This window comes from Oncorhynchus masou, chromosome 33 (genome assembly GCF_036934945.1).
Source record: "Oncorhynchus masou masou isolate Uvic2021 chromosome 33, UVic_Omas_1.1, whole genome shotgun sequence".
Lineage (NCBI taxonomy): Eukaryota > Metazoa > Chordata > Actinopteri > Salmoniformes > Salmonidae > Oncorhynchus > Oncorhynchus masou.
The window spans coordinates 15,293,713-15,420,738 of record NC_088244.1 but is presented as its reverse complement, the minus strand read 5'-3'; the positions used below and the strand labels follow the sequence as shown (position 1 = coordinate 15,420,738).

The following is a 127,026-nucleotide window of genomic DNA, read 5'->3' as shown; positions in this document are numbered from 1 at the left end:
TGGGGAGTGTCGCTGCACAACTATTTTCAGGACTCTCCAGAGATGTTTGATTGGGTTCAAGTCCGGGCTTAGCTGGGCTACTACAGGACATTCAGAGACTTGTCCCAAAGCCACTCCTGCATTGTCTTGGCTGTGTGCTTAGAGTTGCTGTCCTGTTGGAAGGTCAACTTTATCCCCAGTCTGAGGTCCTGAGCACTCTGGAGCAGGTTTTCATCAAGGACATCTCTGTACTTTGCGCAGTTCATCTTTCCCTCGATCCTTACTAGTCACCCAGTCCCTGCCGCTGAAAAACCTCTCCACAGCATGATGCTGCCACCACCATGCTTCACCATAGGGATGATGCCAGGTTTCCTCCAGTCGTGACACTTGGCATTCAGGCCAGAGAGATCAATCTTGGTTTCATCAAACCAGAGAATCTTGTTTCTCATGGTCTGAGAGTCTTTAGGTGTCTTTTGGCAAACTCCAAGTGGGCTGTCATGTGCCTTTTACTGAGGAATGGCTTCCGTCTGGCCAAACTACCATAAAGTCCTGATTGGTGGAGTGCTGCAGAGATGGTTGTCCTTCTGGAAGGTTCTCCCATCTCCATAGAGGAACTCTGGAGCTCTGTCAGAGTGACCATCGGGTTCTTGGTCACCTCCTTGACCAAGGCCCTTCTACCCCAATTTTTCAGTTTGGCCTGGGCGACCAGCACTAGGAAGAGTCTTGGTGGTTCCAAACTTCTTCCATTTAAGAATGATGAAGGCCACTGTGTTCTTTGGGACCTTCAATGCTGCCGACATTTTTTGGTACCCTTCCCTAGATCTGTGCCTCGACACAATCATGTCTCGCAGCTCTACGGACAATTCCTTCAACCTCACGGCTTGGATGGTGTTCTGACATGCACTGTCAACTGTGTGCCTTTGCAAATCATGTCCAATCAATTGAATTTACCACAGGTGGACTTCAGTGAAGTTGTGGAAACATCTCAAGGATGATCAATGGAAACAGGATGCACCTGAACTCAATTTCGAGTCTCATCGCAAACAGTCTCAATGCTTATGTAAATAAATTATTTCTGTTTCTTATTTTAAATATATGTGCAAAAATGTAGAAAAATCTATTTTCGCTTTGTTGTTATGGGGTATTGTGTGTAGATTGATGAGTATTTATTTTTATTCAATCAATTTATGGAATAAGGCTGTAACATAACAAAAAATTGAAAAAGTCCAGGGGCCTTAATACTTTCCAAATGCACTGTATACTCTAAAATACAATTTCATTGGATAATTCTGTTTCGTTGTTTCCGTTCAAATACTTGAATCTGTCTGTTTTCATGTTAATCTTATGGACAGCAGAGCTAGCCATCCCATTCTCCCATTCTGGTCTCTGTGATTTATTTCTGTTAAGTCCTCCATGTCTCAATTCTCCCCGTAACATCCAACAAAGATATGGCTGTAAATCAAATTCTACACATCTACAGTATAATTGAAACTGGGATGGGGGTACTAATCAGAGAGAGAGGGGAAGAGAGAGAAAGAGGGAGGGAGACAGATGGCAGACAACTGCAGTGTCTTATTCATCCCTCTTTTAAAGTAGAAAATTATCTATTTCATTGTGTCCCGCTCCTCCTTAGGGATGAAGTCTGCTTGCTCAGTACAGAAGGATGACATTTCAATCTTTCTATCTCTTTCACTCTCTCAGAATCTCTCCATCTTACCAACTCTCACATCCTCAACCACTCCCTCCCTCCCTCTCATTCTCCCTCTCATTCTCCCTCCTTCTCGCTCTTTTTCCTCCTCTCTCCCTTTCTCCACCTCTCTCTTATGCCCCTCTCTTCTTCCTTCTCTCTCCCATCTGTCCAGTTAAGGCCAGTGCTGTGCCGTACCTGTCACAATTCATCAGAAGCAGGAAGTATTCTCCTCTTCACTCTCCACTTCTCCCCACTGAGGAAAATAAGAATACAGACTCCATCTTCACCAGATCCATCCCCTCAGAATAATTCTGGCCAGCACTGGGCTCCTGCAGACTGCTCAGTACAAGAGAACCACTTCCAGTCAATAAACTCTATCTGCTTGGTTGTCTCCCTGAATAAAAAGCAGAGGAGGAAAAATAAACTTAATCTTGGAAGTAAATTAGTTTTGAAACTTAGAATCCATTATATAACCTTTATATAACCTTATATAAGTGTTACAAAGTCCAATGGTTGAATGTACTGAGGAGAGGCTGTGTAAATTATTACACATTACATTCCACCTCAAGTTAACAGTAAAGTATGTACATTGTCATGATGTCCAAACAGTCAAGGTGACCTAGTACCCACAGAGACACAAAGAGAAAAAGAGAGAGAGATACACACAGAGAGAAGGAGAGAGAGAGAGAGAGAGAGAGAGACAGACAGAGAGAAAGAGAGAGAGAGAGAGAGACGGACAGAGAGAAGGAGAGATAGTGAGACAGACAGAGAGAAGGAGAGAGAGAGAGAGAGAGAGAGAGAGAGAGAGAGAGAGAAGAAAGAGACATGCTTGGAGTAAAGTCCTTGTGTAGGCAGGCAGTGCAATTAGCAATATGAATGATGTTCAATATTGACCCTTGTATATCCCTGTCATGTAAGATAACATATTGGCATTGAAAACAGAAGATCGATTACCCCTTTCTCCTCTGTCGCGTTTCAATGTCATACAGACAAATTATTAGTGTCCTTACTGAAAGCTTTGTTATCGCACCAAGCTCAGTGGATCAATGAAGCTGATGTTCCCTGGCTATTTGTTACCTTAGTAGACTCTCCCTGACTATCCTAATTAGGAAGACGCTAACAGAAGAGAGAAGTGTTATGTCTTCCAAGGACACTCTTTGTTTCAGAATTACACTCGCTAATCATTGCTAAATAAATCATTTATCCTCACAGGACTTCCTTTGTTTGTGTGTTTGCGTGTGTGTTTGTGTGTGAGAGTGTGTGTGCACGTGTGCGTGTGAGCGTGCGTGTGTGCATGAGTGCGTGTGTCTGTAATCTTTATGGAAAGGCACGCACAGAGACCACGTTGAACTGAGAGACCATAATTGAGTTCAGCGTGTGTGGATAAAATTAAAAAATGATGATGTCCATGGCCTATTTTGAGACTTTTTCTTTCCTTGCACTGTTACGTCACTAACTTCAGTCATTCATTTGTACATGAAATGAAATGGACAAAATGAGTTCACAATAAGGTTCATGCTGAAGCATGAAAACACACATCAAAAAAAGTATTAACTCTGTATGTCTTTACAGTACATACTGTACCAATATGTGTATACAGTATGTTTGTGAATTCTTGTGTTTGTGTACAGATGTAGGATCTTAATTTGACCACCTTTGTTCAGGAGAACTTTCCTGCAATGCAGGACATTTCTTACTTTTAGTGTATTTGAGGTTTAAAAAGGCTTCGGAAAAGTTTGCAATATCCACTTTGAAAAGTCAGAATTGATTTTCCCTGATGAAAAATGTATCAACCCCTATAAAAATTACAATTAATTATACTCCATATTATAATTCATATTTCCTGTTTCTGCAGGATTATTAAGACCCTGTAGCTGTATGTGGGTGTGCATTCATGTATGTACTTGTGAGGGTGCATGTGTGTATGTGTGTCTGCCTGCATGTGTGTTTTTGTGTGATCCATCAAATGGGTCTGATTTGTGTGACCCATTTGTAATGCGGAACATTGCATTGACCGTTTCTCTCTCTCATGCCCTCTGCTTGTGTATGGACTATAGAGTGTACCGACAGCACTCTCAATCAATACATCTTAAATTGAATACGTGATTGGTTTGGGACTGAGTGGCCATCTTTTTAGTTAACCTTACACAGTGAGTCCCACACACCACATTCAACAACAGACACAGTCTGCATCTCAAATGAAGCGAACCCTATTCCCTATCTAGAGTGCCCTACGTCTGACCAGGGCCCTATGTAGCTGGAGCCCAAGACAGTCCATAGTCCACTCCCCTGGGAATAGGTTTTTACATTGTGATCTTCTCTGAACGTGTGAAAAAGTGTCTAGTGCGGGTTTGATTGAATTGGACTCCTCAGTTCATTGTGACAGTAGAGAGGGCAGATTGTGTGATGAACCTGAGGACTGTGGGACTTTTCATTCCTGAACATACTGTACGTGTTGCTTAATAAATAGGTCAAAGGCACTCATGCACTGGACTCGTGAGAACAAGAACACACATGAATGAACATGCATTACTGTAACATGCAGACACACACACACACACACACACACACACACACACACACACACACACACACACACACACACACACACACACACTATAACGCTGTCCATTGTTATCATTCTTCATTTTTCTACACTATCGGAAACGTCAGACAGATACACCTGAAAGTTATAGCAGGATTTGTTGTCATCTTTATTGAAATAAGTACAAATCAACATAATGCCTCATGAAGATTATCTAGAAAATGACACTCCTCCTTGAGTGTGTTTACAAATATTGCTTGATAAGTGTCAATCTCCTAACAGAAGATGCTTCCGGGTGATGACCTCTCTGCTGTACGTTGCTAAATATAAAACATCAGCCAGAAAATGTCCACTGATAATCAGTGTGTGTGTGTGTGTGTGTGTGTGTGTGTGTGTGTGTGTGTGTGTGTGTGTGTGTGTGTGTGTGTGTGTGTGTGTGTGTGTGTGTGTGCGTGCGTGCGTGCGTGTGTGCGTGCGTGTGTGTGTGTGTGTGCGTGTGTGTGTGTGTGAGTTGCCTTGTCTTGACTAAACTCTGCACCATCGAAACAACATCAGAGATCATCCACTTGCCTAAACCTCTGTGTTTTGACGCTCAAGTCATTCCAGGTTTACATAATCTGAGACAACAAACTACTGTCTCTCCTTCTGTCTCTCTCTCTCTTTCTCTCTCTCTCTCTCGCTCTCTCTCTCTCTCTCTCTCTGATCTTAATGTTTTTCCTTCTAATCCTGGACTTTCGGACCACCATTTTATTACGTTTGCAATCGCAACAAATTATCTGCTCAGACCCCAACCAAGGAGCATCAAAAGTCGTGCTATAAATTCTCAGACAACCCAAAGATTCCTTGATGCCCTTCCAGACTCCCTCTGCCTACCCAAGGACGTCAGAGGACAAAAATCAGTTAACCACCTAACTGAGGAACTCAATTTAACCTTGCACATTACCCTAGATACAGTTGTACCCCAAAAACTACAAATATTTGTCATAAGAAACTAGCTCCCTGGTATACAGAAAATACCCGAGCTCTGAAGCAAGCTTCCAGAAAATTTGAACGAAAATGGCGCCACACCAAACTGGAAGTCTTCCGACTAGTATCGAAGAGCTCTCACTGCTGCTCGATCATCCTATTTTTCCAACTTAATTGAGGAAAATAAGAACAATCCGAAATGTCTTTTTGATACTGTCGCAAAGCTAACTAAAAAGCAACATTCCCCAAGAGAGAATGGCTTTCACTTCATGAAATCACTTCATCAAATTCATGAACTTCTTTGAGGACAAGATCATGATCATTAGAAAGCAAATTACGGACTCCTCTTTAAATCTGCATATTCTTCCAAAGCTCAGTTGAGTCTGCACAACTCTGCCAGGACCTAAGATCAAGAGAGACACTCAAGTGTTTTAGTACTATATCTCTTGACACAATGATGAAAATTATCATGGCCTATTAACCTTCAAGCTGCATACTGGACCCTATTCCAACTAAACTACTGAAAGAGCTGCTTCCTGTGCTTGGGCCTCATATGTTGAACATAATAAACGTCTCTCTATCCACCGGATGTGTACAAAACTCACTAAAAGTTGCAGTAATAAAGCCTCTCTTGAAAAAGCCAAACCTTGACCCAGAAAATATTTAAAAAACTATCGGCCTATATCGAATCTTCCATTCCTCTAATAAAATTTAAAAAAGCTGTTGCGCAGCAACTCACTGCCTTCATGAAGACAAACAATGTATACGAAATGCTTCGGTCTGGTTTTAGACCCCATCATAGCACTGAGACTGCACTTGTGAAGGTGGTAATTTGACCTTTTAATGGCGTCAGACCGAGGCTCTGCATCTGTCCTCGTGCTTCTAGACCTTAGTGCTGCTTTTGATACCATGGATCACCACATTCTTTTGGAGAGATTGGAAACTAAAATTGGTCTACATGGACAAGTTACGGCCTGGTTTAGATCTTATCTGTCGGAAAGATATCAGTTCGTCTCTGTGAATGGTTTGTCCTCCGACAAATCAACTGTAAATTTCGGTGTACATACCTACGCGTACGTTACGGTCACAAGACTCAGGCCTCCTAATTGTCTCTAGAATTTCTAAGCAAACAGCTGGAGGCAGGGCTTTCTCCTATAGAGCTCCATTTTTATGGAATGGTCTGCCTACCCATGTGAGAGACACAGACTCGGTCTCAAACTTTAAGTCTTTACTGAAGACTCATCTCTTCAGTAAGTCATATGATTGAGTGCAGTCAGGCCCAGGAGTGTGAAGGTGAATGGAAAGGCTCTGGAGCAACAAACCGCCCTTGCTGTCTCTGCCTGGCCGGTTCCCCGCTCTCCACTGGGATTCTCTGCTTCTAACCCTATTACAGGGGCTGAGTCACTGGTTTACTAGTGCTCTTCCGTGCCGTCCCTAGGAGGGGTGCGTCACTTGAGTGGGTTGAGTCACTGACGTGATCTTCCTGTCTGGGCTGGCGACCCCCCTTGGGTTGTGCCGTGTCGGAGAGCTTTGTGGGCTATATTTGGCCTTGTCTCAGGATGGTAAATTGGTGGTTGAAGATATCCCTCTAGTGGCTGTGCTTTGGCAAAGTGGGTGGGGTTATATCCTGCCTGTTTGGCCCTGTCCAGGGGTATCATTGGATGGGGCCACAGTGTCTCCTGACCCCTCCTGTCTCAGCCTCCAGTACATATGCTGCAGTAGTTTATGTGTTGGGGGGCTAGGGTCACTCTGTTATATCTGGAGTACTTCTCCTGTCTTATCTGGTGTCCTGTGTGAATTTAAGTATGCTCTCTCTAATTCTCTCTTTCTTTCTCTCTCTCGGAGACCTGAGCCCTAGGACCATGCCTCAGGACTACCTGGTATGATGACTCCTTGCTGTCCCCAATTCACCTGGCCGTGCTGCTGCTCCAGTTTCAACTGTTCTGCCTGCGGCTATGGAACCCTGATCTGTTCACCGGACGTGCTACCTGTCCCAGACCTGCTGTTTTCAACTCTCTAGAGACAGCAGGAGCAGTAGAGATACTCTTAATGATCGGCTATGAAAAGCCAACTGACATTTACTACTGAGGTGCTGACTTGTTGCACCCTCGACAACTATTGTGATTATTATTATTTGACCCTGCTGGTCATTTATGAACATTTGAACATCTTGGCCATGTTCTGTTATAATCTCCACCCGGCACAGCCAGAAGAGGACTGGCCACCCCTCATAGCCTGATTCCTCTCTAGGTTTCTTCTTAGGTTTTCTCCTTTCTAGGGAGTTTTTCCTAGCCACCGTGCTTCTACACCTGCATTGCTTGCTGTTTGGGGTTTCAGGCTGGGTTTCTGTACAGTACTTTGAGATATCAGCTGATGTAAGAAGGGCTATATAAATAAATTTGATTTGATTTGATCTCTCTCTCTGTATCTCTCTCTCTCTCTCTGTATCTCTGTAACGGCGTTCTTCTGTTGAAGGAGGAACGGACCAAAATGCAGCGTGGTGGTTACTCATGTTTATTGATGAAAAATGACTAGACAAGAAATAATTGAAACGTACAAAAACAACAGACGGAAACGTGAAAAATCTATACAGCCTATCTGGTGAATATAAACACAGAGACAGGAACAATCACCCACGAAACACTCAAAGAATATGGCTGCCTAAATATGATTCCCAATCAGAGACAACGATAATCACCAGACTCTGATTGAGAACCACCTCAGGCAGCCATAGACTACGCTATACTCCCCACAAAACCCCAAGACGAAACACACCACAATAAACCCATGTCACACCCTGGCCTGACCCAATAAATGAAGATAAACATAATATATTTTGACCAGGGCGTGACAGAACCCCCCCCCCCCTAAGGTGCGGACTCCCGGATTCACATCAAAACAATAGGGAGGGTCCGGGTGGGCGTCTGTCCATGGTGGCGGCTCCGGCGCGGGACGTGGACCCCACTCTATTAATGTCTTAGTCCCCCCTCCTCGCGTCCTAGGGTAGTCCACACTCTCCGCCGACCATGGCCTAGTAATCTTCACCCAGAACCCCACTGGACTGAGGGGCAGCTCGGAACTGAGGGGCAGCTTGGGACTGAGGGGCAGCTCGGGACTGAGGGGCAGCTCGGGACTGAGGGGCAGCTTGGGACTGAGGGGCGGCTCGGGACAGAGGCAGCTCGGGACTGAGGGGCGGATCGGGACAGAGGCGAAGCTCGGGACTGAGAGGAAGCCCGGCACTGAGAGGAAGCCCAGCACTGAGAGAAAGCCCAGCACTGAGAGAAAGCTCAGCCAGGTAGTTGGATCCGGCAGATCCTGGCTGGCTGGCGGTTCTGGCAGATCCTGGCTGACTGGCGGATCTGGAAGAGTCTGGTTGGCTGGCGGATCTGGAAGAGTCTGGTTGGCTGGCGGATCTGGAAGAGTCTGGTTGGCTGGCAGATCTGGAAGAGTCTGATTGGCTGGCAGATCTGGAAGAGTCTGGCTGACTGGTGGATCCTGGCAGACTGATGGATCTGGCTGCTCCATGCTGACTGACAGCTCTGACTGCTTCATGCTGACTGGCGGCTCTGGCTGCTCCATGCAAACTGGCAACTCTGGCTGCTCCATGCAGATTGGTAGCTCTGGCGGCTTCCTGCAGACTGGCAGCTCTGGCTGCTCCATGCAGACTGACAGCTCCTTGCAGACTGACAGCTCCTTCCAGACTGGCAGCTCCTTGCAGACTGGCAGCTCCTTGCAGACTGACAGCTCCTTGCAGACTGACAGCTCCTTGCAGACTGGCAGCTCCTTGCAGACTGGCAGCTCCGGCTGCTCCATGCAGACTGACATCTCTGGCTGCTCCGTGCAGACTGACATCTCTGGCTGCTCCATGCAGACTGACAGCTCTTTGCAGACTGACAGCTCCTTGCAGTCTGACAGCTCCTTGCAGACTGGCAGCTCTTTGCAGACTGGCAGCTCCTTGCAGACTGACAGCTCCTTGCAGACTGACAGCTCCTTGCAGACTGACAGCTCCTTGCAGACTGGCATCTCCGGCTGCTCCATGCAGACTGACAGCTCTGGCTGTTCCATGAAGACTGACAGCTCTGGCTGCTCCATGCAGACTGACAGCTCTGGCTTCTCCATGCAGACTGACAGCTCTGGCTGCTCCATGCAGACTGACAGCTCAGGCTGCGCTAAACAGGCGGGAGACTCCAGCAGCGCTGTAGAGGAGGAAAGCTCTGGCTGCGCCAAACAGGCGGGAGACTCCAGCAGCGCAGGTGAGGCGGAAGGCTCTGGCTGAGCTAAACAGGCGGGAGACTCCAGCAGCGCAGGAGAGAAGAAAGGCTCCGGCAGCGCTGAACAGGCGGGAGACTCCGGCAGCGCAGGAGAGGAGAAAGGCTCGGGCAGCGCTGTACAGGCGGGAGACTCCAGCCGCGCAGGAGAGGAGAAAGGCCCCGGTAGCGCTGTAGAGGCGAGGCGCACTGTAGGCTTGATGCATGGTGCTGGCACTGGTGGTACTGGGCCGAGGACACGCACAGGAAGCCTGGTGCGGGGATCTGCCATCGGGGGACTGGTGTGTGAAGGTGGCACAGGATGGGCTAGACCGTGAAGGCGTACTGGAGATCTTGAAAGCAGTGCTGGCGCAGGACGTGTAAGGCTAGGAAGGTGCACAAGAGGCCTGGTGCGTGAGGCTGGCACCATCTTAACCAGCCGACTAACACGCACCTCAGGACGAGTATGGAGCGCTGACCCAGGTGCCATCAAATCCCCAACACGCTCCGTCGGGCGAATATCATGCCTAATGCACCAACATAGCAACTCCCTCATTACTCTCTCCTCCAATTTCCCCATTAACTCCTTCACAGTCTCTGTTTCGCTCACCTCCAACACCGGCTCTGGTTCTGGTCTCCTCCTTGGCTCCTCACGATAAACAGGGAGAGTTGGCTCAGGTCTGACTCCTGACTCTGCCACACTCTCCCTGAGCCACCCCCCAAGATATTTTTGGGGCTGACTCTCGGGCTTCCTAGCCAACCGTGTTCCCTCGTATCGCCGGCTCCTCTCTCCGGCTGCCTCTGCTCTCCTAAGTGCCTCCACCTGTTCCCATGGGAGGCGATCTCTTCCAGCCAGTATCTCCTCCCAAGTGTAACAACCCTTGCCTTCCAAAACGTCTTCCCATGTCCAGTCCTCCTTTCGCTGCTCCTGCTGCCGCTGCTTGTCACCACGCCGCTTGGTCCTGTTGTGGTGGGTGATTCTGTAACGGCGTTCTTCTGTTGAAGGAGGAGCGGCCCAAAATGTAGCATGGTGGTTACTCATGTTTATTGATGAAAAATGACTAGACAAGAAATAACTGAAACGTACAAAAAACAACAGACGGAAACGTGAAAAAACTATACAGCCTATCTGGTGAATATAAACACAGAGACAGGAACAATCACCCACGAAACACTCAAAGAATATGGCTGCCTAAATAGGGTTCCCAATCAGAGACAACGATAATCACCTGACTCTGATTGAGAACCACCTCAGGCAGCCATAGACTACGCTATACACCCCACAAAACCCCAAGATGAAACACACCACTATAAACCCATGTCACACCCTGGTCTGATCCAATAAATGAAGATAAACATAATATATTTTGACCAGGGCGTGACAATCTCTCTCAATTCAATTCAATTCAATTCAAGGGGCTTTATTGGCATGGGAAACACATGTTAACATTGCCAAAGCAAGTGAGGTAGATAATATACAGAAGTGAAATAAACAATGCAAATTAACAGTAAACATTACACTCACAGAAGTCCAAAAGAATAAGGACATTACAAATGTCATATTATGTCTATGTATACAGCGTTGTTTGTTCTTGACTGGTTGCCCTTTTCTTGTGGCACCAGGTCACAAATATTGCTGCTGTGATGGCACACTGTGGTATTTCACCCAGTAGATATGGGAGTTTATCAAAATTGGGTTTGTTTTCGAATTCTTTATGGATCTGTGTAATCTGAATATGTGTCTCTAATATGGTCATACATTTGTCAGGAGGTTAGGAAGTGCAGCTCAGTTTCCACCTCATTTTGTGGGCGGTGTGCTCATACAGTGGGAAGACAAAGTATGTGAACCCTTTAGAATTACCTGGATTTCTGCGTAAATTGGTCATCAAATGTTATCTTCATCTAAGTCACAACAACAGACAAACACAGTCTGCTTAAACTAATAAGACACAAACAATTATACGTTTTCATGTCTTTATTGAACACACCACATTCACAGTGCAGGGCGGGGAAACTTATGTGAACCTTTAGATTTAATAACTGGTTGACCTGCCTTTGGCAGTAATGACCTCAACCAAACATTTTCTGTAGTTGTGGATCAGACATGTAGGAGGAATTTTGGACCATTCCTCTTTACAAAACTGTTTCAGTTCCACAACATTCTTGGGATGTCTGGTGTGAACTGCTCTCTTGAAGGCATACCACAGCATCTCAATCAGGTTGAGGTCAGGACTCGGACTGGGCCACTCCAGAAAGAGTATTTTCTTCTGTTGAAGACATTCTTTTGTTGGTATACTTCTGTGTTTTGGGTCGTTGTCCTGTTGCATCACAAAACTTCCTTTGCGCTTCAATTGGTGGACAGATAGCCTTACATTCTCCTGAAAATGTCTAACCCTAACTTTTTTAGCTGTTCACTCACAAGGGGTTCAAGTATTTTCACCAGGGTTGACAGCTTTGAGATTGGCCTATAATTATTTAAAAGAGTTGGATCTCCCCCTTTTAAAAGTGGTAGGACAAATGCTGATTTCCAAATTTTTCTGGAATTTCATTACATTTCAGGGTTAGCTTGAACAGATATGTAAGGGGTTCAGCTATGAAATCAGCTGCCAGATTTAAAAAGCAGGGATCCAAAAGATCAGGACCTGCAGGCTTTCTCTGATCTAAGTTTTTCTTGGCTTTATGTACCTCCTGCACTGAAAATGGCAAAAAGCTACAAGTTTGACGAGCTCTCACTGGTTCATCCACACAGGGTTGTACAGAGAAAGAGGACACTGAATCAAACAGCCTACCAGATGATACAACGTGCTAATTGAAACAGTTCAGCATTTCAGTTTTGTCATACACAGCAACAGAGTCCTTCAAAACACATTCTATAACTGATTAAAGTATTTTTAGCCAGAACCTAATTGGAATGTCAAATTTTATGTTTCTTTTGATGGCATTGAATGCACTTCTTGCCTTGTCGCTCTCTCTCTCTCTGTATATGTTTCTCTTTCTGTCTCCATATCTCTGTCTGTCTGTCTCTCTCTCCGTATCTCTCTTTCTCTGTCGGTCTGTCTGTCTCTGTATCTCTCCCTCTCTCTCTGTCTCTCTGTAATGATTGTCGTTGGGAGAAGGAGAGGAGGACCAAAGTACAGCGTGGTACATACCCATAATACTTTTAATGAAGGGAGCAAAAACAACAACAAAGGAACAGTTCTGACAGGTGCAACAAACATTAACCAGAAAATAACTACCCACCACTCAAAATGGCAAACAGGCTACCTAAATATGGCTCTCGATCAGAGGCATCCTCTGATCGAGAACCATACCAGGCCAAACACATAAAAAAAGAAAACCTAGACCTACAACATAGAATACCTGTCACGCCCTGACCGTAGATTGCTTTGTATGTTTCTATGTTTTGGTTGGTCAGGGTGTGATCTGAGTGGGCATTCTATGTTGGATGTCTTGTTTGTCTATTTCTATGTCTGGCCTCATATGGTTCTCAATCAGAGGCAGGTGTTAGTCATTGTCTCTGATTGGGAACCATATTTAGGTAGCCTGGGTTTCACTGTGTGTTTGTGGGTGATTGTTCCTGTCTCTGTGTTTGCACCAGATAGGACTGTTTAAGTTTTCACACATTTATTGTTTTGTTAGTTATTTCATGTCTAGTTCCTTTATTAAAGAACATGAATGACCACCACGCTGCATTTTGTTCCGTTTCTCCTTCACCAGAGGAAAACCCTTACAATACCTTTCCCACATCACACCCTGACCAAACTAAAAATAGAAACATACAAAGCAATCTACGGTCAGGGCGTGACACTCTCTATCTATCTCCCTCATTCTTTATCTTTTCTTCTCTCAAGGCAGTTTTGCTGCGTTCAGAGGAAATGTTGCCAACTGTTCCACGGCATTAGCAACACATCAAATCAAATCAAATGTTATTTGTCACATGCGCCGAATACAATAATTGTAGACTTTACAGTGAAATGCTTGCTTACGAGCCCTTCCCAAAGATGCAGAGTTAAAAATGAATAATAAAAATAAACATTTTAACACAAGAGGAATAAAACACACAAGAATGGAGCTATATACAGGGAGCACCAGTACCAGATCAATGTGGAGCTATATACAGGGAGTACCAGTACCAGATCAATGTGGAGCTATATACAGGGAGTACCAGTACCAGATCTATGTGGAGCTATATACAGGGAGTACCAGTAACAGATCAATGTGGAGCTATATACAGGGAGTACCAGTACCATATCAATGTGCAGCTAAATACAGGGAGTACCAGTACCAGATCAACGTGCAGCTATATACAGGGAGTACCAGTACCATATCAATGTGCAGCTATATACAGGGAGCACCAGTACCAGATCAATGTGGAGCTATATACAGGGAGCACCCGTACCAGATCAATGTGGAGCTATATACAGGGAGTACCAGTACCAGATCAATGTGGAGCTATATACAGGGAGTACCAGTACCAGATCAATGTGCAGAGGTACTATTTTATTTTACCTTTATTTACAAAAGTATTTGAGCTAGATATTGTAAAATCCAGTTGTTTAGATTGATTCTGTTTATTAGAACTGAGGTCGGGCGATTGTATACTTTAATTTAACTTTACTCAGAAGTATGCCTGCATTACATAGTTCACATGGCATACCCTTCCTGCTGTCTGGCTACTGTAAAACATGGAACTGGAATCCCACACGAGCAATAGACGGACTAGATTATGGCATAATGTCCACTACATTACACATATGTACATAAAGGCAGGGTAAAGTGAATAGTCATCTGGATAGATAATAATAGGAGTAAAAAAACAAAAAGAAACAGTATAGAAGCAGCATTAATGTGTGTGTGTGTGTGTGTGTGTGTGTGTGTGTGTGTGTGTGTGTGTGTGTGTGTGTGTGTGTGTGTGTGTGTGTGTGTGTGTGTGTGTGTGTGTGTGTGTGTGTGTGTGTGTGTGTGTGTGTGTGTGTGGGCGCGTGTCGGTTTGCGTGTCTGTGTGAAAAAAGGGTTCCAAAAGGGTTCTTCGGTTGTCCCATTGGAGAACTCTTTTTGGTTACAGGTAGAACCATTTTTGTTCCAAGTAGAACTCTTTTGGGTTCCGTGTAGAACCCTCAGCGGAAATGGTTTTTACATAGAACTCAAAGGGTTTTACCTGGAACCAAAAAGGGTTCTTCAAAAGGTTCTACATTGGTGACAGCAGAAGAACCATTTAAGAATATAGTGTATGTGAATGTGTGTGGGTTTTGCATGAGAGTATCAGTGTAGTGTACGTGAGGGAGTGTGTATATGGTGTGCATACATAGTCTTGTGAGTGTGTATAGAGTTAGTGCAAGATAGTCTGGGGAACCATTGAATTAATTAACTATTTTGCGGTCTTATGATTATGGCTTGGGGTTGAAGCTGAGCCTGTTGGTCCGAGAGCCAATGCCCTGGTACTGTTTGCCGGATGGTAGCAGAGTGAACAGTCTATGGCTTGGTCGGCTGGAGACTTTGGCAATTTTTTGGGCCTTCCTCTGACACTAACTGATATAGAGGTCCTGGATGGCAGGGAGCTCGGCTCCAGTGATGTACTGGTCTGTCCGCACTACCCTCTGTTTGCATTTTGCCATACCAAGGCGCATGTGACAAATAACATTGGATTGGATTTTATTAGACTTGAAGGCTATCTCATCGCTGTGGTGATCAGGCCGAACACCGTTGTGTCGTCAGCAAACTTGATGATGGTGTTGGAGTCCTGCGTGGCCACACAGTCGTGGGTGAAGAGGGACTACAGTCAGGGACGAATCCCTTTGGGGCCCCCGTGTTGATGGTCAGCAAGCAGGTGTTGTTGCTTACCTTCACCACATGGGGTCGGCCCGGCCAGGAAGTCGCAGAGGGAGGTGTTCAGTCCCAGGGTCCCCAGTTTGGTGATGAGCTCGGAGGAGACTATTATGTTGAACGCTGAGCTGTAGTCTATGAACAGAATTCTCACATAGTTATCTCCCCTCCTGTCCAGGTGGGAGAGGGCAGTGTGGAGTGCAATTGAGATTACTGCATCTTTGGATCTGTTGGGATGGTTTGTGAATTAGAGTGGGTCCAGAATGTCTGGGATGATGGTCTTGATGTGTGTCATGACCAGCCTTTCACTTAATAATTACAGATGTGAATGTTACAAGGCAATAGTCATTTAGGCAGGTTGCCTAGTGTTCTTGGGAAACGGGACAATGGTGGTCAGCTTGAAACATGTTGGGATTACAGACTGGGACAAGGAGAGATTGAAGATGTCTGTGAAGACACATGCCAGCTGGTCTGCGCATATATTGAGAACGCATCCTGGTATTCCATCTGGCCAGGTGGCCTTGCGACTGTTAACCTGGGTGAGTGAGTGTTAAGACTGTGTGATCACTGAGATCACACAGTCATCTGGAACAAAGGGGCTTTCACGCAAGACTCAGTGTTGTATTCCTCGAAGCAAGCATAAAAGGCATTTAGTTTGTTTGGAAGTTATACATCACTGGGCATTTTATGGCTAGGTTTCCCTCCGTAATACATTGTCATCTGCAAGCCCTGCCACATGCGACGAGCGTCAGAGCCGGTGTAATAGGTTTCCACCTTTCTCCTACACTGAGTGTACAAAACATTAGGAACACCTGCTCTTTCCATGACAAACTGACCAAGTGAATCCAGGTGAGCTCTATGATCCCTTATTGATGTCACTTGTTAAATCCACTTCAATCGGTGTAGATGAAGGGGAGGAGACAGGTTGAAGAAGGATTTTTAAGCCTTGAGACAATTGAGACATGGATTGTGTATGTGTGCCATTCAGAGGGTGAACGGGCAAGACAGAAGATTGAAGTGCCTCTGAACGGGTATGGAAGTAGGTACCAGGTGCACCGGTTGGAGTCAAGAACTGCATCGCTGCTGGTTTTCCACTCTCAACAGTTTCCTGTGTGTATCAAGAAGGGTTCACCACCCAAACATTGTAGTCAACATGAGACAGCATCCCTTTTGAACACTTTGGACACCTTGAAGAGTCCGTGCCCCAGCAAATTGAGGCTGTTCTGAGGGCAAAAGAGGGTGCAACTCAATATTAGGAAGGTGTTCCTAATGTTTTGTCCACTCAGTGTATATTGTCATTATGCGTGTTTGATGTCTTGTCGGAGGTCGTACGTACGGGTTTTCTTTCGTCCATGTCACTGTCCTGTTCCTTGTAAGCGGTAGGTTTACCATTTAGCCCAGTGTGAATATTGCCTGTAATCCATCAAAGGGAGACAACATCCATTAACTCTGCTGGCTACCAGGACCACCGCCATGCTAGCTAGACTCTCTGTGTGTGTGAGACAGACATGGTGTTCTCGTTTTCTCCCCCATGCATGTTTGTGTCTGTGTGTGTCAGCTGAGAGATGTAGCTTGTTCACCACAAATATCCTGCAACACGAATAGAGAAAACAAGGTGTTGCAAGTTCCAAAAAAACCTTTTATTGCGACTCACTGCTCATCCACTGATTTCTTCTGGCATTGACCCATATCTGCATCTGCCAAGGCTGACCTCAAACAAAGGTGATTGAATGTATTCAGAACAGTAACCCGGGGGATTAGATGTGGACATGGGTTTGACACGCAGGGTTTTCTTGATCATTAACCTCAATCAGCATTACTGATGGGTGGTTTCCCTCTAATGACACGGACCCGGATCGCTGGATCACAGACAAACAGACAGACAGATATTTAGAGTACCAGTCAAAAGTTTGGACACACCTACTCATTCAAGGGTTTTTCTTTATTTTTACTATTTTCTACATTGTAGAATAATAGTGAAGACATCAAAGCTATGAAATAAGTTAAACATGTTCAGTTAGTGGCACAGCGGTTTAAGGCACTGCATCTCAGTGCTAGAGGTGTACTACAGACTCCCTGGTACAAATCCAGGCTGTATCACAATCGGCCATGATTGGGAGTCCCATAGGGCGGCGCACAATTGGCCCGGATTTGGCCGGTGTAGGCTGTCATTGTAAGTTATAATTTGCTCTTAACTGACTTTTCTAGTTAAAACAAAGGTTCAATACAAAAATGAAACCAGGTCTGTGAAGATTTGCAGCTCTTTGGATCTATGAAATGGTTCTGGGCTGTTAAAGCCATACATCCGCTAATGCAGCTGACAGCACATTTTCATCACAGTGAAATAATGTCTGCCCTGGAGGCAAATTAAATGAAGAGAAATTAACATGCTGAGGCCTTGGCTGTAGATGGCTAAAGTTAAAGGTGATGGAATCAAATTGATGCATAGGCGGAGGTATTTCATCACAACACAGAAACGTCATATTAGGTTGTAATTACATTTATCGCAGTGAGCCCATCCTGTGATTGACAATGGACCGCCCAAGAAGGCTTTAGTGTCCAAGTTAGACTGGTTTGATATATATTAGATAATGCATCGCTGTCAAAATGTATGCCAATTCATTTTAAAACACTTTTTAAAATGTGTCGGCCAATCAGCTGTGTTTTTAAATTGGTTCTCTCAAGAAATAGGACAGTGTCGACTTTCATTACGTCAATAATGGTGAAATGTAGACTCAAAATGACCTGGCTGTCAAACCAGATAGGCTGAGGTAGCCTAATGAGCTTCTGTTGATGAGGGCTAGCAGATTCACTCAACTATGTGCTGATCAAATACATGACCCGAAACCAATGCATATTTATTCCCTATAGTTACAGGTAGACTTAATAAACCATTTAGACTCCAAATTCCAGTTGCCATGTCTGGGATATGTGCAATGGGCCGAAAGTTGGCTATTCTCCTAGCCTGCACATTTTCCTGTAGTCTGCTGCACTCTGCTGGTAGAGTATGGCAGTAGTAGTTGTGGAGCGCCACAGGGGGCGCTGTTGCAGACCAATGCCATGATTGTAAAAGGAAGTGCGTATGTTATTATTTCCAAAATCTACAGTCTGCCGGAAGCTCATACGAAGAAGATTATTCCGGAAGTGAACCCGTTCTTATTATACCTTAGTGAGTGAACCGCGTTGTCGGTATAACTAGCCACGATGTCTGGCAGAGATGGAAACTATAACAACAGAAATCAAAATGATGGTAGAGGCTCTAGGGGCGGTGGACAGAATTTCGGTCGAGGCTCCGGTGGCCGCGGGCAGAATGATGGTAGAGGCTTTGGGGGCGGCGGGCAGAATTCTGGTAGAGGCTCTGGAGGTGGCCGGGGTGGCGGGCGTAATGCCGAGCCCCCGCCAATGCCCATGTCCTCCCCGCTCATGGGCAAGAAGAAAAAGCCCTTCCTAGGGATGGCCGCGCCGCTAGGCTATGTGCCTGGACTCGGCAGAGGGTAAGCAGGCATGATGTTAGTTAGCTTAGCCACATAGCTAGCTACAGTAACTAAGCCACCTTAGTAACTAAGCCACCTTAGTTAGTAACTACTTGTGTACCAATGCAATGTTTGGCTCGCTATCTACCTATGTAAACACTCCAGAACCAGACTGAAACAAAAACTAGAGGCTGTGGTCTCCAGGAGCAGGATTGAAGATCGCCAGCAGATCTGACCAGCTTGCTTACAACTGCACTAGAGTCAGGCAGACTTCCAGTGTAGATTAAGACACCGCTGAGCCAACCCGAGATATGGCTTGGAATATGTATCTCGATATAGGGATGAGAAATGAGTTATACTCCGAATTACCCCATTATCCCAATTTAACTGTTACAACAACTTAGTTTTTTTGCTAGTTTTTTTAGCAGTCGTTTAATCTTCTTGGTGTAACAGTTGGAATAATGGAACAATTTGAAGAACACCACATTTCTCATCCCTGGATTTAGGTATGTTTTCCAAGCCATCTCTCACACCTGCTCTGCTGTGTAATAATCTACACAGGAAGCCTGTCTGACCCTAGTGCAGCTGTAAGCAAGCGGGTTGGATCTGCTGGCTAGATTGAAAAATAATGTTCTAGTCTGTTGTTGAATCTCTCCATCTAACTCCACCTCTTCTGTCTCCAGAGCCACAGGTTTCACCACCCGTTCTGATATCGGACCCGCTCGAGATGCCAACGACCCGGTGGATGACCGCCATGCTCCCCCGGGGCAGAGGACGGTGGGGGACAAGATGAAGAAGAACCAGGAAGACGACGAAGAGGATCTGAATGACACCAACTATGATGAGGTGCTTGTTTACACATAACACCCAAGAACAAGTTCAGGCAAAGCTCAGCTCACAACATATTGTAACACCTACCTCTGTCCACTTTGTCTCAGTTTAACGGCTATGCTGGTAGTCTGTTCTCCAGTGGACCCTATGAGAAAGACGACGAGGAGGCAGATGCCATCTACGCAGCTCTGGACAAGAGGATGGACGAACGACGCAAGGAGAGGAGGTGAGAGAAGATAATTCCATGTGTTTATTGGTGTGGGTTACTGCTCCTAAGGGTGTGTGTGTGTGTGTGTGTGTTACTGCTCTGTTGTGTTAACCCAGTCTGTACTGTGTGGTCCCCAGGGAGCTGAGGGAGAAGGATGAGATAGAGAAGTACCGTATGGAGCGCCCCAAGATCCAGCAGCAGTTCTCTGACCTCAAGGTTGGTCACTGTGTTCTCATGGCAACAGAGTCCACTCTCCTGTACTGTCTCCAAGCAGTTCTACCTTTTAAATCTGCCAAAGACACAATTTCCATCTCTTAATGGATAATGACACTGAAAGCAATACATCTATTCTACTCTTCATTCTCTCTCCCTGGCTCTTGGTCTCTGTGTGTAGAGGAAGCTGTCAGGAATGTCAGATGAGGAGTGGCTGAGTATCCCGGAGGTTGGCGATGCCAGGAACAAGCGCCAGAGGAACCCGCGCTATGAGAAACTCACCCCTGTACCAGACAGCTTCTTCTCCAAACACCTGACCACAGGAGACAAGCACACCACTGTGGACCCACTGCAGGGGGTTAGTAACGTTACATGCACAGAAGCAGACACACTCAAGCATACTCACCAACTTCTAAGGGTCATGCATTGCCATACTCTCATACCACACTCTCTGTTTTGTCACATGTTGCAGTTTCATTATGTGCCTGTAGGAGTCAACTTCTGCCACTGAAACATTCTCCAAATCCTACCTAGGGCTGTTGGAGTGACTGTATTACCGCTACACCGGCAGTCATGAGTCATGACCGCTATAAAATTCCATGAGTCGCGGTAATCTCCTCTTATGTGCTGGACATACTTCGAGAGTACCCAACTTGTTAACGATCATCTAGTCCTGATGGCCTGGGTCTCAGGGCTCTATTGTCCCTCCAACAGGTCCTAACGGCCTGGTGCTCGGGGCTCTATTGTCCCTCCATCAGGTCCTAACGGCCTGGTGCTCGGGGCTCTATTTTCCCTCCATCAGGTCCTAACGGCCTGGTGCTCGGGGCTCTATTTTCCCTCCATCAGGTCCTAACGGCCTGGTGCTCAGGGCTCTATTGTCCCTCCATCAGGTCCTAACGGCCTGGTGCTCAGGGCTCTATTGTCCCTCCATCAGGTCCTAACGGCCTGGTGCTCGGGGCTCTATTGTCCCTCCATCAGGTCCTAACGACCTGGTGCTCAGGGCTCTATTTTCCCTCCATCAGGTCCTAACGGCCTGGTGCTCAGGGCTCTATTGTCCCTCCATCAGGTCCTAACGGCCTGGTGCTCGGGGCTCTATTGTCCCTCCATCAGGTCCTAACGGCCTGGTGCTCAGGGCTCTATTGTCCCTCCATCAGGTCCTAACGGCCTGGTGCTCAGGGCTCTATTGTCCCTCCATCAGGTTCTAATGGCCTGGTGCTCAGGGCTCTATTGTCCCTCCACCAGGTCCTAACGGCCTGGTGCTCATGGCTCTATTGTCTCTCCATCAGGCCCTAACGGCCTGGTACTCAGGGCTCTATTGTCCCTCCATCAGGTCCTAACGGCCTGGTGCTCAGGGCTCTATTGTCCCTCCACCAGGTCCATTGTCCCTCCATCAGGTTCTAATGGCCTGGTACTCAGGGCTCTTACTACGGTGATGATTAATTCAAACACCCATACTATTAGAGCTTATGCATGGTCTTGTGAGTCCAAGCCCCCCCCCCCCCCCATATTATGCATGGGGAAAAAAACATCAAACATAACTGAAAGTTCGTCTAGTCTGTGAGTGTGGACTGTTATTATGCTTACTGGATGGACTGGTTACCTTATGGTCCAAAATGTCTATCCATGAGTCGGCTTACAGTTTGTATTTGGTTTTGAATAGCCTAGTAATAGGGCATTTAAAAATAAAAATAAATCACAATTAAATGGTCACATTACTTTTAGCTATACAGCATATCTCACCACCATGCGTTTCCATCTCCTCTCTCCTTTATTCCTTTCTGAAGCGTGCAGATGGGCTGTCAACAGTTTAGTGAAATGTTTTGTTCTGAAAACATGTTACTATCGATGTTCCCGAACAGATTCCACTTGGTTTCCCAAATTAAGCACTGGGTAGCTGCAGGATCAAGGTTGAAGGGCCTGTGGCATACATAGTTTGGGCGGAAAATCCCGTTGGGCAGCAAGAGCGTGCTTCTCAAACAGTGGTTGATGCGTGGAGTGAAATAAATGGAGTGAAAATGATGTTTATTTCTAAGCACATGCTCCGCTAGCCCAAGAAGCCTACAAAACAAAAAGCACGCTGCCTCCATTCACTATTCCAGTGCATACAGATGACATGTCTTTTTCCTCTGTCCTTTTGATAATGGGACATTCTAAATCGAAGACATGATATTAATTTAGAATTGTCTGACAGGTGAAAATATGGTCACTTGATGAGAGAACAGTTGTGCAGCCTGAGGCAAGGAACAGAGCGCAAATCTTTTTTTTGCTACTGTCTCAAATCAATAGCCTATAGTCCCACCATGCAGCCCATATCTTTTCTGATTTCTAAGACATTCTAAGGTTTGTATCATTCACAACTAAGGTTGACAAATAAGCATATATGACCTGTTTCAAATGATCACTTTTACACTTACTATAAAATAATGGCACAGGATTTTTTAGCATATCTTGCCAGTTAAATGAACAAGCCTACAGCCTATGACATGGAGCATAGCCATATAACTAACATAGCAAGCCAACTCATATTCTGTTCTTCTGAAATACATTTTCTTCATATCATGTTTCTTTAGACCAGACTAAAATAAATAATGGATTTATTGTGAGGGTGTATATTCAGGGTTGGGTAGGTTACTTTCTAAATGTAATCTGTAACATTTAGTAGTCTAAAATTGTAATCTTTTGGATTACCCAAACCCAGTAATGTAATGTGATTACATTAGGTTACCTTGAGATTACTTTCCTCTTAAGAAACATTAGAAGAAGTCAAAAATGTATGTTACCAATTGAACGTCATCTATTGCAGAATAAATCAATGTTAAAGTTTACATTGCTGGCCATGTATGGATGTTTAATTTTACTTTATGGGTTGGTTATGTAGTCTTCTTCTAACCTATCACTTTCTACTACATATAATAATATTATTAAATTATATCTTTACATTAAAGACAAAAGTCTATCAGAATTCAAGATTTCCAAGTCCTATTCTTGAAGATCAAGGGGTACAACATTTATTGGACTGACTGGCAGTATAGATTAGCCAAATTGTTTTATTTATGATTTTGTTGTCATGGAGGACAGATTGCGCACATTGATTCAAGTTGAAAAATAAATCCTGTGCTTATGGAATGGCATGCTTTGAGCACTACTGAAAAGTGCTATTTACACGTGGGAAAGAAATGCCATATGCTGCATTTGTTATAGGCCTATTGTTTACCTTTTTGTTGGGGACACTGATATCTTGATAATATGCCGCTGTTTAAAGGGCAAATCCTATGCTCGCTTCGAGACAAGCAACACTAAAGCATGCACGAGAGCACCAGCTGTTCTGGATGACTGTGTGATAACCGATGTGAACAAAACCTTTAAAGAGGTCAATATTCACAAAGCCACTGGGCCAGATGGATTAACAGGACGTGTACTCAAAGTATGCGCGGAAGCGAATAACCTGTCTAAATGATTACCGCCCAGTAGCACTCAAGTTGGTAGACATGAAGTGTTTGAAACGCTGGTCTTGGCTCACATCAACAGCATCCTCCTGGACACCCTAGACCCACTTCAATTCCCATACCGCCCCAACAGATCCACAGATGACGCAATCTCAATCGTACTCCACACTGCCCTTTCTCACCTGGACCATAGGAACACCTATGTGAGAATGCTGTTCATTGACTACAGCTCAGTGTTCAACACCATAGTGCACACAATGCTCATCACTAAGCTAAGGACTCTGGGACTAAACACCTCCCTCTGCAACTGGATCCTGGACTTCCTGGCGGGCTGCCCCCAGGTGGTAAGTGTAGGCAACAACACATCTGCCACGCTGATCCTTAACACTTTGGCCACTCAGGGGTGTGTACTTAGTTCCCTCCTGTTTTCCCTGTTTACCCACGACTGTGTGGCCAAACACGACTCCAACACAATCATTAAGTTTGCTGATGACACAGCAGTGGTAGGCCTGATCACCGACAACGATGAGACGGCCTATAGGGAGGAGGTCAGAGAACTGGCAGTGTGGTGCCAGGACAACAACCTCTCCGTCAATGTGAGCAAGACAAAGGAGGTGATCGTGAACTACAGGAAAAGGCGGGCCGAACAGTAGGACCTGAGCCCTAGGACCTTGCCTCAGGACTACCTGGCCTGATGACACCTTGCTGTCCCCAGTCCACCTGGACGTGCTGCTGCTTCAGTTTCAACTGTTCTGCCTGCGGCTATGGAACCCTGACCTGTTCACCGGACGTGCTACCTGTCCCAGACCTGCTGTTTTCAACTCTCTAGAGACAGCAGGAGCGGTAGAGGATACTCTGAATGATCGGCTATGAAAAGCCAACTGAAAAAGCCATTTACTCCTGAGGTGCTGACGTGTTGCACCCTCTACAACCACTGTGATTATTATTATTTGACCCTGCTGATCATCTATGAACATTGGAACATCTTGGCCATGTTCGGTTATCTCTGGCTACCCCTCGTAGCCTGGTTCCTCTCTAGGTTTCTTCCTAGGTTCTGGCCTTTCTAGGGAGTTTTTCCAAGCAATACAAGCCCCATGCTTATTCCATAGGCTGAGATCTGTACTATGCAGCTCTTGCAAAAGGGCATTTTTCACTGGCTGTCCACTGGTTTCAAAAACGATGCTTGATAGGCAGCTTACATTTCTTGAATTCAACCATTATGAGTTCGAGAACACATTTAGATTTGTGACCGTTCATCCACAACAACCACAATCCGTGAGGCGCAAATAGCTAAATGAGAGAGCAGCAGTGTGAATCACAGAGGCTTTCGACTCAATCACTGCATTCTTATCGGCAGACTCAAAAGCCTTGGTTTCTCAAATGACTGCCTCGTCTGGTTCACCAAAGACTTCTCAGATAGAGTTCAGTGTGTCAAATCGGAGGGCCTGTTGTCTGGACCTCCGGCAGTCTCTATGGGGGTGCCGCAGGGTTCAATTCTCGGCCAACTCGCTGCTCTGTATATATCAATGATGTTGCTCTTGCTGCTGGTGATTCTCTGATCCACCTCTACTCAGACGACACCATTCTGTATACTTCTTGCCCTTCTTTGGACACTGTGTTAACAAACTTCCAGACGAGCTTCAATGCCATACAACACTCCTTCCATGGCCTTCAACTGCTCTTAAAGGCTAGTAAAACTAAATGCATGCTTTTCAACCAATCACTGCCTGCACCCGCCCGAATAGCTTCACAACTCTGGATGGTTGACTTAGAATATGTGGACAACTTTAAATACCTAGGTGTCTGGTTAGACTGCAAACTCTCCTTCCAGACTCACATTAAGCATCTCCAATCCAAAATTTAATCTAGAATCGGCTTCTTATTTTGCAACAAAGCCTCTTTCACTCATGCTGCTAAACACCCTCGTAAAACTGATTATCCTGCCGATCCTTGACTTTGGCGATGTCATTTATAAAATAGCCTCCAACACTACTCAGCAAATTGGATGTAGTCTATCACAGTGTCATCCGTTTTGATGCCAAAGCCCCATATACTACCCACCACTGTGACCTGTATGCTCTCGTTGACTGGCCCTCGATTCATATCTATCTCCAAACCCACTGGCTCCAGGTCATCTATAAGTCTTTGCTAGGTAAAGCCCTGCCTTATCTCAGCTTACTCGTCACCATAGCAACACCCACCCGTAGCACGTGCTCCAGCAGGTTTATTTCACTGGTCATCCCCAAAGCCAACTCCTTTGGCCGCCTTTCCTTCCAGTTCTCTGCTGCCAATGACTGGAACGAATTGCAAAAATCGCTGGAGACTTATCTCCCTCACTAACTTTTAAGTATCAGCTGTCAGAGCAGCTTACGGATCACTGCACCTGTACATATCCCATCTGTATATAGCCCACCCAACTACCTCATCCCCATACTGTTATTTATTTATGCTCTTTTGCACCCCAGTATCTCTACTTGCACATCTTTCACTCCAGTGTTAATGCTAAATTGTAATTATTTTGCCACTATGGCCATTTTATTGCCTTACCTCCCCAATCTTACTACATTTGCACACACTGTATGTAGAGTTTTCTATTGTGTTATTGACTACGTTTGTTAATCCCATGTGTAACTCTGTGTTGTTGTTTGTGACGCACTGCTTACCTTGGCCAGGTCGCAGCTGTAAATAAGAACTTTTTCTCTGGCCTACATGGTTAAATAAAGGTGAAAAAAAGATCTATGCCCTATGAAGATATCAATAATAGGTGATATCCGTATCGCCGTGTTTATTCAAGTTAATCTTTGGATGCTGACAGCAGTCGCACCGTTGGAAGACAGCTTGGACTGTAGCCTACAAAAACCTATTCCTGCTCTTTTCCCATGATCCATAAAACACATTTGTTGTGTCATCATAGTGGTCTCTGACTTGTGGTCAGACTCGCTCAGGTGGAACAAATTTAAACTTGATCCTTTTTTCAATGCTGATTTGAATGTCATTGAGAAAACAGAAGTGTCAAAGATTTTTTTTCCCCACAAACTTCCTTTTTGAATTTAAAAGTAATCCTCAAAATAATCATCTGTTTTTTCTAAAGTATCTGTAATCTGATTACAATATTTATTTAGCTTGTAAAGTAACAGATTACAGTTACCGTCTTTTGTAATCCCTTACTTGTAACCCAGTGTATATTAAATTGAATTATTAGACTATTTTACATGTAGAGGTTGCAAAGGCGCATATCAGAGGCTTGTATGCGTGGAGGCCTGGAGATGCGAAACTTGTTTGTTAATTAAAGGTCAGTTACCTTGAGACCGGCAGTCTTCTGCATGACAATAACCAGTTGACAAAATGTCATGACTGCCACAGACCTAATCCGTCCCATGCCAAAATGTATTTCTAGGCTGCTGGTTCTCATCCAGGCTCTTATTTGTTGTGTTGGTTCCGTCTCCAGTTGAACCTCCCCGGTGGTCTGGAAAGCCCGTACCCTGGGGGGATGACCCCTGGCCTGATGACCCCTGGGACAGGAGAGCTGGACATGAGGAAAATCGGCCAGGCCAGGAACACACTGATGGACATGAGGCTCAGCCAGGTAATGCATCACTTTATTCCTACTGACTTAAAGCTTGTGTCTCGTTTGACTGTTATTCCCCAACCTACAGTGAGTATTAGGACAGATATTATCATACTTTTCTTTTTGTCTCTGTACTCCAGCACTTTGGATTTGAAATGTATGATTGAGGTTAAAGTGCAGACTGTCAGCTTTCATTTTAGGGTGTTTCATCTATATTAGGTTTCAGGTAGCCTAGTGGTTAAGAGTGTTGGGCCAGTAACCAAGAGGTCGCTGGTTCGAATACCTGAGCAGACTAGGTGAAAAATCAGTCTGTGCCCTTGAGGAAGGCTCTTAACTCTAATTACTCCTGTAAGTCTCTCTGGATAAGAGCGTCTGGTAAATGACTAAAATGTTAATGTAAAATATAATGTAAACATAGTTCAAAAGTATTGGGTCATTGTATTGTAATGATGAGGGGTTAACATGTCTTGGGGGTATGATATCAAATGCTACCCTCCCAGGTTATTGTAATGATGAGGGGTTAACATGTCTTGGGGGTATGATATCAAATGCTACCCTCCCAGGTTATTGTAATGATGAGGGGTTAACATGTCTTGGGGGTATGATATCAAATGCTACCCTCCCAGGTTATTGTAATGATGAGGGGTTAACATGTCTTGGGGGTATGATATCAAATGCTACCCTCCCAGATTATTGTAATGATGAGGGGTTAACATGTCTTGGGGGTATGATATCAAATGCTACCCTCCCAGGTTATTGTAATGATGAGGGGTTAACATGTCTTGGGGGTATGATATCAAATGCTACCCTCCCAGGTTATTGTAATGATGAGGGTTAACATGTCTTGGGGGTATGATATCAAATGCTACCCTCCCAGGTTATTGTAATGATGAGGGGTTAACATGTCTTGGGGGTATGATATCAAATGCTACCCTCCCAGGTTATTGTAATGATGAGGGGTTAACATGTCTTGGGGGTATGATATCAAATGCTAACCTCCCCTGTTATTGTAATGATGAGGGGTTAACATGTCTTGGGGGTATGATATCAAATGCTACCCTCCCATGTTATTGTAATGGTGGGAGGTTAACATGTCTTGGGGGTATGATATTTGTGCAATTAACATTCTCACTGATCATTATTCATGATTCATTCAGGACTACAATGGGGAAAAAAAGTATTTAGCCACCAATTGTGCAAGTTCTCCCACTTAAAAAGATGAGGCCTGTAATGTTCATCATAGGTACACTTCAACTATGACAGACAAAATGAGAAAAGAAAATCACATTGTAGCATTTTTAATGAATTTATTTGCAAATTATGGTGGAAAAAAAGTATTTGGTCACCTACAAACAAGCAAGATTTCTGTCTCTCACAGACCTGTAACTTCTTCTTTAAGAGGCTCCCCTGTCCTCCACTCGTTACCTGTATTAATGGCACCTGTTTGAACTTGTTATCAGTATAAAAGACACCTGTCCACAACCTCAAACAGTCACACTCCAAACTCCACTATGGCCAAGACCAAAGAGCTGTCAAAGGACACCAGAAACAAAATTGTAGACCTGCACCAGGCTGGGAAGACTGAATCTGCAATAGGTAAGCAGCTTGGTTTGAAGAAATCAACTGTGGGAGCAGTTATTAGGAAATGGAAGACATACAAGACCACTGATAATCTCCCTCGATCTGGGGCTCCACGCAAGATCTCACCCCGTGGGGTCAAAATTATCACAAGAACGGTGAGCAAAAATCCTAGAACCACACGGGGGGACCTAGTGAATGACCTGCAGAGAGCTGGGACCAAAGTAACAAAGCCTACCATCAGTAACACACTACGCCGCCAGGGACTCAAATCCTGCAGTGCCAGACGTATCCCCCTGCTTAAGCCAGTACATGTCCAGGCCCTTCTGAAGTTTGCTAGAGAGCATTTGGATGATCCAGAAGAAGATTGGGAGAATATCATATGGTCAGATGAAACCAAAATATAACTTTTTGGTAAAAACTCAACTCGTCGTGTTTGGAGGACAAAGAATGCTGAGTTGCATCCAAAGAACCTCATACCTACTGTGAAGCATGGGGGTGGAAACATCATGCTTTGGGGCTGTTTTCCTGCAAAGGGACCAGGACGACTGATCCGTGCAAAGGAAAGAATGAATGGGGCCAAGTATCGTGAGATTTTGAGTGAAAACGTCATTCCATCAGCAAGGGCATTGAAGATGAAACGTGGCTTGGTCTTTCAGCATGACAATGATCCCAAACACACCGCCCGGGCAACGAAGGAGTGGGTTCGTAAGAAGCACTTCAAGTGTCCTGGAGTGGCCTAGCCAGTCTCCAGATCTCAACCCCATAGAAAAACTTTGGAGGGAGTTGAAAGTCCGTGTTGCCCAGCAATAGCCCCAAAACATCACTGTCTAGAGGAGATCTGCATGGAGGAATGGGCCAAAAATACCAGCAACAGTGTGAGAACCTTGTGAAGACTTACAGAAAACGTTTGACCTCTGTCATTGCCAACAAAGGGTATATAACAAAGTATTGAGAAACTTTTGTTATTGACCAAATACTTATTTTCCACCATAATTTGCAAATAAATTCATACAAAATCCTACAATGTGATTTTCTGGATTTTTTTTCTAATTTTGTCTGTCATAGTTGAAGTGTACCTATGATGAAAATTACAGGCCTCTCATCTTTTTAAGTGGGAGAACTTGCACAATTGGTGGCTGACTAAATACTTTTTTGCCCCACTGTATCTGTAATCATGGTAGCATCCACATTAATGTAGATGTGTCTAGAAACATATTATATTCTTATTTACAATAAGTGACTCCAAAATGTCACAATACATGATTTGCTATACATTTCTATTGGACACAATTATCTGAAATGCAAACAGCAAATGGATGTGTGAGAGTCACAAGCTTGATGTCGTCATTGTGTGCTAGGAATATGGGACCAAATACAAAAATGTTGACTTCTGGAATACACATATCAATGAATTTGTCAGAATACTTTTGATCCCCCAAAATGGGGGGGCTATTTGTTTATTTATTTATCACGGCCTTGGGTTAACTGCCTTGTTCAGGGGCAGAATGACAGATTTTTATCTTGTCAGCTCGGGGATTCGATCTAGCAACCTTTCGGTTACTGGCCCAAAGCTCTAACCACTAGGCTACCTGCCGCCCCAAAACTATGTACATAAAGTGCTGTAATTCCTAAACGGTTCACCCGATATGGATAAAAATACAGTGAAATTAAAGCTGACAGTCTGCACCAACCTCATATTCATTGTATAATTTCAAATCTAATGTGCTGGAGTACAGAGCCAAAACAACAAAACATGTGTCTCTGTCCAAATTAGTTTTTGAGCTCACTGTATATGTTATGGAAGGGACTGGTCAGATGGTAAGCATGTGATCCCAGTAAGCATGTGATCCCCAGTATAACTTCCTGTTTTGTATATCTGTGCTGATCTCCATCTCTCTCCTCTCAGGTGTCTGACTCTGTGAGTGGACAGACGGTGGTGGACCCTAAAGGTTATCTCACTGATCTAAACTCTATGATCCCCACGCATGGAGGAGACATCAGGTGAGTGGCCCAGAGAATAAACTTCGCTACGAACACAAATTTGTTGCTGATCTATATCTCTGTCTGTATTGTTGACTGTCTTCTTGTGAATGTGCAGTGACATTAAGAAGGCCCGTCTGCTGCTGAAGTCAGTGAGGGAGACCAACCCCCACCACCCCCCTGCCTGGATTGCTTCGGCCAGGCTAGAGGAGGTGACAGGGAAACTACAGGTGGCCCGGAACCTCATCATGAAGGGCACTGAGATGTGTCCCAAGGTAATGTACACAAACTGTAAAGTATCTTTTCAAAGTGCACTTCTTGCTTCCCATGATGCTTATCTGTGTATTTGTGTGCTCACTTTCTAGGTTTTAAATGAGGCATTCAATTTCTCCACCAGTCAGTGTCTGTGCTGGCCTGGTTAGATTTCCAGACGTTAAAAATGGGCTGGCCTAATTACCCTGTATTCGATGATAGATAGGTCTAGTCTAGAGGTGCCTCTGGCTGTAATTTGCACATTACTGCAGACTAATGATAGTGCTCAAAAACTTCACCTCATTGGTGATAATGATTGATGGATGTGACTGCTAGTCTACAGACTGGTGACTCAGCCAAGACAGTGGTGACCCAGGCAATGTGTGTGAGATGAATAGGTGTGTTTTGTCCCCAGAGTGAGGATGTGTGGCTGGAGGCCGCCAGGCTGCAGCCAGGGGACACAGCCAAGGCAGTGGTGGCCCAGGCGGTGCGTCACCTCCCCGGGTCTGTCCGTATCTACATCAGAGCTGCCGAGCTGGAGACTGACGTCAGGGCCAAGAAACGCGTCCTCAGGAAGGGTGAGATGTTTTGCCCTGTCAAAGCTACAATGGTGCAAAACAGTTTTTGTTGAGACCTGTAAAGCCTTGTTCACATTGACAGTTTGAAGTGACTCAAAACAAGTTGTTTTGCATATCCAATTCGAATCTGTTATTTTTCTTGGAGTCTGAACAGCCAATGGTAGGCATTGTCACCTTTGCTTGCTACCTAACTTTTGAATGATAGGAAGTTTTCTGTCTACACCACTGTGCCACACAAGTCATTACTATGACAACTAGTGTGGTATTGTCAGCAGATGACTTCTGCCTGAACACACACACACCCCATTTGTTCACTTGTAACCTGTTCTTTGGACAGTAGAGCCCGACCGATTTATCGGTTCACCAATATTATTGGCCGATATTTCGTACCGTTGTTAAATCCATTGAAATGGTCCAATATAAGATGCAAAGATAACGCTCGTCATAAAAGCCGTTCTTGATAGAATTTGACTTTTTGTACATTTCGTTATTTGTCCCCCATGGCTATAAGCCTATCTTGCCTTGGCGCGCTACACTAAGACTGGACACGACCACCGGGCCAACGCATCCACACCAGTCAGAGAGGAGAGTGAACTAACTCTCCGTCTTACTGCTTCTACCGTGAGTGCTGAGTGGATAGATGCTTGCCAGCTCAATAAAATGGTAGGGTGTCGTTACAAACAATGGATGCAATGCCCAAATGTAAAGTAAGTGCTGTGCTAAGAAGTTCAAAGTTGTGGTAATGTTATAGCTTTTTAGTGAAGCCAGTGAAATCTGTTGTTATTTTTGCTCTTTAGTAAGGGTATTCCTCAAGCTCCACCATTCAAATGTTTTCAGAGACACCAAAGAACATGTCACTTGGTAGTGACTGGTCCTTATTCACATTTCGCCAATCGCCATTTCTGTGATGAGTGCAAGCTGTCCAGCTAACGAGCTGTGTGAGAGGACTTGACGATGTCCTCTGAGGGATGATGCTATCAGGGATCCTTGGGATGTCCCTACGCTAAACCCCAACCACAGATGGAACAATGAGCAAGATATTTCACCGGATGTATAAATGTGAAGCATCCGGTAGGCATTTCTACACACTACCAAATATGGTGATGAGAGGGAACCCAGTGGCTGGCAGTAGGAGAAGATGGATTTTTGGCAACATTCTGCTAATTTTCTCATTGATTAAACATTTGATCTCAATACAGTTTTCTGTTTCCAAAACTAGAATCTGTTACGAAGAGAGTAGACTAAGTTTGTAGACTTTGCCAAAGTTTAATTTTTTAAAATTCTTTAGGAGTGCAAGGGCGAAGTTAGTTATTGCACACTTCACCGGGTAGTGTTCCCTAACAGAAATATCCAAATACATGATACAATGCGGCAATACGACCTCGATTGCTCAGTTTAGCTGAACGGCCAGCTCTAGGAAGAGTCTTGGTGGTTCCAAACTTCTTCCATTTAAGAATGATGGAGGCCACTGTGTTCTTGGGGACCTTCAGTGCTGCAGACACAATCCTGTCTCGGAGCTCTACGGTAAATTCCTTCCACCTCATGGCTCTGTTATGCACTTATGCACTGACGAGTGTGTGCCTTTCCAAATCATGTCCGATAAATTGAATTTACCACAGGTGGACTCCAGTCAAGTTGTAGAAACGTCTCAAGGATGATCAATGGAAACAAGATGCACCTGAGCTCAATTTCGAGTCTCGTAACAAAGGGTCTGAATACTTATGTAAATAAGGCATTTCTGTTTTTTTATTTTTTTATACATTTGCTAAAAAAATAAAATAAATCTGTGTTCACCTTGTCTTTATGGGGTATTATGTGTAGATTGATGAGGAAGCAGTTTTATGTAATACATTTTAGAATGAGGCTGTAACGTAACAAAGTGGAAAAGGTCAAGTGGTCTGAAACTTTCCAAATGCCCTGTATATCAGTTATTGGTGAATATTTCCACTCTAAAATTGGAATTGGATCCAAAAATCCCATATCGGCCTGGCTCTATTGGACAGTCAGTATTTTAAATACGAATTTGAAAAACAAAACGAATGTAATCATTAAGGCCTGCAGTGTGAACAAGGCTTACGTGTCTGCTATTGAGACTATTGAGCTTTGGACTAGTGATGAAAGGAAAGACTGAGAGAAGAGGGAAATAAAAAGTTCAACAGGCCATCACTCCATTTGAACCCAACCTTGAACCTTGTTTCTTATCCCAATTGACACTTCTAGCCATCACACACCCTCTATTTACACCCTGTCATGGTGGGAGCACTGCTCCATTACACACACAGTGCTGTTCCCAGCAGAATACTTCTTTGAGAGACTGGATGTTTTGCTTCCTTTGAAAGGCTTCAGCCCCTACATATCTGGGCTGCCCCTGTGTATTTCACAATAGAAAGAAAAGAAAAACCTTCTCTATTTATCCATCACAGTGTACCTAGAGGTTTGAGGCAATGTGTTGATATTAAAATAATTGCCATGATTACATTATGAAATGTTTTTGCAGAGATTTTTGTGTTTTAGGGTTGGACAATATCCAGATTTTCATATCGTCACGTCGTCGGGATTTACGTTATTACCGTCTTCGTACACAAGGGGGCACTAAAAATGCAACAAAAAAACTATTGGGTGTCTGTTACCAGAATGCTAACAAAATTAGCACAGGTAATGGTGTATAGTGGCTGCTAGCTAAATATGCTAACGAGCACAAATGAAAAGAAACTAATTGCGAAGACAGGCAATCCAGCTCATAAAGTTATTCAAGTATAGGTTGTAGCTACCGAATGTAATTTAGTGAGTTTGGACATTTGTAAGTGAATGTTAATAAGAGAAAGACGTTTTGACAGACTTGTCTGGAGGAAGAAGAGCTCTGGCTCTGGAGCAGCAGGTGTGGAGTCGCTCGGAGAAGCCTCAGGAGCCGACAACGGAGAGGAGGAAAAAACACAAGGAAATGGAGATGGCAGCAGTGATATCTGTACAGATCACGGCAGAAAGCTAACATTATATGATGCCCCATCTCCTTATTGAGTCAGCCACTTCGCTAACTAGCAAGTGAAACCAAATACACACCTGGACTCTTTCTCCCATTGTGCTATTTACAAAGAAACACGTGATTAGCTCAACTGTTTGTTTTTTTTTGTTGTTTTTTTTACCTTTATTTAACCAGGCAAGTCAGTTAAGAACAAATTCTTATTTTCAATGTCGGCCTAGGAACAGTGGGTTAACTGCCTGTTCAGGGGCAGAACGACAGATTTGTACCTTGTCAGCTCAGGGATTTGAACTTGCAACCTTCCGGTAACTAGTCCAACGCTCTAACTGTTCTGGGGAACTAAGGTGGTTCCTAATGTAAAATCGTGACAGACCAAATGAATCTGCTTCATCTCCTAATGTTTTGCACAAGTTGACTACAGGTATTTACTTAAGTAACTACAAAAATTACAGTTTGTTGAAAAAATGAAGGCTGTAACTTAACAGAAATCCCATGTGGGATCGCCGGATTTGAAAATGACGGGGGAAGAACATAATCTGTAGTTAGGTTTCCATCCAACTGGCAACAAATTTTCATGCGAATCTTTAAAAAATCTGCATTTAAGAAAATATGTATTTTCCCACCACCAAAACAGACTTGTTGCAGATAAAAGTCACGTTATGACAATCCACAAAATGTACTTTTTCACTTACCTTTTCATGTACCAAATAACAATTGAATGTTCAATGTGTTCAATCTATTGCATTTTCAACTCTACTGATCGTTTTGTCACAAAAAGTGTTGCGTTAAATGGCCTTTGTGCCTAGTCTGGTCATACCGTGGGCTTTCACCACCTTGTGAAGTTTCCTGGGTCGCAGTGGGAGGATCTAATGCACCATGTCATCCCATGACTCCCAATTTGACTTCCATACGCATAATTCATTTTACAGACAAAAAGATCCCACCATGTCGAACGAACAAACGATCAGTCATTTCTACCATTGGGCACGGGCCAAAAACGTTTGGGAAGCCCAGGTGTAACTCCTCTCTCTGTGTGTCCCACAGCGCTGGAGAATGTGTCGAAGTCAGTTCGTCTGTGGAAAACTGCTGTAGAACTGGAGGAGCCAGAGGATGCCAGGATCATGCTGAGCAGAGCTGTGGAGTGCTGTCCCACTAGCGTGGAGGTACACACATTGATATTGTGCAATGTTTTCATAAGGACCCAGTCTCGTACAACTCGATCTTCTGCATTCTGACCCTGACTGCACTTCCCAAAATATCTACTTAATTTTTTTTTTTACACCCCCTTCCCACAACTTCCTGCCCCCTCTACCTGTGTAGTTGTGGCTGGCACTGGCGCGGTTGGAGACCTATGAGAATGCCAGGCGTGTCCTAAACAAGGCCCGTGAGAACATCCCTACGGACCGACACATCTGGATCACCGCCGCCAAGCTGGAAGAGGCCAACGGGAATACGCAAATGGTGGAGAAGATTGTTGACAGAGCCATCACATCACTCGGGGCCAATGGGGTCGAGATCAACAGAGAACAGTGGATACAGGTGAGAGGGAGAAAGTGTGTGTGATAGAGAGGTGAGAGTTTAGAGCAGGAAACACCACTGTGCTGCAAAGCACAAAGTGATGTGAGCCACTTCCAGCTCCTGTTATTTTCATGTGACCCACTGAATAAACAACAGTCTCCTGCATCTATGATCCAAAAGCCTTCCGCTTCACCCCAGCATTTGGAAAACGTCTAATGTTAAAAAGTCCCTTCACCCTTTACTCAAATCATGCCGGTGTTGCCCTTGACTCCACTCTGATACTATAGTCACTTCCTCTCTTCAGAGGTGCTGGCGTGCCAGAGTCATTTGGAACAACTCTGTCGTCCATGTTATTTAATCACTGCAGCACAAAACAAGTGGAGCACTCAAACACTTTGCACAGTGTGTGTGTGTGAGTGTGTGTGTGTCACTTCCTGCAGGTAGGTGGCTGATGTCTTTCTGACCTCTGTGCATTTCACCTCTGTTCAACTTACACTCATTGTTGTGCAACCAAGCTTTGGATTGCAATTATCTGTCGGATTTATTTCTTTGTTTTCTTTCCCCTTGTTTTTACTTTTTTCTTGGCTCTAAAGTGAAGTGGTCCATCAACAGTTCTATGGAACAGGCATGGGAGGTATATTGGAGGACACAGGGGTAATATTAAGCATATGGGTTTGGCACTACAGAGCCAGATCAAACACTGGATTGATTCAACTCAAAAGAAAGAGATCATGTCATGTTATTCCCCAGTACAGTTTGAAGCCCTGGCCGCCCATAAATCCGTCTAAAATGGTTGAGGATCCCTGGTTGTGAAAACATGTCCCCACATCCTCTAAAAAAACACATCATTCACTCTGTAGTTGCTCCAGCATTCCACTGGCTTGCCTGTGGTTCCCTCACTCTCTCCTCCCTCCTGTCCTTCCTTTCAACTCCCCCTCTCCCTTTCAAACTTTTCTCATGATTCTTCTTCTCTTCCCTCCCTCATCTTTTCATTTTCCCTCACGTACGTACCCCTCTCTGTCCTCTCCTCGCTCAACCTATTCTTTCTGCCTCTCCCCCATCGTCTCCAGGATGCAGAGGAATGTGATAAAGCTGGCAGCGTGGCAACGTGCCAGGCGGTGATCCGGGCGGTTATTGGCATCGGCATCGAGGAGGAGGACTGTAAACACACTTGGATGGAGGATGCAGAGAGTGTAAGCATGATGACCTTTCACCCATTCCTTATCCTCTAATATCGCGATCCCCCTGGATCTATTATCGAGATACTCAGTTTATATTAAACACATATGGCATGTCCCTAGTTTGATACATTATCTGTAATTATTTTTTATTTCAGTGCGTGTCCCATGGGGCTCTGGAGTGTGCCCGTGCCATCTATGCCCACGCCCTGCAGATGTTCCCTAGCAAGAAGAGTGTGTGGCTCCGCGCAGCCTACTTCGAGAAGAACCACGGCACTAGGTGTGTGTTGAAAGTTGAATTAAATGCCTGTACCTATTGATTGTAATTGTATCAAAGTAGATATCATCACTATGGCACATTGTCATTGGCAAATGATTCAATAGAAGCCAATCAATTTCATTAGTTGCTTTTCATTCATTTAGTGTATGTAAAATGGTAATTATAAATATAAGGAATCAACGAGGGGCTATGCGTTCTCTGGAAAATAATGAGGGACGTGGAAGGTGTTGTTCCACAATGCATTAGCGAAGTGGAACTAACCTTCCACAGAGTTGCAATATTTTCCAGAGAACGCGTAGCGCCCCAAGTTGATTATCCGATTTATACCATGGCAGTAATTTAACAAATTTACTGCTAGAAATGTGTTCATTTGCAGGGAGAAATGTGTTTAACATCCACTGAAGCAGCTAGCACGTTTACTAGATAGCGACAATAGTTGCCTTGGTAACAGACTTGCTAGTTCAGCTAACCAAACTCATACGGTTAGTTATGATTCATCACTGTTTCAACGCCTGCCTGTCCTCACACTTTCTCACCATTATTCAATCTCTCTTTCCTTTCTCCTCCCTTTGTCTTTACCCACTTCTCTCTCACTCCCTCATTTTCTTCTCATCTGACCCCCTTTCTATCTCTCCACGATGCACCCTTTTACTTCTCACTGTCCACTATCCCCCCCCCTCCCCCCCAGGGAGTCTCTGGAGGCACTGCTGCAGAGGGCAGTGGCTCACTGTCCCAAGGCTGAGGTGCTATGGCTGATGGGGGCCAAGTCCAAGTGGCTGGCTGAGGACGTGCCTGCTGCCCGCAGCATCCTGGCTCTGGCCTTCCAGGTGAGAGAGGAGCAATGAGCTTGCTAGCCGGAGTAAACATGATTATTCCAACAGTATCTTTCTTTAAAACAACAGGGTTGTAAAGCAACAACAGCAAAGTAAAGCAACATTTGGTGGAAGTAAATCACCCTTCCTCCTATCTGTCTGTGTCCAGGCTAACCCTAACAGTGAGGAGATCTGGCTGGCTGCTGTGAAGTTGGAGTCTGAGAATAATGAATATGAGAGAGCACGTCGACTACTGGCCAAGGCCCGCAGCAGTGCTCCTACTGCCAGGGTGAGTGTGGGGTGGTGTGTCAGGGTTTCCGTTAGCCGCCAACTGCCTGCTTTCGGACAATACATCGAAATGAAATGCTGATCCCATAGCAAAATAATGCTTTTTATTAATTGATGGAAATATCAGTCGATGGAAATACCTTTGACCGTCAAGCTTATCGGTATATAGGTTAATGTGCATAATGTGGTGGAATGAAATTGGCCTATTTTCGTTAGTCATTATGTATTTTATTCATCCCACACAACTGTCATACACACCCAGCATACAGAGCCTATTTTGAGTGTGATTTCTCCTGATGGAGGAAAATATGCACTTTTATATAAACCCATTCATTGCGCAACAATTCTAAATGCAATCGCATGTTAAACCATTTGGTGCCAGGTAAGATTATCATTATGTGCATTTTCATGGAGCAGTTTCGTTTCAATAATAACTTTTTAGTTTCTATGCGTGCTTAATGTTTTTCACCGACAGCTGCAGCTCAATAATCAGCTCGGCCTATTGCCACGCGCACTGCAGGCTTCCCAAATAGACATAGATCTATAAGCATGTGATTTGAAATGATTGAATCGATTCCTCTGGCCAAGTCATGCTTTCTGGGGAAGTATTTTCAAGTATTTTCAATGATTTTATTTTATAATTTGGTATTTCCATTTACTTCTTTATTGGACCCACCACTACATCATTTCTCTCCTGTTCTATTGGACCCACCACTATGTAATTTCTCTCCTGTTCTATTGGACCCACCACTATGTCATTTCTCTCCTGTTCTATTGGACCCACCACTATGCCATTTCTCTCCTGTTCTATTGGACCCACCACTATGCCATTTCTCTCCTGTTCTATTGGACCCACCACTATGTCATTTCCCTCCTGTTCTATTGGACCCACCACTATGTCATTTCTCTCCTGTTCTATTGGACCCACCACTATGTCATTTCTCTCCTGTTCTATTGGACCCACCACTATGTCATTTCTATTGGACCCACCACTATGTCATTTCTCTCCTGTTCTATTGGACCCACCACTATGCCATTTCTCTCCTGTTCTATTGGACCCACCACTATGCCATTTCTCTCCTGTTCTATTGGACCCACCACTATGCCATTTCTCTCCTGTTCTATTGGACCCACCACTATGCCATTTCTCTCCTGTTCTATTGGACCCACCACTATGCCATTTCTCTCCTGTTCTATTGGACCCACCACTATGTCACCACTCTTCTATGGATACAAAGAGCTGAATCAGTGAGTCCTACAGTCAGTCAAGACTCCTCTATGGATACAAAGAGCTGAATCAGAGCGAGTCCTACAGTCAGCCAAGACTCCTCTATGGATACAAAGAGCTGAATCAGAGCGAGTCCTACAGTCATCCATCTTCCAGTTTGCCCAACCTCAACATCAGTGTCAGGTGAAAGAGAACGAAAGCCCCAGGGGGATATTTCAAAACTCATTTGTCTTGTCAGAGTGGCCCAGTGGGATATATAGATAACATAGTGTACACATACACAGTTTCCTCAGTCATTTACTATCAGGGGAAATGTGAATCTGGAAGCTGCTGGCTGTGCTAGGTGTGTAGGGGTTGCTTCTCGGTCAGGTAGAACAGCAGCAATTGGTGAGATGGACCTGACCTCAAACTTGTTTTGGGAGGAAGTATTATATGAAGGTAATAGTGTGTTATCCATGCGTCCATGCCCAGGCTTGCTAGATTCACAACTGGATGGGAAAGTGCCAAAGTGCTGTCTGTCTCCAGGAGATCATAACATTGCCTTGCCAGATAAAGTAACACTGTGGTGTTGTTGAAGGAAGAAACACCCAGGCTATAGGCTTGAGGATGTTGCACCTGGCATCATTAACATGACATTAGTTACATTTCAAATGGTTGTCTGATGTCTTGCCACCAAAAATGTATTTGTTCAATGCTATTTCTTCTGCAAGATTTTATTCAGAATGAAATGCTGCTGAGAATATAAGTGTTCTAATGTAATGACTAAGATGAAAATGTATATACAGAGTGTGTGTTTGTCCCATTGCAGGTGTTTATGAAGTCAGTAAAGCTGGAGTGGGTTTTGGGGAACATCGAAGCGGCCCACGAGCTGTGTACCGAGGCTCTTAAACACTATGAGGACTTCCCCAAGCTCTGGATGATGAGGGGACAGATAGAGGAGCAGTCTGAGCACAACGAGAAGGCCAGGGAGGCCTACAACCAGGGGGTGAGGAAGGGGAAAGAGAAGGCCAGGGAGGCCTACAACCAGGGGGTGAGGAAGGGGAGAGAGAAGGCCAGGGAGGCCTACAACCAGGGGGTGAGGAAGGGGAAAGAGAAGGCCAGGGAGGCCTACAACCAGGGGGTGAGGAAGGGGAAAGAGAAGGCCAGGGAGGCCTACAACCAGGGGGTGAGGATGGGGAGCGAGGGAGAGAGAAGGCCAGGGAGGCCTACAACCAGGGGGTGAGAGGTGGAAGGGAGATTGGCCGTGAAGACAGGAGCGGGCATTCTGGATGATGAGAGATATCTGAATACATTCTTATAGCTCGAGCGACAGTAGGCTATCTGAAGTTCAATGGTGCTCAGTTATGTGTGTTTAACACTGAATCATCTTAACTCTGTGTGTGTGTTTGTGTGTGTGTGTAGCTGAAGAAGTGTCCCCACTCCATGTCCCTGTGGCTGCTGCTGTCTCGTCTGGAGGAGAGGGTTGGCCAGCTGACCAGGGCCAGATCCATTCTGGAGAAATCACGCCTCAAGAATCCACAGAGCCCAGACCTATGGTGAGATATACAGACGCATTACGCTTACACACAGATACACACTCTTAAAGCACACAAACTGGTTGATGCATACACAGTACCTTGTTTGTGTGTGTTGTCAGGTTAGAGTCGGTGAGATTGGAGTTCAGGGCAGGGCTGAAGAACATCGCCAACACACTGATGGCTAAAGCCCTACAAGAGTGCCCCAACTCAGGTAAGACAGTCCGTCACAATGTGTGTGTGATGGAAAGCAATTCTCAGTCTTTTTAGTCTGCTAGATCCAAGTGGTGATTGTCCCAGTTAGCTTGGTCTCACTGTTGAGAATATGAGATGTATTTACTCACATAAACCAGGTTTCCATCTAACATTTTTATGTGAGTATAGTACACGTCAGATGGATAATGTCGAGACAGACCTGATGGAAACAGCAAATGTCGACAAAACAATACTCTACTCTAGACAAGGTGGGATCTTTTTGTGAAATGGCGGTGGAAATTCATTAATGCACAAATATGGATACAATAACCATTTCGACATAAACTTGGAGTCACGTGATGATATTGTGTGTGGTCATTCCACTACGGCTCGTCAGGAAAGCATGCAGTTTATTAGGCTGCAGATGACATAAGTTATGAACTTCACAGGGTGGTGAAAGTGCAAGATGGTGACATGATGATCGATGCTTGACTGCCGTTTGACAAAACAAAATCATAATGATCTCATCATGTGGTATGCTGTATCTTCGAGCTGCTGGGCACATTTGCTCTTTAACATAAAAATATTTTTTTACAAACCCATCGGTAGAGTTGAAAATGCAATGGAAACCCATTTACATTAGATTTATTTATTCAGTACATAGGAATTTAACTGCACAAGTCTATTTTATGTGTATTACGTCATCACGCACAGCCTTTTATCCGCAACAAGTCAATTTGATGATGTAAACATCTCTGATGGGAATTTTTTATTTTTTTGTATTTATGTGGATTTTAGAATATTTGCATGGAAATCTGTCGCCAACTGGTTGGAAACCAGTAAAGTGTAAATAAAACCGAATTCTGATGCGTTTTACTCTATTGACATGATTTAGTCCTCAGACATCAGAAGGTTAAAGTTGTTTGTGTTTTAACTATGTCTATATTTAATCATGATCATCAGTTCAACATGAAACAGTTCAGGATGGAGAAAATACTCTACATATTGCATTTACATATATCTCTGTCTTTCTGTAGGTATCCTGTGGGCTGAGGCAGTGTTTCTGGAGGCACGGCCCCAGAGGAAGACGAAGAGTGTTGATGCTCTGAAGAAGTGTGAACACGACCCACATGTCCTGCTAGCCGTGGCCAAGTACGACACACACTACCAAACAACAGAACATTCATCTTTCACTCTTTCTCTCACAAACTCCCCCCCCCCTCTTATCTGTGCTATGACCACCTTCCCCTTTGTACTGTCTCAGTAGGACAAACTCTCCCTCGCTCTGCTTTCATTCTTTCAGTAGGACAAACTCTCCCTCGCTCTGCTTTCATTCCTTCAGTAGGACAAACTCCCTCGCTCTGCTTTCATTACTTCAGTAGGACAAACTCTCCCTCGCTCTGCTTTCATTCCTTCAGTAGGACAAACTCTCACTCGCTCTGCTTTCATTCCTTCAGTAGGACAAACTCTCCCTCGCTCTGCTTTCATTCCTTCAGTAGGGCAAACTCTCCCTCGCTCTGCTTTCATTACTTCAGTAGGTTAAACACTCCCTCGCTCTGCTTTCATTACTTCAGTAGGTTAAACTCTCCCTCGCTCTGCTTTCATTCCTTCAGTAGGTTAAACTCTCCCTCGCTCTGCTTTCATTCCTTCAGTAGGACAAACTCTCCCTCGCTCTGCTTTCATTCCTTCAGTAGGGCAAACTCTCCCTCGCTCTGCTTTCATTACTTCAGTAGGTTAAACACTCCCTCGCTCTGCTTTCATTACTTCAGTAGGTTAAACTCTCCCTCGCTCTGCTTTCATTCCTTCAGTAGGTTAAACTCTCCCTCGCTCTGCTTTCATTCCTTCAGTAGGTTAAACTCTCCCTCGCTCTGCTTTCATTACTTCAGTAGGTTAAACTCTCCCTCGCTCTGCTTTCATTCCTTCAGTAGGTTAAACTCTCCCTCGCTCTGCTTTCATTCCTTCAGTAGGTTAAACTCTCCCTCACTCTGCTTTCATTCCTTCAGTAGGTTAAACTCTCCCTCGCTCTGCTTTCATTCCTTCAGTAGGTTAAACTCTCCCTCGCTCTGCTCTCGAAACTACAATATTCTTTGATTTTCTGAAACATGGCTCTCGGGCAAGACACCACCCTTGACTATCCAACTCAATGGATTCTCCATTCACCAGGCGGACAGGACAGTGGAGTCAGGGAAATCAAGGGGGGAGGGGTTTGCCTCTAACTCCAGCACGATGGAAGTGTCGACCCACTGTTCACCCGTCTTGGAATTCCTGATGGTCAAATGCTGACCCTTCTTTCTCTTGAGGGACTTTTCAGCTGTTATCGTGAATGTTGTATACATTTCACCTCAGGATAATAAAAATAACACGCCGGCCCTTAACGAACTGTACAAGGCTTTAGGGGTGATAAAGTCCTAGACCACTGTTATTCTACCCACAAGCAAGCATGTAAGGCCGTGCTGCTGCTCCAGTTTCAACTGACCTGAGCCCTAGGACCATGCCCCAGGACTACTTGACATGATGACTCCTTGCTGTCCCCAGTCCACCTGGCTGTGCTGCTGCTCCAGTTTCAACTGTTCTGCCTTATTATTATTCGACCATGCTGGTCATTTATGAACATTTGAACATCTTGGCCATGTTCTGTTATAATCTCTACCCGGCACAGCCAGAAGAGGACTGGCCACCCCACATAGCCTGGTTCCTCTCTAGGTTTCTTCCTAGGTTTTGGCTTTTCTAGGGAGTTTTTCCTAGCCACCGTGCTTCTACACCTGCATTGCTTGCTGTTTGGGGTTTTAGGCTGGGTTTCTGTACAGCACTTTGAGATATCAGCTGATGTACGAAGGGCTATATAAATAAATTTGATTTGATTTTGATTTGATTCCTCATCCGCCATTCCACAAATCCGATCATGACTCCTGTTTCCTGTTTACTAGCATAAACTCAAACAGGAAGTACCCATGACATGCTCAATTAAGAAATGGTCACCAGAATCAAAGATTATGCCTCAGGTCTGCTTTGCTAGCGCTGATTGGAATGTGTTTAGAGACTCCACCGACAATATTGGCGACCTAACCACCTCCGGCACACTTCTTCATTAGAAAATGTATCGGTGATGTTGCCCCACGGTGAGGGTTCGCGGCTTCCCCAATCAAAAGCCCTGGATTAACACTGAGGTTGGCGCTAAAATAAAGGCGAAGGCTACCGCACACAGCGCTATCGTAGACAACCCTGAGGCTACGGCCAAGGACAGGAACGACTAAGAAGTCCCGCTATGCCCTCCTCAGTCGTCAAACGAGCCAAAAGACAATCATACTACACGGGCTCCGACGCCCGCCGCATGTGACAGGGACTACAGTCCATTACGGATTGCAAAGGAAGACCTTACCGTGATCTGCCCAACGATGCCTTTCTACCAGACTAACTCAATGCATTTCATGCACGCTTTGACAACAACAACATTGTCGGGTGTGAGGGCTGTCACCAACCCAGAGGATTGGGTGATCTCGCACATTGACTACTGCCCTGTAGCAATCACTTGTGTAATCATGAAGTGCTTTGAGAGGCTGGTCATGGCACACATTAACTCCACCGTCCTAGACACACTCCAATTTTCATACCACCCCAACAGATCCATATGTGACACTATCTCAATTTTTCTCCACACTGCCCTGAACGCCTCCCTCTGCAACTGGTTCCTGGACTTCCTGACGGGCCAAGCCCAGGTGGTGAGGGTAGGCAACATCACCTCTGCCAAGCTGACCCTCAACACAGGGGCCCCACTTGGGTGTGTGCTTAGTCCCCTCCTGTACTCCCTGTTCACCCACGACTGCGTGGCCACGCACGACTCCAACACCATCATCAGGTTTGCTGACAACATGACAGTGGTAGGCCTGATCACCGGTGACAATGAGTCAGCCTACAGGGAGGAGATCAGTAACCTGGCAGTGTGTTGCCAGAACAACAACCTCTCCCTCAACGTCAGTAAGACCAAGGAGCTGATTGGGTACTGTAGGAGGTTAAAATAGTTTGGCCCTCGTATCCTCAAAATTCTACAGCTGTATCATTGAGAGCATTTTAACTGGCTGCATCACTGCCTGTTATGTAAATAATACTCCCATCGATCGTATGGCACTACAGAGGACGGTGCAGATAGCTCAGTACATCACTGCCTGGTATGTAAATAATACTCCCATCGATCGTATGGCACTACAGAGGACAGTGCAGACAGCTCAGTACAACACTGCCTGTTATGTAAATAATACTCCCATCGATCGTATGGCACTACAGAGGACGGTGCAGACAGCTCAGTACATCACTGCCTGGTATGTAAATAATACTCCCATCGACCGCATGGCGCTACAGAGGACGGTGCAGACAGCTCAGTACATCACTGCCTGTTATGTAAATAATACTCCCATCGATCGTATGGAGCTACAGAGGACGGTGCAGACAGCTCAGTACATCACTGCCTGGTATGTAAATAATACTCCCATCGATCGTATGGCGCTACAGAGGACGGTGCAGACAGCTCAGTACATCACTGCCTGGTATGTAAATAATACTCCCATCGATCGCATGGCACTACAGAGGACGGTGCAGACAGCTCAGTACATCACTGCCTGGTATGTAAATAATACTCCCATCGATCGCATGGCGCTACAGAGGACGGTGCAGACAGCTCAGTACATCACTGCCTGGTATGTAAATAATACTCCCATCGATCGCATGGCGCTACAGAGGACGGTGCAGACAGCTCAGTACATCACTGCCTGTTATGTAAATAATACTCCCATCGATCGTATGGCGCTACAGAGGACGGTGCAGACAGCTCAGTACATCACTGCCTGTTATGTAAATAATACTCCCATCGATCGCATGGCGCTACAGAGGACGGTGCAGACAGCTCAGTACATCACTGCCTGTTATGTAAATAATACTCCCATCGATCGTATGGCGCTACAGAGGGTGGTGCAGACAGCTCAGTACATCACTGGGGCCGAGATCCCTGCCATCCAGGACATCTATATCAGCGGTGTTTTAGGAATGTCCAGAAAGTTGTTAGACTCCAACCACCCAAGCCATAGACTATCCTCTATGCTTCCACACGGCAAGTGGTACCGGTGCAGTGTTCAAAGCTGTCATCAAGCCAACGGGAGGCTACTTTTGAACAATCTCAAATATCAAATATATTTTGATTTGTTTAACACTTTTTTTTTGGTTACTGCATGATTCAATATGTGTTATTTCATAGTTTTGATGTCTTCACTATTATTCTACAATGTAGACAATAGTAAAAAATGTAAACAATAAATGAGTAGGTGTGTCCAAACTTTTGACTGGTACTGTACATGTTGACCGCCGTCACTCCAGTATCCCAGCACATTTTAAATGTGGTATTGTATCTGCGCCTGTATATGGTATGCTTGCTTGCTTCACATTTCTTATTTCTCGTGTTTTTGTTCTAGTATTGTGTTGTTATTAATTATAGCATTGCTGGGTTTTGAGTTTGCAAGAAAGGCTTGTGCATGTGACATTACAACTTGAAACTTAAAACTTTCATTCCTTCAGTAGGTTAAACTCTCCCTCGCTCTCTCTTACTTTCACTCTGTCAACATATTAGTCGTAATCTGGCGGTAAGCAGCTCGTGTGTGTGTGTGTGTGTGTTGCAGGCTGTTCTGGAGCGAGCGTAAGATCACTAAGGCCAGAGAGTGGTTCCTGAGGACAGTGAAGATTGAGCCAGACCTGGGAGATGCCTGGGCCCTCTTCTACAAGTTTGAGATGCAACACGGCACTGAGGTGTGTGTGTGTGTGAGCTTGTATGTGTGTGGGAGGCTTTGTGTTGTTCTATGGTGTCTCACATTCTCTCTCTCTCTGTGTCCCCTGTAGGAGCAGCAGGAAGAGGTGCGTAAGCGGTGTGAGAATGCTGAGCCGCGTCACGGAGAGCTGTGGTGTGCCGAGTCCAAACATGTCCTCTACTGGCAGAAGAAGATAGGAGAGATCCTCACACAGGTCGCTTCCAAGATAAAAAACACCTTCTAAAGTTGGACAGACAGACACTGTGTGTGTTATGGACCTGTTTCTATGACTCCGTGCCCCTCTGTCCATTAACCAGTGACACACACCTCAAGTTCTCTCCTTTCAAAGTCTGTGTTAGGGAGTAGCAGCATAATTGCAGTCTTCGGGGACACACTTGCCTGGTCTGAAGAGTGGACTATGGTTCACTATTAGTACAGAATATTTGCATATTTACAGTGTTATACAATGTATGCAGAGTTTTTAAAGCACATTGCTGTTGGGAAAATGAAAACAGGATACTTCATTTTTTATGGAATTTTCTGGAATTGTGAAATAAAATGTCCTTCATTTGAATCTGCAAGGGTATTCTTGGAGCAGACTTAGTTACCTGATACCAGCTCTGTAAAGAAGTTAATGCGACCATTAATTTGACCATGGTATTGTTTTTTTTACTCTTCTGTAATTTGTTTTGATCGAGATATACACCGTAAATAGTGAGTCATGCATGATTCATTGCTTGTGTATGTCTTACAACTGTTTAAAACCGCTCCAGAGGATTCCTCAATAAAAAACAAACTGAACATCAACCATTTAATTGGCTTGGATATGAGATCTCTTCTTAAGAAAACAAGCATCTTCCAAGATTTGTATGTGGCATGACAATATTGGTGAGATGAGTTGGCTCAAGATCACACATTTTATTTGTCACATGCTTCATAAACAACCGGTGTAGACTAACGATGAAATGCTTACTTATGGGTCCTTGTCCAACAATGCAAAGTTAATTTACGTCTATTGATGCACCTGCGTCAATCTAAGTAACATAATAAAAAATCGCCATAAATCCATTAGTTTAAACTAGAGTTTTTACATGTGCAGTGTCTCAACCCACCGCATCAGTGTCACCCTTTTACATGTGCAGTGTCTCAACCCACTGCATCAGTGTCACCCTTTTACATGTGCAGTGTCTCAACCCACTGCATCAGTGTCACCCTTTTGCATGTGCAGTGTCTCATCCCACTGCATCAGTGTCACCCTTTTACGTGTGCAGTGTCTCAATCCACCGCATCAGTGTCACCCTTTTGCATGTGCAGTGGAAAGTGGCCGAGCTACAGCAGTGTTTCAGACCATGAGACATCCCAAAAATTGGTATTCTCACAAATGTTTGGCTTACAAACTATTATGACCACTCCATTGAAAGGGGAGACACCCATGAACACAATGGCCTTCTCTGTTTTAGTCTACGACCTCCAAGTGTCACAGGACTTGTGTGAAGGGGAAGGGAACCCATACAAACCACCTAGTATGGAGGTAGTTTTGTGGCAACAAAAGGGGTTAAATGTGTCATATTTCTTAGATATGACACTCTTCAAAACCGTATTCCTTATCATACATTTTTGGCTGTCTTTTGCCATTTCTGAATGTGTTATTCAATATTTGATTTTATTATTTTGATACCTAAAGGGGCCCTAAACTTCAGAATCAAATAGCTAAATGATCCATGGTATGCCCATCTAAAAACAATTCAATGTGTTTGAGGGAGCTATGTACAAATAGGTAGGCTAAAGTGACTAGGCAACAGCATAGATAGAAAGTAGCAGCATATGTGATGTGTGTGTGTGGTCCATATTCGTGTGTGTGTGTGGGTAGAGTTAGTACAAAAAGGGTCAACGCAGCTAGTCCGGCCAGCCATTCAATTAGCTATTTAGCAATCTTTTGGCTTGGGGGTAGAAGCTGTTCAGGGTCCGGTTGGTTCCAAACTAGGTGCACTGGTACTGTTTGCTGTGCGGTAGCAGAGAGAATGGTCTATGGCTTGGTTGGCTTGGAGTCTTTGACCATTTTTGGGGCCTCCCTCTGACATCGCATCCCTCCAATAGAAACATCCGCATAAAGTCTGTAAATAGGGCGTTGGGCCACCACGAGACAGAACAGCTTCAATGCACCTTGGCATAGATTCTACAACTGTCTGGAACTCTATTGGAGGGATGCGACACTATTCTTCCAAGATAAATTATCCAGGTAAATGCCTGCCTCAGACCCCTGGGAGAACATAAAGTCCTCCCAAGTCACTTTATACACACACATCTCTGCTAAACATAGAATCACATGGTGGTCCATCTCTCTGGGACCTCCAATAACTTCAGAACGAAGTTGACAACAAACACAAAGTTGCCATTGTCTTTGCAATTGATACAAACAAGCGACATACCGAGATGACTGCATCAATCTAATTAACATAATACAAACATCCCCATCAAAATCCGTCTGTTGAAGCTAGAGATGTTTTTTGTATGGACTCCGTCTCAATCTACCGCATTCGCCTATGTCGGTCTTTCGCATCTGCGGTGGAAAGTGGTAGAGCTACTGTAGTAATGTTTGTCAGAGCAGGAGACGAAGACCTCTGTAGTGTCCGAACGGTTTGGGCTAAAAACTAATATGACCCCAAACGGAAAGGGAGACTGAAACACCATGATATTCTCCGTTTTACTCTATGATCCCACAAGTGTTACAGGACTCATACGAAGGTAACCCCGTACCGGTTAAAACATTTTATGGAAGGGGTTAAATGTGTGTTTAAAAAGATTTACTGACCTTTCTTATATGTCCTATAAGACAGACACTTCAAACATGTATGATTTCTTTTTGGACTGTTTTGACATTTCTGAATAGAACCCTCCCAAAGGTTTAGACAGTTTACAATATAAACAGTAGGCTAAAGGCCTATTTCAAGCATATTGAAATACATTTAATGTTCAATCAAGTTCTATTCATCTACTTGTAGGCTACTTTCTGTCATTTGTCTCAATATATGGTTTGGAGAGGACACAGCATAATACAGACAGAAGCATGTCTCTTCTACGAAATATATTCACAAATATTTTTATTTTCTCTATTACGCTGTGTGCACTGAAGTGACATGCATGATTGTCGCTGACACTATGATTTTCAGATGAAGGGAATGAAATAGTCTGTAATGTGCATCACTGCAGCTCTCCACTCACACAGCGGTGTCGCTTCTGGCAAAGTCATTCAAAGTGTTATATTTTATCACTCAGGATGGAACTTTCCAGTGCTACTATTTTTGCCATGTGATGTTAGTATAACAAAATCAGATCACCCCAAAATAGAATAGTTTACCTATTTACTTATGTGGCTTGTGGTTGTGTGTTTTATGCAATATCAATATTCCTCTCAAGGCACATTCAAGTTGCTAGTCATAGAAGGAAACATTCTGACCCTGCAGTCAATGCTCTACAATTCTTCATTGAAAGCTGGGGATGCCAGTTTTCCATTGCTACCACATTTATCTCTCTACTCCTTCAATTGTGCATGTGGCTTCGTTTACAAATGCATTTTTATGTCCAGTGTTTCCAGCATTGTTGAGGCACAGCTGCTCACCAGAACTCTTAAAGGGGCAACGTTTTCTTAAAAGGGCAATGACATACTTTGTAATAAAAAAAAGTATTCATATTTATAATAAATAATAATAACACATCAGGATGTTGTGTCCAATGGTGTAAATGCATATGGACAAACCCCATGCTTCAGCCTATGCACATTTTAGTGGTGTGGGGTCAGCTGTTTGTTCATCCACCCGCATTTGCTTATAACCTATCCGCAACCACCTGACATCGGACAAAGTGAAAATCTGAGGCCCGCACCAACCCTAATCCTGCTTATTTAGAAAATGCTCTGTAGGCTGCATAAAAATAAAAATAAACATTTTGGTAGGCTATTTGTTAGTCAACTTGTCAACACACATAGCTTAACTTCTGTCATTATATGTTGCCCTAGACTGGGAAGAAAATGCACAAAAACAATTGAATGTCCAAATGACATCAATAGAAAGCTGTGAAAACAACCCATCAGGTTCCTGGCAAGATTTCAGCTTGGATACATATTTTATGTGGTTGAAATATTATCCACTTTTATGATGCTGATAAAGATAGCACCTCTACAGACGGTAGGTCTATCTAACTACTCATTCTCATAAGATGCTGAAAGAAAGGAATTACATTTCTCCACTCCTGTTCCTGAGTCAACATTTGGCCTACATTTGGTGTATCATTTAACTACAAAAAATACTTCATTGTTCAGTGGTCATTGGTAGCTCAGTTGGTAGAGCATGGTGCTTGCAATGCCAGGGTAGTGGATTTAATTGCCGGGACCACCCATCTGTAAAATGTATGCACACATGACTAAGTCCCTTTTGTCTGCTAAATGGCATTGAATTGGAGTTTGATGCCTCTGGAATTTATACACTGATTGAGTAGGTGACATTATGGAGATTGTACTCTTATTTGAGAGATGGTGAGAGAGACAGTTCCTCAGTTTAGGGCTCTATAATGTTGATTAAAGATTAACAATGTTTGCAATTCTGTGCCATGTCACTCAGCTGTGATTATCCAATTAACTGTCCATTTATCCATACAAGATGTGGTATTACAGTTCTGGTATACACCCACATTGATGAATCCATCTGGTTAGAATGTCGTGGCAGACATTTGGGCGGCTATGTAAGAAAGCCTGTCTCTTTATTAATAACTCAGTGATGTCGTTACATCTATCACAAGCAGGCAGAGTGTTTAGTTCATTACCAAGTGCAGCTTGCCACCTACAAATCTCATTTTCGGACATTATTTCCTTTCTGACCAATTTAAAGTCCTTTCTAGGTGACAGGTTCTTCTGCATCATCATTAAGGATGGCTGGGAGCTGCACCAGCTGGTCCACTGGTCGTAGGTAAGTCTGACCCTTGACCAGGATAGCAGCAGTCCTAATACATCCATCAGGTAAGTCTGAGTCAACTTCCCAGCAGGCCATGCAATGAAGCGTCTTAGAGACATCAGGAAGGCATTGGCATCCAGGCTCTGCTGGAGGTCAGGTGGGTGCAGTGGCTGGGCATGCATTTGTAGACGATGCCCCATCACATTTCCCTGCGACGTCCAATATTTTTATTGAATATTCTGAAATAATCCCCTACGGGAGAGTAGAAGGATGGCTTGTACAGACGCAGAAGAGCCGGAGGTAGGTCTGCCATCTTTGGAACGATTGCAAACAGGTGTGCTGAAGCTTCCGGATAGCTTCCCTTCCCGCTGAATCCAGTATCTATGACCCTGTTCCGCCACAACCCTCTCTGGGCCGGGATGGAGGAGAGTCTAGTTGAAATCTTGAATGAGTCACTCGATCAGCGGATGATGCAGATCCAAGACAATGGGGTGCATAGCATCCATCTCCAGGTGCTCTTCTTTTCGCAATTTAACGCCAACTCTAAGGGGTCCTGAATCCTTAACATACTCAGGAGACGAGGTACCCAAATGGCTGTTAGAAGGAATAGACCGGTTTGACATGACGGCCTGGACCTATTCACGAAATGATTCCATCTGAACTTGCTTCAGGAGGAGGATCTCTGTGGCTATGTAGTCTGCTGCTTCGCTGGTTGAACTGGAGAGTGGATCAGCCTCCCCGTGTAGGGATCTAGTTGTTAGGAGCTGAAGACTGGAACTGACAGACACGTCCGCAGAAGGCTGATTTCTTCAGTTCGCTGTCATCAGGCTCCGGGTCAGCAGAAGGCATTGAAGGCCACCTATCTTTTAAGTGCTGGAGGAACTCAGGGCCTTGGTGCATCGATGTGGTTGGGCCAGCTCTTTCAAGGTATTGCCCCAAGTGATGTCATCCGCAGTGTTGTTCGCTGTATCTACATGCGGTACCTCCAGTTGACTACATCCGTAAGGTTCTAAATCTCTGCAACACAAGTTCCTATGAAGACCTTGTACTGTATCTACAAGATTCTGACTTGGGCCAATGAAGGACTGTAGTTGAATCGGACCAGAGGATGACTTGTTCGATGGGCAGGGTGAGTTCTGCTTGGAGGACACTGGCCAGCTGAGCCCCAGTAAGTGCAGCACTCAGCCCCAAGCGTGGCGTTGACAGCTGCTTCTTTGGTGCAACGCGAGACCTGGCCAGAATGAAAGAAATGTGCATCTGCTTCTGGTCATCCACAGTCTGCATGTAGGCAACAGAGCCATATGATCTCTATGACGCATCACATAATATGTGGAGGTCTCCGGTTGACTTTGGATTGTCAGAATATGGTGGTGCGTAAGTTCTGGTGAGTTCCATCTGGACAAGGTCAGGAATCTCTTGTTCCCAGAAAAGCCATCTGTCCAGCAGGCTCGGAAGATGAATGGGCTCATCCCAAACTATTCCTTCTGTCCACAGGTCCTGGGTGAGTACCTTGGCTCGGGTTGTGAAAGGCACGATGTAGCCTAGTGGGTGGTATTGATGGGCAAGCATGCTGTAGATATTCCTCATTGTAGGTTTGGAGAGCTACACAATGTGGTGCTTATATCTCAAGGAGTCTCTGAGGCAGTTTCAACATTGCCAAAGGGGTTGGTTCCTGGAGGTCCGTGTTATTTTGAGAAATCTACAGTTCACAGCTTTCTGATCTAGCCTTGGGCAGTATGTGCTCGATGACAGCCGGTACATTGCTGGCCAAACGGTGTATCTAAAAGCCTATAGTATGGAGCAACTGCCGTAGTACATTAACAAGGTTTCTTGCTTCATCGGCAGAGGGGATGTCATTACTTACAGCTACGGCATGTTGACAGAAACTGAGGAGGACAGGGATGGTCCCAAGGGCGGTCCAGGGAGGGAGAAGATCATTGAGTGACTGTCCTTTATGTTGGAACGAACAGTTAAACACAATCCTATCTTTTCCATTGTGATGTACAATATGGTAGGTATAAATCAGAACTTAGTAGATTGTTCAGCTACCTCAGGTGGCACCAGTGACACGTAGCCTACTGTCTGAAGCTTCTTTATCTCCTGGCAGTACACCTCTGCGAGTTTTGGGTCTCTGGCGAGTATGTGGAAAGCTGCTCGTCGAGCATCTCATTCCAAAATCATGGGCATTAATATGGAGTTGGTCCCCCCTTTGCTGCTATAGCAGCCACCACTATTCTGGGAAGGCTTTTGACTAGATGTTAGAACATTGCTGTGGGGACTTGCTTCCATTCAGCCACTAGAGCATTAGTGAGGTCGGGCACTGATGTTGGATGATTAGGCCTGGCTCACAGTCGGCGTTCGAATTTATCCCAAAGGTGTTTGATGGGGTTGAGGTCAGGGCTCTGTGTAGGCCAGTCAAGTTCTTCCACACCGATCTCAACAAACCATTTCTGTATGGACCTCGCTTTGAGCACAGGGGCAGTGTCGTGCTGAAACAGGAAAGGGCCTTCCCCAAACTGTTGCCACAAAGTTGGAAGCACAGAATAGTCTAGAATGTCATTGTATGCTGTAGCGTTAATATTTCCATTCACTGGAACTAAGGTGCATAGCCAGAACCATGAAAAACCACCCCAGACCATTATTCCTCCTCCACCAGTCTTTATAGTTGGCACTGTACATTGGGGCAGATAGCATCCTCCTGGCATCCACCAAACCCAGATACATCTGTTGGACTGCCAGGTGCTGAAGCATGATTCATCACTCCAGAGAACATGTTTCCACTGCTCCAAAGTCCAATGGTGGAGCGCTTTACACCACTCCAGCCGACGCTTGGCATTGCGCATGGTGATCTTAGGCTTGTGTGCGGCTGCTCGGCCATGCAAACCCATTTCATGAAGCTCCCGATGAACAACTCTTGTGCTGACGTTGCTTCCAGAGGTAGTTTGGAACTCGATAGTGAGTGCTGCAACCGAGGACAGACCATTTTACGTGCTACGTGTTTCAGCACTCGGCGGTCCTATTCTGTGATCCTATGTGGCCTACCACTTCACGGCTGAGCCGTTGGTGCTCCTAGACGTTTCCACTCCACAATAACAGCACTTACAGTTGACCGGGGTGGCTCGAGCAGTGCTGAAATTTGATGTACTGACTTGTTGGAAAGGTGGCATCCTATGACGGCCATTCTACTGCCAATGTTTGTCTATGGAGACTCGGCTGTGTGTTCGATTTTATACACCTGTCAGCAACGGGTGTGGCTGAAATAGCCGAATCCACTAATTCGAAGGGGTGTCGACATACTTTTGTATATATAATATAGTGTCTTCTTTTACCTCCAAATGAAAATGTGGATTTAAAAAAATCCAAAGAATATCTCTTTAAAATTACGTTTTTGTTGAGAATCACCCAAAAAACACTAAGTAGTCTGTTTGTGTACATTCGGGCTCTGGATGTAAGCACAATGCGAGATGAAGTGAACAGTGTGTCTGGACACTGATATAAGATCAGTTTGGCATTTCACCCATAATGTTCTGGGTTGGGATTTGCTGATTCCATCTGTGCCTAAAGTAAACGTTCCAGTACTGACTGGACATAAACATTATTTAATCCAACCACACATCTTTGCAGCCCTCCCAACCAGACTGACTCATCAAGGACTTTACCAAGTACCACGACCTTTTAGACAAAAACCTGTTTTAGACAAAAACCTCCGCCAAGTGAATCAAGTGGATCTTCCAGCAAGACTATAACCCCAAGCACACATAAAATCCACAAAGAAATGGTTAATTCACCACAAAATCAACATTTTGCAAGGCCACCTCACTCTCCGGACTTGAGTCCCATTGAAAAACCTGTGGTTTGAGTATAATTTTTCAGTCCATAAGCACAGACGAAGGATATCAATGATCTGGAAAGATTCTGCATATAGAAATTGTCTAAGATCCCTCCCATGTGTTCTCCATTCTCATCAAGCATTTTAGAAAAATACTCGTATCATTATCCTCGAGCTTGCAAGGTGAGGGTACTTTTAAAACTATATTTTTTACTTACTTGTTAAACAAAATCTCTTTCTCTGATTAATTGTGTAAGTATCAAATAACATAATTTGTCAGTTATTTTAGCATACAATATAGCTCAGTACTTGCATTATTTATTTATTGTATTTTTTGCTAATCTTTATCAAGGGATCAAATCATTTGGGACCCCACTGTATATAATAATAATAATAATAATAATAATAATATATGCCATTTAGTAGACGCTTTTTTGCATTAATTTGACATTCCTTTGTATATAGACTTGAATGTAACAGTTTGAAGGCAACGGTTAGTAATGTAACAGTTTGAAAGCAACAGTTTCAGCATTATTATACTATTACGCACAACAGTTTTCCAGAACTATGTTAAGGTCTCCAAAGTGTACATAGCCTAGCCCGCTGATTGGGGAGCATCTAACCTAAACCTGTCAACGTTGCTCCCCTGCTCCTATAATCTCTCCAACGAAACCGAAAGAAACCAAAAAGGTGATTGATTGATCATGGAAATTGTCCTCGACTTGATGGGACTGGAGTTTGCTGAAATCCTAAGCCCACCGCTAGCAACCCATGACAGAGAGGGAAACTAGAGACGCCAGTAGGATTTCGGCGATGTTGGGTAACCACGGGAACTTCGGAAAAATCACTGCACATCCTGGGTCCGCTTGCCAACGCGTTGACTTTACCCATGAAAGCGTTTTTAAACAACCAAATAGGCTACTAACCTTTTGGATACAATGTACACAGCCCGATCACGAATAACTCCCGCAGCTCCTGCTGGCTCCCGATGACACGGATTTGCTTGTCTGAAGATCATCCTATAGAAAATGATAAATGGTAGGTGGCCATTCCCTTCTGACATGTGATGCATACTTGCGTAACGATGGGTGCTGTCCTAGATCAATGGAAAGCACACTTGGAGATGGGGTCCATTCATGTAGATAAAACCTAACCTAACTAATGTTATAGTGTTTTCTCTCTGTTCTGAACTGTTGCATGTTGAATAGTTTGATCATGATTAAATATAGACATATACTTACAGTTCATGTCGTGCCCAGGAATAACCTTTCAATTACGCGCATTGCGCGCAGGACGCATCCCATATTAAATCTACAAATAATGAATGTGAAATAAAACAAGCTGACTGGCAGGTATGTGTTAACTCACACACTACTTGATTTTCCAGTATGTGAACGGGCCTGTGCTCCGTAGCGTCGTGGTGTTTCTGCTGTTGGGTGTCTCCTACAGTAAGCGCAGGTGCAACTACACGGATATACTCAGCACGTACAGAGAACTAATCTTCGTTGAACTTCAGAATTTGGTATGTGGGCCATCAGATCGTTGAAAGTGCGTTACTGTTGTTCACAAGATCAAAGTGGCTTTATCTCAAACATAACTATTAGTTGTGTCTTTATTAATTTATTCTACCTGTTATATTGACTATGGAAAATGGCAGATGCAAAATTCACACTTCAGAAAAACGTATTCCATACGTCTGGCACTAGCTTGAGCCTACACAAATATTATGCAGGGCAAGTCTGTACAGTGCAATACTTGTTTTTGACTGCCTTCACTGATTTGTTATGAATACTATATCCTTTAAAAACATGTATATCCCTTTATTGTCTAACAGACGTATGTTTTCTTGGAACAGAATCTGACAGGCACTTTTGACACACCCAAAGAGAGGGACCATTGTCCCTCAGGAAAGGTAGTGTGTGTGTGTGTGTGTGTGTGTGTGTGTGTGTGTGTGTGTGTGTGTGTGTGTGTGTGTGTGTGTGTGTGTGTGTGTGTGTGCGCGCGCGAGTTCGTACGTGTGCGCGTGCGTGCGTGTGCGTGTGCGTGTGCGTGTGTGTGTGTGTGTGTGTGTGTGTGTGTGTGTGTGTGTGTGTGTGTGTGTGTGTGTGTGTGTGTGTATGTTTGGTTTTACTATTCTTATGGGGACTAGGAGTCCTCACAAGGATAGTAAAACAATGAAAATTGTCAGTGTCATTTTGCAGGTCCCCACAAGGAAAAATTATATTTTAGGCTTAAATTAGTTTTAGATTTGGGGTTATGGTTAAGGTTAGGGTTAGTTTAAGGGTTAGGGAAAATGGGATGTTGAATGGAAATCAATTGTTTGCTCCCCACAAGGATAGTAAAACAAACGTGTGTGTGTGTTTGTTTGTGTGTCAGTTTCAGCACCATGGACAGGGGATGTAGCTAATATGCCCCTCTGTGAAAACAATTACCCCTTGCCTTATACTCCAATTACAACTTTGTTTGTTTGTTTGTTTGAGTGATTGATTGAATGAATGATTGATTTCTTGAATGTATGAAATAAAAATGTGAATTGCAGATGACAACACAATCATTGTACAAAATGTATTTCCAACGTGTATCTCTTATTTGACAGTATGCCTAATAATTCACTGTTTTCCCATGCTTCATTATGGCAGCTGCAGCACGTGTTGCGCTCCATCCATGGTATGACGGAGCAATTCCTGTGTCAGGGCTGGGATCAGGAACACGGGCGGGGCAGCAGAGAGCAGCCGACCATGAAGAAGCCAGTGGAGATGATGGCAGTGCTGATCAGACAGAACTGCAGGCACACTGACGTGGTGAGGCTGCTTTAAAGACAGGGCTAGGTTTCACTATGGTTCTGGCCAATGCGTTTTGTTACTTACGATTCATTTTTTAATAATGATAGTTAATGTGTATAAATGATGTATATCAGTCAACGACGACGTAATGAGATGAGACGGATCCTCAATGTTTTGCCTTTGCTTTCTTTAAGGTGAGGAAACAGAGGAGAACAGCGCTGTGTGTGACTGCCCAGAGGACGAAGGGAAAGAACAGGAAGAGGATGAGACTCATCAGGGCACTGATAAACTGTTGGCAGAAGCTGCAGAGTTTGTACACACCCACAAAATAATTTGAAAAAAATGTGTTTTTATTTTTTATCAAAATTGTTTCAAAAAAGCTTATTTTGTAGAGTAGAATGACAGTTTGTATGTCAGGCCTCTGTTTATGACCTTCTACATCTTGTCTGTACAGTCCCACGTGTATAAGTTATAGGTCACCATAGATCAGGGATGGGCCACAAAAAAACCGAACTGATCATGCTTACTATAAGTTTAGATAGATAGCCACTAGACTAACTTGCCAATCTAAAAAGGTTAACCTGACTTGGGCTAATTAAGTGACTGTTGATGCACAACCACATGTTGAAATTGCACCTTGTGTATTCTATTATTCTAACTCTCAACAGTAAGTTGAGACCCGACTGAGTTCCCCCCATTAATTATGGTTGTTAGAGGATGGTTTTACAATGCAGTGAAGATATTTACTTGTAATACCTTGGTGCACACACATTTTATAACTCTTAGCTATCTCACAATCCAGATATTGTTTTTGTGAAACCGATAGATACATTTGTTGTTCTATGAAATGTATTCAAGATGCCCGCTGATAAAGGTTTCTTAAACTGCACCATTGGTTGTTCATTCCTGTAATGATCGAAACATGGGCCATTACTAGAGACCTATTGTTTAGTTCTCTTGTTATAAGAAATTGTTAACAAAATGGACAAAAAACAAGAAACTACCCAAGTTGCATAACTTCCAGAACGTTTCTCATTTTAGGTTTTTGTTTCTGTGGGGAAAGATATTCCACATGCACAGTCATGTTTACATGAACTCTGTAGCACTGTTAGTGCTATCCTGGATCCTTGGGACGTCCATACCATAAACTTAACCCTAACCATTTTAAATGTCTACTTCAATATGGTCATACCAAGGATCATTTAGCTATTTGATTTACAATTTTAGAACCCCTTAAGGTATCAAAACATTTTTGTTTGATGAAGCATTGAATTTGGCTTTACTGCTATTTGCCCATAGAAACACGTTGACTAACAGCTTCATACATAGATTAGCAGTAAGAAAATACATTCTAAAGGAATGTCTGTCCTATATCTGAGACATATAAGAATGATCAGGACACAAATATATATATATGTATATATATATATATTTTTTAACATGTATTTAACCTCTTATTTTAGGCACTAAATCATCTCCATATATTTCCATTCATTTTGTTCACTGGTACCCATACAAAAAACTGATATCGCTAATTTAACGGACCACAGATTTTGATGGGGATTTTACTATCACGCTAAATCGACTAGGGGGTTTTGAGCACTGGATACAAATCAGTATTCGACTTCCATCTGTCAGTTCACATACATGAAAGCCGGTCACTAGGGGGCAATAGTGACCGTTTTTACCTTCAATTAGGTTTTGATTTTGCTAGAGCTGTGTGGACAGGGATGGCAGGTGTATGTAGCTATCTGTGTCTTAGTTCAAAGGTTGCAAGTACGAATCCAGCAATAGAAGGTTACTTTTGAGAGTGTTGTTTTAAGCCCATCACAAACCTTTACTCTTACGTGGATCATTCAGAGTTAATGCCTAACATAATCATCAGCCTTTGATTCCAAAGGTTGTAAATTCGAATCCAGCAATATAAAGTTGTTTTTGAGATTTTTGTTTAAAGCCTATCCCAAACCTTAACCCTTACCTTACCATTCAGAGTTAATGTCTAACCTCACCCTTACCTTACCATTCAGAGTTAATGTCTAACCTCACCCTTACCTTACCATTCAGAGTTAATGTCTAACCTTAACCCTTACCTTACCATTCAGAGTTAATGTCTAAACTTAACCCTTACCTTACCATTCAGAGTTAATGTCTAAACTTAACCCTTACAATTTCAGAGATAATTGCTAAACCTAACCTTAAACACTTAGAAACTTGACATTTGCAACATCTTCAAAATTTGGCGTTTGAGAAACATGGATGAATGCTAAATCCTGAGGTGGCATGGGGGTTGTTTGAGGAGGGGGCAACCCTGGTTGTTATGGAGCGTTCTTGAGGGCACAGAGCTCGGTATCAACTACAAGAGCTGGCAGGTCGGGTCTTGCTTCCAGGGGGTGAAGATGATCCCACCAGGCCTCCACTTCCTCCACTACTGTTCCTCCAACGCACCAGACCATGGGGGTGAAACAGGCCCTAAAAAAGGCCTCTGAAAGAGCGAGATCTGTCTGGCCAACTGGGACCCCAAAGAGGAGGATCTGGACATCTCTGCCTCCCAAAATGAAGAGGAGGTGGGCTGGGTCTGGGTGGGCCTACAAGACCTGGACCTTTTCCTGGGCCCCTACCAGTACGAGCTGATGTACACATGTGTCTCCCTAACTGCCTGGGTGAACCAGGAGCTAGCCACAAGGTTGCAGCTTCTCCTGGGTTGTATGTGTGCCGTCAACAACCTAATCCCATAACTTTAGCTCAAACACCAAGACCCGTGAGGAACAGAACCTGCCTAGGAACGATAAAGTGTCAGACCATGAAGGAGGAGCTGGACAGGCTGCACAGGATGAAGCCGAGAGATGGGACTGAGGTTCTCCCCAGGCAGACCTACCCTCCCGGAGCCACCCCAGCCCAGATCACTCAGTATAGCCCAGACCTGAGCTGCAGTGGCAAGAAAAAGTATGTGAACCCTTTGGAATTACCTGGATTTATGCATACATTGGTCATCACATTTGATCTGATCTTCATGTAAGTCACAATAATAGGCAAACATAGTGTGCTTAAACTAATAACACACAAATTATTGTATTTTTCTTGTCTATATTGAATACATCCTTTAAACATTCACAGTGTAGGTTGGAAAAAGTATGTGAACCCCTAGGCTAATGACTTCTCCAAAAGCTACAGTGCCTTGCAAAAGTATTCATCCCTGTCAGAGTGGGCGCAACTGGTAGGAAGTCAGTTGCAGGAAAGCAGAGATGAGTGAACAGGCACACTTTATTCAGGCAGAGGAAACAGACGGACGCAAACTGCTTCCCAAGGGAAAAAGCGATAGCGCACAAATACACAAATAGGTACAAATAACAAAACCACGAGTTACAACAATACCCGGCACAAAACCAGCCTGAAGCGTCACACACGTAACGAATGAACAATACCACACACAGACATGGGGGGAACAGAGGATAATATACACATAGAGTAATGAGGGGATGTAAACCAGGTGTGCGGGAAAACAAGACACAACAAAACAGGAACACACACAAAACACCAGCGGAACCCATCCAACTTGAAGGAGCAGGAGAAGTTTTACCTTGAAGAATGGGCAAAATTCCCAGTGGCTAGATGTGCCAAGCTTACAGAGACATACCCCAAGTGACTTGCAGCTGTAATTGCTACAGAAGGTGAGTCACCTTACAGTATATTGACTTTTTGCATCTTCAATGTGGTAGGCATGTTGTGTAAATCAAATAATACAAACCTCCCCCAAAATCAATTTTAATTCCAGGTTGTAAGGCAAAATAGGAAAAATGCTAAGGGGGTGAATACTTTCGCAAGCCACTGTAGTTAGAGTCAGGAGTCAGCGTTTCTGGAGTCCAATCAATGAGACAAGATTGGAGATGTTGGTTAGAGCTGCCTTACCCTATTAAAAAACACAAAACAAATTTGACTTTGCTATTCACAAGAAGCATTGCCCGATGTGAACCATGCCTTGAACAAAGAGATCTCAGAAGACCTAAGATCAAGAATTGTTGACTTGCATGAACCTGGAAAGGGTTACACAAGTATCTCTAAAAGCCTTGATGTTCATCTGTCCACGATAAGACAAATTGTCTATACATGGAGAAAGTTCAGCACTGTTGCTACTCTCCCTAGGAGTGGCCGTCCTGCAAAAAGCACAGTGTAGAATGTTCAATGAGGTTAAGAAGAATCCTAGAGTGTCAGCTAAAGACTTACAGAAATCTCTGGAACATGCTAACATCTCTGTTGACGAGTCTACAATATGTAAAACACTTATCAAGAATGGTGTTCATGGGAGGACCCCACGGGAGATGCCACTGCTGTCCAAAACAAACCATTGCTGCACGTCTGAAGTTTGCAAAAGTGCACCTGGATGTTCCACAGCGTTACTGGCAAAATATTCTGTGGACAGATGAAACTACAGTTGAGTTGTTTGGAACGAACACACACTATGTGTGGAGAAAAAAAGGCACAGCACACCAACATCAAAACCTCATCCCAACTGTAAAGTCTGGTGGAGGGAGCCTCGTGGTTTGAGGCTGCTTTGCTGCCTCAGGGCCTGGACAGCTTCTTATCATTGACGGAAAAATGAATTCCCAAATTGATCAACAATAAAATAAAAACCTTTAAGCAAGAGAATGTTAGGCTATTTGTCCACCAATTGAAGCTCAGAAGTTTGGTGATGCAACAGGACAACGACCCAAAACACAGAAGAAAATCAACAGAATGGCTTCAACAGAAGAAAATACGCCTTCTGGAGTGGCCCAGTCAGAGTTCTGACCTCAACCTGATTGAGATGCTGTGGCATGATCTCAATAGAGCAGTTCACAACAGACATCCCAAGTATGTTGTGGAACTGAAGCAGTTTTGTAAAGAGGAATGGTCCAAAATTCCTCCTACATGTCTAATCAGCATCTACAGAAAATGTTTGCTTGAGGTTATTGCTGCCGAAGGAGGGCCTAAAACCAGTTATTTAATCTAAGGGTTCACATACTTTTCCCACCCTGCACTGTGAATGTTTACACGGCGTGTTCAATAAAGACATGAAAATGTATAATTGCTTGTGTTGTATTAGTTTCAGCAGACTGTGTTTGTCTATTGTTGTGACCTAGATGAAGATCAGATAACATTTTATTACCAATTTATGCCGAGATCTTAGATTTCCAAAGGGTTAACATTCTTTTTCTTGCCACTTTATGCCCTGGACATTCCGTTGGAGAGACACAACCAGCAGCAACCACTCAATGAGCTAGGTGAAGCAGAAGTAAGATCTTGTCAGGACCCGGTTATGAACCCAGGTCTCCGGAGTGAGAAACAGTCACTTAACCAACTGAGCCACGAATAGTCAGCACAACCCACAAGATGAAGCATACACAGCAGTACTTGAGACGTTGTATTTAATAAAGTAAAATAGGGAAGTCCTTCAGGCAAACATATAACTCCACAACGTCAAAAGGAATTCCATGAGAACAAAGGTAATCCTCCAAGACAAAAAGGTAAATCCACAAGGTGGTAGGTATAGCATAAAAAAGCCTCAAAAGATACTCAAAAATAAACAAACAAGAACAAAAACAGAATTTCCACAAGAGAGTCCACCGGGAGCAACAAAAGTTCACAGCATACTAGGGCTGGGTGCTAACATACAAACACAGAGCAAAGAACTGAGGAAAACTAAGGGTTTAACTACAATCAGGGGAAACGAGGCACAGGTGCAAATAATAACGGGAAACAAGGGAAAACAAAAGGTCAAAAAGCACAATGGGGGCATCTAGTGACCAAAAACCAGAACAACCCTGGCCAAATCCTGACAGATCTATGTGATATATTTTACTGATTTATGTGGATTTATGGAGAAGATAAAGTGAATAGTAACTTAGACTAGACGTTATAGATTGCGAAACATCAAAGGAGATTGGGGCTTAGACATTTGAATTGACATGATTGCAACCATGCTGTAGTCATATGTCTTTCTGCCTCAGGCGCCTATCCTCAACCACTATAAACCATATTTAATAGGACATCTGACAACTACAGGCTTTGCTCTAAGAGCTGTAAAATAACCTGGATATGTCACATTACTGTTTTGTGTTCGTTCATAAGCAGTTGAAAATTAACTGTCTTTCTGATTGCCTCTCTCTGTTTCTCTCCTATGCCTTTTCCTCTCCCCAGGTGAGCTGCAGTTTGCATTTGTGTATTTTCTCATTGGGACATTGTACGTACGAGGGCTTTGAGCATGGGAAGCATCTGCTGGGCCTGCTGTGTCGTAGTGAGAGCCCGGATCTATACCTGGTCCTCATCTCTGTGCTCTACCAGCAGCTGGGAGAGATACCTACAGACTTCTCTGTGGACGTTGTGTCTCAGGACAACAACCTCACCTCCACGTTACAGGTGAGCTGGTAATTCTACATGTTGAATCTGCTGCACACGGCCAGCATTTGTTACGGTGTGACTGGTGTCTAATTTGCTCTCCATTTCCCTTCTCTCCGTCAGGACTTGTTCCAGTTTGCCAGTGGGCCTGGGGTGGATGGCACCCTGCAGAAGAGGGCAGAGAAGTTCAAGGCCCACCTGACCACTGAGGTAGATCCTGATGATTGTGACCCTGTTGTAGTGTTACTGCCTGAGAGGATCACACTGGACTGAGCATGCTGTGAAGAACATCCAGGGTCACAGGTACGTGGGGGTCAGGAAATAGGACTGCAACCTTGTCTTATCGAAGAGACTTATATCTTTTTTTATTTTTACATTTGTATTTTTATTTATTAGGCTTTTAGCCCTTTTTCACCCCAATTGGTAGTTACAGTCTTGTCCCATCCCTGCAACTCGCATGCGGACTCGGGAGAGGCGAAGGTCAAGAGCCATGCATCCCCCGAAACTCAACCCTGCCAAGCCGCACTGCTTCTTGACACACTGCTCGCTTAACCCAAAAGCCAGCCACACCAATGTGTGGGAAGAAACACCTTACCACTGACGACCGAGGTCAGCTTGCAGGCGCCCGGCCCGCCACAAGGAGTCGCTAGAGCACGATGGGACAACGACATCCCGGCCGACCAAACCCTCCCCTAATCTGGATGTCACTGGGTAAATTGTGCGTCATCTCCCGGTCACGGCCAGCTGTGACACAGCGTGGGATCGAACCCAGGTCTGTAGTTAAGCCTCTGTTTTCTTTGTCTCTCATTTCCTTCAAGTGTGTTGCCTTGAGCTTGACCATTCTTAGGAAAAACAACTGACCTCCAAGGCTCTTGATGCTGGGGTGTCATTCTAGTTCTGGCCATTCTGCCCCCTCCCTGGCTCTCTGTCTTTAACTTCTCTGCCAGTCTACTCATAAACAAGCACATGTCCATCTAAAATGAATGGTCCAATTGGAATCAGGAATGGGGTCAATATGGCACTTTCTACGTGGATCGTTCTAAGGTTCTAGAGGAGAATGGGGAAGTGTGGAAAACCTCACTGATACCCTCTAGTGGTCCTTCTGTGTTCATGTTAACACCTATCATCAATAATTTGATATTTTTTTGGGATTGCCTATTTTAGAATGTATTGAGGGTGTAGATAAATGCTTGTGGTCCTAGCTCCAACACTGCGGTAGTACCTAACAATACACAAGAATCTAAAAGTAAAAGAATGGAATTCAAAATTATAGATGTGTTTTTGTGTGATGAGTATGTATTATGGACAATATGGACAGTATGTGGATTGAATATGTAGTATATCTGAATACGTAGTATAGAATAGTGTATGCACAGCAATAGTTGAATAGGTTGGCCTAGACTAGAATACAGAATACACAGTTGAAAGCGGAAGTTTACATACACTTAAGATGGAGTCGTTAAATCTCGTTTTTCAACCACTCCACAAAATTCTCGTTAACAAACTATAGTTTTAGCAAGTGGGTTAGGGAATCTACTTTGTGCATGCCACAAGTCATTTTCCTAACAATTGTTTACAGACAGATTATTTCACTGTATCACAATTCCAGTGGGTCAGATGGTTTACATGCACTAAGTTGCCTTTAAACAGCTTGGGAAATTCCAGAAAATGTGTCATGGCTTTCGAACCTTCTGATAGGCTAATTAACATCATTTGAGTCAATTGGAGGTGTACCAGTAGAAGCATTTCAAGGCCTACCTTCAAACTCAGTGCCTCTTTGCTTGACATCATGGGAAAATCTAAAGAAATCAGCCAAGACCTCAGAAATACAATTGTAGACCTCCACAAGTCTGGTTCATCCTTGGAAGCAAATCCCAAGCACCTGAAGGTACCACGTTCATCTGTACAAACAATTGTACGCAAGTATAAACACCATGGGACCATGCAGTCATCATACCGCTCAGGAATGAGACGCGTTCTGTCTCCTAGAGATGAATGGACTTTGGTGCGAAAAGTGCAAATCAATCCCAGAACAACAGCAAAGGACCTTGTGAAGATGCTGGAGGAAACAGGTAGAAAAGTATCTATATCCACAGTTAAACGAGTCCTATATCGACATAACCTGAAAGGCCACTGCTCCAGGAAGAAGCCACTGCTCCAAAACCGCCATAAAAAAGCCAGACTACGGTTTGCAACTGCACATGGGGACAAATATTGTACTTTTTGGAGAAATGTCATCTGGTCTGATGAAACAAAAATGGAACTGTTTGCCATCGTTATGTTTGGAGGAAAGAGGGGGAGGCTTGCAAGTCAAAGAACACCATCCCAACCGTGAAGCACGGGGGTGGCAGCATCATTTTGTGGGGGTGCTTTGCTGCAGGAGGGACTGGTGCACTTCACAAAATAGATGATATCATGAGGATATATTGTGGATATATTGAAGCAAAATCTCAAGACATCAGTCAGGAAGTTAAAGCTTGGTCGCAAATGGTCTTCCAAATGGACAATGACCCCAATCATACTTCCAAAGTTGTGGCAAAATGGCTAAAGGACAACAAAGTCAAGGTATTGGAGTGGCCATCACAAAGCCCTGACCTCAATCCCATAGAAAATCTGTGGGCAGAACTGAAAAAGCGTGTGCAAGCAAGGAGGCCTACAAACCTGACTCAGTTACACCAGCTCTGTCAGGAGGAATGAGCCAAAATTCACCCAACTTATTGTGGGAAGCTTGTGGAAGGCTATCCGAAACTGAGTCAGGTTTTTAGACCCAAGTTAAACAAATTAAAGGCAATGCTACCAAATTCTAATTGAGTGTAAACTTCTGACCCACTGGGAATGTGATGAAAGAAATAAAAGCTGAAATAAATCCTTTTCTCTACTATTATTCTGACATGATCCTATCTGGCCTAAGACAGGGAATTTTTACTCGGATTAAATGTCAGGTATTGTGAAAAACAGAGTTCAAAATCAAATCAAATCAAACCAAATTTCATTTATCACATACACATGGTTAGCAGATGTTAATGCGAGCGTAGAGAAATGCTTGTGCTTCTAGTTCCGACAATGCAGTAATAACCAACGAGTAATCTAGCTAACAATTCCAAAACTACTACCTTATACACATAAGTGTAAAGGGATAAAGAATATGTACATAAAGATATATGAATGAGTGATGGTACAGAGCGGCATAGGCAAGATACAGTAGATGGTATTGAGTACAGTATATACATATGAGATGAGTATGTAAACAAAATGGCGTAGTTTAAAGTGGCTAGTGATACATGTATTACATAAAGATGCAGTAGATGATATAGAGTACAGTATATACGTATGCATATGAGATGAATAATGTAGGGTATGTAAACATTATATTAAGTAGCATTGTTTAAAGTGGCTAGTGATATATTTTACATCAATTCCCATCAATTCCCATTATTAAAGTGGCTGGAGTTTAGTCAGTGTGTTGGCAGCAGCCACTCAATGTTAGTGGTGGCTGTTTAACAGTCTGATGGCCTTGAGATAGAAGCTGTTTTTCAGTCTCTCGGTCCCAGCTTTGATGCACCTGTACTGACCTCGCCTTCTGGACGATAGCGGGGTGAACAGGCAGTGGCTCGGGTGGTTGTTGTCCTTGATGATCTTTATGGCCTTCCTGTGACATCGGGTGGTGTAGGTGTCCTGGAGGGCAGGTAGTTTGCCCCCGGTGATGCGTTGTGCAGACCTCACTACCCTCTGGAGAGCCTTACGGTTGTGGGCGGAGCAGTTGCCGTACCATGTGGTGATACAGCCCGCCAGGATGCTCTCGATTGTGCATCTGTAGAAGTTTGTGAGTGCTTTTGGTGACAAGCCGAATTTCTTCAGCCTCCTGAGGTTGAAGAGGCGCTGCTGCGCCTTCTTCACGATGCTGTCTGTGTTGGTGGACCAATTCAGTTTGTCTGTGATGTGTACGCCGAGGAACTTAAAACTTACTACCCTCTCCACTACTGTTCCATCGATGTGGATAGGGGGGTGTTCCCTCTGCTGTTTCCTGAAGTCCACAATCATCTCCTTAGTTTTGTTGACGTTGAGTGTGAGGTTATTTTCCTGACATTTTCCAGACACCACACTCAGAGTTTAAATATATTTGGCTAAGGTGTATGTAAACTTCTGACTTCAACTGTACATATGAAATCAAATCAAATCAAATTGTTTTTGTCTCATGTGCCGAATACAACAGGTGTAGACCTTACAGTGAAATGCTGAATACAACAGGTGTAGACCTTACAGTGAAATGCTGAATACAACAGGTGTAGACCTTACAGTGAAATGCTGAATACAACAGGTGTAGACCTTACAGTGAAATGCTGAATACATCAGGTGTAGACCTTACAGTGAAATGCTGAATACATCAGGTGTAGACCTTACAGTGAAATGCCGAATACAACAGGTGTAGACCTTACAGTGAAATGCTTACTTATGAGCCCTTAACCAACAATGCTGTTAAAAAATCCAGATAGGAATAAGAAATAAAAGTAACAAGTAATTAAAGAGCAGCAGTAAAGTATCAATAGTGAGACTATATACAGGGGGGTATCAGTACATAGTCAATGTGTGGAGGCACCGGTTAGTCCATGTAGTATGTACATGTAGGTAGAGTTATTAAAGTGACTATGCATAGATGACAACAGAGTCGCAGCGGTGTAAAAGAGGGTGGGTGGGGGGAATTCAAATAGTCTGGGTAGCCATTTGATTAGGTGTTCGGGAGTCTTATGGCTTGGGGATAGAAGCTTGGGGATAGAAGCTATTTAGTAGCCTCTTGGACCTAGACTTGGCTCTCCAGTACCACTTGCCGTGCGGTAGCAGAGGGAACAGTCTATGACTAGGGTGGCTGGAGTCTTTGACAATTCTTAGGGCCTTCCTCCCTAGAGGTCCTGGAAGGCAGGAAGCTTGGTCCCGGTGATGTACTGGGCCGTTCGCACTACCCTCTGTAGTGCCTTGCAGTTGGAGTCCGAGCAGTTGCCGTACCAGGCAGTGATGCAACCAGTCAGGATGCTCTCAATGGTGCAGCTGTAGAACCTTTTGAGGATCTGAGGACCCATGCGAAATCTTTTCAGTCTCCTGAGGGGGAATAGGTTTTGTCGTGCCCTCCTCACGCCTGTCTTGGTGTGCTTGGACCATGTTAGTTTGTTGGTGATGTGGACACCAAGGAACTTGAAGCTCTCAACCTGCTCCACTGCAGCCCCGTCAATGAGAATAGGGGCGTGCTCGGTCCTCTTTTTCCTGTAGTCCACAATCATCTCCTTTGTCTTGATCACGTTGAGGGAGAGGTTGTTGTCCTGGCACTACACGGCCAGTTCTCTGACCTCCTCCCTATAGGCTGTCTCGTCGTTGTCGGTGATCAGGCCTACCACTGTTGTGTCATCGGCAAACTTGATGATGGTGTTGGAGTCGTACCTGGCCATGCATTCATGAGTGAACAGGGTGTACAGGAGGGGAATGAGCACACACACCTGAGGGGTCCCTGTGTGAGGATCAGCGTGATGGATGTATTGTTACCTACCCTTACCACCTGGGGGTGACCCTTTAGGAAGTCCAGGATCCAGTTGCAGAGGGAGTTGTTTAGTCCCAGGGTCCTTAGTTTAGTGATGAGCTTTGAGGGCACTATGGTGTTGAACGCTGAGCTGTAGTCAATGAACAGCCTTCTCACATAGGCGTTCCTTTTGTCCAGGTTGCATCATCTGTGGATCTGTTGGAGTGGTATGCAAATTGGAGTGGGTCTCGGGTTTCTGGGATAATGGTGTTGATCTGAGCCATGACCAGCCTTTCGAAGCACTTCATGGGTAAAACAGTATGTAAACATTATTAAAGTGACCAGTGTTCCATGTCTATGTACATAGGGCAGCAGCCGTTAAGGTCCAGGCTTTAGTAAATGGATGGCACCCAGCTAGTGACAGTGACCAAGTTCAGGGCAGGGTACTGGGTGGAAGCCGGCTAGTGATGGCTATTTAACAGTCTGATGGCCTTGAGATTTCACAACCATCCGCAATGTGTGTCTAATATAGCATGCAGTAACATTACCATTCACTGTAACCTTGTGTAACTGGTCATTCTCTTTGATTAAACACAACTTTAAATCCATGTGTGCTTTTTGGTTACTCTGTTCTGTAAATCTTACTTACAGATTATGTCCACTAGAGGGAGGCATTGATCTTCACTATAGATTTGTTACTTTCAGAATTGCCGCAGCAGAATCAAACATTTTGCCCGCAAATATCAAAAAGAACTTCCTCTTAATCTTGAAGGGACTGAATAAATTACCAACACTTTTCAGATTGAGGAAGAATCAGAAACTCCCCACTGTTTAGTGTTGGTAGGGGGTGGTATGTGTGTGTGTGTGTGTGTGTGTGTGTGTCCCTCCATTTAGTCTGCCTTTAGTCTACTTTGTCAAGTGGTAGTTAAAGTGAGACAGTGATGCAGTGAGCTCCATTGTGAGAGTGTTCAAAGCCATCCTAAAAACATTTGGGAGTTGATGGAGCTGATTTCACGATGTTCATGAGGCCTGAAATGGTGTGTGTGTGTATGTGTGTGCGTGCATGTGCGTGCTTGTTCTTGCACATGTGTAAAGAATACCCTCTCATTGACTCTGAGGGGTTTGGAACAGGCCTTATGTTTGCCTGTTGATCCATCCAGTTCATCTATTCAACCATTTGTCTGTCCTTTAGCTCCAACGATTCCCTTTGTTGAGGCCCTGCTCTGTGAAACAGTCTGTGGAACCAATCAGAAGCTGGAAAGAGGAGAGCCTCCTAATGTAATTACCTCAGCCAATGGAATCTCTACTATTGGTGATGTTTCACCTATAATTCTAATTCTATGGAAATGTTTTTGCATATAAAGAAATTCTGGAACTCATTTCCCACATCTCTGATGAATGTTCTGAGCTGGTAGACCATCAAATGACCCAAGCTCTGCTCTGTGGTTTGAGTGTCATGTATAGAGAGAAGGCTAGACTGGTATGGGCTTTCAGTGAGGAATAGAGAAGAGGTCTTCATTAAGGAGTTGAAAATGCATTGAAACTCAAGTGAACTCAGTTGTTCCTACACTATGTAAGTGGTCAGTGGTGGTCCATTCCTAAGCCTGCAGAACAGGACCATACACATGGACCGTGGTCCGTCACTCTCCCTCAGGGCGAGACGTGTCAGCTGACCACTGGAGTTTCAACAACTCTGTCTGGAATGAATAACTGACTAATTACTACCACATTTCCTCCACAGCAACGGAAGGAGTCTCAGCCAGACATACAAATACATAGGAATCAGTGGAGGCTGGTGAGAGGAACTAATGAAAGATGGGCTCATTGTAATAGTTGGAATGGAATTAATGGATTGGTATCAAACACCAAACGTATGAAAATCACGTTTGACTCTGTTCCATTAATTCCATTCCAGCCATAACATGAGTCCGTCCTCCAATGGCTCCTCCCACTAGCCTCCGCTGATAGGAATATATTGGTGTAGGACCTAAAGCTTTAAAGCTAGAATCCTTAGTTGCTACAACATGTTTTGACTTATTGAATTAATGATATATACCCAATGATTCTTGAAGAATATAATATATAAATGCCTCATGAGCTTAGTTCAACTGTCGTACCCCATAAGAACCCAAAATGGAAGCTTGTTTAAGTCCAATGTTTGTAAACAATGTAAATGTTTTCAAACACTAGAAATGGTCTCATGTTATTGTTTCAATTAATGACAACTTTAATGGATATGCTATTTCATATATTTAACAGACATGTGAACACCCTACTGTGGATGTGTTAGGGAATTTGACATCAGGAGCTCCTCAACATGCTCTCCAATTAGTTTGGATACTCAGTCAGACGGACCATCACTGTGTTCCATTTCATTCCAATAACCCCTCCACCCATACTAAAACATTCCTAATTGTGTCCGGAATTGCAACCATTTCCTTTTAATATCCCTGATTTGATTCATTTGGGGGGCCCAGCCTGTGCTGCCTGTCACATACACACAAACACACAGAACACACAGACGGTCCAGAGAGCAGGGTGCGGAGGTTGATTTTGTGGAACCTGAAAACATACCCTCCCAGGCCCAGTCAGTCAATGTGTTTTTTTTACTCCATTAGATGTGGAATGGTCATTTCCATGGAGCTCACAGTAAAAACACTGATCTCTCTGTACCCCTTCAGAGCAGGAGCTAATGCATGGAAGGAGTGTGTGTGTGTGTGTGTGTGTGTGTGTGTGTGTGTGTGTGTGTGTGTGTGTGTGTGTGTGTGTGTGTGTGTGTGTGTGTGTGTGTGTGTGTGTGTGTGTGTGTGTGTGTGTGCGTATGTGTGTGAATGAGAGAGAGTTATGGGTCATAGCCATATTTCTCAGGTTTCATGGAAGAATTGGCATTGTCTCTCTTTCTCACATTGACAGTCAATCTGTTTAAATCCATCGCGAGGTACATACAGTGCCTTGCGAAAGTATTCGGCCCCCTTGAACTTTGCGACCTTTTGCCACATTTCAGGCTTCAAACATAAAGATATAAAACTGTATTTTTTGTGAAGAATCAACAACAAGTGGGACACAATCATGAAGTGGAACGACATTTTTTGGATTTTTCAAACTTTTTTAACAAATCAAAAACTGAAAAATTGGGCGTGCAAAATTTGTTTTTTTTGTAGGAGACACACTTTCCTCTGGTCCCCAAAAAATATCCCAAGGCAGTGATTGAGGACATTTCCCTGTATAGGGTGGTGTATTTTGGCTTGGATGTTAAACAGGTGTCCTAACTCTCTGGGTCACTAAAGATCCCATGGCACTTATCGTAAGAGTAAGGTTATAAGCCCTGGTGAACTGGCTAAATTCCCAATCTGGCCCTCATACCATCATGGCCACCTAATTATCCCCAGCTTCCAATTGTCTCATTCCCCCTCTCCCATGTAACTACTCCTCAGGTTGTTACTGTAAATGAGAGTGTGTTCTCAGTAAATTTAGCTGGAAAAATATATATATATTTTTTTATTGCAACCAAACTCAAATGCCGGTTCACCAGTTGATCTATAAATTATTCAAGAAATTAAAGCCCTCAAGAACTATTGTCCGCTAAAGATGAACATCTGTTAATATCTGCCAATTTATTGTCTGTCCAGAATCCAGACGACCCGTCCCCAGAGTTCCCTATACAGTTAGTCTCTTTCCGTAACGTGGCAATTAAGGAGAACAAGAGGCTCAATTAAAGATGTTGCAGAACTGCTGTACTTTAAGCACCACTACCTTCTGCCCAGTTTCAATGATGTTGCTATAGCAATCAATCTATTTTTACCATCCCTGTAACTGTCGCTTCTGTGGAGAGATCCTTTTGTCAACTAAAACTCATAATGAACTACAAGAAGAAGCATTAGACTCTCGGCCTGAAATACGCTTTGGAACACCTGAGTAAAGCTCCACTCATTGCACTGGTGCCGTTGTAATGAACACGAGAGGAGACAGAGAGCTGGTTTCAAGCGCAGGGCGAGGCAGGTGTTTATTGCAAAGGACCACAGGAGGAAGCAGGTATCTGGGTCCAGGGGCAGGCGGAAGGTCATACACAGGGGTCCAACAGTGCAGCAGAACAGGCAGGGAAAAGGCAAAAGGCTTCGTTAGTGAGGCAGGCCAAAACTATCATACACAGGAGGATTAAATTACAGGTAAAAAACAGAGCTCTGAAAGACGTGTGTCACAAGACAAACAATACCTCACAATGATGGGGTGCAAAGAACTGAACTAAATAGAATTCAGGTGATTGGGATCTGGAGAGTGAGCTGCGTTCAGGGGATCGAGGTGTTTGAGGGAGTGAGTTGAAAGCAGACATTACAGCCGTTGTAGCCTACTCCACGGCATGTATTCACTGATATCCTCTTATACTTTCAATCAGTTGAAACGTGCAGCATCATATGAGGCAAAATGCATCATACCATCAGTATTTCTATATATTGAAAGCTATATATCTTGAAAACATGATTGCTGGCATGCAAAACATTTTGGGACTACACTGTATAAATAATGGGTTAATGATACAAATACCAAAAGATTGTTTGTGAGTTTTCCTTTAACTGCTGAGTGGGTGGGGGACAGAAGTAAGGGGAGCGCAGTCTGGTAGCCATGACTCTGGTCCATGGACTGCATTAGATTGGTCTATAAAGCTCATTCCCAGGACCCTATCTGAATTGTGAATTCACATGTCATTTGATGACTTTTTCTTCTCGTTTAAACTATAGAAAAATGGCAGTTTAAACGTTAAGCGCTATATGGCCCACTTTGGTTCTGAAACCAGATGTGTGTTTATAAACCTTCACTAATGTATATTTTCTCTGATGGTGAATAGTAAACGGCTCGGTCCGTCCTTCATGTAATGCACAATCAATTAGTGTTAACTACACTGTAAATATTATATGATGACGCCATGTGAATGTGCAGTGATGAATTGTGTGTATGTGCAGTGATGAATTGTGTGAATGTGCAGTGATGAATTGTGTGTATGTGCAGTGATGAATTGTGTGTATGTGCAGTGATGAATTGTGTGTATGTGCAGTAGGGATGTGACAAATGTAAAACCTATTCATGTTTAAATTGAAAAGTTTTGTTTATTTGCAACAAAAAAATCTTAAAATGATATGTGAATTCATAATGCAGATATGGTCCTGCTAATGACCTCTAGAAGGCAATGCAGTTAGTTCCATCTACTACAGGCTACCAGACGGCGCTCACCTTCCTGCTGTCCCCCACCCACTTTATAACAATGGTAGTTCATGCCATTTTTAGGTTCTCTGCTGTGTGCCTCTCCTCCGTCTTCTCAGTGGTCGGTACATGGGACTTCATGTCCCACTTCTCATCAATGTGATGGCTCACTGCAGTGATGTATGACAGTGTTTTCATATATGTCCAATAATCTGTTGTTAATGCCACATATGGGGTGTTTGAAAGCTCTTGCTTTGAACTTACAGAGCAATTAATGAACAGTGTCTCCATCCGGACCATCACAGTTTTTCGACATTGCATCTTGCAGACATCCTGTACCATTGACAATGTCTGACAATGTCTGCATAACAACTTAATCATGTCTGGAATCAGCGCTGTGATTCTCTCACTCCGTCCCTTATTGTCTTCGGTTGGGTCTCACAGTTAGGGGATTTGTTTCTAAAAGTTAACGATCCCAATTTCGTTGAAATGTTCACACCCCTGATGTGCAGTGAGAGTCAGTGAAAGATATGACCATGTGTGTAACTGTAGATTGTGTGTGTGCAGTGTGCATTCAAGTGTGTGTGTATGTGTTAGTCAAGCCTTTACGAATGTGAGCCCACTGGGGCAGTCCCGGCACTCAGCTCAGGCTGCCCCTCTATCTCCCTCCATCTCATACAGTCCTGGTCCCCGAGGGCCAGTTGTGGAGCCCCCTCCCTCTGGTTTTACCTGGTTATTCCCCCCCTCAGAAGTTTTAAGTGTGTTCATGAGGCAGGCACGTGCACTCTCCCAAGGAGTGTTTGAGTGTGTGTGCGCGAGTGTGTCTGTGTGTGAGGAACAGTGCTTGAGAGAGCGTGTGTGTGTGTGTTTGAAGCTCAGTGTGTTAGTATCTATGCTCAGAGGAGAGCTATGCGTGTGAACAATGTGTTCTGTTATAGTAATCTGCAGAAGTAATTAATGGCAAGAGCTGAAAACAAGGCCATGGCCCTTTGAAGCCTGGTCAACAGCCGGCATGTGAGAGTGTGTGTGAGAGAGAGAGAGAGAGAGAGAGAGAGAAGCCTGGTCAACAGCCGGCATGTGAGTGAGTGAGAGAGAGAGAGAGAGAGAGAGAGAGAGAGATTCTTACTGGTATGAAAGCCTGCTGTATTGGCCTGCTAACTTTAATGAAGTAACGCTTCAACAACTATTACCTAAGTGAAGCTACTGAAGTGGTCAAAACATTGCTAGTTATGAATGAAACCTCTATGAGCATCTTACAAGGTGCAGGTATTTTCCTTTCTTTTCATATTTGTCATGACACAAGTCGAGACCCAGATGCAGACACAGGAGGCAGATGGTTGGTGTCTTAAAATGTTTATTAATCCAAAAGGGTAGTCAAGAGACTGGTGGTGGACAGGAAAAAGGTCAAAACCAGATCAGAGTCCAGGATTGGCAGACAGGCTTGTGGTCAAGGCAGACAGGCTCGTGGTCAAGGCAGACAGGCTCGTGGTCAAGGCAGACAGGCTCGTGGTCAAGGCAGACAGGCTCGTGGTCAAGGCAGACAGAATGGTCAAGGCAGACAGAATGGTCAGGCAGGCGGGGACAAAGTCCAGAAACAGGCAAGGATCAAAACCGGGAGGACAGGCAAAAGAGAATAGAAAAAGCAGGAGACCGGGGAAACCGCTGGTTGACCTGGAAACATACAAGACAAACTGGCAGAGAGAGACAGGAAACACAGGGATAAATACACTGAGGAAAATAAGCAACACCTGGAGGGGGTGGAGACAATGAAACAGATCAGGTAAAACAGATCAGGGTGTGACAATATTGTAATGTAGTGTACACCCTGTAGCTGTAGGTAAGGATAAGGGAGCAAGAAATCATATCCTTGAGTTTAACCTTGAGATTCTAACTCTTGGGATGGAGGCTGACTGGGGACACACAGTACCAGCCAAAAGTTTGGACACACCTACTCATTCAGGTGTTTTTCTTTATGTTTTACTATTTATAGAAAAATAGTGAAGACTTCAAAACTATGAAATAACACATCGAATCATGCAGTTACCAAAATCTTTAAACAAATCAAAATATATTTTATATTTGAGATACAAAGTATCCGCCCTTTGCCTTGATGACAGCTGTCACGACTTCTGCCGAAGTCGGCCCTTCTCCTTGTTCGGCGGTCGACGTCACCGGCTTTCTAGTCACCACCGATCCATGTTTCAGTTTCGTTTTGTTTTGTCTGTATTAATCACACCTGGTTTCAATCCCCATATCATGTTCCTTATTTAACCCTCTGACATACATTTCTTTTCTGTCCGTGATTGTTGGTGTCTTTAGTGGTGGTTGATTGTGCTAGTGTGTATGTATGTTCCTATTTGGAATTTTGCTTGACTTTTTTTGAGTAAACTCAGTTGTGTCGCTTAAAACCTGTGTCCTGCGCCTGACTCCGCTACATCTCTGCACCCGAACAGCTTTGCACACTCTTGGCATTCTCTCAACCACTTTCATGAGGTACTCACATGAATTGCATTTCAATTAACAGGTGTTTCATGTAAAAAGTTTCATTTGTGGAATTTCATTCCTTATTCATGCGTTTGAGCCAATCAGTTGTGTTGTGACAAGGTAAGGGTGGTATTCAAAAGATGTTAAAAGATTGAGTCCATATTATGGCAACACCAGCTCAAATAAGCAGAGAAAGGACAGTCCATCATTACTTTAAGACATGAAGTCAATCCGGAAAATGTCAACCACTTTGAAAGTATCATCAAGTGTCGTCGCAAAGCCATCAAGCACTTTGATGAAACAGGTTCTCATGAGGACCGCCACAGGAAAGGAGGACCCAGAGTTACCTCTGCTGCAGGGGATAAGTTCATTAGAGTTACCTGGCTCTCATGAGGACCGCCACAGGAAAGGAAGACCCAGAGTTACCTCTGCTGCAGGGGATAAGTTCATTAGAGTTACCTGGCTCTCATGAGGACCGCCACAGGAAAGGAAGACCCAGAGTTACCTCTGCTGCAGGGGATAAGTTCATTAGAGTTACCTGGCTCTCATGAGGACCGCCACAGGAAAGGAAGACCCAGAGTTACCTCTGCTGCAGAGGATAAGTTCATTAGAGTTATAAGCCTCAGAAATTGCAGCCCAAATAAAAGTAGATGTATGACACATGCACAGGCACGCACACGAACACACACACACTGTTTTCCTTTTTTTATTTCTGTTTGCATTCACAGCTAAGAATAGATGACCAACACTTTATATGCTGAGGACTCAGAGACGCCCTGTTGTTTAGTGTTGGCAAGGGGTGGTGTGTGTGTGTGTGTGTGTCCCTCCCTTTAGTCTGTGCCTTTAGTCTCTTTTGTCAAGTGGTAGTTAATGTGAGACAGTGATGCAGTGAGCTCCATTGTGAGAGTGGTCAAAGCCATCTTAACAACATTTGGGGGTTGATGGAGCTGACTTCACAACATTCATGAGGCCAGAAGTTGTGTGTGTGCGTGCACGTGCGTGTGTGTTCTTGCACATGTGTAAAGAATACCCTCTCATTGACTCTGAGAGGTTTTGAACAGGCCTTATGTTTGCCTGTTGATCCATCCGCCATTCATCTATTCAACCAATTGTCTTTCATCCGCCACTTCTGGTAGGTTTCTGTCCCTTAGCTCCAGTGACTCCCTTTGATGAGGCTCTGTGAAACAGTCTGTGGAACCAATCAGAAGCTGGAAAGAGGAAAGCCTCCTAATGTAATTACCTCAGCCAATGGAATCTCTACTATTGGTGATGATTCAACTATAATTCTAATTCTATGGAAATGTGTTCCGCAGTCTCAGGCTTTGCTTGTTATGCTCCATAGAATGTTTTTTATTATTATTATATATTTTTTTGTATATAAAGAAAATCTGGATCTCATTTCCCACCTATCTGATGAATGTTCTGAACTGGTAGACCATCAAATGACCCAAGCTCTGCTCTGTGGTTTGAGTGTCATGTATAGAGAGGAGGCTAGACTGGTATGGGCTTTCAGTGAGGAATAGAGAAGAGGTCTTCATTAAGGAGTTGAAAATGCATTGAAACTCAAGTGAACTCAGTTGTTCCTACACTATGTAAGTGGTCAGTGGTGGTCCATTCCTAAGCCTACAGAACAGGACCATACACATGGACCGTGGTCCGTCACTCTCCCTCAGGGCGAGACGTGTCAGCTGACCACTGGAGTTTCAACAACTCTGTCTGGAATGAATAACTGACTAATTACTACCACATTTCCTCCACAGCAACGGAAGGAATCTCAGCCAGACATACAAATAAATAGGAATCAGTGGAGGCTGGTGAGAGGAACTAATGAAAGATGGGCTCATTGTAATAGTTGGAATGGAATTAATGGATTGGAATCAAACACCAAACGTATGAAAATCACGTTTGATTGTATCCCAGCTATTACAATGAGTCAGTCCTCCAATAGCTCCTCCCACCAGCCTCCCCTGAAAGGAATACACTACATGGACAAAGGTAGGTGGACACCCCTTCAAATGAGTGGATTTGTCTCTTTCAGCCACACCCGTTGCTGACAGGTATATAAAATTGAGCACACAGCCATGCAATCTCTATTGACAAACATTGGCAGTACAATGACCCATAATGAAGAGCTCAGTGACTTTCAACTTGGCACCATCACAGGGGTGCCACATTTCCAACAAGTCACTTTGTCAAATTTCTGCCCTGCTAGAAATGTCCAGTAAACTATAGGATACATTATTGTGAAGCGGAAACATCTAGAAACAACAACGGCTCAGCCGCGAAGTGGTAGGCCACACAAGCTCACAGAACAGGACCGGCGAATGCTGAAACGCGTAGCGGGTATAAAATATTCTGTCCCCGGATGCAACACTTACTACTGAGTTCCAATCTGCTTCTGGAAGCAAATATCAGCATAAGAACTGCGTTGGGAGCTTCCTGAAATTGATTTCCATGGCCGAGCAGCCTCACACAAGCCTAAGATTACCTTGCGCAATTCCAAGCATCAGCTGGAGCAGTGGAAACACATTCTCTGGAGTGATGAATCACGCTTCACCATCTGGCAGTCACACAGACTAATCTGTGTTTGACGGATGCCAGGAGAATGCTACCTGCCCCAGAGGGCCAACTATAAAGTTTGGTGGAGGAGGAATAATGGTCTTGGGCTGTTTCATGGTTTGGGCTATGCCCCTTAGTTCCGGCAAAGGGAAATCTTAACGCTACACCATACAATAAAATTTTAGACGAATCTGTGTTTCCAACTTTGTGGCAACAGTTTGGGGAAGGCCCTTTCCTGTTTCAGCATAACAATCGCCCTTTGCACAAAGAGAGGTCCATTTCCAGATGGGTGTGGAAGAATATGACTGGCCTACACAGAGCCCTGACCTCAACCCCATCGAAGACCTTTGGGATGAATTGGAATGCCGACTGCGAGCCAGGCCTATTTGCCCAACATCAGTGCCAGACCTAACTAATATTCTTGTAGCTGAATGGAAGCAAGTTCCTGCAGCAATGTTCCAACATCTAGGTGAAAGCCTTCCCAGAAGAGTGGAGGCTGTTATAGCAGCAAAGGGGGGACAAACTCCATATTAATGCCCAAGATTTTGGAATGAGATGTTTGACGAGCAGGTGCACTCATACTTTTTGTCCTGTAGTGTATATTGGTGTAGTTGATACATATATTTTTTGACTTATGAATTAATTATATGTACCCATTGATTCTTGAAGAATATAACTTAGAAATGCCTCATGAGGTTAGTTCAACTGTCGTACCACATCAGAACCGAAAATGTAAGCTTGTTGTACTCCAATGTTAGTAGACAATGTCATTGTACCCAAACGCTATATATCCTCAAAACATGGTTAAAACCACCTCCAGGGTGGGGCAGTGTTTAAGGGTGCTGTACTGCAGTGCCAGCTGTGCCCCCAGAGACTCTGGGTTCACGCCCAGGCTCTGTCGTAACCGACTGGGACCGGGAGGTCTGTGGGGCGACACACAATTGGCTTAGGGAGGGCTTGGCTGGTTCGCCGGGTTGTGTATCGGAGGACGCATGACTTTCAACCTTCGTCTCTCCCGAGCCCGTATGGGAGTTGTAGCGATGAGACAAGATAGTAGCTACTAAACAATTGGATACCATGAAATTGGGGAGAAAAAGGGGTAAAAGATCAAGAAAACCTGGTTCTAACTTTGATATTATGGTTCCTTATATCCGTAGCTCTGTCTATAAATCTGAGAGTGGTTATATTCCTCCAGGCTTATCCCTCAGCTTTTTACCTAAACAAATGTGGGGTTATTGTTCAAATTAAGGACTCTTGTTTTAATGGTTAAACTATTTCAGATCTTTAACAAACGTGTCAACACCCTACTGTGGACGGGCATTTGACTTCAGGAGTACAGCTACTCGCCAAGCTCTCCAATCACACTGAAAGAAAATCAATAAGCACAACATGTACAGGGTTGGTCCCATGTTTCATGAGCTGAAATAAAATATCCCAGAACTTTTTCATATGCTCAAAAAGCTTATTTTTTTCTTTTCTTTTTTCTTTCTTTTTTATTCACAAATTAGTTAAAATAAAATAATCCATCCACCTGGCAGGATGGCCAGGATGGCCTGGTGTCAAGAAGGGCAGCAAAGTAGCCACTTCTCTCCAGGAAAAACATCAGGGACAGACTGATATTCTGCAAAAGGTACAGGGATTGGACTGCTGAGGACTGGGGTAAAGTCATTTTCTCTGATGAATCCCCTTTCCGATTGTTTGGGGTATCCGGAAAAAAGCTTGTCTGGAGAAAACAAGGTCAACGCGGCAAATATTGACTCTTTGCATCAACTTCATGTAATTGTCAATTAAAGCCTTTGACACTTATGCTTGTAATTATACTTCAGTATTCCTTAGTAACATCTGACAAAAATATCTAAAGACACTGAGGCAGCAAACTGTGAAAATTCATATTTGTGTCATTCTCAAAACTTTTGGCCACAACTGTACACACACACACACACACACACACACACACACACACACACACACACACACACACACACACACACACACACACACACACACACACACACACACACACACACACACACACACACACACACACACACACACACACACACACACAGAACACACAGAACACACAGACGGTCCAGAGAGCAGGGTGCGGAGGTTGATTTTGTGGAACCTGAAAACATACCCTCCCAGGCCCAGTCAGCCAATGTGTTTTTTTTACTCCATTAGATGTGGAATGGTCATTTCCATGGAGCTGTTAAAATCCATTGCGAGGTACATAATTGTAATGAATAGCTTGTCAGAGTGTGGGCTTTTAGTAATTGACCATGTCCCCATGATTACATGTGTGTTTGTGTTTGTGTGTGTGTGTGTGTGTGTGTGTGTGTGTGTGTGTGTGTGTGTGTGTGTGTGTGTGTGTGTGTGTGTGTGTGTGTGTGTGTGTGTGTGTGTGTGTGTGTGTGTGTGTGTGTGTGTGTGTGTGTGTGTGTGTGTGTGTGTGTGTGTGTGTGTTGCCTATTGGACTAGCTGCTTTTCACAGCGCTATATGGACTACTTTGGTTCTGAGGCCAAATTTGTGTTCATAAATCTTCACCAAGGTTTTTTTTCTCGGACTGTGAATGCTAAACGGCTCGGTCCAGTTCTTCATGTAATACACAGTCAATCAGCGTTAACTACACTGTAAATATTATAGGAAATTGAGTTCCGCCATTTGAATGTGCAGTCAATAATCATGTGTATGTGCAGTGAGAGTCAGTGAAAGATATGACCATGTGTGTAACTGTAGATTGTGTGTGTGCAGTGTGCATTCAAGTGTGTGTGTGTATGTGTTAGTCAAGCCTTTACCAATGTGAGCCCACTGGGGCAGTCCCAGCACTCAGCTCTCCCACGCGGCTCAGGCTGCCCCTCTATCTCCCTCCCTCTCAGTCCTGGTCCCCGAGGGCCAGTTGTGGAGCCTCCCTCTGGTTTTACCTGGTTATTCCTTCCCCCCCTCTGAAGTTTTAAGTGTGTTGATGACCGAGCTGGACTTCCTATCCACTCACTCTGGGCTCCACAGCCACAGAGGCTTCACATGTCTGACTCCATGACCCAAATGTGAGGCAGGCACGTGCACTCTCCCAAGGAGTGTTTGAGTGTGTGTGTATGTGTGCGAGTGTGTGTGTGTGCGAGGAACAGTGCTTGAGAGAGCATGTGTGTGTGTGTGTTTGAAGCTCAGTGTGTTAGTAACTATGCTCAGAGGAGAGCTATGCGTGTGAACAATGTGTTCTGTTATATTAATCTGCAGAAGTAATTAATGGCAAGAGCTGAAAACAAGGCCATGGCCCTTTGAAGCCTGGTCAACAGCCGGCATGTGAGAGTGTGTGTGAGAGAGAGAGAGAGAAGCCTGGTCAACAGCCGGCATGTGAGTGAGTGAGAGAGAGAGAGAGAGAGAGAGAGAGCGAGAGAGAGATAGATTCTTACTGGTATGAAAGCCTGCTGTATTGGCCTGCTAACTTTAATGAAGTAACGCTTCAACAACTATTGCCTAAGTGAAGCTACTGAAGTGGTCAAAACATTGCTAGTTATGAATGAAACCTCTATGAGCATCTTACAAGGTGCAGGTATTTTCCTTTCTTTTCATATTTGTCATGACACAAGTCGAGACCCAGATGCAGATGGTTGGTGTCTTAAAATGTTTATTAATCCAAAAGGGTAGTCAAGAGAATGGTGGTGGACAGGAAAAAGGTCAAAACCAGATCAGAGTCCAGGATTGGCAGACAGGCTCGTGGTCAAGGCAGACAGGCTCGTGGTCAAGGCAGACAGGCTCGTGGTCAAGGCAGACAGGCTCGTGGTCAAGGCAGACAGGCTCGTGGTCAAGGCAGACAGGCTCGTGGTCAAGGCAGACAGGCTCGTGGTCAAGGCAGACAGAATGGTCAAGGCAGACAGAATGGTCAAGGCAGACAGAATGGTCAGGCAGGCGGGGACAAAGTCCAGAAACAGGCAAGGATCAAAACCGGGAGGACAGGCAAAAGAGAATAGAAAAAGCAGGAGACCGGGGAAACCGCTGGTTGACCTGGAAACATACAAGACGAACTGGCAGAGAGAGACAGGAAACACAGGGATAAATACACTGAGGAAAATAAGCAACACCTGGAGGGGGTGGAGACAATCACAGGAACAGGTGAAACAGATCAGGGTGTGACAATATTGTAATGTAGTGTACACCCTGTAGCTGTAGGTAAGGATAAGGGAGCAAGAAATCATATCCTTGAGTTTAACCTTGAGATTCTAACTCTTGGGATGGAGGCTGACTGGACACACACACACACACACACACACACACACACACACACACACACACACACACACACACACACACACACACACACACACACACACACACACACACACACACACACACACACACACACACACACACACACACACACACACACACACACACAGACACACTAAACACAGACAGTGTTACATTTGTCAGACACAGGGCCCAAAACAACCTCTCTCAAAATATCATCACCTGCATTTCAATAACGGACAATTAGAGGTTGCACTTTATATAGTACGTTTTAAACTAAATTGAAACATCTTTCTAACCACAACGATTGGATATCCTTGTGACCCACCAAGTAACCAACACCAAAGTTTATTTTCAGGACCCAGTTTTAAGCCACACACTTCCTGATCCTGATCTCCACTTCTACTCAACCTGAGGCCTCTCCCTTCCTCTCCTCCTCCTCCTCCCTCTCCTCCTCTCCTCTCCCCTCCTCTCCTCCTCTCCTCCTCTCCCCTCCCCTCCCCTCTCCTCCTCCCTCCTCTCCTCTCCTCCTATCCCTTCCTCTCCTCCTACCTCCCCTCCCCTCCTCTCCCTCCTCTCTTGCTCTCCTCTTCTCTCCCCTCCTCTCCTCCTCCTTCTCCCCCTCTCCCCCTCCTCTCCTCCCCCTCCCTCCCCTCCTCCTCCCCTCCTCTCCTCCTCCCTCTCCTCCTCTCCCCTCCTCCCCTCCCTCTCCCCTCCCCCTCTCCCTTCTCTCCGACCCCCTCTCCTCCTCTCCGCCTCCCTCTCCTCCTCTCTCCTCCTCTCCTCTCCCTTCCTCTCCTCCTCCTCCTCCCTCTCCTCCTCTCCTCTCCCCTCCTCTCCTCCTCCTCTCCTCCTCCTTCTCCTCCTCTCCCATCCTCTTCTCCTCCTCCCTCTCCTCTTCTCCCCTCCTCTTCTCCACTCCTCCTCTCCTCCTCCCCCTCCCTCTCCTCCACCCTCCCCTCCTCCCCTCCTCTCCTCCTCCCTCTCCTCCTTTCCTCCTCCCCCCTCCTCCTCTCCTCCTCTCTTCCTCCTCCCTCTCCTCCTCTCCTCCCCTCCTCTCCTCCTCCCTCTCCTCCTTTCCTCCTCCCTCCCCTCCTGTCTCCTCCTCTCCCTCCTCCTCCCTCCTCTCCCCTCCTCTCCTCCTCCCTCCCCTCCTCCTCTCCCCTCCTCTCCTCCTCCGACTCCTCTCCTCCTCCATCCCGTCCTCTACCCTCCTCTCCTCCTCCCTAACCTCCTCTCCCATCCTCTCCTCCTCTCCGCCTCACACTCCTCCTCTCCTCTCCCCTCCACTCCTCCTCCCGCTCCTCCTCTCCCCTCCTCTCCTCTCCTCCTCTACTCCTCCTCTCCTCTCCCCTCCACTCCTCCTCTCCCCTCCTCTCCTCCTCCCTCTCCTCCTCCCTCCCCTACTCTCTCTTCCTCTCCTCCTCCTCCCTCCTCTCCCCTCCTCTCTTCCTCTCCTCCTCTATCCCCTCCTCTCCTCCTCCCTCCCCACCTCCTCCCCCTCCTCTCCTCTCCTCCTCCCTCCCGTCCTCTACCCTCCTCTCCTCCTCCCTCTCCGCCTCTCCCCCTCCTCTCCCTCCTCCCTCCCTCCTCCCCTCCTCTCCTCCCCTCCCTCCCGTCCCTCTCCCCTTCCTCTCCTCCCTCCCTCTCCTCCTCTCCTCTCCTCCCCCTCCTCTCCCCTCCTCCCTCTCCTCCTCCCTCCTCCCTTTCCCCTCCTCTCCTCCTCCTCCCCCTCCCTCCCCTCCTCTCCTCCTCCCTCTCCTCCTCCTCTCCTCTCCCCCTCCTTTCCTCCTCCTCCCTCCTCCTCCTCCCTCTCCTCCTTCCCATCCTCCTCCTCCCTCTCCTCCTCCCCCCTCTTCTCCACTCCTCCTCTCCTCCTCCCTCCCCCCTCCCTCCCCCTCCCCTCTCCTCCTCCCCCTCCCTCTCCTCCTCCCTCCCCCTCCCTCCCCTCCTCCTCCATCCCCTCCTCTCTCCTCCTCTCCCTCCCTCCTCCCTCTCCCTCCCTCCCTCCACTCCTTTCCCCTCCTCTCCTCCTCCCTCTCCTCCTCTCCCATCCTCTCCACCTCCCCCTCCTTCTCCCTCCTCCCCCTCCTCTCTCCTCTCCTCCTCTATCCCCCTCCCCTCCTCCCTCCCTCCCCACCTCCTCCCCCTCCCTCTCCCTCTCCTCCTCCCTCCCGTCCCTCTCCCCTCCCTCTCCTCCTCCCTCTCCGCCTCCCTCCCCTCCCTCCTCCTCCCTCCCCTCCTCCCCTCCTCTCCTCCTCCCTCCCATCCTCTCCCCTCCTCTCCTCCTCCCTCTCCTCCTCTCCTCTCCTCCCCTCCTCTCCCCTCCTCCCTCTCCTCCTCTCCTCCTCCCTTTCCCCTCCTCTCCTCCTCCCCCTCCTCCTCCCTCCCCTCCTCTCCTCCTTCCTCTCCTCCTCCCTCTCCTCCTCTCCTCTCCCTCCTTCCTCCTCCCCTCCTCCTCCCTCTCCTCCTCTCCCATCCTCCCTCCTCCCTCTCCTCTCTCTCCCTCCTCTTCTCCACTCCTCCTCTCCTCCTCCCTCCCTCCCCCTCCTCCTCCTCCTCTCCTCCTCCCCCTCCCTCTCCTCCTCCCTCCCCTCCTCCTCCCTCTCCTCCCTTTCCTCCTCCATCCCCTCCCTCTCTCCTCCTCTCCTCCCCTCCTCCCTCTCCTCCCCCCCCCTCCTTTCCTCCTCCTCCCTCCTCCCTCTCCCTCCTCTCCCCCCTCCTCTCCTCCTCCTCCCTCCCTCTTCTCCCCTCCCTCTTCTCCACTCCTCCTCTCCTCCTCCCTCCCCTCCTCTCCCCCTCCTCCTCTCCTCCCCCTCCCCCTCCCTCTCCTCCTCCCTCCCCTCCTCCCCTCCTCTCCTCCTCCCTCCCCTCCTTTCCTCCTCCATCCCCTCCCCTCCCTCCTCTCCCTCCTCCTCCCTCTCCACCTCCCTCCCCCTCCCCTCTCCTCCTCCCTCTCCCCCCCCCTCCCCCCCTCCTCCTCCCTCCCCTCCTCCCTCCCCTCCCCTCCTCTCCTATCTTCCTCTCCTCCCTCCTCCCTCCTCTCTCCTCCTCCCTCCTCCCTATCCTCCTCCTCTCCCCTCCTCCCCTCCTCCCTCTCCCTCCTCTCCTCCTCCCTTTCCCCTCCTCTCCCCTCCTCCTTCCTCTCCTCCTCTCTCCCCTCCTCTCCTCCTCCCTCCCTCCTCTCCTCCCTCCCTCTCCTCCTCTCCCCCCTCCCCCCTCCCCTCCTCCCTCTCCTCCTCTCTCTGCCTCCCTCTCCTCCTCTCCGCCTCCCTCTCCTCCTCTACCCTACACTCCTCCTCCTCTCCTCCTCCTCTCCTCCTCTCCCATCCTCTCCTCCTCCCTCTCCTCTTCTCCCCCTCCTTCTCCCTCTCCCCCCTCCCTCTCCTCCCCTTCCCCTCCTCCCCTCCCTCTCCTCCTCCCTCTCCTCCTTCCTCCTCTCCCTCCCCTGCTCTCTCCTCCTCTCCTCCTCCCTCCCTCCCCTCCTCCTTTCCTCCTCCCTCCCTCCTCTCTCCTCCTCTCCTCCTCCTCCCTCCGCTTCCCTCCTCTCCTCTCCCCTCCTCTCTTCCTCTCCTCCTCCCTCCCCTCCTCTCCTCCTCCCTCCCCACCTCCTCCCCCTCCTCTCCCCTCCTCTCTTCCTCCCTCCCGTCCCTCTCCCCTCCTCTCCTCCCTCCCTCCGCCGCTCTCCCCTCCCTCCCTCCTCCCTCCCCTCCTACCCTCCTCTCCTCCTCCCTCCCGCCCCTCTCCCCTCCTCTCCTCCTCCCTCTCCTCCTCTCCTCCCCTCCTCTCCCTCCTCCCCCTCTCCTCCTCTCTCCTCCTCCCTTTCCCCTCCTCTCTCCTCCTCCCCCCTCCTCCCTCTCCTCCTCCCCTCCTCTCCCCTCCTTTCCTCCTCCTCTCCTCCTCCCTCTCCTCCTCTCCCATCCTCTCCTCCTCCCTCTCCTCTTCTCCCCTCCTCTTCTCCACTCCTCCTCTCCTCCTCCCTCCCATCCTCTCCTCTCCCCTCCTCCTCTCCTCCTCCCCCCTCCCTCTCCTCCTCACTCCCCTCCTCCCCTCCTCTCCTCCTCCCTCTCCTCCTTTCCTCCTCCATCCCCTCCTCTCTCCTCCTCTCCTCCTCCTCTCCTCCTCTCCCATCCTCTCCTCCTCCCTCTCCTCTTCTCCCCTCCTCTTCTCCTCTCCCCTCCTCTCCTCCTCCTTCCCCTCCTCCCCTCCTCTCCTCCTCCCTCTCCTCCTTTCCTCCTCCCTCCCCTGCTCTCTCCTCCTCTCCTCCTCCTCCCTCCCCTCCTCCTTTCCTCCTCCCTCCCTCCTCTCTCCTCCTCTCCTCCTCCTCCCTCCGCTTCCCTCCTCTCCTCTCCCCTCCCTCCTTCCTCTCCTCCTCTCCCTCCTCCCCCCCTCCTCCTCCTCCCTCCCCACCTCCTCCCCCCCTCCTCTCCCCTCCTCTCTTCCCCCTCCCGTCCCCTCTCCCCTCCTCTCCTCCTCCCTCTCCGCCTCTCCCCTCCTCTCCTCCTCCCTCCCCTCCTACCCTCCTCTCCTCCTCCCTCCCGTCCTCTCCCCTCCTCTCCTCCTCCCTCTCCTCCTCTCCTCCCCTCCTCTCCCCTCCTCCCTCTCCTCCTCCCCTCCCCTCCCTTTCCCCTCCTCTCCTCCTCCCCCCTCCTCCCTCTCCTCCTCTCTCCTCTCCCTCCTTTCCTCCTCCTCCCCTCCTCCTCCCTCTCCTCCTCTCCCATCCTCTCCTCCTCCCTCTCCTCTTCTCCCTCCTCTTCTCCACTCCTCCTCTCCTCCTCCCTCCCATCCTCTCCCTCTCCCCCTCCTCCTCTCCTCCTCCCCCCTCCCTCTCCTCCTCCCCCTCCCCTCCCTCCTCCTCCCTCCTCCCTCTCCTCCCTCCTCCTCCATCCCCTCCTCTCTCCTCCTCTCCTCCTCCCTCTCCTCCTCTCCCATCCTCTCCTCCTCCCTCTCCTCTCCCCCTCCTCCCCTCTCTTCCTCTCCTCCTCTCTCCCCTCCCCTCCCCTCCTCCCTCCCTCCCCACCTCCTCCCCCCTCCTCTCCTCTCCCTCCTCCCTCCCGTCCCCTCTCCCCTCCTCTCCTCCTCCCTCTCCGCCTCCCCCTCCTCTACTCCTCCCTCCCTCCTCCTCCCCCCTCTACCCTCCCTCCCATCCCTCCCCCCTCTCCTCTCCTCCTCCCTCCTCCCTCCCCTCCCTCTCCTCCCCTCCCCTCCCCTCCTCCTCCCTCTCCTCCTCTCCCTCCTCCCTTTCCCCTCCTCTCCTCCTCCCCCCCTCCACCTCCCCCTCCCCTCCTCTCCTCCTTCCTCTCCTCCTCCCTCTCCTCCTCTCCTCTCCCCCTCCTTTCCTCCTCCCTCTCCTCCTCCCTCTCCTCCTCTCCCATCCTCTCCCTCCTCCCTCTCCCTCTTCTCCCTCCTCTTCTCCACTCCTCCTCTCCTCCTCCCTCCCCTCCTCTCCCCTCCTCCTCTCCTCCTCCCCCCTCCCTCTCCTCCTCCCTCCCCTCCTCCTCCCTCTCCTCCTTTCCTCCTCCATCCCCTCCCCTCTCCTCCCTCCCTCCTCCTCCTCCCTCTCCTCCTCCCTCCCTCCTTTCCTCCTCCTCTCCTCCTCCCTCCCTCCTCCTCCCTCTCCTCCTTTCCTCCTCCATCCCATCCTCTCTCCTCCTCTCCTCCTCCTCCCTCTCCTCCTCCCTCCCCTCCTTTCCTCCTCCTCTCCCTCCTCCCTCTCCTCCTCTCCCATCCTCTCCTCCTCCCTCTCCTCTTCTCCCCTCCTCTTCTCCACTCCTCCTCTCCTCCTCCCTCCCCTCCTCTCCCTCCTCCTCTCCTCCCTCCCCCCCTCCCTCCCTCCCTCCCTCCCTCCTCCCCTCCCTCTCCTCCTCCCTCTCCTCCTTTCCTCCTCCATCCCCTCCTCTCTCCCCTCCTCTCCTCCTCCCTCCCTCCCTCCTCCTCTCCTCCTCCCCTCCCCTCCCCCCCCTCTCCTCCTCCCTCCCCTCCTCCCTCCCCTCCTCTCTCTCCTCCCCCTCCCTCCCCTCCCCTCCTCTCCTCTCTTCCTCTCCTCCTCTCTCCCCTCCTCTCTCCTCCTCTCTCCTCCTCCTATCCTCCTCCTCTCCCCTCCCCCTCCCCTCCCTCTCTCCTCCTCTCCTCCTCCCTTTCCCCTCCTCTCCCCCCTCCTCTCTTCCCTCCCTCCTCTCTCCCCTCCTCTCCTCCTCCTCTCCCCTCCTCTCCTCCTCCCTCTCCTCCTCTCCCCTCCTCCCCTCCTCTCCCCTCCTCCCTCTCCTCCTCTCTGCCTCCCTCTCCTCCTCTCCGCCTCCCTCTCCTCCTCTCCCCTCCACTCCTCCTCCTCTCCTCCTCTCCCATCCTCTCCTCCTCCCTCTCCTCTTCTCCCCTCCTCTTCTCCTCTCCCCTCCTCTCCTCCTCCTTCCCCTCCTCCCCCCCTCTCCTCCTCCCCCTCTCCTCTCCTCCTTCCTCCCCCCCTCCCCTCCTCTCCCTCCTCTCCTCCTCCTCCTCCCTCCCCTCCTCCTTTCCTCCTCCCTCCCTCCTCTCTCCTCCTCTCCTCCTCCTCCTCCCTCCGCCTTCCCTCCTCTCCTCTCCTCTCCTCTTCCTCCTCCTCCCTCCCCTCCTCTCCTCCTCCTTCTCCTCCTCCTCCTCTCCTCTCCTCCCCCTCCTCCTCTCCCCCCCCCCTCCCTCCCTCCCTCTCCTCCCCTCCTCCATCCCGTCCCTCTCCCCCTCCTCTCCTCCTCTCCCCCTCCCTCTCTCCTCCTCTCCGCCTCCCTCTCCTCCACTCCTCCTCCTCTCCCCTCCTCTCCTCCTCCCTCTCCTCCTCTCCTCTCTCCCCTCCTCTCCTCCTCCCTCCCTCCCTCCCCTCCTCTCCCCTCCTCCTCCTCTCCCCCTCCTCCTCTCCTCCTCCCCCTCCCTCTCCTCCTCCCTCCCCGTCCTCTCCCCTCCTCTCCTCCTCCCTCTCCTCCTCTCCCAGCCTCTCCGCCTCCCTCTCCTCCTCTCCGCCTCCCTCTCCTCCTCTCCCCTCCTCCTCTCCTCCTCTCCTCCTCCTCTCCCCTCCCCTCCTCCTCCTCTCCCCTCCTCTCCTCCTCCCTACTCCTCCTCTCCTCTCCCCTCCTCTCCTCCTCCTCTCCTCCTCCCTCCCCTCTCCCATCCTCTCCTCCTCCCTCTCCTCCTCTCCCCTCCTGCTGTCTATCCTCTGTGGATGTGTCATATCCTCCTGCTGTGTGAAGTGTGGAGCAGCAGTGAACTCTCATTGATCTCACTGCTGAGTCTGTCTGCCATGCTCGCCTACTCCTGTGGATCATGTAGTATTGGATATCCCACTTGGCACAAACTTCATTTCAATGTCTAGTTTTGATTTACCTTTGGTTGAGTTGTCATCTAATGTGAATTCAATATGAAATAATAATAATAACAAAAAAAGTTGGGTGAAAAAACCACATAATTCCCCTATATTGATGACTTTTTGGAAATCCAATCAGTTGTCCACCTTGATTCAATGTCAGTCATCACATAGAATTATTTTGTTGAAATAATGTATAAACAACATTGATTCAACCAGTTGTTGCCCAGTGGTATACTACTGTAACTATATGTCTCATGTTTCTGTCTTTCTGTCTTTCTCGCTGTTTGTAAGAGGTTTTGTCTATCACTCTCTCCCTTTTTCGTTGTTTCACCCTCACTGGCTAACCATATCCCTACCGGCCAGTCAGAGGAGAGCTTTGTGTGTGTGTGTGTGTAGCCTTTGGCATGCGGGGCTACACCCTGGCAGACCCTATCACAGCAGAGAGGATCTAAGCCCTGGAATACATCCTCCCTCCCTGCATCCCCCCATTTCTCTCTATCCGTTTTATGAAAGAATGTCTTTAAAAAGTAAACAATAAAACGTCCCAGCTTGCTGTGGGCGGGGCTGAGCCCAGATCTTCATGGCCTCTCTGTTTTCTTAGTGTCTGTGTGTTAGAGTGAGCGCTATAAAGTGAAAGATGACCTCTCCCAGCTGTTCTTGGCCCTGGCGACATCCCTGTCAAAGGCTCCGGGAGGGAGAGGAAGGGCAAAAGGGAAAGTCAGAGCTCAATATGACTTTCAGCTGTGTATATGGGGATGGCTATACAGTCATCAGCAGCCATGTTTCTTATTCTTTACCACTGAGAGTTAGGCTATCCACCCGAAAAACCTCCCTGCTCACTTCTGAGGAGGGGGAGAGAATGGTATATTCCAATGATTTAAACAGCCATTTAACAGTCTTTAGTGTGTTTAAATAGTGCCTGCTCCATGCATGTCTAAATCCCATTTGTGTTGTAACAGCATTTTGGAGGATACCATCCTCAGGCGTTTAGGGGAGGTGGATAAATGGACCATACCATGCTCAGGAGTTAATTGTCATTGGGGGTGGCAGGTAGCCTAACGGTTAAGAGCGTTGAGCCTGTGAAAAATCTGCCGGTCTGCCCTTGAGCAAGGCTCTTAACCCTAATTGCTTCTGTAAGTCGCTCTGGGTAAGAACGTCTGTAAAATCTTAAGGAGAGGGGGATATATGGACCATACCATCCTTGGGAATTTAGGGGAGAAGGATAAATGGAGATTACCATCCTCAGGAATTTTAGGGGAGGAGGATAAGTGGAGTGTACCATTTTCAGCAGGAGGTTAGGAGCAATGAGGCAGTACCGGGTTTGGGCACAGGCAGTATTGGAGTGATCACACATTCGAAAGTCCCAGTGGTCTGTGTGTCCGTGCCTATGTATCTTTCAAAGGGTATGGGTCATCTAGGTTCATTGTAATCCATATATCTGTATACAGTGGACTGAGCAGATTATCAAATCACTCTCTCTCTCTTTGTCTTCCCCAACAGGTGTGTGAAGTGCTCGCCCGTTAATCACAGTCTAAGTCTCATGGTACAGTAGGACCTGTGATTTATTCACAGACCTTTTAAAAGTCCAGAAAAATCCTTTTTCCTCTCTTTTCTTCCCTCAAGTCTTTAATACAACGGTAAATCTTTCTCCCCACTTCTCTTTCTCTTCCCCCACCTCTCTTATTTTCTCTTTCTCTCTCCGTCTTTCACTCCCCCCCTCTCCCTCTATCACCCTCTCCTATTTCTGTGGTCTAGTGCCCGGACAGATTTTACAGACAGGCTTCTGGAGGGGGAACCAGGTTTCATGGGACAGACAGCCAGAACAGTGGGGCCAAGGATGGCTGGTTGGAGGATTGGGCTGGTGGGATAACAGGCTCTCTGTCTTCCCTTTATACCCCCACCCTCCTCTTCTCTCTCCCTGGCCAAACCCCCACCCTCCTCTCTCTCTCTCTCTCTCTCTCCCTGGCCAGACCCCCACCCTCCCCTCTCTCTCTCTCCCTGGCCAGACCCCCACCCTCCTCTCTCTCTCTCTCTCTCTCTCTCTCTCTCTCTCTCTCTCTCTCTCTCTCTCTCTGTCTCTCTCTCCCTGGCCAGACCCCCACCCTCCTCTCTCTCTCTCTCCCCTGGTCAGATCCCCACCCTCCTCTCGCTCTCTCTCTCTCTCTCTCTCTCTCCCCCTGGCCAGACCCCCACCCTCCTCTCTCTCTCTCTCCCTGGCCAGATCCCCACCCTCCTGTCTCTCTCTCTCTCCCTGGCCAGACCCCCACCCTCCTGTCTCTCTCTCTCTCTCTCTCTCTTCCCTGGCCAGACCCCCATCCTCCTGTCTCTCTCTCTCTCCCTGGCCAGACCCCCACCCTCCTCTCTCTCTCTCTCTCTCTCCCTGGCCAGACCCCCACCCTCCTCCTCTCTCTCTCTCCCCCTGGCCAGACCCCCACCCTCCTCTCTCTCTCTCCCTGGCCAGACCCCACCCTCCTCTCTCTCTCTCCCTGGCCAGACCCCACCCTCCTCTCTCTCTCTCCCTGGCCAAACCCCCACCCTCCCCTCTCTCTCCCTGGCCAGACCCCCACCCTCCTCTCTCTCTCTCTCCCCCTGGCCAGACCCCCACCCTCCTCTCTCTCTCTCCCTGGCCAGACCCCCACCCTCCTCTCTCTCTCTCTCCCTGGCCAAACCCCCACCCTCCCCTCTCTCTCCCTGGCCAGAATCCCAGTCTCACCTCAGTTATTCAGCTCTAATCTGAGCCCTGTCTCGTGCTGCTGTCACCACTGCAGCTAAAATAGTTTAATTTGACAAGCCTCTGTCAGTGTGTATGTGTGTGTCTGTCAAAGTTTGCATGTGTCTCTTTCTGTGGGAGTGTGTGTGTCTGTTAATGTGTGTGTGTCTCTCTCTCTGTGTACGGTGTGTCTCTGTCAGTGTGTACGTCAGGGCCAGGCATACTGAAGCAAGGTGACCACGAGCTTGACTATGGGAGACCTTACATACCAATGGTAAACCACGGGCAATAAACACAGCTCTGATATACACACAATACAGGGCTTGATCCGGCCAAATGGTTATAGATATGGCTGAGGACTGAGACATGGCCAGAGGTTTGAGATGAGGCCTAATGGTTATAAATACAGCTGAGGACTTGAGATTTGGCCAGAGGTTTGAGATGGGGCCAAATGGTTGGATTTATGGCCAATTTGTTATAGATATGACCAAGAGTTTGAGATCATGCCAAAGGCTTTTAGATTTAGCAACCCAAGCACCTTCAACTCAACCAAGGCAATACAGACAAACGCTTGCACACACACACACACACACACACACACACACACACACACACACACACACACACACACACACACACACACACACACACACACACACACACACACACACACACACACACACACACACACACACACACACACACACAATGTAATTCTCCCTCTAAGGAGTAGGCGAGGCCTTAACAGTGGGAGTGGGCTGGGTGGTCCCCTATGACTATTTTCACTGGCGTCACTATTTAATGTAAACAAGATTGAAATATGCAGATAATTGGTATTGTTTATATCTGAAAAAGGTTTGTTGAATTTGTATCACAATACGAATGGGACTGCAGATTTGAAGGAAACCTATGGGCAAAATAGTGATGACACCTTTGAGATGGGCTTAGAAAAGCATCTGCCATATTGCTTCATCCTATACATGATCATTTAAATCTGCCAACACTGAAGTTGTAGGGGCTAGGGAAAGGGGCTAAGGGTTGTTGCTGTTTACATACTCTGTTCTCTTTTGTTGCTCTCACACGTGAGTGGCACGCATGGCATTTATCATAGTGATGTCACACAAAGCAATGTTGTGTAATAGGAAGCCCATATGAGAAGGGTTTTACTAGACAGGTCTCAGATGGACTCACCCAAAAGATTTACTGTCTTTGTTGTTTACCCAGAAGGAGCATTACTCAGATGATTCAATCATTATGGACCGACTCACAATCCAAGAAACTGCCCTCGCTCTCTCCCTCTCTCCTTCTTTGTCGTCCTCCTCCTCTTCTTGGCTCTGTCTCCTGTCTGTTTGGTGTGTGTTGATATGCAGTTCGTTTAGTCCTGACCCAGGTTACCTGGGAAGTAAACACACACTGGGCCCTGCTCCATCCTCTCATTACTGCTGAACTCGGCTCTGTAATGAAAGACTAGTCCATAGACTGCTATGTAGAAGACTAGCACATAGACTGTTGTGTAGAAGACTAGCACATAGACTGCTGTGTAGAAGACTAGCACATAGACTGTTGTGTAGAAGACTAGCACATAGACTGTTGTGTAGAAGACTAGCACATAGACTGTTGTGTAGAAGACTAGCACATAGACTGTTGTGTAGAAGACTAGCACATAGACTGTTGTGTAGAAGACTAGCACATAGACTGTTGTGTAGAAGACTAGCACATAGACTGTTGTGTAGAAGACTAGCACATAGACTGTTGTGTAGAAGACTAGCACAGACTGTTGTGTAGAAGACTAGCACATAGACTGTTGTGTAGAAGACTAGCACAGACTGTTGTGTAGAAGACTAGCACATAGACTGTTGTGTAGAAGACTAACCCATAGACTGCTGTGTAGAAGACTAGCACATAGACTGTTGTGTAGAAGACTAACCCATAGACTGCTGTGTAGAAGACTAGCACATAGACTGTTGTGTAGAAGACTAGCACATAGACTGTTATGTAGAAGACTAGCACATAGACTGTTGTGTAGAAGACTAGCACATAGACTGTTATGTAGAAGACTAGCACATAGACTGTTGTGTAGAAGACTAGCATAGACTGTTGTGTAGAAGACTAGCACATAGACTGTTGTGTAGAAGACTAACCCATAGACTGCTGTGTAGAAGACTAGCACATAGACTGTTGTGTAGAAGACTTGCCCATTTTAGATCAATGGTTCCCAAACTGTGGGTCTGCAGAGGAGGTGCGGGGGTGTAAAGCTGCAAATTCTTCTCTCCGCCAACAAGAGGGGTGTGAACACTGTGTGTCATGAAAAGTGCTGGTGCCCATAGAAATACACTATATATACAAAAGTATGTGGACACACCTTCAAAATTAATGGATTTGGCTATTTCAGCCACACCAGTTGCTGACAGGTGTATAACATCGAGCACACACCCATGCAATATCCATAGACAAACATTGGCAGTAGAATGGCCTTGCTGAAGAGCTCAGTGACATTTAACTTGGCCCTGTCATAGGATGCCACCTTTCCAACAAGTCAGTTTGTCAAATATTTGCCCTGCTAGAGCTGCCCTGATCAACTGTAAGTGTTGTTATTGTGAAGTGGAAACGTCTAGGAGCAACAACGGCTCAGCCGCGGAGTGGTAGGCCACACAAGTGCTGAAGCACGTGGAGCGTAAAAACATCTGTCCTCGGTTGCAACACTCACTACTGAGTTCTAAACTGCCTCTGGAAGCAACGTCAGCACAAGAACTGTTCGTCGGAAGCTTCATGAAATGGGTTTCATGCTCGAGCAGCCACACACAAGCCAATGCTGGAAGGGGGGCCTGAGTGAAAAGGTTTGGGAACCCTGCTTTGGATAATGGGCTTTGTGCTGAACTGCTTCATTTTTAACATCAAGCCAGTGCATTTGTAACCGATGTGAAACGGCTAGCTAGTTAGCGGTGGTGCGCGCTAATAGCGTTTCAATCGGTGACGTCACTCACTCTGAGGACCTTGATGTAGGTGTTCCACTTGCTCTGCAAGGGCTGTGGTTTTTGTGGAGTGATGGGTAACGATGCTTCGTGGGTGACTGTTGTTGATGTGTGCAGAGGGTCCCTGGTTCGAGCCAGGTAGGGGCGAGGAGAGGGACGGAAGAAACATTGTTACACATTGGGTTACCATTAAGTGTGTGTGTGTGTGTGTGTGTGTGTGTGTGTGTGTGTGTGTGTGTGTGTGTGTGTGTGTGTGTGTGTGTGTGTGTGTGTGTGTGTGTGTGTGTGTGTGTGTGTGTGTGTGTGTGTGTGTGTGTGTGTGTGTGTGGACGTCTTTGTGCGTATATGTGTCTGCTTTGTCAGTCGGGGATATGTCAAAATCTGTCACGGCAAATCACTTGACTGCATTTTATATCCGGTTCTAATCATTTCTGAAGGGAAGATGTTGTGTCCAATCTAAACAATGCATCTGAAAGCTCCATTGGTCAAACGACAGCTGAGGACACTATATGTTGGAGCTGCTGTTGATGGAGAGCAAATAGCGAAGATCTGCCCTGTACCATAATGATATTCTGCTCTCACAGCTTCCCGTCTGCAGCTCTTCCTGCACACACAGCACCGAGCTCGCCAGACACCGTGGGTAGACAAACAAAGACAGGCTGCTCGGATGGAAGAGCGTGCAGAGTAGGATGGTTTTATTGGATACTCTGTGCGTTGGGAAAATTACATTGGATGTTTTGATTCTATACATCAGATTGATGCCCCAGTAGTTTCAGCCAGAGATGGAGTCTAGTTAACAGTGGATTCGCAGTGAGGCAAACTCAGTTTGAGGTGTAGAAGTTGAATGGGCCGTGCGCCATCCCAGGTAGCATATTTAGTTCCTTGGAAGTTGTGGGAACGTATGTTTTTGGTTTCACATTGGTTGTGGGAACGAAGCTACACATTTCCTGACCAGTAAAACTAAATGTTTTTTAAACTTCTGAGAATAGAAGTGAAAATGTTGCCTGTTCTGGGAACATTTATTTTTAGGTTGCAGGGAGGTTCTTCAAATGTTTTGCCTAGGTTTCTTGAACGTTTTCAAGGGAGGTTTCATTAACGCTGTGAGAATGTAAATGATAGGTTATTTAGAGGTTTTTGAATGACTTCCTTAAAACTTTCACTGAAGTGATTTTCGCTTTCGGAAAGGTAAAGCATCAGTCCATGTGTACAAGTATTGTGCTCTTGTATGAAGCAATCAATCCTGCGTTCCTGACCAAAATTAGATTTAACCGGGCTAGTAACTCCCTAACTAGCAAAGAATATCAGCAAATGTGCACATGGCTACAAGAGGCTCTGCTCTGTGATCTTAAATGTACATATACTTAGACTACTCTCAGTCCGGGTGATGTAAGAACCACTCATGCCTGTGAAATTGAACAAGGCTACTCCTATGAGCTCCACAGCCTACAGCAAAATCACCAAATCAGTCTTGAAGTTAAATTTGATTTTTTGCATTGAAAGCGACTGTTATTATTCTGGCAATTCTGTGTGGGACTGCTCCAAGAGCTGCTCAGCATACGCACGCAGTTTAGAGGGAACATTTCTGAAGGGTATTTACTGCCTGTGAGAGAGACAGGTTTCTGTACTACTGCCGAGAGAGAGGAAACAAGGATTATTCTCCTCTCCCATAAAAGCAAAGGAAGAGAAATGGACAAACGCATGCCTTTGATATCCACCCAAATGGCTAAATGCTTGGCTTTGAAACCCCACTGGCAGTGACACAAACTATTTACAGGCTCTTATCAAAAGAAAGATGGCACACCATGCAGATGAATCTATCACTTCATATTGTACTCTCATCTTTATTTATCTCTCTCTCACTCTCTTTCCCCCTTTCTCTCTTTTTCCTGTGTTCTATGATGTTTCCTAGTGTGCACAGTAGATGGTCAAACATACGCACCACACACACACACACACACACACACACACACACACACACACACACACACACACACACACACACACACACACACACACACACACACACACGCACACGCACACGCACACGCACACGCACACGCACACGCACACGCACACGCACACACACACACACACACACACACACACACACACACACACACACACACACACACATACCTGGGCCTGTTGGAATTTTAATAGAAAGAGTGGAAAATAAGTATTTTTTTTGTTATAGCCTGCAGATTCTGGATAAGGCTATTTTACTGACCCACAGTCAGTCTTGTGCCCTCACTCATTATCTGTCTCTCTGCTGTACTTTTATTCTCTCACTTCTGCCCTCAATCATTCTGATTTCTTCCCCCATTCTTTTTTTTCTCCTCTGGCAGACCCATAAAAGCCATGGAATATTTGTCAAATATTCCTCCCAATTTAGAGACCAGCTTTTCAAACGCTCGAGAGACAACTCTATCTCTACGTGTGTGTACGTGCATGAATGTGTGCGTGTGCACGTTGTTCTCTGTGTTGTTAGGGGGGGTCACAGGAGTGGAGACAGAAAAGTAATTTCTCATAAACAGGCATACATAACCTTTGAATCAAATTTAAAAAATGTATTAGTTGCAAACACATATTTAGCAGATGATATTGTGGGTATCAAATCAAATCAAATCAAATTTTATTTGGGTATAGCGAAATGCTTGTGTTCCTAGCTCCAATAGTGCAGTAATATCTAACAATACACACCAATATAAAAGTAAATTAATGAAATTAAGAAATATAGAAATATTAGGATGCAATGTCGGAGTCCGGAGTATGTGTATGTGTGTGTATAAGGTGCCTTCGATATTGTATTCAGACCCCTTGTCACGACTTCTACTGAAGTCGGTTCCTCTCCTTGTTCGGGCGGTGTTCAGCGGTCGACGTCACCGGTCTTCTAGCCATCGCCGATTCATTTTCCATTTGTTTTGTCTTGTTTTCCCACACACCTGGTTGTCATTCCCTCATTACGTGTTGTGTATTTAACCCTCTGTTCCCCCCCATATCTTTGTGTGGTATTGTTTGTTATAAGTGCTTGTGCACTATGTTACTGGTGCGCGTCGTGTTTTGTACCTGTGTTGTTATTCTCTTGATGCCGTTGGTTTTGGTATTAAACTGCTCCGGCTATTATCTAGTTCTGCTCTCCTGCGTCTGACTTCCATGCCACCAGTTACACACCCTTTACACCCCTTGACTTTTTCCACATTTTCTAACATTACAGCCTACACACAATACCCCACAATGACAAAGCAAAAACAGGTTTTTTAGACATTTTTGCTCATTTATAAAAAAATAAAAAGTATTTACTCAGTACTTTGTTGAAGCACCTTTGGCAGCGATTACAGCATGGATTGTTCTTAGGTATGATGCTACAAGCTTGGCACATCTGTATTTTGACTGTTTCTCCCATTCTTCTCTGCAGATCCTCTCAAGCTCTGTCAGGTTGGATGGGGAGCGTTGCTGTACAGGTATTTTCAGGTCTCTCCAGAGATGTTCGATTGGGTTCAAGTCCGGGCTCTTGCTGAGCCACTCATGGAAATTTAGAGACTTGTCCCGAAGCCACCCCTGTGTTGTCTTGGCTCTGTGCTTAGGGTCTTTGTCCTGTTGGAAGGTGAACCTTCGCCCCAGTCTGAGGACACTCTGGAGCAGGTTTGCATCAAGGATCTCTCTGTACTTTGCTCCGTTCATCTTTGCCTCGATCCTGACTGGTCTCCCAGCCCCTACCACTGAAAACAACTCCAAAGCATGATGCTGCTACCAACATGCTTCACCATAGGAATGGTGCCAGGTTTCCTCCAGACATGACACTTGGCATTCACGCCAAAGAGTTCAATCTTGGTTTCATCAGAGCAGAGAATCTTGTTTCTCGTGGTCTGGGAGTCTTTAGGTGCCTTCGGGCAAACTCCAAGCGGGCTGTCATGTGACTTGTATTGAAGAGTGGCTTCTGTCTGGCACCTCTACCATAAAGTCCTGATTGGTGGAGTGTTGCAGAGATGGTTGCCTTCTGGAAGGTTCTCCCATCTCCACAGAGGAACTTGAGAGCTCTGTCAGAGTGACCATCGGGTTCTTGGTCACCTCCTTGACCAAGGCCCTTCTCCCCCGAATGCCCAGTTTGGCAGGGTGGCCAGCTCTAGGAAGAGTCTTGGTGGTTCAATTTAAGAATGATGAAGGCCACTGTGTTATTGGGGACCTTCTATGCTGCAGAAATGTTTAAGTACCCTTCCCAAAATCTGTGCCTAAACACAATGCTGTCTAAGGACAAATCCTTCGACCTCATGGCTTGGTTTTTGCTCTGACGTGCACTGTCAATTGTATTTACCACAGGTGTACTCCAATCATCTCAAAGGTGATCAATGGAAACAGGATGCACCTGAGCTCAATTTAGAATCCCATAGCATAGGGTCTGAATACTTATACAGTATTTCTCTTTACCTTTTTAATAAATTTGCAAAAATTTCTAAAACCTGTTTTTGCTTTGCTTTGGCCAGCTAGTGGGGACTATAAATAGGCCATGGTGGCGAAGTAAATACAATATAGCAATTAAAACACCGGAAGAGTAGATTTGACAGTAGATGAGTGTGCAAAGTAGAAATACTGGGGTGCAACGGAGCAAAATAAATAAATAAATAAATACAGTAGAGGAATGGGTAGTTGTTTGGGCTATATATAGCTATGTACAGGTGCAGTAATCTGTGAGCTGCTCTGAGAGCTGGTGCTTAAAGCTAAGGGAGATAAGTGTTTCCAGTTTCAGAGATTTATGTAGTTCGTTCCAGTCATTGGCAGCAGAGAACTGGAAGGAGAGGCGGCCAAAGGAGGAATTGGCCTTGTGGGTGACAAGTGAGATATACCTGCTGGAATGCGTGCTACGGGTGGGTGCTGCTATGGTGACCAGTGAGCAGAGATAAGGCAGGACTTTAGCTAGCAGGGTCTTGTAGATGACCTGGAGGCAGTGGGTTTGGCGACAAGTATGAAGCGAGGGCCAGCCAACGAGAGCGTACAGGTCGCAGTGATGGGTAGTATATGGGACGTTGGTGACAGAACGGATGGCACTGTGATAGACTACATCCAATTTGTTGAGTAGGGTGTTGGAGACTATTTTGTCAATGACATCGCCGAAGTTGAGGATCGGTAAAATGGTCAGTTTTACGAGGGTATGTTTGGCAGCATGAGTGACATGGCCAAGATATTCAAAAGTAGATAGAAGCTTTCAGTCTCTCGGTCCCAGCTTTGATGCACCTGTACTGACATCGCATTCTGGATGGTAGCGGGGTGAACAGGCAGTGGCTCGGGTGGCTGAGGTCCTTGATGAACTTTTTGGCCCTTTACTTAACTGAGATGTGTAATGTTTTCAGTGGGCTGAGCTAGCTGAGGTTGATCAGAGTAAATCCTTACGGTTGCTGCTTTGTTTTCATTCTTTATTAAAAGAAAACATCTCTAGGGCAGACCCAGTAACTCTCCCCAAAGCCTGCTCTTATTGAAACAACCTCTCACTCCCTGTCGAACCATCATACGTGTGTCCGTCCGTGTGTCTGTGTGTGTGTGTGTGTGTGTGAGTGTGTGTGTCTGTGTGAGTGTGTGTGTGTGTGTGTGCGTATGCATATTCTCTAAACCACAGTCTTCTCTCTACCCCAGATCATTGCTCTCCATGCCAATATCTCATACCACTCTATACAGGTTAGGAGCCTGTGATTTTCTCTAGAATCAGAGTGAAGGTCATAGTGGATCCTTGAGAAATCTCTCATCACTCTTTCCACATGCCCTTTCCCATCTCTGGAAAGAGACACAGTAAGCTGTACATCTAATGGTCAGTCTTCCCAATCAAGGGCTCCTGTGGAAACAGAGACAGTCTACTAATGTAACTGTCTGTGGCTCACTGACAGACAGATGCTAATCATCCTGCTGCTCTGTGAACAGACTGGAATACACACAGCTCTGAGACACTCAGAAAGTTGCCAGATGGTCCCTGTTTCACAGCTCATAGTCAGTCCACTGCCATTCAGACATAGAGTGCCAAGCCTCTCAATCTAGTATCCACAGCCATTTACACAAGCTTCCGAATTTTGTGTATAGAGAAACTGTCAGAACGCAAAGGGGAAGTGTATGTGTATGCACGTGTGTGTGTGTGTATGCGCGTGCGCAAATGTGTGTGTGATTATTGGTCACAAGTGTAAATCAAGCAGACATGAGCAGAACCTGGAAACCATTGTGTCAAAATCACAGTGTTCATTTCATTACTGTGGTATATAATTGTGGGGAAAGAGTTTGGAACGGACCGGCACCTCAAAGCGTACGTAGGGAGTAATAAACATCTGGTCTCTAAGTGTGTGTGCATGTGTCCAAGAGCTCATCAGTGATCCAAACCTCCTTCCAGATTTTAAGCAGAGATGTGTGTTTAACTGGGAACAGAAATCACGGAGTAGAAACCTTGTCAGATTTGGACAGAGTAAAGTCATACTACATTTCTCTGGTATAGAGCTAGAAGGAAGATAGGAACAGGGATGGGTAGTTAGCACATCCTAGGAGGACGGATAGACTGTGGTGAAGGAGCTATGGACAAAGGGGTGGCTGGTTTGGAGATAGGGAAAGGTGCTACGGCAATGGTTTTCCATGCTATTCAACTCCCAAGGCCTTTCCTATATTGGTAAACCACCAGCCAGATCGCTCAAGATTGACTTCGAAAATGGACGTCTGTCCATGTCCAGAGGAAGTCAGGAAATTCCTTCAATACCGGCCACTCGGGGCAACATAGAGCACTATTACAATCAAGTAGGCTTGGGTTTTGCTGGGGTGTTCTGGACAGGGGTGGCGGATGGGCGTAATCCCATACGGAGCAGGAGGAACAACCCAGGGTGTCAAAAACACTTTGAAATTTGACATTTGTAGCAACTTCTAAATTTGGAGTAATGTGGATAAACGTCAGAATCTGAAGTGAAATTGGCAAAACCACATGGCTATGGCTGTCACTGACTGTAAGTAAGAGAGAATCTGTGTGTGTGTGTGTGGTTGTGTGTTACTGTTTTCCAAAGTGACTCAATTCCCACCCCGGATCACATGAAATCCAGGATTGGTTCCGGTCCGCTCCAGTCCTGGGAACTCATGTCTTTATTAATCTAAGATTTGTTTCAACAGCACCACTTTATATGAGGGATTATCCTGCTAGACAGAGTAAATCCACACGCGCACGGACACACACACACACACACACACACACACACACACACACACACACACACACACACACACACACACACACACACACACACACACACACACACACACACACACACACACACACACCTGTCCTGCTCCTCACCACATAGGCGAAACCAGAGACCCCTTTCTAACACATCAGCTTTGACACCCCTCCATGCAATCTTTTCAATACTCACTGTATTTCCACTGATCTCATATTTACATTCAATACAGTCCTGGGATGACACTTTTGTTTCCCTATGGAAGAGAGAGTGTGTGAGTGTGTGAGTGTATTGAAGTGTGTGAGTGTATTGAAGTGTGTGAGTGAGTTTGTGAGTGTATTGAAGTGTGTGAGTTTGTGCGTATGTACATATGCGTGTTTGTGAGAGATGTGTGTGTGTGTACGTACATGTGTTTGTGAGAGAGAGTGTTCTGCCAGCGTATGCTACACATTGCCTACCTAGCAACTGACTTACCTAGTTACCTACATCATTTTCAGTAGAGACGTTAACGCTAATGGTATGTCTGTGTAGCTGTGCAGCGAGTGGTGTACTGCCCGTAGGTCATTGGCTCCAGTGTTAGCCAGAGCAGCAGCTGTTGTGTGTTGGTATGTGACCTACACTGTGTCATCAGTACACTGACAGGGACTGACAGGGGCACGACGAACCGGACATATTTAAGGGGATAGAGGTCACTTTGTCTTGCCTAACTTGTGTGTGTGTTTGTGTGTGTGAATACTTCTGTGTGAATACCTCAGTCTGTCTATGTGACGACCACTCAATGTGAACTCATCTGGAAATGCCTCTGGGAAACCTGGTTGAGAAAAAGTATCTGGTATCTGGCATCGTCTGCATTCTGGGAGCTAACACGTGTCTTCAAGTCTCAGGCAAGGTTATTATTCATCACGCACATGTACTTGACTTCCCTCAACGCCATCATGTGCTAGAGGTACAGTATTTGACCACTCTGCTGTGGTTCAAACGATTAGAGTGAGTGCCCTCCAGCTTCATCCTGGAGAGAAATGTTTTGGAGATAAATGTTTTGACATTATAACGAAACACTCAGATGTGCAGCTACACTGCCCCGGGGTCCCTCAGCTGACAAGTTTGTCTGCGTGTGTGTGCGTGTGTGTGTGTGTGTGTGTGTGTGTGTGTGTGTGCGTGTGTGTGTGTCCAAGAGCTCATCAGTGAATCAAACGTCTTTAGCAGAGACGTTTAATGTCGTTATTGTTGATGTTATTATCTGTCTCACTTTGCTTAAGCATCAGTCACCTTGCCATTCATGCTAAAGAATCTGATCTGAATCTGAGAAAGAGCAAGAGCAAGAGAATGAGAGTGTCCCAGCAGATGCTGTCCCTGATGCTGTCCCTGACCTGTCCCTGCTGCAGTTGACCCTATGAACCCTTCCAACCCCAGGCCATCCTCCTCCAGCTTCAAATACTATAATTCCAATGTGGGGTTTCACTTGTTGGATTCCCCCCCTCGAACCTTCCCCACACCCACTCCAAGAAACTGAAACCAGGGAAAGCAGACGCCACTGCCCTAGGTTGGGGTTCCCCATATACTATCAAGATAATGACTTTAGTATCATTGTGGGACCTCAAGAAACATACTACTCCACCCTCCATGGATCCCACCCAGCCCACCCTCCATGACTCCCCCCAGCCCACCCTCCATGGCTCCCCCCAGCCCACACTCCATGGCTCCCCCCAGCCCACCCTCCATGGCTCCCCCCAGCCCACCCTCCATGGCTCCCCCCCAACCCACCCTCCATGGCTCCCCCCCAGCCCACCCTCCATGGCACCCCCCAGCCCACACTCCATGGCTCCCCCCCACAGCCCACCCTCCATGGCCCCCCCAGCCCCTCCATGGTTCCACCCCAGCCTACCCTCCCTGCCCCCCCCAGCCCACCCTCCATGGCTCCCCCCAGCCCACCCTCCATGGCTCCCTCCAGCCCACTCTCCATGCCTCCCCCCAGCCTACCCCCCATGGTTCACCCCCAGCCCACCCTCCATGGCTCCCCCCAGCCCAACCTCCCTGATCCCCGGGTGGGATCTGTGAAATAACCCTGATCCAGGCACAGGCAGCACAAAATGGGTGGATGGACACATATATGGATGGATGGACACATAAATGGATGGATGGACACATAAATGGATGGATGGACACATAAAAGGATGGATGGACACATAAAAGGATGGATGGACACATAAAAGGATGGATGGACACATAAATGGATGGATGGACACATAAATGGATGGATGGACACATAAATGGATGGATGGACACATAAAAGGATGGATGGACACATAAAAGGATGGATGGACACATAAAAGGATGGATGGACACATAAAAGGATGGATGGACACATAAATGGATGGATGGACACATAAAAGGATGGATGGACACATAAAAGGATGGATGGACACATAAAAGGATGGATGGACACATAAATGGATGGATGGACACATAAAAGGATGGATGGACACATAAAAGGATGGATGGACACATAAAAGGATGGATGGACACATAAAAGGATGGATGGACACATAAAAGGATGGATGGACACATAAATGGATGGATGGACACATAAAAGGATGGATGGACACATAAATGGAAAGAGATATCCAGTGGAAAGAGTAAGGAGGGAAGAGAGCAAACAAGAGAGTGAGACCAAAGTGTGCGCTTGTTTAATCTGTTGCCCCAACTTCCTGGTGTTAATCCTTGAGAAGAAGCATTGGAGTCTGGCATCCTCTTGCCACTTGATTAGCTTAGACAACAAGAGTCAAGTGGTCAATATGTTACAGCTGAATCGAGAGGCGATGAAGACAGCTCGTCTGTCGAAACGGACAATAGGTTATTAAATTATTGCATCTGAGCTCCTCGAGTGTGCGGATCTCCTTTAATTTTACAGCTGAATCGCCCAGAACTCATCTAACAAGTGGCTCAGTGAAGCGCAGGCATTTGGGGAATGATACGCCTTCTTTGATGTTTTAATGAAAGGCATTCTCTCTCTCTCCACTTCTTTCCCTTCTAGACCTCCTCTTCTCCTGTTGTTTGATGCTCTGACCGCCGTATGCACTGAGGCTGATGAGAGCTATCGAGTTACTGAAATAAATGTCAAATTATTCAACACAACAGCAGTAAATGGACTGTGAATGAGTGACTAAATATGAGAGCTGGTTCTCTGTAAATTTATCCCTCTCCGTCCTCATCTCCCTTCTCTGCTTCCTCCCTAATGCACCTTCTCTTCCTCTACATCCATCTATCGTCTTCTCCTGCCTTTTACCCCTCCCTCCTTTCCTCACCTCTTCTTTCCCTCTACACTCTCCACTCCCATACTAAGTTATTCCCTCGGTCAGCCATAGTAAAGGCAGAGCCAGTCTTAGTGGGCCTCCATTATATTATATACACAGAACAACCCTTCATTGGGCTCCAGTGATTGTTGGGTCTGTTTACTGACTCTGGCGGTGATTGATAACAGCTTCCACATTGTTTACTGTGTGGAACGGACTGCTGGCATCCACAAGCAGTGTGTAGCAATCTCCAGGTCTCTTCAGACAGTCTGGTCCCTGTGGTTACATAAGGCCACATGTGCATGACCATGTCCTCATCCCCTGACCAAAGTCTAGCTGACTGGACTGCTGCTGCCTCCTTCCTTCCTTCCCTCCCTACCCCTGGGAATAACTAAATGCACTCAAATCTGATGTTTTTCATTTGCTCTCTCTCTCTCTCTCTCTCTCTCTCTCTCTCTCTCTCTCTCTCTCTCTCAGCATCGTTCTGTTTCTACAAAACGTCTAGATTTAGAAGGTTAAGGTTTTGGATAGGGTTAACATCTTATGTTTAGGCACTCATTCTGAATGGTTAAGGTAAGGGTTAAGGTTTGTTTACAAACAAGTGTCCACCACTGGGATCCACAGAGTAATAGGATTATGCCCTTCCACCACCCCCGTCCACAGCGACCTAGCAAATCCCAAGCCTACTTGATGGTAATAGTGCTCGCTGTTGCCCATAGTGGGCGGTTTTGAAGGCATTTCCCGACGTGCTCAGGACATGGATAGATGTCCAAATTTCGAAGTCACCGCTTAAGAGATCTCGTTAGAGAAGAGTATACCTCACAAGGACATAAAAAAAAGTTCAGTTCTTTTTTTCCTAGCTTTCTTCATGTCTCTCCATCCGGTTTGTCCTGAAGTGAGGAAAACAGGCAGCACCAGATCTGTGTTTGACTCCTCGCCTGGAGATCCTTATCATTCTCTCTCTCTGGCTTGATACTCATTTTGTTTTAAGGAGGAAACAGACAAGAGTTTAAGGTCAGTTTTGTGTTTACCCCAGCTAATGATTAAGATAGGATTTAGAGAGTAACCTGATCCTAGATCTGTGCCCAAAGGCAACAACTACTCAAACAAAATAACAAGGAACATAACAGGGGATGTTCAGTGTTAGAGCTCCAGCAGCTGGACAGTGCCAGCGGGCAGAGGGAGCGTGTCACGCCCAGCCAGGGCCACCTTTCTCTGGCAAAACGAGCGTGCCTGTTCCCCCTCTGGCTGTTTGTCTGGATGGAGTGTCACCAGCTCCCCATGCTGTGTGATCTCACACACGGTCTACTGTGTCCTCACCTGACATCATCATCAGAATCTTCTTATGATGCGTTTGCACAGGCAGTCCAATACTTTTTTTCTTGGTTTTTGACTAATCAGACGTGATAAGTTCTGATGTGATTGGTGCCTTATTGTGATACCATATGATCATGCACTTGATGTAAAGTGTTGTATAGAAAGAGAGAAAGAGGAACAAAAAAGGAGAGAGGGGGGGCGGAAAAGAAAGTAGACCAGAGGCCCAATTCTTCCATAAACAATGAAACATTGAACTTAAGAGATCTGTAGATATGAATGTACATAGATTTGACCAGGCCAAAGAACCCTTTCCCCTAATACCACAGCACACAATTATACAACTGCACAAATGTTGACTGGATGAAGTCAATCAGTCTGGGGCCCTGTGTACTAAATAATTTAGGAAGTCATGGGGTATAGGCCGTACCATTCACTCAACAAGGGGGTGTCAGGAGAGCGCTAGCCCTCATTACCTTTGATTGGAGGGGGAGAAACGATTGCCATTCCCCCATCAATTAAATGCAATGGAGTCCAGTGGGGGCGGGTGACTTGAAAAATTGAGGAGGATGGGTAAAGGCGGACCGAACGGAGACGACAAAGCCTCTTTAAAATACATTTGTGAAAGACAAATTATTTGAACCTAAAGCACTTAAGTTAGACATTTAGAGTACAATATTATATGGAATGGGATTGAGAGAACTACTTACACAGCGTTGGGAAGGGATCACAGCAGTGATTGAATGAGCATATGAGGCAAGAGTCGAGGTGTTCAGAGGCTTCAGTGTAGGACAGGCTCATCATGAATGGATGGTGTTGGAGAGGAGCTCAACTCTTCAACTGGGGGCAGGACAGGATTTTACAGGGAAGACAAAAAACAATAACACAACACACTATACAGTTAGACAAAAAAGCTAAGAATGAGTTAATCAAACAAGGAGTAAAGTTATTGATGTGTAATAATGTGATTGTGTTTGTGTATGTAATTTCTTCTACATAGAAAATGGACCGGTCTACTCACAGTGCTTGGAGAGGAAACATTCAATGTGCCAGTGGATGAGAGGGCACACGAGACATGGCTTTAGTTCATGTCAGGAGAGAGTTGACAATGGTTGTGGAGTGGAGTGGTCATCCCCTTTTAAATCAGGGAACATGAGGGGCACTCACTTAGCTATAAATACAAATAGCAGATAAATTCCATTGCAGCTGCGCCAGCGTAGGTTTGGTCAACAAGATTCTACATGAAGTTAAACTCAGACATTTCAGCATTCACAAAGCCAAACATAGACTGCGCATCTTGCCCACTTGACACATCAAAGTACATCTGAGAAATGTTCCTGGATAAAGCATTGGCCGTTCACATACCTGATGATAACTGACAACTGTGAGCAGACTGGTAGCACCATAGGTCCCAGAGTGGTGGGGACATTTTCTTTCCCCTGGGGCCCAGAGTTTTTCCTTATCTGGTAACTTAACCAGGAAAACTCAGGACCTTATAGGGTATGACAGTGATTAATCAGTTGTGAAAAGGTTTTATATGGGCTATGATGGGACCAGTTTTTCTAATCCGGTCACATGGTCTTAAAAACTTCTGGGGAAAAAGGATGAAAACCCTGTCAAACTGCAGCAACCTTAGACTTAGAATAGACTAACAGGGTGTTTCCTCTACCTAGACACAGAGACAACAACTGATGGACAATAGAACTCACAGGGCTGAGCTTTTTATGCATGCTTGCATAGTGCAGGCCTATGCAACTGCAGGCCTAATAAAACATTTACTCACAGTCTATGTCATCACTATTATGTCGATTGATTCATTACAGTTAATAATTTGTGATTGAAAAGGTCTAGGCCGCCTAGCAAGCCCAAGTTTGAATATAAACCACATTTGATCACATTCACATTTTCTCCTGACACACAAATAGACTATAAATACATGACCAATTACGTTACCAATTAGTTTACCCTGACCAGATGGACAGGGCGCATAGGCTGTATGCAGCTCCTCTTATTAGTAGCCTACAGTTGATCAGACTGAAAAATAGTCTCGTTTTCATCCCATACAGCATGTCAGATCTCTAATGTTTAGGCGTTGCCTAGGCTGCTGCAACATTTATGTAAAGAGTTTTTATTTTTGTCTGCCTGGATTGATGATGTGTTAATACCGGAGGAAAGTGGAAATGTGCTACTTCAACATCTCTTTTTAATCTCACGTTTAATGGATGACGCAAAGGAAGCGATTAAATCATACTGAATTGATTTCGACATCCCAGAGAAGACAATAGAAACTTCCATATGCTCAGCAAGTAAAGCATCATAATGTGCAATTACCTCTACAAGCTCCTTGTACAGTAGTTGCCCTTGTTAGTTGAACTTTCCCTCTCGTCGTGCCCCTAAGTAAAAGCCAACTCTTGCCGATAATCTGCATGTGACCCTGTTTCTTCTTACCTTCTCATTGTGTTGTGCAGTTTGAATACGCAGATATTTGTCCATTACATGATCGATGCAGCTTTTTCCAGGAAGATTGAATCTGATATGTGCAATAAAGGGCTTCTTCAACAAAAAATCCACTGTTGTTGTTTGCATTAGTTAGCCATTCTGGAAGAGAAAACTGCACCCTGGTAGCTAGCTAGCTACTTGCTACTAAAGTTAGCAAGACAAATGTCAATAAATTGCACTAACCCAACACAAATATAGTTCTAAAACCAAGAAAACAATATATAATCTACCTCTTCCGCCTCCTGTAGTTTGAAGAAACTAATTTGAATTGAATAATATCCCCAAAATTCTCAACTATCACTCTTCACTCTCATTCTCTATCCAATATGTCACCAACTCACCAAGATTATTAACACGTAGAACCCCCATAATGCTCTGTGGCACAACCTCAACACAACACACTAGGTTCATTCTTTAATCCTAAACCTATTTTTGGAAAGACATGTCAGTTCATATTGCAAAAGCTTTTATTGGTTGGAGGACGTCATCCGGAAGTGGTCATAATTACCATGTAGGTCTATGGAAGGGGGTGAGGCCCGTGAGGCTCCTAGGTTTCGTATTGAAGTCAATGTACTGTAGCCAGAGGAGGACGGGATATAGCTGTCCTCTAGCTAAACCATGGTGCTAGCCTGGAGTGTGTTGTTGAGACTACTGTAGACCTTTATTGCAAAAGAGTGTGTTTGAATCATATATTTTGTTACGTGGATATATTTTGTATTGTTTTATCTAAAAAATGTGTCTTTTGAATGTTTCATTATTTATAGTAGAATGGTCCTCCCCCTTCCTTCTCTGAGGAGCTTCCACTGATGGAGTTCATCTGTAAGTGGTTATACTGTAGAGCCTGGCTCTGAGATGGATTTTAGCTTTTTCAATTATTATTTTTTATAGAAAATGGGCACAATTAGGGTTTCCAGAATGTTCCACTCGTGCTGAGCGATTTAGTGCTATTCTGTATGTGTGCGCGCGAGCGTGTTTGTGTGTATGTAAGTGAGCGAGCGAGAGAGAGAGCTCTATAGAAACCAAGCTCACAGTAGAGAAATTGTCTAACAACACAGCACGCTTTTCAGCAGTGATTATGTTGCTTGCCATGGTTTATTTTCACATCTATCACCCTGCACTTTGTTTCTGCTCTGAAGGATTGTTATCTGTACATGACACTGTTTAGTTCATTGGATTTAGGGAAGCAATAACATCATATCTATAGGATAATGAAGCACCCTGGACCTCAGTGGATGGTAGATGTGGAGTGAAAGTGAAGGTTTTATGTTCAGGGCTTGTGATATGGTTACTTGAGTGTGAGAAAGAGAAAACATTGAGAGAGGAGGGAGCAGAAGGAGAAAGAGGGTGAGAGAGGGAGTAGAAGGGAGAGAGAGAGTGAGAGAGACAGAGAGGGGGAGAGAGAATGAGAAAGAAAGATAAAGTAGATAAGAGGAAATGTTTACTGGAGTGAGCATTATGGGGTCCAGGATAAGCCCATCTTTCATTTGGACATGGGTGGAAGTGTATGTACTGTACTGTAGTTTTGCCTAGCAGGGATACATAGTGGTTATTATGTTGCTTTTTGTGTTTCACCCCACCTTGTCGGAAACAGAACCATACAACGAACTTTGTTGTAGGAAAGAAAACCAGCACAGTGCTCAACCCTCTCAAAGAGATATTTTTTCACAAACAAGATCAATTACAGTACCAGGCAAAGGTTTGGACACCCCTACTCCTTCAACGGTTTTTCTGTATTTTCTACATTGTAGAATAATAGTGAAGACATCAAAACTATGAAATAACACATATGGAATCATTTCGTAGCCACAATTTGCCTTGATGACAGCTTTGCACACTCTTGGCATTCTCTCAACCACCTGGAATGCATTTCAATTAACAGGTGTGCCTTGTTAAAAGTTAATTTGTGGAATTTTTTTCCATCTTAATGCATTTAAGCCAATCAATTGTGACAAGGTAGGGGTGGTATATAAAAGATAGCCCTATTTGGTAATAGACCAAGTAAATATTATGGTAAGAACATCTCAAATAACAACAGTCTATTATTACTTTAAGACATGAATCAGTAAATCCAGAAAATGTCAAGAACTTTGAAAGTTTCTTCAAGTGCAGTCGTAAAAACCTTTAAGAGCTATGAAGAATCTGGCTCTCATGAGGAGCACCGCAGGAAAGGAAGACCCTAAGTTACCTCTGCTGCAGAGTTCATTAGAGTTACCAGTCTCAGAAATTACAGCTCAAATAATTGCAGTTACAGACACATCTAAACATCAACTGTTCAGAGGAGACTGCGTTAATCAGGCCTTCATGGTCGAATTGCTGCAAAGAAAACACTACTAAAGGATACCAATAAGAAGAAGAGACTTGCTTGGGCCTGATTAGTTAACAGTTTAGATTTTTGGTTCCAACCACAGAGTACAGTAGATGAGCGGATGATCTCTGCATGTATAGTTCCCACAGTGAAGCATGGAGGAAGAGGTGCAAAGCTGTCATCAAGGCAAAGGGTGACGACTTTGAAGAAGCTCAAACCATATACATATATTTCCCCTATTGTACATCATCCTAAATTGTTTAATTTATACATGCACAACTAATAATTTAGCTTATAGTATTTCTAGTGTAGTCTGTAGTCTAGTTTTTAGTTCGGTGTTCACTGTGTACATAGTGTATGATGACTGTGTAAATTCTGAATCTAAATACATTCTGTTTATCACCTGTCTGTGTATTCTGTTAATTGTTGCAGCACCATTTCACAGAGTCAAATTCCTGTACATGCATAATGTGTTTGTTGAATAAAGGTGATTCTGATAGCTTAGCATGTTGAATGAAAACGGTATCACTAGCCTCCTAATATGTGTTCTTCTCCCATATCTCTCTGTTACGCCGTAATACATAACTCTCACGCATGTTTGTAGATCGCCTGGTACTGTAATGGTTTACATGTTACGTGTGAGCACTAAGAGCACCGGGGTCACAGATGCTTACCCTTTCCAAACAAAGTAGGGGTTTTATGACTGCATTGACTTGCATTGATGGAATTCAGAATGTTTAGAATTCCTGGGCGGCCTCCAGGACGGATGGTTTTCAATGTCACATCACCTAATCAGATCCATGCAACAATAATAGAATCCAATGTTCTTGTAACTGATGTAAACTCCACCCCTGGGGAGGGTTAGGACTCTTGCTGTAGACATTTCCATTTGATCTTTTGGTATAAATTTAAAAAATGCCACTTTTATTTCCTTCCTTTCCTCTTGGTCTTCATCTGGGAATGTTAATTGGGGGGTGGAAAGAATGTCGCAGCATGTAGGGGTCACTAAGCCATCTTGGGCAATGGAGCACATAAACACAGAACGAGCCTGAACACACGCACATGCACACACACAGACTTGCCTTGCCCCCCTCCTCACAGCAAGTTTGGATTAGACCACCATACGGCAGCCATATTGCCTGAGAAATACAGGAGATAGAAACCTGCTGCTCTTGCTGTCTGTTAATGGAGTGTTTGGCTTGTAGCCTCTCTCTCTGAGGAGGAGTTAAGTGGAAGTCACCAGAGCGGTTCTCATTTCCATGCCCTGGCCTAGCTCTTTCATGTGGATCCAGCAGGCTTTATGCAACAGCCCAGCCCTTACATCACACTGCTGGGTCCCTGGAAGGAGGAACTGGTCTCACATAGACTCACTGACCTGTCTCGTCTTCCATGACTACTACTGACAGCATGGGGTCTGTGACCAGGTTGTTGTTGTTGTTTGAGCTGAGAGCCATTGAGTTGATATCTCAGGCCTGACATCATTATTAGGCCTTTCAGTTAGTTCCCTGTTTACCCCCGGATTGCCCCAGTAAACACCCAGCTGGGTCAACATGGTTCTGTCTGTATGCATGTGAGTCAAACACTACAAGGTAAACATCACATCACTATCTCCTAGTGGCTGAACTATTGATGAACTGTGGTCTTGGGAAATTAACATATGATGTCCCATACTGCTTGGGGAGCCAGAACATAATTACAAATCATTTATAGACTGAAATTTGACCGCGACAAGCCAAAACTATCACGACTTCCGCTGAAGTCGGCCCCTCTCCTTGTTCGAGTGGTGTTCGGCGGTCCACGTCACCAATCTTCTAGCCATCACTGATCCATTTTTCATTTTCCATTTGTTTTGTCTTGTCTTCCATCAAACCTGGTTCCAATCCCATTAATTACATGTTGTGTATTTAACCCTCTTTTACCTCATGTCCTTGTCGGTGATTGTTTGATTTTATGATTGTGCAAGTTATGTGTTGGTGCGTGACGGGTTTTGTACCCACCTTGATTATTTTATATATTTTGGTTTTTGGAGTTTTGTTAACTTTTATTAAACGACTCCGTTTATACCAACACGCACGCATTACAAAAACAGATATAATATTTGACTAAAACATAATATTTTCAAACCTTTCGTATGTATGTATATGATCACGTGTCTATTTTGAATACTTGGGAACAGATTTACAAAATTAAAATCAATTGGAGCTGATTTCCTGGTGTTTTTAGTGAAATGACAATTCATGTATTTTTATTGAATTTATTTATTTTGGTCAGAAAACCTGTGGTGGGGCAAATAAAACCACCCACGGGCCAAATGTGGCCGCCAGTTGGGGAACCCTGCTCTCGAACCTCATGTAGAACTTCCTTACATACTGTATTCCAGTTCCACCAAAGCATCAGATATTTGACCCCACCTCATAATGACCTGTCTTGTGATTGGTCCTTTCATTATGCCAACTGAAGGTGAATGTCACTCACTCCTCCTTTTAAATTAACCAATGACAAATCTGTCTCCTTAACGTTAACCTCTCTGGACCTAACTAGGCCTTGTTTTCTGTTACTTTCCCTTGTCTGTCTTACTCCACACCTAGACACACACCGGATGTAGAGGCCTCATTTCTCATTGTTAAATGGACAGTGAGTGCTCTTCCTTCTGAGAGATGGAGATTTACGACGAGTGAGTCATTTTATAAGTCCTCCATTATGTAGTTAGAGAGCACTGTGGCAATCATAACTCCACACACACTGACAGGCCCTCTCCCACAGACAACAATCCCATCCAGCTTAACACACACACTGAGTGGACAAAACATTAGGAGAGAGACACCTTTCTAATATTGGGTTGCACCCCCTTTTACCCTCAAAACAGCCTAAATTATTCAGGCCATGGACTCTACAAGAAAGCATTCCACAGGGACGCTGGCCCATGTTGACTCCACTGCTTCCCACAGCTGTGTCAAGTTGGCCGGATGTCCTTTCGGTGGTGGACCATTCTTGATACACACAGGAAACTGCGCTGCGGTTCATGACACACTCAAACCGGTGCGCCTGGGACCTACTACTAAAGGCACTTACATATTTTGTCTTGCCCGTTCACACTCTGAATGCCACACATACACAATCCATGTCTCAATTGTCTCAAGGCTTAAATTCCTTTAACCTGTCTCCTCCCCTTCACCTACGCTGATTGAAGTGGATTTAACAAGTGACATCAATAAGGGATGATAGCCTTCACCTTGATTCACCTGGTCAGCGCATGCACACACACACACACACACACACACACACACACACACACACACACACACACACACACACACACACACACACACACACACACACACACACACACACACACACACAGGCAAGGCTCAGAGCTCGGAGCTGTTCCTGGTCACACAGGACGATCTTGGATATACCTGTCTGGATAATTAGATGAGAGGCCATACAGGGCTGGGGAAACTAGGTCATTATTAGGCTAGTCTTGTGGGGTATATCGAAGTGTGGAAGCTGCCATGACATGATCTACAAAAACAACATCAAAGTATCTCCTTCATTTGGCAACATTTACAAATTTCCAAGGAGATACTTGGGCTACTTTTTAAAAGTTGTTTCAGAGAGCAAGAGGGACTTCACATGAGGGAGAGAGGAGGAAGAAATGGAGGTTGAGAAGGAGCGACCAGACTTGGATCAAACAGGAGGGAAAGATGGAAGGAATAAAGAAAATGTAGAAATAGTGGAAGAAAATGCAGAAATATGAGGAGTTCCACTCTCTCTCAACATGAAGGAATCATTCCAGAATTCCAAGCCCCAGACTTCCAGCAGCAGGTTGGGACCTGCCTGGATACAGGGATCAGGTCATCTGGAAATGACAGGAAGGTGTGAAGTGGACATCCTGGCAGGAAGAGGCAGAAGGAGAAGTGATCAGTCTTTCCAGTTTCAATGGTATGGAAGGAGACTCAGTGAACTGAATGACTGCTGGGCTTTACATCTCTCCCTACGTAGCTCTTAGAACGATATGAATACACCTAAAATGAAAAGTACTGTATTAGAATACTGAAGGTATCTTTTTCTCATATCGTTCCTCATATCTTTCTCATGTTTTTCTCTCCTTTGATCTCTCTATACTATACTGCTGCCTCTCTGTCCCTCTTTCGAAAACGAATTCTGCACGAACCATCTCCTCTCCTTCATTCTATTTCCCTCATCTCTCTCTCCTTGTCTCTCTCTCTCTCTCCTCCCTCAAGTATTCTCTCATGTCACACATGTTGTCTAACAATTAGCCGCGGTTGTATGATGTTGACCTCCTATTGGGTGGCCGTCTGATTGACAGCCCCCCAGACACAGGCTGGATTCATAGGCAGCATAAGACACACAAAGCCATATTTGTAGCTTTGCTTTGTCACTTAAAAACACTGCTGTTATTCTGTTGTTTATCCTTCTGTCAATGACTCACTCTGGGAAAACATCCAAAATGATAGATTTCCAATTTCATGGTCCACATACACAAATGAATGCACACATGCACACACACAAGCACACACACACATACGTGCACCTAACCCCACACACACACACAGTCTCTTATAACTAACCTTGTGGGGACACACAATTCAGTCCCATTCAAAAACCGAACCCCAAAACCGAACCTTAACCCTAACCTTACAGTACAGTAGCTCCTAACCCTAAAACGAATCCTAGCTCCTAACCCTAAAACGAATCCTAGCTCCTAACCCTAAAACGAATCCTAGCTCCTAACCCTAAAACGAATCCTAGCTCCTAACCCTAAAACGAATCCTAGCTCCTAACCCTAAAACGAATCCTAGCTCCTAACCCTAAAACGAATCCTAGCTCCTAACCCTAAAACGAATCCTAGCTCCTAACCCTAAAACGAATCCTAGCTCCTAACCCTAAAACGAATCCTAGCTCCTAACCCTAATTCCTTGTGTAGCAAGGAATTTTTGTTTGTTTACTTTTCTTGTGGGGACCTTTAACACACACACACACAAATGCCACTAGTTGATTCTGAGTAGCTCCTCATGTGTTGCAGCTACAATAACAAAAGGGTGGGTCAGAAACATTGTTTTTTATGTATCTGTGGGCCACAAGAAGCTAATAATGGGTTGGGGGTGGGGTGTGGCTGAAGTCAGACAACAGTTTTGGAACCACACTGTTTGTGAGGCCTGAGGGGGTCACCACAAAAACAAACCCAGCAGCGTTTTTGTTGCTCATTAGGGATATGGTTAATAGTTCAATTGTTCTTGTGTTGTCATCCTCCCAGTGAGGGCCTGTTCCCTCAGATGTTATTGATCAGGAAGAAGCTTCGCTGGCAACTTGCTCATGGATGAGAAAGTCTGGGACCTATCAAGTTGATTTTCATGGGAGTAGATCAAATCGTATTGTGTTGCAAAATACATGCGTTATCTATTGTATGATAGTACTGGGCGATTAATCAAAATGTAGTTTTTTCGACATAGTAGGGAGTTGTAGTTTTCAACAGGCCAATGTTCTGCATAGTTTATGGCAGAACATGTGAAAATGAATTACAATGACCATAATCCATTGAGCGGCTACTTGTACGGTCTGATTCTTTTACGACTGCTATGCAACAGACAGAAGAAAGCACGATCAAGAGGTGATCGATAGAGACCAGTTGATTCGTGAGGTATTGGTATTCAAAAGTATACATTATTTACTTTGAAGAACTACTAAAATATTGATTTTGTCAAACCAGAATTGGCAGCAGCTTTATAGAGATATGATGATTACTTGCAATGAAATAGTAAAGTTATCAAATGAAACAAATGTAATATATACAACAACTGAAATATTTAATTGAAATAAAGTCATGTGAATAACTGACAGTGAATAAGTGATAAGCAGTCATTGTCAGTTACGACCATCATGGGAGTTGTATTCATTGTTTTGATCTGTGTTGTTACAGCATTCCACCCACATAATGCAAAAAAACACTAATCACTCAGTACTCTTGTCGCCAAACACAGTCTCCAACACAGTATCGTAGAGAGAGTCTATTCAATAGAATGCAGTCTATGAAGTGTAGCTGTGTGTAACGGCTCTCGTCGGTGGTAGAAAGAGTAGACCAATGCGCAGCGTGGAAAGTGTCCATGATTTGAATTAAAAAAACACTCAAACAAAATAACAAAATCGATAACGAAAATGCACATTTCTGTCTGGCAACAGTAACTAAACAGAAAACAAGACCCCACAACCTAATGGTGGAAAAAAGGGCTGCCTAAGTATGATCTCCAGTGGAACCACACGCCAAAAACAATGAAACAGAAAACATAGAATTTCCCACCCGAGTCACACCCTGACCTAACCAAACATAGAGAATAATAAGGATCTCTAAGGTCAGGGCGTGACACTGTTCCCCATAACACCGATACCTCAGCACCTCAGATCTGAAAGCCCTATCTGACTGAAGGGATTTGGTATGTTGACCAGACTTCAATTGGAGACAAACGCAATGGGAGAAATTAAGTTTGAAACACCAATCTTACAGTAGAGTGTTTATTGTAAAAGATGCACAGAGAGGCTTGGATAAGTAAATGTTATGGCTGTGTCAGAGTTCAAACATGACAATTGCTAGGTTGCTGGCAGGCCAGTGTGAATATTGGAATACACTGATAGAAAAACTAAAAAACACACTGAACAATTAAACTGTGTAATGCTGATAGGTGGTTCCATGAGGGCCATTAAACAAGAAAGGTATGTTTGTGTGTGTGTGTGTGTGTGTGTGTGTGTGTGTGTGGACAGAGTGGGCATCTTGTCCTCTTGTTGTGCTCGTGCCCTTGCTGTTACCATACCTCAGCGTGGATCCTGGTTGCTGGCTGCGACCATAAGCGTTGTTCTCCTCACAGACACAAAGAGCCAAGATCAGATTTTCATGCTGCCCACACCCTTGCCCTCTTGGGGAAAACTAACAGACTGGCCAAAATTAACTACATCCTCTGTCTTGTAAGTAGCCTTTTTCATTTCATTTTTCACACAAAGACCCAATGATGCCCCTGAAGCGTTGTATAGCAACATATCTCAACGATGAGCTCATATGTTTTCCAGAACAGGAGTGGTTGTGGAACTCATCCCAACCACTTTCTGACATGGCAGGTGACAGGTGTGTCTGAACTCCAGTTGTCAGGAATGCCAGAGGGCTTGGGATTCAGCAACATTTGCTCTGTAGATCTGAAATGTTTTTTCAACTGCTTCTCACTTGTTATCGTCTCGTCCGACAAGGCCAAGCGTGAGAGGATTACAGGCCATGCCAACATGTCCAAATATCTCCGTCACCACTGCTAGCATCAGGTGTCAGGTCTTGTTACTCTCAGTGTCCTCCCCCTGCATACCCCTGTCCCCCTGCATTAAGCTCCAAATCTAGCCCCAGGCTTCTCGGGCCTAGGTCAGCCCACACCTGGATGAACCTGTCAAAATAGGTACAGGGACCAGAGGAGACCAGGGTAATAATGTTGTTGAAGGCTGTTAGTGACCTTTTTTCTTTGCTTCCAGACTTCCTTATTCCTTAGTTTCCTTCAGCCTCATTGAAAAGAGTAGACAGCTATAATGAATAGAGTAGAGGCCTGGAGGTGATTCAATGTTCATTTACCTTTATCAACCAATCCCTTAAATGATAGAAAAGGACAACAGGTAAGGCAGCCAATAAAACATACTGGAACGTGGCCCCTGCCTGATCAACAGAAATCCCTGATTGCTTGTAAGAGATTCAATAGAGAAATAGTTTCAGAGACACATGCAATGTGTTGGGAATGCTGGTATCAGTGAGGGCGGGGCAGTCTTGTTTTATGTTGTATTCACACTAAGCTTGTGCATACCACAGTCAGACATGGGAAAATGATTAGGACATAGTTACGGATTTTATTGCACTTGTGGTGTGTGTACAAATATATTGTCTTTACCACTCCTGAATACACATACACAGGCCCAAATCCTCAGACATTGTTGTACATGCACGCAAACACGTACCTGCAAACGCACACACCGACACACACACACTGACACGCACACATGCACATACTGTATATTAAAGTGTCTCACCCTCTCTCTCTCAGTGTGTGATAATGTTTAACTGGTGGTGGAATGCAGGGTTTGTTTTTAAGACTGATCCTCAAAGCTCCAGTGTTTCTCCAGCACTTTGCAGCACCTTTAGGCACAGACTTTGCTCAAATCCTAACATTCTCCATTGAGATGTATAACATAATCTGACCTGAGATCAGTTGAATCTGTAGGGGAAACCTCTTCCTACCATCACCTTGCCCGGTTTCTTAAAAAGAGTTCCTGATCTGTCTGGCGCTCTGGACTGATCCTGTCCACAGATCTCCCGCTCCAAAGCTCTGATGGGCTCCAGCTGCCGGCTCTCCTGAGCCCAATGCATCCCATATGAACCAGGGCTGCACAGGCACACAGCTGTGCTGGGGGAGAGAGGGATATAAGAGGGAGGAGGTGGTAGAGAGAGTGAGCAGGAGTGAGAGAGAGAGGGAGGGGGAACAAAGGAGAGAAAGGGAGAATGAGAGAGTGGGATAGGATGGAGAAAGGGGTAGAGAGAGAGAGGGGACAGAAGGGGAGAAGAAGAGAGGGTGGGTAGAAGGGTCTGGTAGACTTTGACTGAGCTAGAAAAAAAAACAGGGAGGTGGTTCTGTGTTAAATTGATAGAGGTGAATGCAGATTAAATGGAGAATGAGTTCACTTTACAGCGTAGTGCTGTAAATGGTGCTGCAAAGCCAGTTGTCTGAGCAGTACTACAGCCATCTACTCAATGACCAGAGGAACAGGGACCCCAGGAAGAGTAGACCCTTTGTAGCAGCTAATGGGGATCCTAATGAATACCAAATACCAAATCCCAAACAAGACAGCAACCTGGATATTCTGCCAGATACAGTATCAGTTTGAAGTAGCAACATGCATGTTTCATAGGAAGTGTCTCACTCAATCAGTCACATTTGATATGGTGTAGTCATGTGTGTGTGTGTGTGTGTGTGTGTGTGTGTGTGTGTGTGTGTGTGTGTGTGTGTGTGTGTGTGTGTGTGTGTGTGTGCGTGTGCGTGTGCACGTGCGTGCAGCATATAGAAGCACTAAGTAAATAAATATCTATTATCAGCCACTGAGTTATATGATAAGCATCTGTAATGGATACCCAGCTAGCACATAACGTTCTGAGAACCATATATTTCCTATAGTTTGGTGAGAGCGTGGTTGTCCTATGGTTATTTTGCATTCAACCTTCCCATAACTTTCTGGGAATGGTACAGGATAGTTGCTTGACTTTCAAACATTCTCAGCACATTCAAGGAACTTGACAAAATAACTTAATTTTCTTGGTATGTCATTACTTTAACGGAACGTTTCCTGATTGTTCAAACATGGTTACATTTAATAATTTTGGGGGTAATGTTCTAGGAACATTCTTCAATAGTTTAGAGAATGCTAAGAAACAACAGTCTTCTGTGGGAATTTTAATGCTTCAGCATAACGTTTTTTTGGAACGTTTCCTAAAGGTTAAATAAATAAAAGTAAATTCCTCATTGTTCTATAAAAAAAAAACTAAGGTCGACATCTCCATAAAAATCAGTCAGTTTAAGTCAAGATGTCTGGATGCATCTGAATCCACCACATCCTCCTATGTCACACTTCTGCATCTGCGGTGAAAGGTGACAGAGTTAGAGCGATGTTTGTCAGACCATGAGACATCCCATCTGCGGTGAAAGGTGACAGAGCTAGAGCGATGTTTGTCAGACCATGAGACATCCCATCTGTGGTGAAAGGTGACAGAGCTATAGGGATGTTTGCCAGACCATGAGACATCCCATCTGCGGTGAAAGGTGACAGAGGTAGAGCGATGTTTGTCAGACCATGAGACATCCCATCTGCGGTGAAAGGTGACAGAGCTAGAGCGATGTTTGTCAGACCATGAGACATCCCATCTGCGGTGAAAGGTGACAGAGCTAGAGCGATGTTTGTCAGACCATGAGACATCCCATCTGCGGTGAAAGGTGACAGAGCTAGAGCGATGTTTGTCAGACCATGAGACATCCCATCTGCGGTGAAAGGTGACAGAGCTAGAGCGATGTTTGCCAGACCATGAGACATCCCATCTGTGGTGAAAGGTGACAGAGCTAGAGCGATGTTTGTCAGACCATGAGACATCCCATCTGCGGTGAAAGGTGACAGAGCTAGAGCGATGTTTGTCAGACCATGAGACATCCCATCTGCCGTGAAAGGTGACAGAGGTAGAGTGATGTTTGTCAGACCATGAGACATCCCATCTGCGGTGAAAGGTGACAGAGCTAGAGCGATGTTTGTCAGACCATGAGACATCCCATCTGCCGTGAAAGGTGACAGAGGTAGAGTGATGTTTGTCAGACCATGAGACATCCCATCTGCGGTGAAAGGTGACAGAGCTAGAGCGATGTTTGTCAGACCATGAGACATCCCATCTGCCGTGAAAGGTGACAGAGGTAGAGCGATGTTTGTCAGACCATGAGACATCCCATCTGCGGTGAAAGGTGACAGAGCTAGAGCGATGTTTGTCAGACCATGAGACATCCCATCTGCGGTGAAAGGTGACAGAGGTAGAGCGATGTTTGTCAGACCATGAGACATCCCATCTGTGGTGAAAGGTGACAGAGGTAGAGCGATGTTTGTCAGACCATGAGACATCCCATCTGCGGTGAAAGGTGACAGAGGTAGAGGGATGTTTGTCAGACCATGAGACATCCCATCTGTGGTGAAAGGTGACAGAGGTAGAGCGATGTTTGTCAGACCATCAGACATCCCATCTGCGGTGAAAGGTGACAGAGCTAGAGCGATGTTTGTCAGACCATGAGACATCCCATCTGCGGTGAAAGGTGACAGAGGTAGAGCGATGTTTGCCAGACCATGAGACATCCCATCTGCGGTGAAAGGTGACAGAGGTAGAGCGATGTTTGTCAGACCATGAGACATCCCATCTGCGGTGAAAGGTGACAGAGCTAGAGCGATGTTTGTCAGACCATGAGACATCCCATCTGCGGTGAAAGGTGACAGAGCTAGAGCGATGTTTGTCAGACCATGAGACATCCTGAAAATCGGTCTTCTCACAAAATCGTCTGTAGTGTCCGAACGGCCTACAAACTATTATGACCCCTCTATGGAAAGATGAGGCTCACGAATGGTGTTTTCCGTTTTGCTCTACAACCCCCACAAGCGTCTTGGGACTCTTCTGAAGTCGGTACAGCCGATCTGGCAACTGCTGTCTGCAGCGTCTAAACAGTTTGGGCTACACACTAATATGACCCCTCTGTGGAAAGGTTAGTCTCTTACGAACACATATGTTGTTTTGCTCTAGGATGCCCACAAGCCTCGCATGACTAGTCTGAAGGTACCTGGGTACCCAACATTTTTATGGAAGTACAGTATATATGGACACTGTTAAGTGCCAAAAATAAAGGGTTGAAAACATATAAAATAGACTGAAAAATGTTTTTCCTGATCTTTCTAATACCTCTCAGATATAGGACAGACACTTCAAACCAACATATAGAGTGCATTCGGAAAGTATTCAGACCTCTTGACTTTTTCCACATTTTGTTACGTTACAGCCTTATTCTAAAATTTATTAAATTGTTTTTTCCCCACATCAATCTACACACACTACCCCATAATAACAAAGCAAAAACAGGTTTTGAGATACAACCATCTGAAATATTACATTTACATAAGTTTTCAGACCCTTTACTCAGTATTTTGTTCAAGCACCTTTGGCAGCGGTGACAGCCTCGAGTCTTCTTGGGGATGAAGCTACAAGCTTGGCACACCTGTATATGGGGAGTTTCTCCCATTCTTCTCTGCAGATCCTCCCAAGCTCTGTCAGGTTGGATGGGGTGTTGCTGCACAGCTATTTTCAGGTCTCTTCAGAGATGTTCGATTGGGTTCAAGTCCGGGCTCTGGCTGGGCCACTCAAGGACATTCAGACACTTGTCCCAAAGCCACTCCTAAGTTGTCTTGGCTGTGTGCTTAGGGTCTTTGTCCTGTTGGAAGGTGAACCTTTGCCCCTTTGCCCCTGAGCACTCTGGTTCCAAACATCTTCCATTTTTGAATGATGGAGGCCAATGTGTTCTTGGGGACCTTCAATGCTGCAGACATTTTTTGATACCCTTCCCCAGATCTGTGCCTCAACACAATTCTGTGTTGGAGCTTTACGCACAATTCCTTCAACCTCATGGCTTGGTTTTTTCTCTGACATTCGCTGTCAAATCATGTCATGTCAAATCAATTGAATTTACAACAGGTGGATTCCAATCAAGATGTAGAAACATC

The 127,026-nt window shown here is 45.5% G+C and overlaps 2 protein-coding genes and 1 pseudogene across 2 annotated transcripts; all 3 read left to right on the top strand.

Moving 5' to 3' along the window:
- The first annotated feature begins 18,369 nt into the window (after window positions 1-18,369).
- prpf6 (PRP6 pre-mRNA processing factor 6 homolog (S. cerevisiae)) lies at window positions 18,370-47,969 on the top strand. Its single transcript, XM_064956511.1, has 21 exons — window positions 18,370-18,744; window positions 19,407-19,569; window positions 19,662-19,780; window positions 19,900-19,978; window positions 20,157-20,333; window positions 26,870-27,007; window positions 30,477-30,571; window positions 30,669-30,825; window positions 31,218-31,380; window positions 35,405-35,523; window positions 35,681-35,899; window positions 36,949-37,071; window positions 37,215-37,336; window positions 38,025-38,163; window positions 38,318-38,437; window positions 40,473-40,649; window positions 41,066-41,199; window positions 41,301-41,392; window positions 42,411-42,525; window positions 47,037-47,163; window positions 47,254-47,969. Exons 1-21 carry the CDS (start codon window positions 18,455-18,457, stop codon window positions 47,404-47,406), a joined length of 3,021 nt encoding a protein of 1,006 aa, XP_064812583.1. The 5' UTR covers window positions 18,370-18,454; the 3' UTR covers window positions 47,407-47,969.
- A 13,011-nt stretch (window positions 47,970-60,980) lies between these two features.
- aar2 (AAR2 splicing factor) lies at window positions 60,981-65,365 on the top strand. The gene is given in 8 exon segments (XM_064955957.1): window positions 60,981-61,040; window positions 61,042-61,466; window positions 61,468-61,506; window positions 61,508-61,645; window positions 63,920-63,978; window positions 64,895-64,941; window positions 64,943-65,113; window positions 65,216-65,365. Coding segments are annotated over 8 exon segments (1,089 nt in total).
- A 20,494-nt stretch (window positions 65,366-85,859) lies between these two features.
- LOC135527519 (basic proline-rich protein-like) lies at window positions 85,860-91,102 on the top strand (annotated as a pseudogene).
- Window positions 91,103-127,026: the final 35,924 nt, after the last annotated feature.

What these genes read in the sequence shown, in the direction of transcription:
- prpf6 (XM_064956511.1), top strand. Translation starts at nt 18,455, where the DNA reads ATGTCTGGCAGAGATGGAAACTATAACAACAGAAATCAAAATGATGGT. An exon ending in ACAGAGAACAGTGGATACAG is followed by an intron (nt 35,900 to 36,948) that starts GTGAGAGGGAGA and finishes CATCGTCTCCAG; the next exon opens with GATGCAGAGGAATGTGATAA. An exon ending in GCAGTGCTCCTACTGCCAGG is followed by an intron (nt 38,438 to 40,472) that starts GTGAGTGTGGGG and finishes GTCCCATTGCAG; the next exon opens with GTGTTTATGAAGTCAGTAAA.